The following is a 144,179-nucleotide window of genomic DNA, read 5'->3' on the forward strand; positions in this document are numbered from 1 at the left end:
CTCACAAAACATTCCCTGTGCACTTCAGATTATATGTTCTGCAGCTACAGTTTGGTGAAGTACTCCATAGATATATGCTACATCTGGTTGGTTAAAAATGTTTTTCAAGTCTCTTATTTCCTTATGAGACTTCTGCTTAGTTAACTGAGAGCTTAAAAAGTTGATCTCATGGAGGTAGAGAGTAGAATGATGTTTACTAGAGGCTGGAGAGTAAGGCAGAGTGTGAAGAGAGGTGGGTTAAGGTATAAACATACTGTTAGGCAGAAGGAATAAGTTCTAAAAATTGGCAGCAAAGTAAGGTGACTATAATTAGCAACAACATATTCTATATTTCCAAATAGCTAGAAAGCAAAATTTAAAATGTTTCCAACAGAAAGAAATGATAAATGTTCAAGGTGATGGATATCTAAATACCCTGATTGGATAATTACACATTGTATGCATGTATCAAAATAGTATATGTACCCCATAAATATGTACAATTATTATGTATCAATAAAAAATTCTAAAAAAGAAAATGGGCTATTAAAGTCTCCCCTTGTTATTGTTGAATTGTCTGTTCCTCCCTTCAATTCTGTCCGTTTTTTATTCATTTATTTAGGTGCAGGTAATTTAGGTTTATACATGTGCATATGATTTCTTTTTGTCTTTTATTACTTGCCAACATTTTCTAGTTTAATATTTAAGTGTGTTTATAGCTGCCTATTGGATCATTTTTATAATACTGCTTGGAAGTCCTTGTCAGTTAATCCAACATTTCTGTCATCTTGTCATGGGTTTCTCTTAATTTCATTATCCCATATGAATTGAGATTACTGTGGCTCCTCATATGCCAAGTGATTTTTGCTTGATTGTGGCCATTTTGAATACTATATTATCATACTTTGGGTTTTACTTATATCCTGTGGAGAATGTTGATAATTTTCCTTTAGCCTTCTATAGGCCATGGTTCCAATGTCAATTCAGTTTTCAAAGCCATTGCAGTGAAATTTTTTTTTTTTTTTTTGCTCCTGCATATGCAAGTGGTCAGCCTGAGATCTGACCATAGGTTAGTTCTTCAAGTCTTTCATATGCTAATTAGGATCACATTAATGCTCAAATAAGTCAAGGGTTAACCCAGGAGTTCATAAACAGAATCATTGCTTTTCCTAGCTATTTTCTCTATTATCTCACTGGTATTTTTCAGACCACTGGATTTCGGTCCTCTGGTCAGAAACTGTCCTCTTCTGTGATTGCACTGCCTCTAGAATCAAGTGGCAGGAGGAGAGAAAGACAGGAGAAAATCCAACAGAGTCTGCCCCATCCGCTTGGAGACACACACATCTCCACCTGAGGGAAAATAAATTTCTTATTCCTTAAAGTTTTAGCTGCAGGGTCACCTGGGTGTAGGGTGCAATAGAACAGAAAAATAAGGTGAGGAAAAAAATCAAGAGATTTCCCTCACTCTCTCTGAGGTTTCGGAGTTGCCATTTTTGCTCCTCAAGCCTGAACTGGAGGGTTTCTCTTTGATCTGTCTGAACCACAATGCTGACTTCCAACTTCCAAATTGCATTGGGTTCAGGTCAAGAGATAAGTAGAAGAAAAAAAAAAGGCAAACTTACGGTCCATTTAGTGGTACAACGAATTCAGATGCTTTTCCCTTTTTTCCCCACTGATACGTTTCAGTATTTTCAAATGCTATTCATGCAATTTGTGCAGCTTTGATAGTTGCATTCATTGAGAAAAGAAGGATTCCTATTTTTACTGGAAATGCAAGATAATTTTTTAATAATTTGTACAGTTGACATTTCAGAACATTTTAAAAGCATCATTAAACTTTAGTCATTTGTTTTCTTACCTTTTGTGAAACTTTTTGTGGGGGAGGGGTTTCAGATTGACTTTATTTGGACTGGAATAATCAAGAAGGACGAATTTCCACCTGATAATATGCTTGAAATAATACACCAATCTTATGAACTAATTCCAAACTAATATGGAATATTTTCTATAATAAATTATATCTTCTCAATTTCTTGTTTCAATTCCCCAAGACTGCCGTTCCTTCACATAAGCTCATTTTGAGTATAGTCCAGAGATCTAGCCTTCAAAAATGTCTGCTGGGAAGAGGAGATTTCATAGGTTTTCATCTCAGAGCGTTTCTACTCTTCCTTTTATAAGAATTAAAAAAAAAAACAAAACACACATCCATTCTTTCCCTCCACCGCAAATTTTACTATTATTTATTTTTAACTATTTTTCTTTCTTTCAAATTTGAAGTTGAGTTTAGATACATTTATCTCCATAAGAAAGAATTCAGGTAGCCACTAATCAAAAATTCTAACTAGCACCTGATAACTATTTCTACTTATATCTGAAGTCAGATATATAATAAATTTCTCTGAGAAATTCAATAGAAACTTTAATTACAGAGATTCAACCCATTGTTGTTCTTTTTCACATACAGTCATATGCTGCATAATAATGTTTCAATCAATGATGGACTGCACATAAAATAGTGGTCCCATAAGCTTATAACATTGTATTTTTATATACTTTTTCTATGTTTAGATACACAAATACTTACCATTGTGTTACAATTGCCTACAGTATTCATTACAGTAACAGGTTTGTAGCCCAGGAGCTGTATCATATAGCCTAGGTGTGTAGTAGGCTATACCATCTAGTTTTTTCTAAGTACCTTGTATGATGTTTGTACAACGAAGAAATCCCATAATGACCATATATCAAGTTCATATATCACAGTTGTTGGTTTTGACTGTACATATACTTTTTTGATGTCAGACAGTGTCTTACACATTCTATCTAATTTAAACTGAATTTTACAGGAAACTAGATTTTAGAGGGGCACAACAATGTGGCCAAGAGCATATAGATATTAACAAAAGCTGGACTATATTTTAGATCATTTAACATCTGGGACACAAACCTCTCCATGCAACACTGTGTCTTTTAGAAGTTCAGGTTTAAGAAAACTGGCTTATATCATCAGTATATAGTTTCCAGCATCATTTCTTTTGTTCCATGAAGAAAATTATGACAATGTATTTATCTGTACAATTATGGTTAAATGTATGTTTATGTTAGAATCAAATATATATGTAGAAAAATGATATGGTGAGCCTGACCCAGGGAAAATGCTAATAGCTAAGGTTTAATCAATAAATACATTAAAGCTTCTCCTGATCCTGCTCTTGCAACAAATTCCAAACATAAAGTTGCTTGACAAATTCATTTCATGAGTTAAATGAGAGTATACCTTCTAATTTGTTTTCATATTTAATTATCCATTTATTCTTTTGATTCATAGGCAGTAATTTCATACTGTTGATTCCCTCTTGACCTTGTGCTTGTAACTGAATCCTGAGATCTGGCTTGTGGCCCAGGAATATGTAGAAAATTGTTTATATTAGCAACAAGCTGCCTTGAGCTGCAATGCTTTGATTTAACGTTATAACTGTACTAAAAGTAGCATAGCTTTCCCATGTACTCTCTATTCTGTTCAAATCCCTTGTCATTATAACAGATGTTTGGATTATTGTTCTGTAAACTATGTCAGAATTTCAATCTCTAGTATCTGTTTATTATTCTCCAAGGGTGATATTACAAATGTTCTCATGCACAGTTAATACTTATAAAACAGGCTGTCTTATTTCTCATTAAAAAAAAATCTCAGCAGAAAATATTTTTTAAATCAGAGTAAATATACCTAATTTGGGGAGAGTGTTTAAGTATGTATGAACAAATGATTCCAACTGAAAATGGGCAATATTTCAGAAAGTGTTCCAATCATTTAAAAAGACAAAACTACAGTTTTATCTTAAGCATATGTGATACTGAGTTTTAAAAATTTATTTAAGTACATGTATAGTTAATTTATCTATAAATACTATTTATATTTAAATGTTATATTTAAATACTATATTAAATAATTTTATTCTGATATTGAGATATAACAATTTATACTGAAGTCTGTAAAAGCCATATGTACTGATAAAACCTCATGGATTTGAAGTGTTTAATATTAACAAATAAAACAGTTATTGGAATAAAAGAATGTAAGCCCAAATGCTCATGAAGATACCAGAAATACATGGTAAGAATACCACTGATTAAAATTTGTACGTGAGTGGAAAATCTCATTACCTTAAAAAAAAAAAAAAAAAGGTCACTGGCAGCTTTTTAACATACATTTTTAAAGCCTGAACTGTTACTTTCCTTCTGTTGTTTGAGTGAGTTATGGCAGCTTTTACAAGGGCATGAAATAAGATTTCCTGAGGTGACTTGGTCCAATTGGATGTTGAGGAAGAGCAAAATCTCTGAAATACTATTTCTTCTTTACATTTTTATATTTTAATTATTGCCTTAAAAATTAGTATATTCTAAATTGAGCCTCTGTCAGATATAGGAGCATTATGCCTGAGGAATAATCTTACCGTATCTAGAAAACAAGGTTAGTAGCTAGAACTGTTTGTAGTTAGAACTATTTACATAAAAATAATTTGCTTCTCTCATTTACTGCACATATATTTTCAACTTTCTTGTTATTTCTAATTTTTAGCCTTTTTTTATTTTGAACACAAAAATGTCATAAAAATCAGAAAATGAGGAAAAAGAGGAGACTATTCTTTTGAAATGATTTAGGAGAGTGACAGAATTCTTCTGGGAAATAAAAGGAGAGGGGAAGGGAGAGTTTAAGGAAAAGGGTCAATTAGCTACTCAATCAGCCCCATAGAAAAAAGGTGCTGTAGCTTTTTCTTCATTCATTTTGCTTTAAAGAGTGGATACAGCTACAACAGGGTTCGGCGGCTGCAAGAATACCAACATGCATTACGTTTGCATGTAGGATTTTAAAAAACGAAGGAAAAAAAAAGAAAAAAAACAAGGTCAGCTTCGGAAATGATGAATGCCTTTTTGCTGAAAGCTGTACCGAACGTCCTTGAGTTTAATCAAAACTATTTGTTTTTAGTCAGCTTTGCTGTTGTCTCTTTTACTCCTGTCCACTGATAGCTTGACATTAATGACATCATAAATCATGTGAAGTGGCGGCTTGGGTTTGGTAGCATTTCAAGTGTATGTTGAGATGTCCTGGACTATCTGAGGGGCTGGTGCAAGGTTGGATATCATCCTGGACTGAATCTTTAGTTTATGGCATTATTTGGTTGGTAAAAGTATGGAATGCATTATTAGTGTGATGGGCTTTCATTAAAGAGCATCTGGCTCCTTATCAAATTCAGACTTTAGAAAGATTATTGAATGGGTAGATTTATCTTTAATTCTGCTTCTTAAATGTTTTAAAACCTAATTTTAAAATCCCACTTTAAAATAAAGACGTGCTTTTCTGGACTTGTCAATTCCTATGGTCATTCAATGGCTATAAAGTAAAATATCAGAGTCCCTTTGCACAGTTCAAGTTTGCACGCTGTACAGCCAATTGAGACTTGAACAGTATGTACAATTTGAGAAAATCTATCACTTACACTTTGTAAAATGCTCTTGTTAAGTATAAAGCATCATCTGTACATTGGGAAATGTACTCTTTGAAAAATGCCTAGCTTTTATCAGTTTTTTGTTTTAGAATGATTTCACTGAATCATGCTATGTTTTATGGCTTGTTATCTGTGCGACTGTGTTCTTAGAACATGCTTTTTATTATCATTGTACTTTACCGTTAAGGGAAGAAAACATTTTTCTTTAACTGTTATTTATTTAATGGCATTTTTTATATTAAAAACTGATATATATGTGTGTTATATATATAATAATAATAATATGTAGATCATTTACTTTCTTAACAGGTCAATACATAAACAAGTTAAAGAGCTTTCTTTGTTTTATAAGCCAACTGACAAAAAGAGATGTCTTTTCTTCAGTCATGGCAAAGTACAGCATCTTCAAATATGCATTGCATATTGTAATAAAGCAGTTCTCATAGTTTTGAGAAAGTTTAGCCAAAATATATAAACAGTTGTCCAGGTTTTATCACAAAATGCAGATTATCATCTACAAGCAAAGTGGATTAAATTAAATTATTGCTACACAATCCTAGGGCAAAAACTGAATAAAACAACATCAAACAAAACTATTTGACACTTTGGATAATTTAATCCTTTATTTTTAACTGAATTTGAGGGGAAAATGTTGAATATGGGTACAAATAGATTCCTAAAAACTGCATGTACAGATTTTTTTACCTGTTTTAAAATAAAAGCTAAGAGGTTATTTCTCCATATATCAATGAAGTTTTTTTCACAAATTATTTTAGTAAAAATAATCTAACCTGATATAGCATTAGAAGATTTTTTCTTTTCTAAAACAAGATATATTGACAGCATAAATGAATTCAAACAATATTTTATCCTTCCTTCAAATAGAATTGGTTCCTGTTATAAAAAAGGATTTCTTTTTTTTAATGACTCAAATGTAGGTGTCTCTGACTATATTCTGGAGAATATACTCAAGGACTAATTATTTATACACCTTTTCTTACCCAAACTTCTCCTCATCTCCTATCTCTTTGTTGCACATCTGTCTCCCCTTTTCTCCCAAAAAACGATTTTTGTTTGCTTTTTCTCATTGTGTATTTACTCATTTTTGCTTTCATCTGATTTATACATGATAGAATCAGGCAGGATTATTTCTCTTCAGATTCTATGTGCTATGGTGAAAATAACTAAGTATTTCTTGGTCTGTGCTAGTTCTCCTGATTTAGGTACAGCAAATAATTACTTTCCCCACAAAAACAGAAAGACTGAACTTGCTCCAGAAAACAGAATGCACATCCCCAATGACACACAAAATGTTTGGATATCCTGGTGTGCAAAAGGGATCAATTCCATGATTTGTTCCAGAAAAAGTTATCTTAGACTCACAAGTGTGCAAGTTTCATTTTTCTCCATCCATTTATCTTGTACACATTTATAATGCATCAAATATATATTTGGCAGACCTCTTTTGCCTATTAACAAAAATAACATTAGTCATAAGTGGGCAAATAAGGTTTTTCTAGTAAAATAAAAATTTAATAAAGAACAACATCAATGTGATTCATTACTCTTATTTGCTGAAGGGTTGATTCTAAAGAATTTTTCTTTCTAGACCATTAGCAAGAAAAGATTGGCAGAACAACTTGGAGAATCTACCTCGTGCAGAACCACTGTTACTACCCCTCTCTGAAACATGGAAACATATGTTTGCACATTTCTACACATTTATACAGCCTTTATATGTCCAAGTTTATTCATATACAAAATTATACCAAGCTCAGGTAAAATAGCTGGATAAAAAGTTTCATTCTTTCTGCAGATTTTCATTTTAATCTAAGCTCCTGTTAGAAGCCTGATGAAAAACTATAAGCTCTGAGTCTATTCTAAGATGAACCAAACTCCAGGTCATATATAAATAGCGAAAGACGGTAATTACAGTGAAAGATGTGCGGCATTATTTATTTCTAAATAACAGACACCCCGGCAGTATTGTATATCAAATTATTATTGAAATCCTCTGTCTGGATGTTACGCTAACTTATTTTACAACTAATTGTCTTTTACCACTAAGCATGAAGTATATATAAAGTTTGGTAAGTAAAATCATCTAATTTGGCAAGGGACATATTAAAATGAAAGCATTTGTGTCATAAAATACACTACAGCAGCTTGTTCACGATTGTCAAATGCAATTTCATAAATACATTGCCATAAAGATATTTTGAGTAACTTTTTTCTATGGTAAGATGGGATTTATAGAAGAATGCATCACTCAAAATTTCAAAAATGTGTTTAGAAATGGAAAAATACCCTTATTCTTCGAGCTATGACTCCGCAAGGACAGTGCAGGTTAACAGGAGCTACCATAATGAGGGTCCTTCAAAAGCATTCTTCCTGTACCCACGTGAACCAAGTGCAGATTTCCATTCTCTAAGAGTGACAAAGTCAAGTCTGGCAGATAATCAGCATTTAGACATATTCCATAGAAAAATTCTCCTTTATCAGAATTTTCTCCATATTGCGTTCCTAAATTTTATGTAAATTCAAGTCGACTTTTAAACAGATACTAAATGTGGTCTAATGGTAACTGATGGAAAGCAAGGCAGATTTTCCATACAGCTTTGGATATTCATAGAAAGCAAGTCTGCCGCATATACTGGTACAAGTTGTTCACCATACAAGGATACCCAACCGTGAGCATAAGGAGACATGAAATGCACCCTGGCAAGGTGTTTCTTTGTCTATACCTTGGTAAGATAAAATCTTACCAAGCTGGGTATGCAGGGTGTTGTGTCTGTCTAAAGGGCATACCTTTTCCTAGTTCACATAATTATACATGGGGATTATCAGAGGCCTTTGTAGAAAGATCTATGTTTCATTTGTTAAAACAAAACAAAATTATAGCCAATCTCAAAAGTGAGTTTAAATTTGTTTTAGGTGAGACAAAGCTTGAGCTTTAAGTGGCATGGAATTAGGAAATTTTAGGAAGAGTATCTTCTAGGATACCTAACTTCTGAATGAGGCAATACCACTTCCCCATTACTGGGCACCCTTAACTAAATTGCTTTAAGATTTTGTAATTGCCTTTTCATGATTACTGTAATTCCATTGTATTTAAATCCCTTTCAAATGGTCACATATAAATGTGTCAACAGCTTCTTCATACCATATTAGAGCTGTTAAAACAAAGACACGCACTTTTTCTCTCATGTTCACGAAGACTAAAAACAAAAACTGAGCTAAGGCTATCTCTGTGAGAAATGATAACTTCTAGAATATACCAGAATTTTCAAATTGAAGAACTGAAGAACATAATTGGACCTTATTTCCTTAGGTTATTGATATGCTAATGCTAATATTACATTAGGTCAGGGTTAACCCCAAAGAATAAGCTATTGAGCTTTGCTAATATCTTCATGGTACTTGTCAATAACAGTCTGGTTGTAGCACTGGTCTTCAAGTCTCAATCTCAAATAGTGTTTTGTATAATAATGTAAAATAAATATGAATAGTTTCCCAGGCCTCGTATAAAATACTTTTTATTTATTTAATTAATATTTATTGACCTTCTATGTGAAGCATTTAGAATAAAAAACTGTATATTGAAATTGATTTTATAGATTTACCGATCCTTTCCCCTTATGCAAAGAGATGTCTAGCACCATTTAATAGAAAATATGCTCAGTTTTAGCTATATCTTCTTGAGATAATCTTTTATAGATTCAATGAGATAGTCATAGGACATATTTTTTTCTATGGAAAACATATTGGATATTTTAAAAACATCTTTTTAAAATATGGAAACCTTTTATATGCTTGCTTGTCTTGAGAGTGCTAGTGGGTAACAGAGAGTCACAAGAGGTATATGACGTATGGACTCCAAAGCAGTATTTTACTATAAAAGCATGGAACCCTGCTGGCATATGTAATTTAATGTGCACCATGCCTCCCCTAATTCAATCAGGTCTCTACATCCCTTCTTTTATATTCCAATTGGATTCCATGTGCTAAAGCCATCAAGATTTTCAGGATGAAATGAATGCTTGTATTAATCCTGCAATTTCCATTTAAAACACAGCATCGATTTGATTAATAAGGTTTGATGCTGAATAATTATATGGCAAATATGTAGGCTATAGGAAAACCACAGATGTGACCACCAGCAAAAGCCTTGTGGGAGAAGGGGTCAAAGGAAAGCAATGGCCATGACCGAGGTGATGAATTCTTTGGCTTTTCTTTTATGCAATTAACAAGCAGGGCTTCTATTAATTTGCCACCCCCAGAGCCTTGACTGGTCAGATGCGTCTGGGTCAAAGGTCACAGGGGCAGAGTTGAGGTCAGCATCAGAGCAGACTTGAAACAAAATGGGAAAACTAAAGAAATCCAAATGATATAGCTGAATATATATTCTGTAGTATGAAAGGGATGGGGAGGAAGTGCATCTTCTTAATATTAAGATTGCTGTTTTAGAATAATAAAAATGTTCCCTGCACATTTAATTCAAAGTAATCAATCTAAGGTGCAGTGGTTGAGCATCCAATAAAAGAAAATCAATGTGGTCTCTACAAGGGAAGACAAACAATGCTCGCTTTCACTAAAGGGATTATAGGTTAACATTTATTCAGTGTATTGTAATCTGATGTCAAGTGGTATAAAATCAAGCCAACAATCCATTACTACCCATTATAGGCGAGGTGCTGATCTCATGCAAATTGACTTTTCATAGAACTTATTAAATCATTTCTGCGTTCTAGCTAGGAAACATTTTTCTACAGTGGCTGAACCTCAATGAATTTTACTTCACGTCTTGAATGAAGGCATGTCAAAAAGACAAATATTGTTTATCTTAAAATAAATATTTTTCAAAAGTTTATTATGCTTCCAGTCATTAATTTATTATATAAAATACATATTATTTTGTGTTTCTATTAAAACAAGAAATTTGGTCATGATACTGAATCTCAATATTTTTCCTCCCAAACCCTTTCATTTCACCACTACAGATGTCATTGTATCAGTTCAATAATAAAATTTAATAATTTTTATAATATATAATATTTTGAGATTTTTATAATACCTTGAGAATAATTGTAATGCATTTTCAAATTTTCATAGAATTTAGATTTACAATTTAAGAGAAATAATTCTTGCTTTATCAGGAATATGCATGCTCATAATTTTGAGTTTGTTTTATGTAGACTAAAGTCTACATTTTACACTGTAGATATTGTGAGAATAAGATATTTCTTAATCTGTTTCATACAATAGGTTATAAAGATTCCACAGTTTGGGAATTAATAATTGTCAACATTATAATTATCTTAAATACAGGTAGCCGGGTTCATTAGCATATTAGCCTAGTGTCCCCATTATTTGCTTGGGCAATAAGGTTTTATCATGATTACAAACACCTCTTCTTCAAAATGCAGTGATCTTTTGAAGTATTAGAAAAAGTTAGTGATCTCTCATTAAGCATAATAGAAAAATTGCTAGCAAACCTGTCAAAGTTAACATTTTTTTCTAAAGAACTGTGCTTATTGTTAGAATTGGGGCCATTTTTAAGTGTGAGAAAAATCATTACCACATGTTTGAAAATATTGGTGATATTTTGCAGATTGCATTACTCCACAGCCTGGTGCTACTTCAAAACATTTCAGAATTAGTTGGTAGTAGAATGGGAAATTGAATTTGTCAGTATTTTTATTATAAAAGCTAAGTTTAGTTTTAACACCCTTGCTTTGATAGAAACCTTTAGCTTTTATTTGTTCTGAAATAGAAGTTTGCCTATTCTGAATGCAAGACATAAAAAAAAGGTTTATTATTTTAAATCTTATCTATAAAATCTAATCTACGTATAAAATATTTTATCATTATTGAACTAGTCATGTATTCATATTTTTAGGAATAGTGAAAGTTATGAATTTTATCATGAGAATGACTTCCATTATTATCTTTCTTACATATTGCAAATGCTTTGGTATTTAGATAAAAATAGATTATACACTTTTGCTGATTCTGCATAATGAAACCTTAAAAAATTTTAAGCCATGTTTGTTATATTATGGTAACCAGTTTGGGCTTCTATTATTGTTGCTTTGTTTTGCATTTTACACAGAAAAAAAAAAATGAATGTTTCAAAGAATCCAATGAAATCATCCACAAAGCCCTTGGATCAAATGGAAAATAAATGAAAGATGAGTATAAGGCAATTTTGGTGAGTAAGGCAAAGGTAGTTATGTAGGCCACTAGCTTGCCTGCCTATCCAAGATCCTATTTGGGTCAAATGTATCTCATTTGCATGAAGCACACAGAACTGATCAAATTGAAATCTTAAAGTGTAGCAATATAATTTGATATGACCTTATAACATAGCTTGAATTGACTAGACGTTCTTGTTCAAATGTTGAATTAACACTGAAACAATAGATTCTTCGTATTTAAAACTAAATTGAAAACCAAATGAAAGCTAGTAAAATAAGGAGATGTAGTTATCCATATTCAGACTGTGAATTCTAAACCTGGATTCTCTCTAGAATGTGGATTTTTACCAGGATTTTTCATGAGCCCTTAATTTCTTGTCTCATTTGCATTAAAAGAGTAAATTGGAAACACTTGCTCATTTCTACTGTGCATAAACTGCATTTGTTAATCTGCTTTTTATTCTATAGCAAAAAGAATGCTTTAAGGAAATAAAAAGTAACCATAAACCACAACCCCCAAAAAAAGCAAGTGGGCCTTGAGAAAAAAAATGGTTTCTTCATTTTTATTTGTAAAAGATTAGTTTGCTTTAGGGCATCTAGATAGCACGAAATCACTTCACAACTAGGATGATGAAAATATGAACTCTAGGCTAACAGTAATGGCAAAAATAATTTCCAACTGAAGGGAAAACCACTTCATTTTGTGCACAATTTCTGAATGTCTTCCACTGGACTTTAAATAAAAAATGGAAAACATTTTAGCAAATATAGGGAAGCACTGAGTATATGGCACTAAGAGGCATTTTTGATGTTTTTGCATTTTTGTGCAGAGAGAGCCATAAAAGGTTGCCAATGGGGTATTGTAAAACCACAGTTAACAGTGAATTTTAGATAGATATAACCAGTTAAAGGTGATTGAATATCAAGGGTTGAGTAGTGCTTATTATACCTGCTGTTGGGAGACTTCAATTCATTATTGTAACAGAATGAAAACAGCACTGCTGCTGTCCAGGACATGCTTGTAGTATTGATTGGGTTTCTCCAAAGTCTTCTCTTAGGATGCAGAGTGCAGTCAAACATGCACAAACATCACTCAGTTCCCCTGATTCTGTCATGTGCTCCTTGTACCTCAAACTAAAGCAGCCTTAAGACACAAGAAAATGCTTTTTTATTTGAAGGCAGACAAGGCTCTAAGCCTGACTCCAGGGGCTATGCAGATGTGGTGACCTTTCTTCCAGAGACCAGATTTTACACTCAAATTATCATTAAAGCTTGTTTTTCCCTAGAGGTTCCCAGTCAACTTGTGTGCTCTCTCCATTAGGGTTAAAAGTCAGAGTGGCACCATGCCCGCTACGCATACTAAATGAAATGGAACATAAATAAAAAGGGGACACGACCCTCCCTCCTGGATATATGGCATCATCCACAATCCAGCCTGATGTAATCAGGCTTGATCAGAACTGCACAGATCTAGGGTAAACACTTCAGCCAGAATTTCCTAGGTTCCTAGGTCTCTAGAAATGTATCTCTGAAGCAGGATATCATCCTCTCCTTTTAATTTTCAGAACCAGTAGTAACTACTGACTCAACCTGCGTAATTCTACTGACTCAACCGGTGTTATTCTACTGACTCAATTGTGTAATTCTGGAAACCCTTTCTTACGACCTCTGGCAATATCTATAAGCTTAAGATAATTAATCTAATAGTTTAGGAACAAAGAATTTTAAAAGAAGAGAAAAGAAAAAAATGCATAGTTTATAATGCAAACATGAACTTTTGGGGGGCCTTTAATTATTAGATGATAGAGTAACAGTATACATCACCAGACTGAATGGATAAAACCTTTTTTTTTTAATTTTCCCTATGTAGGTTTCCTGAGGACAAAATGACCCTAAAATATGACAAGATTCCTCAATCTCATAATGCAGCTCATTTTAAGGTACCGCATAAATGATATTTGGAAACAGGAAATTTCTCTAATGCCCCAAATGAATCCGGTTACTATCTCAAGGATGGGAAATATTCTTGACCTATTGATATGCTATGTTTTCTCCCACAGGTCTATGCCAAAAAAAAAAAAAAATCACCAAAGTAGAAGTCTTTCTCCTAATTAAGTACTTTTTGATTTAAAATGCCAATGCAAAGAGTTCTATTTTCTCCTTAAAAGGGTATGGGTTGGGGTTGCAGGGGGAAGCAGAAGCTGAAATTCTTCATAAAAACATTTATTGGGACTTCAGGAAACTCCTTTATTGGGAAATTGAGAACCAAAGTATATCTAGATCATCACAGACCTGTACATTAAAATATAAACAAGAGGTCTGAAACCTCTTGGGATATACTGCAACGTCTAAATATAAGATCTAATGCTAGTATCTAAATTTAGCCTGATGTGTTTAGTTTTTCTCCATAGATTTTAGGTAATTCTCTTATTTAAAATCATGTTTTGTATCTGAGTAGAGATGCAAGCCATGTGTTGTATTAGGAAGACTTGGATTGTTTATCAGAAGCCCTGAATTCTAGTCCCCACTTCATTATTTATGATGTAACCTTGTGAGCAAGTCACTGGCTCTCCTTGAACCTTTTATTTTTAACTTGCAAGTTGACTCTAATGACATCTGCTTTATCTACTTCTCAGGATAGTCCTGAGATTAAAATGACATAATTTATATGAAAATTATTAGATAGCTGTGAAGATAGGTAGGTAGATAGAAAGAGATAGATGCCATTATTATTATTATTATTCCAGTTTGCTTGTAAAAATCTAATCTGCTCAAGATGCACAAAATTCTTCTTGCTAGCCTTTAGACCAATCATGGCTTCCTAGCTCCGCCTTGCCTTTTCCTATGCTCCAGATTTTTCAGAAACAGATTTTTCTTACAGGGTACAAAAACCGTCTTTAATTAGCTGATTCCCAAGAGGGCCAAGTCTCATCCCCCTTGGTCGTTTGATTCAAGCCTGACCCTTCATGGGGCTTCATCTCTACGTGCTAACCTTCACAATTACTTAATTGCAGAGGGAAGTCCTATATTGTTCAGTTTGAGTAAACACTCTGCTCATTGGATTTTTTTGTGTGTTTTAGTGACACTATGATCTCTACTCTGTCCCAATCTCACCCTTCTAGCTTGCCTTTGATCTGAACCCTTTATTTCATAGTAATAGAACAAAATTTGCCCTTTTTCCTTTTAATAATATGAAGAATAATTTAAGGGTTTTTTTGAGTGGCGAGGGGAGTTTTTGTTTTTAAAATTCTGTCCCACTAGATTGTAAGCTTAATCCTGTTCAGGTGCTGAGACTGATCAGATGCCACAGTGAACCATTCAAGCCTTATCATTGTGGAGTCTATGCAGTCCTCGTCTTTACAGCTTGTTTTAAAGATTACTCCACATATTGCCCATGCCTTCCCAAGATACAGAGAGAGGAGCTAATTCAGTTCTCCTTCTCCCCAAATGATTGTTTTGATTTTGTCCTCACATGACAATTGCAAAGATGATATACAGTGTTTAATCACTGAACATTACAATCCTGTGACTTACCTCTGTGCACATTCCTGACTTTTCCCACATTTTTATCTACTCCCACCTCTCCACCTGTCTTGTTAAAGTGGTTAACAACCTTTGAGAAGAAAGAAGAAAGGAAAGGAAAAAAGAGGAGCAAAAGGAAGAAGGGAGATAGAGAAGAAAGATAAAGGAAAAGGAAGGAAGGTAGGAAGGAAGGAAGGTAGGAAGGAAGGAAGGAAGGAGAAAAAGAGCAAGCTATCATTTATTGGTGATATGCCCAAGTCCCTTAACACCGGTAATTTCTAATCTTTACCATAAATTAATTTTGTAGATGAGTAAGTTCAGACTTAAAAAGGTTAAATAATTTTATTCTTATTTTGAAGACTAATATATTCACTCACATCTCTGTATATTGACTTCCTTCATTCACTACATATTCACTTCCATACCCCCTTAGGGGAAACTTATTTTGATATAAATCTGCATTCCATGATGCCTCTGAAACTCACCATTGTTCATATTCTAATTCATAATAATTTCCTGTGATCATATTATACTTTGTAGTTTCTCAAAGCACTTTTACATAAACACATTTGATGCTCACAGGAAATCTGAAGTGGGAGTTATAATGCACATCTTACCATTAAAAAAACACAAGTCTTTAGATTAAAGGATTTACTCAAGCTATCACAATTGTAAGCAGCAAAATCATGACTAGACTTCAAGTCTCCTGATGGTACTTCTAGAGCTTCAAAGCTTAAAGTTTCATATGTTATTATGTACATCGGTAGTAATAGTTTAAAAGTTAATAGTACAAATTTCAGTCAAAAAATTCAGAGGTTCAAAAGTCCAACTTTATTTTGTCATAGTTGAACTTATTTTTTTCCTTGAAACCTAATTCCTGCCTGAGTATAGAAAACGATCTAGTCACATTTAGGAAAATGTAGTCAAATTCCTGATTAGTCAAGCAACACATTTGGAGTAAACACCTTCCAGTTGTCTCATTTTTCTCTGGGCCTTTTTGTCTTTCATCCCTTGGTGTGGTGGCCTATGTGCTCTCACGACAAGTGTGAAAGTGCTTGGCCCAAAGTCATTGGGCCCTGCCTGCATTGCACTGGAGAGATGTGGCTTAGCCAGCCTAGGCTTTGGACACTGAACTTGGTCTTACTGTCTTCATGGCTGACTCCTGAGACTCTTCTGTGGCTTCCAGCCACACAGTCCACCCTGTACCTGTTGTGTCCCTTTGGTACCTATTTGACTTTTAACCCTTCCTCTGGACGTCTTGGGAGCAAAATAACTATTGGGTGTTCTCTCATGATGCTCATGGCTGCAGGAGACTTGAGAGCTATCTCACGTCCTCTTCTCAAGACATACTGCATTGTTGTTCCATACTGCTTTACAGGACCATAGCATCAGGTTTGCTGCTACCCCAGAGTTCCTCTAGGAAGCAAACCATGGGTCCCCTATGCTTCTAAACCCAGTAAACTTACCAGGCGTTACTATTATCAGATGTCCCTCTTCCAGCAAGCTTTGTTCAATATCACTTGCATTCATTAATTGTTTACTTCAATAAAAGTTTCTATAGTACTTACTATTTTTCAGGCATTGTTCTAAGATATATGTCATTAATGTTATTTTACAGATGAGGATATGAGCCAAAGAGAGGCTGAGTCAGCTGCCCAGAATCATATAACTAGTAACCAGCAGAGCTAGAATTTGAACCTTGACAATTAATACTGATGGATGGTGAGAGTGATTCACATGCATTACACTGACCACACCAGACTAATGAGGACCTTAACAAGATGATATTTATAAAATTTACCCAAATGGCCTCCATGCCTCATGTTCCTCTTCCAGTGCTTATCTGGACTATTTGATGTCCCTATAAAGCTGTTCTTATGGGCATGGCTATACCTGTATGTCAAGAGATATAGATGGCTTTTAAATGGTGAATTTGTTCTGTTCAGAATGATGAATACATTCTAAAATATAATAATATATATAATTATATAATATATAATAATACAGTATCAAGGCCATGTGTATTTCAATAGCACATATTTTATATTTAAATTAAATGTAGTCATAAAGGTGGTTATAGTATAGATATTTCTTCAATATATTTTTTTACTCATTATTAGTGGGGTTTTGGAAAAAAGAAATAGAATATTCCAGAGAATAGACCAGAAATTTTTATTAAATTAATCTGTAATATCTTAGAAAAAATCAATGTTGTATTATTTCTAACACTTCGTGAAATTAAGCTTGGAGTCATAGATACTTCTTGCAATTAAATTCTCTTTCCTCACACATGAAGTAATTTTTCAAGAAAACCAAAATGCTAGAAATATACTTAAATAAGGAAAATCATCCATTATAATATAATTAGAAACTTCATCTTCTCACCAAGATAAAGTAACAGGACCAGATTTACCTTCCCCATGAAATAACAACCACTACCAGTGGTTTTTAAGATGAAAAAGGACATTGATCCTTGAGAGACAGGAAACAAATGAGGCAAGCCCTTTGATTGCCCTGACTCACTGCCTTGAGACAGGTTCTAGCCTAGGGTGCAGAAATGGGGAGCCCAGGAGTAACTCAGCAGATGACCTGAGTTGAGATGATGGAGCTGAGAGTCTGCAGTCAATGCAGCCAAAAGTCACAGAAAAAGAGTACCACAAAGGAGAGAACTGAACAGAGAGAGAACCTTGGAGATATGCAGAGTCTGCCTCACATACTCACTTGGGTTCTGAGCCACACAGCATCAGAGGAAACTACAGTAGGCCAGAGGAAAAGACATCTAAGAGTAGAGATAATTGTGCCTGGAACTCCCACAAAACCAGGTGATGGAAAATTCAAAATTCACAAGGCATTGAGTAGAATAATTAGAAGGGTTTTGCCTCAGTAGTGGAGCTCCTTAAACTTAGCATTATTTGGGTTCTGCTTTAATAAATCTTAAAAGCTGAACCCAAAAGGATCAAACTATTTTTAAGTAATACAAGGCACAAAAATATTTATAAGAATACAAAAATATGCAGCAGCTAATAAGGTATAATTACATCTAGCATCTAATTAAAAAATACCAGCCATGCAAAAAAGCAGGAAAATAAGACTCATAAAGAGGAAAAAAAAATATGATTGAAGTCAACCCAGAGCTGACAAAGGTGCTAAAATTAGCACATAGGGATATTAAGATAGTTTATTATAACTGTATTACACATGTTTAAAAAGGTAAGTAGAGATATGATGATATAAAAGACCTGAACTAAACTTACTAAGATGAAAGTACTGAAAAAATAATTTAAAAAATAAACAAAACCTCAATAAGCCATGTGACAACGTTAATCCACCTAATATGCATGCAGTTAGAGTTCCCAAGGAGAGGAAAGGAACAGATTATTCCAAGTGTTGGCAATAATATACAGGAACTGAAATTTTCATACATGATTGGTGGGAATCTAAAATGGCACATTCACTTTGGAAACCAATTTGATAATGTAATAAAAATTAAAACATATACCTACCATATGATCAAGCCATTCTACTCCTAGGTATTATTTGTGGCAAATGGAAGTATATGCCCATGTGAAGACTTGTACACAAATGTTTGGAGAGATTTTATTTGTAACAACCCCAAAATGAAAACAACCCAAATATTCATCAACATATAAATGAATAAAGAAATCATGGTATATCAATGTGGAATACTACTCATCCATAAAAAGGAATTAAATATTCCTTTACATGACATAAATGAATCAAAATAATTATGCCACTGAAAGAAGTTAGACAAAAAATAGTATATACTATATAATTCCATTTAAATAAAATTCAAGGAAATATAAACTAATCTGTAGTGACAGAAAACTGATTAGTGGTTTTCTGGAGCAATATGGGGGTCAGGGAGAGTTGGAAGGAAAAGATTACCAGAGGGCATGGGAAGAATTTTAGGGGCAATGGAAATGTTCATCATCTCGATTATCATAATAGCTTCATGAGTGGACATATTCATGAGAACTTTTCAAGTTGTTTACCTCAAATACATTCAGTTTATTGTGTGTCAATTCTATATGAATAAAGCTGCTTTAAAAATTGCATATAATTAAAGGACACAAGAGACAATTTCCAATAAGAAAAGATTTTTATAATATGGTTTGATAGCACATGATGAGGTCAATTAAATTTGGTTTCACTCTTCACCTCTTTCTCTAACTTGCACTTGCTTCTTTAATAATAAAAATCAAGATTAATTTAAGGGATTTTTGGCAGTGAATATGACACTACTTTCTATTGTATTGGTGCTAAATTTATATAAACTTTCTCCCCACTTATTTTTTAAGTAAATAATTAACTATGCTCAGAAATAACTCAGGCTCAATATTTCACACTTGAGGCTTTTCATCAGATTGTAGTGACCTAAATTACCATTATTGTAATGTGCATTTAATCATTTAATATGTACATCAAAATTTATTGAAAAATAATTTAATTATACACACATATAAAGAAAAAAGAAAACAAATTCAAAAAATTAGATTTAAAATACAATTGTGACATTTCTGTGATAATTTTGAGATTTAAATATTGTTGTGACAAATTTTTCTCTAAAATACATTAAAGCAATTTAGAATTGTACATTATCTCAGGACAATTAGCCTAGGCAATTGTAAAATCTTAAGTGTTAGTTGTCCATAGGGACTTTCCCACTCTTTACCAGAAGGTAATAATGTTGTGAAAAATGATCAGCTTTAGGCTGTTTCCAAAGAACAACAGTCACTTCTACAAGATCAGTAAGAATCCATCATGTGAGAAGAGTCTCCTAATACATTTTTCCTTTCTTTGGTCTCTCCTTCCTCCAGTTCATATTTCACATTGCTTCCAGAGTTTCTGAAGTAAAGATCTGATCATACCACTCCTCTTTTCTAAAACTGTCTGTGATTTTTCAGTGTCTAAGCTCTCATTTAGAATGTGTGCATTACTTTCTACCACTACCTCCTATGTACTCCATCTTTTAACTACGAAAACTCAGAAATATTTTTCTTTAATAAACACTTATGTGTATACATTATTCTCTACATTTCTTAACCATCACTCCTCTGCTGTGTGGAGCTTGGACTAAAGGAGCATAAGAGGTAATGACAGGAAAATGTAGTGTTAGCTTTTCTGAAAGCTGACAGTGACTTGAGGTAAAGTGATGGCAATGAGTGTTCAGGGGAACTCTCTGTGGACCCTGCTTTTCTACTTTCTAAATATTATGCAGGGCCCTATGGCAGTCACCACACTGGTAAGTCTTTCTTTTTTCTCCCCACTATGTTCCCTTATCACTCTGTACATAGTCCTATCATTGTACCTGTCCCAATTCAGAATAATGATTTATTACTGATGGTGACAGAAGACAGGCAAATTCCTAGGCAGACAGGGGTGGGTTCCTGGTAGAGCTCAACCTTCAACCTGAGGAACAAACTGCCAGTTCCAGAAGAATCCCTGACCAGAGTGAGAACTTCTATCCCCATGTTACCCCACTGTCTCTTGATTGGTTCCTTCTGGATGATGCCTTTTAACCAATTGAATGGTCCTTTTTCCAAGATCACCCATGAAACAATCAGCATGCACTCCCCATTCTAAACCCATGAAAACCCTGGACTCAGCCTCACAGACAGCTCCCCACTTCAGGTCTCCTCTTTTTGTCAAAAGGTTTTCTGTCGCTCAGTGAAATTGTACTCTGCCTTGCTCACTCTCTGGTGTGGTGTCAGTGTGCCTCATTCCTCTTGGTCACAGGACAAGAACCTGGAACCCACTGAACAGCAGGAGTGAAAAGAACTGTAACACTCTCTTCTGCTTGCTGAACTATGGGAGTGGAAAAGCCACTGGATGCCACTGCCTCCCACTCATTGAACTACAGGAACAAAAAGCCATGACATTACTATCCTTTTTTTTCCAAGGCCTTCTCAGAAGCCACTGTAAGGCTATTCAATATGCTGTTCAGGGTCCCCTCAAGAAAATCATGTCACACTCAAAATGGGTATCTGAAGAGAGCTTAACCCATGGGACTCTTAACAAAATATGGGCAGAGTTTATGCCCCCATAAATGGGGGCAGTGCAGCTCCCTGTGTTGACAATCTTAAGAAGTTGTCAGTCACCTTGACCGGAAGAGGCAAGATAAGGAAGCGGTTACCAGAATCCAGCATGCGCTATAGCTATAATGCCTCCTACAAAGTATTTAGTAGAGGAATTCAGCCACTGACAAACTGTGGCTAAGTTGGATGGGAGCATGGGAAAATAAAAACCCTGACTTCATGCTCCCCTGGCCTTCTGAGGGCAAGGGATGCTAGCCAATGCAGTCCATTCAGGCTGGCCTCCTGCAATCCGTACAAGGCAGGCCAGAGAAGATGGAGAGTGGATCTGGAGGGCAAATGCAAAGCTTCCAACAATTCAATGCTTGGAAAGGAAATGAGTTATGGACTTAACAGATAGAAACATGAATGATAATCCATGCATGGAAAGAGAATGAACAGTTGGAGTTTTCATGTGGACCTTACTGTCTGAATAGAACAGGGCCATGATGGTGACTAAGGCTTAAATTCCAAGTCTCTTTCTAGAAACTTTGTCAGTATTTCTTGAAGTGTTTTTCCTAAGAACATTTGCATGGGAATCATTACATGTTAAAATGCAGATTTCTAGGCACTATGTCAAGTCTACTGAGTCAGAATCTCTGAGGGTAAGACCCAGAATTTGAGATACCAACAAGTTTCCTAGTGATTCTGTTTTACTTTTTTTTAGAACTACTGACCTAGAAGCTTTTTGGAGTCATAAAATTCAGAAAGTTCTAGGCAATTTTCTTCAATTTATCACTGTACACTGGTTTTAACCTTCATGATAAATGCTACTCATAGTTAAGGTGTTAGTTTTCATCTGGAGATAATGTGAGACAAGCAAAATACTCATTGAAAAAAATTGCCAGGCTGTGAGCCCCTTGGGGGTAAACTGTCACTGACACAGAAGGAAAACTGCATTGAGAGGCTCATTTCTCTCCCTCCTCTTTTTCTGTGCAGAGTGTGTCTTGGGGAACTCTCAACTCCCCAGCCCTTTGTCACAGACAGCTGGTTTGGAACCAAACTTAGTCATTACTATGCACCCTAATCCCAGAGGTTCCACAGCCCTTAGACTAACAAAGCAAGCTCGTTTTCAAGAAGCTTAATGTTGGTGATACTTCATCAGGTATTAGCAAATGTTCCCCCTAACAAACACATCCTCAGAAGCAACCCTGCTGAAAGCAGCGCATGCCAACAGGAGGATGGCAGCCCAGTTCCTAACCAAGCAGCACCAGGGACTCATTACAAGGTGTTGGGTACAAGGATGAAAGCACTCATGGTAGGTCGCATACATGGTTGCTAAAGCAGCCAGCCTCCCAACCACGGCTCTGCAATCCAGCACATGGAGGAAACATCCAGGCTGGGGATTAGAACTGTGTGACTTTGATATCTGAATATTAAGATCTTTCATTTTCCTTTTTGCCATGTAGACGAAAGAAAAAAGATATAAGGAAATTGTTTAATATGAGGGAAAATAGTCTATATTATCAAGGAATTAGCAACCTGTGGTGAAAACTAAAGCAACAATAAAATATTGTGATTTAAAAAACATACTTTTAATATGTTTAATATTATGAAATATATTTTAGTCAGGGATGTCTTTATTTGCTATCTCTGTGAAGTATTCTGATGACATGTAAAATTCACTGATGCTTAGAAATATTTAAAACTCTTTAAAAAATAGAACAATACAATAATAATTTTAATAGTTATAATATTAATACCTGGTTCATATTGAGTAGTTACTATGTTTTAGATGTGCTAAGCATTTTGCATATATTACTTCATTTAATTATTTTAACAGCAACCTAATGGCAAATGTATGATCTTATTTTTTTCCCATTTTCAAATGAAGAAAACTGAGACTCACCAAAACTTTGGCTTAAATTCCTAAGATCCCATCATTTGTAAGTGGGAGAAGAAACTTTTCAGATGAAGAAAACTGAGACTCACGAAAACTTTGGCTTAAATTCCTAAGATCCCATCATTTGTAAGTGGGAGAAGAAACTTTTCAGATGAAGAAAACTGATACTCACCAAAACTTTGACTTAAATTCTAAGATCCCATCATTTGTGAGTGGCAATGTTAAAGTTCTAACTGAACAACTACGAAGCCAGTATTTTTGGTTAAAACACCTATCTAATACTATTTGATATATATATTCAGTTTAAGTTCCCAAAGATTAGTAATGTTCTAGAAATGTTTACACTGTCTTTTAAATAAACATTCCAATGGAATGTTATTTATATATAAGAATTATAAGGTAAAATCCCAAGATCTAGAATCAGATCCAGGTGCAAATAACGATTCTGTATTAATTAGCTAGATGATTGTGCATCTCTGAGTCGTAATTTTGTTATCTACAAGCAGTACTACTAGGTGGAGCTGACACAATGTGTATTGAATGCCTATTAATTAAAATGGTGACTGTTATTACACTGTAGGTATTTATTAAACTTCCAGAGCACTGGCATCTATTAAATAACAGCTATTATTAAAATGGATAATGTAGTCTTCATACTGAAATTCAGGAGAACATTTTTACAAATAACACGCATTCACTTATATTCACCAATCATCATACTTACATATTGTCATTCAGAAAAAAAGGTGTTGGACTTTTAGATGACCTGTATTGCAGAATAATTATTTTTCAGCTTAAAATATGTGATATCAAATTTCAGTGCCATCTCTTACCCAAAAATTAAAATATATTTTTACTTCTTAATTGTGACTCTTAAATATGAAGCCACAACTCAAGAGTAGGGTAGAGAAGCAGCTATGAAAAATGACAGTGATATGTGAGATGTAGGTGTGTTCATAGGTTGCTTGGGTGGAATGAAGATATAGTTAATTAAAACTGAGGAAGTTAAGGGACTTTGAAGCCAGAGTGTTATTAATATGGATCATGAAACAGTGGGAGGATGAGGTCAAGATGCAAGGAGAGAAAGACTGAAAGACTGTGACCCATGTACTAAAATCACAGAAGCAGATCTGTTGGCATTGGTAGACAAGCACAATAAAGATAAAGAAAATAGTTGAGTTTTTGAAGGTACTGAAAGAAGTTTGGAAGCAGCAATAGGAAGGAAGGCAAATGCTAATTCCCTAACCCAGATAAATATCTCAGGACAGTTTTTCTGCTCTTGGATTCTGGTTATGCTGGAGAGATCTCTATACCAAGACAACTAGTTCGATCAGAAATGCAACAGAAGCCAGCCACTCCCTGGCTGCTACTATCTAATGTTTTCATTTGTCTCTAAGTTGGCTGCATTTGCATAAACTTGTTTATTCCTTTAAGAACAGCCCAATCCACACTTACTATTCTGCAAATAATCTCACCTTCTACTTAAATGAGATCAAGACTGGTGGCAATGAACTTTCTCAGTGTTTTTCTCAAAATTCCTCAGCTTCTTCATTTATCTTCTCCTCTCTTTTTCCCATCTCAGATGAAGTAACTTCAGGGCTCATTCATGGGTGACCTCATTCCATCACTTCCACATCCTCTGAGAACTTGTCCCAGTAATTACATACTCTGCCTCTTCCCTCACACATCTCTCTCTCTCTCTCAACTACATCCTTTACCTAAGACTGCAAACACGCTAACGTGTTTGCTTATGTCCCACCACTCTCTAATCTGTGAGCTCCCTTTTACTGGTAGATTTCTAAACAAACAAACAAACAAAAACTATCATAACAAGAGCAGTTTCCTTGCTTTGTCTTTCACCATTTTCTCTACTGATCTAGTGAATCTGTCAGTGGTATAGTAATGATTGGACTCTGATGAGTGGAGGAACACCAGGGTTCTTAGTCCTTGGGCCGGTTTGGATAAAATGACGGGGACACACATAGAGTGGTTTTAAGGAGTGGAGAGTTCAATAGGTAAGAAGGAAGGAAGAAGCACCTTCATATAGAGACAGAGGGAGTGGGGCTCCAAAGCTGATAGAGGAAACCCCCAGTGCGGCAGGCAGCGGGGGGGGGGTGCGGTGGGGAACGTGGCATAAGGCTTAGGGGATTAGTTTGCTCAGGCATGTCACTCACATACCCCAGGAAAAAAATGGCCCTGCCACCCTCGCCTTTTAATATGCAAATGAAGTGCTCCACATGCGGAAATGTGTGGGCGGCCATGTTGTCAGGCACATGTTGGAGCAAGGGCAAGGAGAAGAGAGCTGGAATCGCCATGCTTGGGTGGACCCAGTTTCTAATGGCCTGCCTTTGCATATCAAAGTTTGCCAGCCCTGAGAGCCTAGGCTTTACCGCTAGAGGAGAAACGTTTCTGGAGCTGCTTTAAAAGAAACGAAAATTTTCCATGGACCCCTTTTCCTCTCTATCTGCCTAAAATAATTTCTTAATAACACCCATAACAGTAATAAGCACCCAGACTTAAGATTTTTTTTCTTCCATCCTCATCTTCAGCTGCTCAGTAGCATTGTTTTCATCGCAGTTCTCTTCCAGTGCTTTCCATGATGCTGCCCTCAAATCGCTCCTCCTAGGGTATGTTTGTGGACTATGATTCGTCATCCTGCTTCTTAAACAGAAGTTTCCAAAATTTTGATCTTTGGTTTCCTTATCTCTCTGTTCTTTCCCCAAAAAGTATCCTACAGTAGCCTGGCTTTAGTTACCATTTCTAAGCTAATCTATATATTGACCATCACCTACATCACTAGCTTTCTCTCACTTCAAAACTGCTTTCTGGAAACTAAATCCTGCATGTGCACACTTATAAGTGGGAGATAAACACTGAGTACACATGGACATAATGATAGCAACAAGAGATACTGGGGAATACAAAAGACAGGAGGGAAGGAGGGGACAAGGGTTGAAAAACTACCTATTGGGTACTATGCTCACCACCTGGGTGACAGATTCATTCATACTCCTAACCTCAACATCACACAATATGTCTTCATAACAAACCTGCACATGTACCTCCTGATTATAGAATAAAAGTTGAAAAAAAAAAAAACTGAACCAAAACTACTTTCTGTCCACCTCCACCAAAATGCCCTGCAAGCACCACAAACTAAGCCCAAAATCTTTCTCAGATCACCTAATTTCAACTCTGGGCCACCTTGATTGCAATATCTTCATTTTTCCTCATATACAAATAGATTTTAAATCCCATGGACTCAACCTCCATAAGATCTCAGACAATAACTACTCTGTTTCTGTCAACACCTTCTTCACTATCTTTCATCGGGTAGTGAACAATGCCTTTTTTAAAAAAATTATTATTTTAAGTTCCAGGATACATGTGCAGGATGTGCACGTTTGTTATATAGGTAAATGTATACCAAGGTGGTTTGCTGCACCTGTTAAACTATCACCTAGGTATTAAGCCCAGCATGCATTAGCTATTTATTCTGATGCTGTCGTTCCCACAGCCCCCACTGACAGGCCCCAGTGTGTGTTGTTCCCTTTCCTGAGTCCATGTGTTCTCATTGTTCAGCTCTGTCAGGCCTCTGAGCCCAAGGCAAGCCATCGCATCCCCTGTGACTTGCACATATACGCCCAGATGGCCTGAAGTAACTGAAGAATCACAAAAGAAGTGAAAAGGCCCTGCCCCGCCTTAACTGATGACATTCCAGCATTGCAATTTGTTCCTGCCCCACCTTAACTGAGTGATTAACCCTGTGAATTTCCTTCTCCTGGCTCAGAAGCTCCCCCACTGAGCACCTTGTGACCCCCACCCCTGCCCACCAGAGAACAACCCCCTTTGACTGTAATTTTCCATTACCTTCCCAAATCCTATAAAACAGCCCCACCCCATCTCCCTTCACTGACTCTCTTTTTGGACTCAGCCCGCCTACACCCAGGTGAAATAAACAGCCATGTTGCTCACACAAAGCCTGTTTGGTGGTCTTTTCACACGGACGCACATGAAATTTGGTGCCGTGACTCGGATCGGGGGACCTCCCTTGGGAGATCAATCCCCCATCCTCCTGCTCTTTGCTCCATGAGAAAGATCCACCTATGACCTCAGGTCCTCAGACCGACCAGCCCAAGAAACATCTCACCAATTTCAAATCCAGTAAGTGGCCTCTTTTTACTCTCTTCTCCAACTTCCCTCACTATCCCTCAACCTCTTTCTCCTTTCAATCTTGGCGCTACACTTCAATCTCTCCCTTCTCTTAATTTCAATTCCTTTCATTTTCTGGTAGAGACAAAAGAGACACGTTTTATCCATGGACCCAAAACTCGAGAGCCGGTCACGGACTGAGAAGGCAGCCTTCCCTTGGTTTTTAATCATTTCAGGGACGCCTCTCTGATTATTTGCCCACATTTCAAAGGTGTCAGACCACACAGGGATGCCTGCCTTGGTCCTTCACCCTTAGCGGCAAGTCCCGCTTTTCTGGGGGAGGGGTAAGTACACCAACCCCTTCTCCCCGTGTCTCTACACCTTCTCTGCTTTTCTGGGGGGAGGGGCAAGTACCCCTCAATCCCTTCTCCTTCACCCTTAGCGGCAAGTCCTGCTTTTCTGGGGGAGGGGCAAGTACCCCTCAACCCCTTCTCCTTCACCCTTAGCGGCAAGTCCTGCTTTTCTGGGGAAGGGGCAAGTACCCCAACCCCTTCTCTCCGTGTCTCTACCCCTTCTCTGCTTTTCTGAGGGAGGGGCAAGTACCCCTCAACCCCTTCTCCTTCACCCTTAGCAGCAAGTCCTGCTTTTCTGGGGAAGGGGCAAGTACCCCAACCCCTTCTCTCTGTGTCTCTATCCCTTCTCTGATTTTCTGGGGCAAGGGCAAGAACCCCTCAACCCTTTCTCCTTCCCCTCAGTGGCAAGTCCTGCTTTTCTAGGGGAGGGGCAAGTATCCCAACCCCTTCTCTCCGTGTCTCTACCCCTTCTTTGCTTTTCTGGAGGAGAGGCAAGTACCCCAACCTTGTATCTCTGTGCCCCAATCCCTTATTTCCATGCCCCGAACTCGTATCTCTGCACCCCAACCCCTTCTCTGCTTTTCTGGAGGGCAAGAAACCCCCACCCCTTCTCCGTGTCTCTACTCTTTTCTCTGGGCTTGCCTCCTTCACTATGGGCAAGCTTCCACCTTCCATTCCTCTTTCTCCCTTAGCATGTGTTCTTAAAAACTTAAAACCTCTTCAACTCTCACCTGACCTAAAATCTAAGTGTCTTATTTTTTTCTGCAATGCCGCTTGACACCAATACAAACTGGACAGTAGTTCCAAATAGCCAGAAAACGGTGCTTTCAATTTTTCCATCCTGCAAGATCTAAATAATTCTTGTCGTAAAATGGGCAAATGGTCTGAGGTGCCTGACGTCCAGGCATTCTTTTACACATCAGTCCCTTCCTAGTCTCTGTGCCCAGTGCAACTCGTCCCAAATCTTCCTTCTTTCCCTCCCACCTGTCCCCTCAGTCCCAACCCCAAGCATCGCTGAGTATTTCTAATCTTCCTTTTCTACAGACCCATCTGATCTCTCTCCTCCTCACCAGGCCAAGCTAGGTCCCGATTCTTCCTCAGCCTCCGCTCCTCCACCCTATAATCTTTTTATTGCCTCCCCTCCTCACACCGGGTCCGGCTTACAGTTTCATTCAGTGACTAGCCCTCCCCCACCTGCCCAGCAATTTACTCTTAAAAAGGTGACTGGAGCCAAAGGCATAGTCAAGGTTAATGCTCCTTTTTCTTTATCCCAGATCAGAAGCTTTTAGGCTCTTTTTCATCAAATATAAAAAACCCAGCCCAGTTCATGGCTCGTTTGACAGCAACCCTGAGACGCTTTACAGCCCTAGACCCTAAAAGGTCAAAAGGCCATCTTATTCTCAATATACATTTTATTACCCAATCTGCTCCCGACATTAAATAAAACTCCAAAAATTGGAATCTGGCCCTCAAACCCTACAACAGGACTTAATTAACCTCACCTTCAAGGTGTACAATAATAAAAAAAAGTTGCAATTCCTTGCCTCCACTGTGAGACAAACCCCAGCCACATCTCCAGCACACAAGAACTTCCAAACGCCTGAACCGCAGCAGCCAGGCGTTCCTCCAGAACCTCCTCCCCTAGGAGCTTGCTACAAGTGCCAGAAATCTGACCACCAGGCCAAGGAATGCCTGCAGCCCAGGATTCCTCCTAAGCCATGTCCCATCTGTGCAGGACCCCACTGGAAATCAGACTGTTCGACTCACCTGACAGCCACTCCCAGAGCCCCTGGAACTCTGGCCCAAGGCTCTCTGACTGACTCCTTCTCGGCTTAGCAGCTGAAGACTGATGCTGCCTGATCACCTCGAAAGCCCCGTAGACCATCACAGATGCTGAGCTTCGAGTAACTCTCACAGTGGAAGGTAAGTCCGTCCCCTTAATCAATATGGAGGCTACCCACTCCACATTACCTTCTTTTCAAGGGCCTGTTTCCCTTGCCTCTGTAACTGTTGTAGGTATTGACGGCCAGGCTTCTAAACCTCTAAAAACTCCCCAACTCTGGTGCCAACTTAGACAATACTCTTTTAAGCACTCCTTTTTAGTTATCCCCACCTGCCCAGTTCCCTTATTAGGCTGAGACACTTTAACTAAATTATCTGCTTCCCTGACTATTCCTGGACTACAGCTATATCTCATTGCCGCCCTTCTTCCCAACCCAAAGCCTCCTTTGCGTCCTCCTCTTGTATCCCCCCACCTTAACCCACAAGTATAAGATACCTCTACTCCCTCCTTGGCGACTGATCATGCACCCCTTACCATCTCATTAAAACCTGATCACCCTTACCCCACTCAACGCCAATATCCCATCCCGCAGCACGCTTTAAAAAGATTAAAGCCTGTTATCACTCGCCTGCTACAGCATGTCCTTTTAAAGCCTCTAAACTCTCCTTACAATTCCCCCATTTTACCTGTCCTAAAACCAGACAAGCCTTACAAGTTAGTTCAGGATCTGCGCCTTATCAACCAAATTGTTTTGCCTATCCACCCCGTAGTGCCAAACCCATATACTCTCCTATCCTCAATACCTGCCTCTATAACCCATTATTCTCTTCTAGATCTCAAACATGCTTTCTTTACTATTCCTTTGCACCCTTAATCCCAGCCTCTCTTCGCTTTCACTTGGACTGACCCTGACACCCATTAAGCTCAGCAAATTACCTAGGCTGTACTGCTGCAAAGCTTCACATACAGCCCCCATTACTTCAATCAAGCCCAAATTTCTTCCTCATCTGTTACCTATCTCGGCATAATTCTCATAAAAACACAGGTGCTCTCCCTGCTGATCGTGTCTGATTAATCTCCCAAACCTCAATCCCTTACAAAACAACAACTCCTTTCCTTCCTAGGCAAGGTTAGTGCGGTCAGAATTCTTACACAAGAGCCGGGACCGCGCCCTGTAGCCTTTCTGTCCAAACAACTTGACCTTACTGTTTTAGCCTAGCACTCATGTCTGCGTGCAGTGGCTGCCACTGCTTTAATACTTTTAGAGGCCCTAAGAATCACAAACTATGCTCAACTCACTCTCTACATTTCTCATAACTTCCAAAATCTATTTTCTTCCTCATACCTGACGCATATACTTTCTGCTCCCCGGCTTCTTCAACTGTACTCACTCTTTGTTAAGTCCCACAATTACCATTGTTCCTGGCCCGGACTTCAATCTGGCCTCCCACATTATTCCTGATACCACACCTGACCCCCATGACTGTATCTCTCTGATCCACCTGACATTCACCCCATTTCCCCATATTTCCTTCTTTCCTGTTCCTCACCCTGATCACGCTTGATTTCTTGATGGCAGTTCCACCAGGCCTAATCGCCACACACCAGCAAAGGCAGACTATGCTATAGTACAAGCCACTAGCCCGCCTCTTAGAACCTCTCATTTCCTTTCCATTGTAGAAATCTATCCTCAAGGAAATAACTTCTCAGTGTTCCATCTGCTATTCTACTACTCCTCAAGAATTATTCAGGCCCCCTCCCTTCCCTACACATCAAGCTCAAGGATTTGCCCCTGCCCAGGACTGGCAAATTAGCTTTACTCAACATGCCCCGAGTCACAAAAACTAAAATACTTCTTAGTCTAAGTAGACACTTTCACTAGATAGGTAGAGGCCTTTCCTACAGGGTCTGAGAAGGCCACTGCAGTCATTTCTTCCATTCTGTCAGACATAATTCCTCAGCTTAGCCTTCCCACCTCTATACAGTCTGATAACAGACCAGCCTTTATTAGTCAAGTCAGCCAAGCAGTTTTTCAGGCTCTTAGTATTCAGTGAAACCTTTATATCCCTTACGGTCCTCTGTCTTCAAGAAAAGTAGAACGGACTAAAGGTCTTTTAAAAACACACCTCACCAAGCTCAACCACCAACTTAAAAAGAACTGGACAATACTTTTACCACTTTCCCTTCTCAGAAGTCAGATCTGTCCTCAGAATGCTACAAGGTACAGCCCATTTAAGTTCCTGTATAGATACTCCTTTTTATTAGGCCCCAGTCTCATTCCAGACACTGGACCAACTTAGACTGTGCCCCCAAAAAAACTTGTCATCCCTACTATTTTCTGTCTGGTCATACTCCTATTCTCCATTCTCAACTACTCATACATGCCCTGCTCTTGTTTACACTGCCAGTTTACACTGTTTCTCCAAGCCATCACAACTGATATCTCCTTGTGCTATCCCCAAACTGCCACTCTTAACTCTTGAAGTAAATAAATAATCTTTGCTGACAGGACTATGTTGAATCTCCTTAGGCACTCTAATTAGATGTCCTAGGTCTCCCAATTCTTAGACCTTTTATACCTGTTTTTCTCCTTCTCTTATTCCATTTAGTTTTTCAATTCATACAAAACCGTATCCAGGCCATCACCAATAATTCTAAATGACAAATGTTTCTTCTAACAACCACACAATATCACCCCTTTCCACAAAATCTTCCTTCAGCTTAACCTCTCCCACTCTAGGTTCCCATGCTGCCCCTAATCCCGCTTGAAGCAGCCCTGAGAAACATCGTCCATTCTCTCTCCATACCACCCCCCAAAAATTTTCACCACCCCAAGACTTCAACACTATTTTATTTTTCTTATTAATATAAGAAGGCAGGAATGTCAGGGCTCTGAGCCCAATCCAAGCCATCGCATCCCCTGTAACTTGCACATATACGCCCAGATGGCCTGAAGTAACTGAAGAATCACAAAAGAAGTGAAAAGGCCCTGCCCCACCTTAACTGATGACATTCCACCATTGTGATTTGTTCCTGCCCCACCTTAACTGAGTGATTAACTCTGTGAATTTCCTTCTCCTGGCTCAGAAGCTCCCCCACTGAGCACCTTGTGACCCCCGCTCCTGCCCACCAGAGAACAACACCCTTTGACTGTAATTTTCCATTACCTTCCCAAATCCTATAAAACCGCCCCACCCCATCTCCCTTCGCTGACTCACTTTTCGGACTCAGCCCGCCTACACCCAGGTGAAATAAACAGCCATGTTGCTCACACAAAGCCTGTTTGGTGGTCTCTTCCACGGACGTGCATGAAAAGCTCCAACTTATAAGGGAGAACACATGGTGTTTGGTTTTCTGTTCCTGCATTAGTTTACTGAGAATAATGGCTTCCAGCTCTATCCATGTCCTTGCAAAGGACATGATCTCATTCCTTTTCATGGTTGCATAGTAACCCATGGTGTATATGTACCAGATTTTCTTTATCCAGGCTATCACTGATGGGCATTTAGGTTGATTTCATATCTTTGCTATTGTGAGTAGTGCTGCAATGAACATACATGTCCATGTATCTTTATAATAGAATAATTTATATTCCTTTGGGTATATACCAAGTAATAGGATTGCTGGATCAAATGGTATTTCTGGTTCTAGGTCTTTGAGGAATTGCCACACCATCTTCCACAAAGGTTGAACTAATTTACATTCCCATCAACTGTGTAAAAGTGTTTCTATTTCTCCGTAGCCACCAGCGGCTGTTGTTCCTTGACTTTTTAATTGCCATTCTGACTGACTTGAGATGGTACCTCATTATAGTTTTGATTTGCATTTCTCTAATGATCAGTGATGTTGAGCTACTTTTCATGTGTTTGTTGGCCACATAAATTTCTTCTTTTGAGAAGTGTCTGTTTATGTCCTTTGTCCACTTTTTAATTGATTGTTTTTTTCTTGTAAATTTGTTTAAGTTCCCTGTAGATTCTGGATATTAGACCTTTGTCAGATGGATAGATTGCAAACATTTTCTCCCACTCTATAGGTTGTTTGTTTGCTCTGATGATAGTTTCTTTTGCTGTACATAGCTCTTTAGTTTAATTAGATCCCATTTGTCAAGGTTTGCTTTTATTGCAATTGCTTTTGACATTTTCATTATGAAATCTTTGCCCATATCTATATCCTGAATGGTATTGCCTAGATTTTCTTCTAGGGTTTTTATAGTTTGCGGTTTTACATTTAAGTCTTTAATCCATCTTGAGTTAATTTTCATATAAGGTGTAAGGAAGGGATCCAGTTTCAATTTTCTGCATATGGCTAGCCAGTTTTTCCAGCACCATTTGTTAAATAGGGAATCCTTTCCCCATTGCTTATTTTTGTCAGATTTGTCAAAGATCAGATAGTTGTAGATGTGTGGTCTTATTTCTGAGTTCTCTATTCTGTCCCATTGTTCTATGTGTCTGTTTGTGCACCAGTACCATGCCATTTTGATTACTGTAGCCTTATAGTATAGTTTGAAGTCTAGTAGCATGATGCCTCCAGCTTTGTTCTTTTTTCATCGGGTTGTCTTGGCTGTACGGGCTCTTTTTTGGTTCCATATAAATTTTAAAATAGTTTTTCCTAATTCTGTGAAGAATGCCAATGGTAGTTTGATGGGAATAGCATTGAATCTATAAATTACTTTGAGAAGTATGGCCATTGACATGATATTGATTCTTCCTATCAATGAGCATGGAATGTTTTTCCATGTGTTTGCTTCCTCCCTGATTTCCTTGAGCAGTGGTTTGTAGTTCTCCCTGAAGAGTCTTTCACTTCCCTTGTTATCTGTATTTCTAGGTATTTTATTCTCTTTGTAGCAATTGTGAATGGGAGTTCATTCATGATTTGACACTTGTCTGTTGTTGGTGTATAGGAATGCTTGTGATTTTTGCACATTGACTTTGTACCCTCAGACTTTGCCGAAGTTGCTCATCAGCTTTAATTTTTTTGCTAAGATGATAGGGTTTTCTAGATATAGGATCATTTCATCTGCAAACAGAGACAGTTTGACTTCCTCTCTTCCTATTTGAATACACTTTATTTCTCTCTCTTGCCTAATTTCTCTGGTCAGAACTTCCAATACTATGCTGAATAGGAGTGGTGTGAGAGGGCATTCTTATCTTGTGCCAGTTTCCAAGAGGAATGCTTCTGGCCTTTGCTAATTTAGTATGATATTGGCTGTGAGACTGTCATAAATGGCTCTTATTATTGTGAGGTATGTTCCATCAATACCTAGTTTATTGAGAGTTTTTAACATGAAGGGATGTTGAATTTTATCAAAGGCTTTTTCTGCATCTATTGAGATAACCATGTGGTTTTTGTCTTTAGTTCTGTTTATGTGATGAATTACATTTATTGATTTGCATATGTTGAACAAGCCTTGCATCCCAGGGATGAAGCCAGCTTAATTGTGGTGGATAAGCTTTTAGGTATGCAGCTGGATTTAGTTTTCCAGCATTTTATTGAGGATTTTTGCATTGATGTTCATCAGGGATATTGGCCTGAAGATTTCTTTTTTTGCTGTATCTCTGATAGGTTTTGGTATCAGGATGATGCTGGCCTCATAAATTAGGGAGGAGTTCCTCTTTTTCAATTGTTTGGAATAATTTCAGAAGAAATAGTACCAGCTCTTCTTTGTACCTCTGGTAAAATTCAGCAGCAAAACCATGTGGTCCATGGCTTTTTTTGGTTAGTAGGCTATTTATTCTTGCTTCAATTTCAGAACTTGTAATTGGTCTGTTCGAGGATTAAACTTCTTTCTTGCTCAGTCTTGGGACACTGTATGTGTCCAGAAATTTATCTATTTCTGCTATATTTTCTAGTTTATTTGGATAGAGCTGTTTATAGCATTCTCTGATAATTGTATTTTTGTGGGGTCATTGGTGATATCCCCTTTATCATCCAGGGATGATAGACCCTTTTTGTTGTGTCTATTTGATTCTTCTCTCCTTTTTTCTTTATTAGTCTACCTAACAGTTGATTTTATTAATTTTTTTCAGAAAATCAGCTCCTGGATTCATTGATTTTTTGAACTGTTTTTGTGTCTCTGTCTCCTTCAGTTCTGCTCTGATCTTGGTTATTTCTTGTCTTCTGCTAACTTTGGGGTTTGTTTGCTTTTGATTCTCTAGTTCTTTTAGTTGTGATATTAGAATGTCAGTTTGAGATATTTCTAGCGTTTTGATGTGGGAATTTAGTGCTATAAATTTCCCTCTTAACACTGCTCTAGCAGCATCCCAAAGATTCTAGTACATTGTCTCTTTGTTCTCATTGGTTTCAAAACACTTCTTTTTATCTGCCCTAATTTCAGTATTTACTGGAGTCATTCAGGAGCAGGTTCAATTTCCATGTAGTTGTGTTGTTTTAAGTAAGTTTCCTAATCGAGAGTTCTAATTTGATCGCTCTTAGGTCTGAGAGACTCTTTGTTATGATTTAGTTTTTTTGCATTTGCTGACGGGTGTTTTACTTCCAATCATATGATTGATTTTAAAGTGCCATGTGGCACCAAGAGGAATGTATATACTGTTGTTTTGGGGTGTAAAGTTCTATAGATATCTATCAGATCCAATTGATCCAGAGCTGAGTTCAAGTCCTGAATATCCTTATTAATTTTGTCTAGATGATCTAATATTGAAAGTAGGGTGTTAAAGTCTCCCATTATTATATGGGAGTCCAAGTCTCTTTGTAGGTCTCTAAGAATTTGTTTTATGAATCTGGGTGATCCTGTATTGTGTGCATATATATTTAGGATGCTTAGCTCTTCTTATTGAATTGATCCTTTTACCATTATGTAATGCCCTTCTTTGTCTTTTTTGATCTTTCTTAAAGTCTGTTTTGTCAGAAACTAAGATTACAACCTCTGCTTTTTTTCTGCTTTCCATTTGCTTGGTAGATTTTTCTTCATCCCTTTATTTTGAGCCTATGTGTGTCTTTGCTTATGATATGGGTCTCCTGAATAGAGCACACCAATGGGTCTTGACTCTTTATCCAGCTTTCCATTCTGTGTCTTCTAATTGGGGCATTTAGCTCATTTACATTTAAGATTAATATTGTTATGTGTGAATTTGATCCTATCATCATGATGCTAGCTGGTTATTTTGCAGACTTGTTGATGTGGTTGCTTCATAGCATCATTGGCCCTTGTACTTCAGTGTGGTTTTGTAGTGGCTGGTAACAATTTTTCCTTTCCATATTTAGTGCTTCTTTCAGGAGCTCTTGCAATGCAGGGCTGGTGGTAACGAATTCCCTCAGCATTTGCTTGTCTGAAAAGAATTTTATTTCTCTTTCACTTATGAAGCTTAGTTTGGCCAGATATGAAATTCTAGGTTGGAAATTCTTTTCTTTAAGAATGCTAAATATTGGTCCCCAATCTCTTCTAGCCTGTAGAGTTTCTGTTAGGAGGTCTGCTGTTAGTCTGATGGGCTTCACTTTGTAGGTGACCAAGCTGCTAGGCTGGGGAAGTTCTCCTGGATGATATCCTGAAGTATGTTTTCTAACTTGGTTCCATTCTCTCTGTCTCTTTCAGGTACCCCAGTCAGTCATAGGTTCAGTCTTTTTACATAATCCCATCGTTCTCAGTGGTTTTGTTCATTCGTTTTCATTCTTTTTTCTCTAATCTTGTCTGCCTGTCTTGTTTCAGATATGTAGTCTTTGAGCTCCAAAATTCTTTCCTCTGCTTGGTCTATTTGGCTATTGATACTTGTAGTTGCATTGTGAAGTTCTTGTGTTGTGTTTTTCAGCTCCTTCAGGTCATTTATGTTCCTCTCTAAACTGGTTATTCTGATTAACAGCTCCTGTAATATTTTATCATAGTTCTTAGCTTCTTTGCATTGGGTTAGAACATGCTCCTTTATCTCAGTGCAGTTCGTTATTACCCAACTTCTGAAGTTTACTTGTCTCAGTTCATCCAGCTCAGCCTCAGCCCATTTCTGTGCCCTTGCTGGAGCAGTGTTGTGATCATTTGGAGGAGAAGAGGCACTTGGGCTTTTTGAATTTTCAGCATTTTTTGTTGATTTTTTTCTCATCTTCATGAGTTTCTCTAGCTTCAATCTTTGAGGTTGCTAACCTTTGGATGGGGATTTTGTGAGAAAATTTTTGTTCATGTTGTTGTTGTTGTTGTTGTTCTTTCTGTGTGTTTGTTTTTCTTTTAATAGTCAGGACCCTCTTCCCTAGGGCTGCTGCTGTTTGCTGGGGGTCCACTCCAAAACCTATTCGCCTGGGTCCCTCTCGCACCTGGTGGTGTCACCAGTGGGGGCTGCAGAACAGCAAAGATGGCTGCCTGCTTCTTCCTCTGGGAGTTCTGTCCCAGAGGGGCACCGACCTGATGCCAATGGAAACACTCCTGCATAAGGTGTCTGGTGACCCCTATTGGGGGGTCTCACCCAGTCAGAAGGCACAGGATCAGACACCTGCTTAACAAAGCACTCTGGCTGCCACTTGGTGGCACCAGGAAATCCCACTCATCAGGGACTGCCTTGATTCCTCAAAGCCAGCAGGGGGAACGACTAAATTCTCTGATCTGTGGAGATCATGTCCGCCCCTCCCTATAGGGGCTCCATCTCAAGGAGATCACAGTTCTGTCCCTAAGCCCCTGGCTAGAGTTGCTGAAATTCCCACAGGGAGGCCTGGTCTGGGTCCAGCCTAAAGAGTCAGTCTGGCCACAATCTGCCACAGCCACTGTGCTGCTCTGTGGGGAATTCTTCCTGACTCCACACCATCCAGTTTCCCCAGCACCACCAGGGGAAAACAGCAAGCTGGAGTTACAATGATGGCTGCTGCCCCTCGTTCCAGGAGCTCAGTCGTCTTAAGCAGCAGGCAGCTGAAGTGATGGTGGCTGCCTCTCTCTTGGGAAGCCCAGTTGTCTTAAGTAGCTGGCATCTGTAGTGATGGCAGCTGCCCACCCCCGCCCCCGCCCTCCGCCAGGAACTCAGTAACTCAGTAGTCTTAGGCAATCTCCAGCCCAGCGGCCATGGAGAATTTGCACAGCTCTGTTCTTGGGCCCCAAGGCACTGGTGGCGTGGGCTCACCAAGGGATCTCCTGATCCACAGGTTGCACAGATTTGTGGAAAAAGCATGGTTTCCCAGGTGGAGTAGCACACTTACCACCTCTCTTGACTGGAGGTGGGACCTCCCCTTGCCCCTTGCCCTGTGCAGCTCCCAGGTGCACTGTCACTCCACCCTGCTTTTCCTCCTTCTCCATGGGTCGTGCCAATCACCTAGTCAGTCCCAGTGAGAGAATCTGGAGACCTCAGTTTCTGGTGCAGGATTCACTCACAGTTTTCATTCTTCTCAGTGGGAGCCTCCAACTGCAGCTTTTTCTAGTCAGCCATCTTGGCCCCTCCAACAATACCTTTTATACAGTACTTCTTTAAAGCATATCATTTGATATCTGAATATGGCAAGCAAATTTTTAAAGCTGGAGTTTCTTCATTTCAGCATCCACTTTGAACTCCTTTCCAGTCTCACATGCTGGCCTCACATAAACAGCAAGCTTGCATAAACATGGCAAGGAGAGAACATTATGAAATTCCTGGAAACTTTTTATTCTTCATCAGTTTGTCAACATTCAGAGACTCTCTTAGATTTTGTGTTACCTTGTGGCTTGCCAGTCTCTCATCTGGGTCTTCCCCCTCTAAACATTTTTCTTTGTTGCTTCTCCAGTCCCTCCTTAAAACTTATTTTTTTCATCATGGTGGTGTGGGAGGAATTTGGGATTTGGAGTCAGAATACACTAATAGCAAATCCCACCTCTGCAACCTACTCAGCCTAAGACTTGAGAGAAATGTAATATTACTGTTTGGGGTTGTTCTAGTTTTAGTTTAGTTTAGTTTTGCTTTGCTTTGTTTCTAGCCATGTGTAAAGGGATGATAATACCTACCTGAGCATGATTGCTAAGGATTAAATGAAATAATATATACAAGGCACATGCCGCCGAATGTGAACACTAAAGAAACAGTAGCTGCTTCCAAGTTGATATCAATTTATATTAATGACTAGTACTATTTAAAGGCATCTGTATAGGACTAACATGGTCCTGCAGACAATATCTAGGTGAAGGTAAATACTTGGTGAACACAGCTGGCAGGTAAGAAGATTCTTCCTACCACCCTTTAAAACAACTCCTAATTTGCTTCATTTTATATGTCACATCATATAACAATATGGAAAACTATCATTATGTTCTAATTTGTTTATCAAAATGCTTTAGTATGTCATTTTTTCTAACCAGATTAAATGAAGAGTGGGAGCAACTTTGAAAGAATGGCCATGCCATTGAGGTTGACTGAAAGCTGGAGGGCATGGCCATTGGGTGAGAGGTGGCAGTGCTGTGGACAGATAGTAGGGGAAAACTGAGAGGCACAGAGGATGGGCTGGCAGCTCCAGTACCCCTTTTTCTTAGCCAAGATTCAGGGAGATGTGGGGGTGTTAAGAGGAGGGTAAACCCAGGTGGACAGTCTTTCCTAACTAGCACTAATTAGTCAGTCTTGGCTGAAAAACCTCAGTTGTACATGAAAGAACACCACAGATCTTATAGTGTTGTTTGTTCAAAGATTTTGGATTAGGTTTGGCCGTTCTGGAACTCCACAGGCACTATATATGCCACTTCATCTCAAAATTTCTAAGATATGAGCACATGATTCATAACCTAGGAGTTTATAGCCATCAGTAAAACTCTCTTAGCCTAATGTTGATGTTACTGCATTCCAGATAGGTTACATTTCTGTAATTGTAGCTTTACCACTTAATTTTTCCCCCTCAGGGTCATGTTCTAAATGTTATCTAGAAGAGCAGTCTTTGAAGAATCTTTGGCATAGCGGTCAGGATCATGGACCGATGGTCTGAAGCCAGTAATGCTAACTCTACCACTTACCAGGTGCATAACCTTGGGCACTTCATTTAACCTCTCCTTGCCTCAGTTTTCTCATACGTAAAATAGGAACAATAATGCCAGCCTCATAGCACTATTTAGAAGAGTAAATAAATTAATCTACATTAAGTGGTTAAATAGTGCCTGGAAAATAGTTTTGAGTTAACTATCAGCCTGGCACATAGTAAATGTTATATAAATGTTAGCTATTGCTGCTGCTAGAAGCTGTTGTAGTACATTCCACATGCTATAGTATTACGTTAAAACACAGTACACTGATCTATCATCCCAGAAGAATTTATTCAAGTTTGCGAGATAAATGTCTAAATACACTTACTCATCAAACCAAACATGAATTTACCCCGTAAGATGAAGGGAAGCACAGTGAAAACATTTTTAACAGAAAATTGTTTAAATTTTAGTAACAATATAGAATGTAAATAGTTTATAAAATCATTTGGCAGACTCTGATGTTGATCAAGTTCTGAAGTAATGTGAGAACAAAATAGAATGATTATTTAATGGATTATTGATTCATCCAATAAGCAACTACCATATGCTTTGCCCTGTACAGAGGTTTGAAGGACACACACACACACACACACACACACACACACACACACACACACACACACACACAATACTAGCCTCCTGTATTTATGAAAGTTATAATCCAGTAAAGAGAAGCTGGATAAATAAATATTTTAAATCATGGTACTAAGCACAATAATCAAGTCAAACATGAAACGATACAAAAATATACAGAAGCAAGTGATTTGTATATGGAGGGCAGTTGGTGATGGTTTGAGGCAGGCTATACGAAGGCAAAAATTTATCTCTACCCTTAAGTGGGATTGTTGGTGCATAGGGAGGAAAAAACTAATGGTATCAATATTCTCTCTTGTTCTCTTACATAAACTTTTTTCAACTAAGCCCATGAACAAAATATAATAATAAGCATATAGGATTGAGCCCAAAACACAAAATAGTCAGTCTTCAGATTAGTAGGAAACATTAACTATATCAAGGAATATTAGTGCACTGTAAAAATGCAATACTATAGTTAATATTTTGAATGCCTGGAAGAAAAAATGTCTCAAACCTTTACCTGTTAACCTTAGGCAGACCTTTAGGGGAGTTATATGAGAATGCCTCTCCTTGACTCTTGTATTCTCCCTGGGTTAATGTGAACTGTCAGAGCCCCCATGTGGTAATTAGTGTCATGGAAATCCACAGGTAGATACTCAGTAAGACAGAAAGATAGATGGCTCCTGGGGATTGCTCCCACAGTTAACAGTTGATCATGTAGCCTCTCACACCCTCCCCAGCCAAGTGAAAAGTTAGAAAGCAAAGGCAGTTTCTCAGTCTTCTTCTGTGTTATCTAGTCATGATGAATCAACCTTTTCTTCTTCTTTAAGTGAAAATCTATGTGGAAATAAATTCAAAAACTATAATACAACTTGGGTAATATTAAGTGAGTGTTTAGAATGTATAAATACCTTTTTGAAGTTTATTAATTCTGAGTAGAAACCAAAGACACAAATTAAGGTGTTTGATAAAGAGTAAGTTTGTTATTATAATTTCAAGAAATAAGCTATCAAGAGACATAAGCTTTTTGGTCATCAACAGGTTCTCCAGCTCTAACACCTCCACAGCAAATATGAGCTTAGGAAGTTAGGGAAACAGAGTCCTGGGACTCACAGAAAATTTTGAGTACCGCTCTGTGGTAATTGGCTCACCGTTATGCTAACATTGGAATAATAGCTCAAATTATCAATATCGTACTTGAAAAGTCGCTTGCTATAACCAGCTAGGAGACATAATGCAAAGAGACCTCACCCAAAAGAAAAAAATTAACAAGAAATGGGCAAGACCAAAATTTGGAAATCTATAAAACTATATACCTATTTAAAATAAAGACTTGACAGGAGTCCAGGACCAGCCTGGCTAACATGGTGAAACCCTGTCTCTATTTAAAATACAAAAACTAGCCATGCGAGGTGGTGGGCATCTATAAACCCAGCTACTGAGGAGGCTGAGGCAGAAGAATTGTTAGAACCCAGGAGGCAGAGATTGCAGTGAGCTGAGATGGCGCGATTGCACTCCAGCCTGGGTGATAAGGCGAGACTCTGTCTCAAAAAATGAAACAAAATAAAATAAAAATAAAGTAGAATAAAGACTTCAGAAACTAGAGAACTTTATCATGTTCTGGCCACATTAGTGAAGGCATCATCACCCTTTTTATCCCACTATCTAAAATGTCAGATGCAAAGGAATGTGTTTGTCAGAAACAAAAAAATGTCTTGTTTTCTTGTTTGCTTATTTATTTTCTGTCTTTGAATGCTAAAATAAGCTTTTGGAAGTAGGTCCTTTTCTTTTCAGCTTTATTCAGGTCTAGCACACCCATTGTAAGAATCCTTAAATGTAAAGAGTCCTTATAACCCAATACATAATATAAATTCTTGCACAGAAAAATAGGTAAAGACATTAAGACTCAAAAATAATAAATACAAATTGCTAACAAATAAAAAGTTAAACATCAATGAATAGTCAAAAATATAAGTGGAAAATACATCAGATAGCATTTTGTAAATAATTTAGTAAATATATATTAAAAAATTTAAGTTGTTTAAGCCCTTTGACCCAGTAATTATACTTCTCATGAAAGAATAAGAGATTCATACACACAAAAAAAATAGTATGTAGATCATTCTCAGTACAGAGTTTTCTCTACTACAAAAATGGAAAAATCACCTAAATATTCACCTTTGGGCTAGTAAGTAAATAAGATAAGCTATATCCATATGAACTACTCATATGAGACATTAAAAATGGAATTTTCAAAGAAAAGTAAGTTGAGAAAATATAGAGAAAATTGATGACTAGAAACAAAACACAAAACAATACATCACTGCTTATATAGTCCTATCATTATTCAGGAGTACACGTTTGTGAACATATTAAAAAAATTGTGAACCAATAGCAGTGGCTCTCACGGTCTTACAAATTTTGTTTCCCTTAGTATGCTTTTCTTTACATGTTTTCTGCTCTACACTAAAAATTACATTACTTTTATGATTTTGAAATTCAACAAAGTGATTATTTTCATTGAATATTTCTTTATTTATAAAAAATAACCCAGAACATGCTGTGAAGACCACAGACACACTTTATAAAAGGAAATGTTGTCTGGTGTGCATATTCTGATGGTTTCATTGGAGGGAGTTTACTTTCCTGCATATTTCTACCAAGATTTAGGTTGAACCATGCAATTTTTTAATTTTCTATATTGTTGTCTTTCTTTTCTTCTTTTTTTCTTTTTTTGGCACATATGCTACTTAGTTTATTTTTTTCTTAGGTTAAAATGAAAGTATTTTATTAATGTATTCTGCTACCATGGAACCAATCTCTTGCTTTAGAAAGAAATATGATTCATGAACATGAATGGTAACCAAATGTCCAGTTAGTCACATTAGAGTCCTTACATTTATTCACCAAAAAATGTGGATATTATGGTTGTTTTAGACCTTTCTGGATGTCAAAATATCTTTACCATCAAATTCTTGTTAATAACAAAAGATAATCTTTGAGCATTTAGAACACAAAAAAGGCTCAGAAGAATTTTTCTCGATGCCGTATAGACCTTTCATTATTATTGATACTAGTTGAACCTGGAAATTGTTTTAAATGTGGCTTCAATTAGCTAAGCCACACTTACATCAATAACAACATTTATGCATTCTTTCAGTTTTAACACCTCATAGGCACTTTCATTCACCAACTTATAAACTATCTCCTAAATTTAATTGTCAATGTTTATACTCATTTCCAACTTCAATTTTTATGGCAAAGTTATTGCCACATTCACTTAACTTCACACAGCCACACTTGAGTTACTGTGATCTTCCCAAATCCATCCAGGGCAGCTACTGGGATTAATGCAAACATTTTCAGATATAAAATATCCCAATGCATAGAATCCAGTTTAAACTGGCTTATAATCACAAAGGTCTTGGGTTGTTGACTGAGTTTCAGACAATATATGTAAGATCATCTACTGAGTGGAAAATCTCAATTTTCATGCAATCTAGACTGTGCTATACAATCTTCAAAATAATGAATTTGAAGGCAACAGTGTTTTTCTAGGCCATAGTGGGCTAACTCTCTTTTTCTTCCTGGCAGAGTCCTATGATTACTACCACAACCTGAGAATTGACTTGGACAGAATAATCTTTTCTGTCACAATTTTAGGTGTCTAAAGAAATAAGCTCCTATTCTTCAGATCCTTTTATTTTTCCCTTTATCTTCCAAAACAATAGCAAAGGCAAGTTTAGTAGCAAAACTTTTTCTCAAAATGCTGATGGCCCAAGCCATACCAAGTCTACATGTGGTAGGAGAAATCATCTCAAGGGGAAAGTATCTTAAACTGGTTCTTCAAGAAAGCAAAGCAAAAGGCAGTGATTAAAACTTTTTGGGAGATGCTAACCCTGATGCCATGTGAAGGTGAGAGAAAAGAAGTAAGACAAAGGAAAATGAAACTAGTTTGCTATGATGTTGTACCACGCTCGTCACTGTTTACCAATGAGCTTCAAAAAGACATGGTGACTTACCTAGTCTTGCATTATTTGGCACTCAGAACTTGTCTGTAACTTTCGCAAGAAAAAAGTAAGCATTAGAGGAGCCCATGGGAGAAAGAAAGAAAAAGGAAGCAGTTTATGTACCTTGACTGCTTTCGGTCCCCTGTTACGTACTGGTCAAGGTTCACTTCACAGACAGCAAGTTCCTCACACTTCCAAGCTACATCTTCCAACCCTTGCATAGCCATACAGGAAGACGTGTGATGAGGATTTTCATTCAAGTCAAAAAGTGAATGGGAGAACAACAGAGGCAGAATATTGATCAAGGAAAAAGAAGGAACATGTGGGAATCTGAAAAGTGATCTGAGCTTTGTGTCTCCATACAAAGACAATGCTTTTCTATGCAGTTTTCTCACATGCAATGAGCTGCAACTTTTCATGTTCAAATACTTGAATTCCAAAACACTGTTCTTCATGATAGACATACTAGAAAGGCAGGGATTTAAGATTTGTAGGGAATGAAATATGATGGCTGTCTAAAGAACATAATCAACTATCTTAATATGTAAAATCTTATATATAAAATAATATATCAGTAAAAAAAATTTGTTTTTGACCAGAAAAGATTCAAAAGTATTCAAAAACACTTTTTAAGAAACTACAGCAAATCTATGTTTTTTTGGTGAGATCGCTCACTCATCTGAAGTTGTATCATTATATAAAAGTATAGTTTTAAAATAAGGCTTGGAATTAGTGCGATAAAATATATTGAATTATGGAATTTTAGGTGTGTTCTATTATGCTAGCATTATTAACATGGTAAGTCAAGAAAAATAATGTTGCTTGTTGACTCACCAAAATAAATCACATCATATTTTGTGGCTTCTAATTATAAGAACAATACAATGTTAATTTAATTTGAAAAATTTAGAAAAGTAAAATGAAGTTATTAAATCACCCATTCACACTCCAACCATCAATTTTAATGCTTGTTAATATTTTAATGTTTCAATCTTTTTATCTAAGTATATATATATTTCATATGGCCAGGAATACTTTAAATTGATATTACGGAAAATATACAATTTTGCGTGTTACTTTGTCACTTAACTTTTTTATCATATGACCATATATAATCTCCAAAAATAACAATTTAAATAGTTATGTAGCATCTCCCCAATAACAGATATTCTATAACATATGTAACCATTCTCTTATTAAATACAAGTCATTTATATATATTTATTATTAGAAATAAAATTACAATGCATCCTATTGTCTGAATTTTCATTAGTTTTCTAGGGAGTGGTTTATAGAAAGAAAAATAAAAGGCCAAAGAATTTGAGTTTCTGGGGAATTGTTAATGTACATTACCATTTTTCCCCCAGAAAGTTTGTTCCCATTTACATTCTTGTAAGCAGTATATAGAAATGCCTCAACAAAAATGTTAGACAGATTCCCCAGATTTTAATATTATGTTTAGATAAAAGTCCATTCAACCAAAAATCACCTAACTGCAAATTTCTATGAAAATTTGCATTTCTCTCTAGCTCACTGAAATCATGAGATAGAAGGAATAAACACTCTCCCTTAGTGAATTCTCCACTCTCTCATAAGGAGCTTTGCAGGTTTTGAGAAGCTTCCTGCAGTTGGCTGCCATCGACTCCTCCTCCAAGGACCTCTGTTAGTGTCAATTCAGCCTCTGCATTGTGCCTTGCCCCACAGGTGGTTCTGTGAAATGGTCCAATACCTCAAGAGGGAAAGGCTCCCTTTGTTCCCATTGGCCCTTGTCACCGGATGGAGTTGTAGCTTACTTTCTGTTCTGCCCTTTCTCTAGTGCTGTGCTGCCTTCTGAATTCTCCTACAAAAAGCAGTGGCCAGGTCGTATGGTCCTTACATTCCAGGAAATTGTAAAGCTCTTCAAACTCTTCAAATTATAAAACTCTTCTCTTGAAGACAACCCCTTTTCTTGGCAAAGAGGTAAGAGAAAATACCATAAAGAGAAGGGGTGGGATTAGAGGAGGAAATGGACCTTACATCTTCTCTTTTGTAACCTAGAGATTAACAACAGGCTAAAGCTTGCAGATCCAGTTTCACAATGTTTTTTTGCACATGCTGTAGAGGTGATGCAGCAGCTTCCTGATGTCCAGGGTTTTGGTGTATATTAAATTGAGACTTCTGCTTAATCTCCAAGACAACAGGAAGGGTAACATTTAGCATAATCTTAAACACCTACATAGTAGTTATTTATGTATGCACGATACCCATATGCATCTATACATTTACATACAAGAGCACTCAGAGTTAATTATATCTATTTATCATATTATAGAGATAGATACATTTGTAGGAGAGGAAGAGCCCAGGACAGGGAAAAGTTAACTAATTTCATACAATATTTAAAGCCTAGGATATGAATTGGTGCAGTATTAAATCTTCAACTGGTGTTAACTTAATTATATCTTTTACATACATTAATTGTAAGATTTTGAAAGTTTATTCCTAGCATCTCTATCTGTTGCTACACTCTCACTTCTCATATAGCACCTAACTGAATGTGTTGAGATACCCATGAATCTGCTCCTCTGATCACAGTTCTGATTACATGCAAAAACTACCTTGTAAGTATATTTCTTTAGGTAGTGAAACTATTGAGAAAAACTGAAGAAGCATCTTGTACTAAAATTACCTTCAAATTCTGGGTAACTCCAGTTCAAATATCTAGTTTTTTAAAATCCAGGGATCAAGAGAAGCATCTCCATGAGGGCCTAATGCCTATAAGAAAATATCAGAGCGGGGACATTCTGAAGGTTTGTTTCTGACCTATCTTTGGTTTTAATCACTGAAGTTCTCGACGTTTTAATAAGTTGAAGGTGCTGGGTCACAGTCTAACTTAATAAGGCCCGCCACAGAGAGTTGGTCACCTCTGATTGCTCCCATAAGTCTTAGCACATCTGGTACACTGTCCTTGGTTGAGAAATGTTTTCCATAACTTTTCTCTTGTTCACTACCCTGCATATAGATTGTTTTTATTAACCTGAGAATGATACAGCACTGTATATTTGTGTGAGCTTTTGCCATTTTCAGCTTTATCCTATGGAAAGAGAGTTGATTGTTTCCTCCAAAATGGAATTAAACACTGTTTATCACCAATGTCTTCTCTTCTATTTTTCTACCCTTATTTAATATGGGTCAAACTAACCTTCAGTCTGACATGAGATTAAAGAACTAAACATTGTAACAAGACTCTTTGAGACAATTTACAATATGCCATGCTTGCGGGAAGAAAAGAACAGAATAAAAACTATAGATCATTTTAAAAGATTTTTACACAAGACAACATATCCAGATGTAAATATCTAGGGTATTCAATTGTATATGGAAATGTATATAGTTGGATGATTGGCACATTCTTTTGTCCAAATGATAAACAAATTGATAGATAATCTCTGCTTTATTTTAATATATATTACAAATCTAATGAAAGTCATATTTCTGCTCTCCTTGCAATTTCCCATATGGGTAATAGTAGCATAGAAGTTTATCCAGATGGATAAAACTACGGTTTTATAGTACAGTGTTCCATCTGTATCCCCCAACTTAACCTTAGTCATGGAGAATGCATCTCAGAGCCATTAGACTGAAATAAAGAAAAGTGTGTCTTTATAAAAAAAAGTGAGCCAAAAAAATAATATGACTTTATTTTTATTAAGATAATTCTGCAAGTGGAAGTAGTTTATGCTGGAATTCATCTTGTTTCCAGGAGAGCCAAAATATTTGCATACCGGAGTCATCTGCCATCCCATCACTGACACATCTTTTGAACAAAAACAATGTTTGAACTCTTCTCTGATTTAATGCCGTCTAACCTGAATTCATGCACAAATAAAATATTGTTTACACAGTATTACATCAAAAATGTTAAAAAGAAAGAGGGGGCAGCTGGTGCTGTGCAAAAGATAGCTAGTCATTCTCTTAGACATAAGATAAGACTAGTTCAGATCACAGTCAGGTCAGTCTCATGATAGAATACTTAGAGGACCTTCCGCATCAGACTGATAGCAGTTTTGGAAAGAGCAAAAGCAATGTTTTAGATGTGCTACTTTTAATTTGCATACTGAAATGTTGAATAAAAAGCTGTCTAATTTTTTTTCTGTCGTACTATATGTCACTAATATAAATTTCTGTATGAAACAATGGTTTTGTCATGTCGCTTCAATCTTAGCAAGACCAAACTATTACTCTTGGGTGTTCTTAAGCCCCTCAGTCACCCAACAGCTCCACAGTTTTTTGTTTTGCTTTGTGTTGCTGTTTTGACTACTCAGTTGCTCTTTCAGAATTTCCTTCAACTTCACCTCATACAACTCATTTGTAAAGGAAGTTTCATGTGACTCCAACTTAAGATGCTTAGGTAAAGATTTTAAGCAGCTTTAAATACTCATGTGGATCCAGGTACCAGATACATCTACATGCAAATATCACCAAAATCTATCTGCTATTCTTCACATTTTCTCTCATTCCAGGCAAATGGAATGCCTTACAGACATCCCTAACCAGACATTATTAAAATACAGTTTTTTTGTAGTTCTTACCCTGTACACTAATGAAAAATATTATCGCCATTGCACTATTTGCTGTCTAATCACTTAGCTGTCTAATCTCTTGCACATTTAATGAATTTATTTTATGTTTTATATAGCATTGCTCACATCTCACACCATAACTGTCTTTTGTCAGACTTTGAGGATACCCGTTTGGGATATTCACAGAATCCTATGGTTCTAATTTGCAACTGTAACTGCATAGTGGCTGAGCATGAAAGAGGGTTGGAGTCCTTCTATGCTATCTCTCACTGTCTCTCACATTTGTAGCTCCCTGCCCCCCACCCCCCCTGCAGAAAAAGAGAAAACCTCAAGGGGGCAAAGACAGAACTAGAGCACTTGTAACTAGATTTGAAGTTTACAGCTCTCACTGCAAAAGCTTGTACTTAGAATCCATAAGAACTGCTATAAATTAGTTCTCAGCAAAAAAGCAGTCTTAAGAGGATCACTACTCTCCTCGCTCCTTAGGTCTTCCAGGGGATTCTGTGCCATGTAGATGTTTACACTCTGTTTCAAAACTGTCAGAATTCCCTGTCCTCATCCCTTGCCCTGTTATCCCTCCTTCTTTTCTCGGGCACAGTTTCTTACATTGACTACATCTGTTGATCATGCTTTGCCTAGAAGCCATCCCATAAGCATTCTCTTCCAATCTCCTACAGCCATTTTAATTTCATCTCCCTCCATTTAGAAAGTTCCTAAAGATTTACTTTCCTTAACATCTCAAAATAGTTCATTTTCTCCATCAATGTTGATGATATCCTGCTGATTATAAAAACAACAAACATTGTAGTACTGCCTCTGAGTCGGTTGCTCTGAATGGGCTCTGACCAGCATCATGTATATGCATCCTGACAGCACTTTATACATCACTTGTCCTTCAGCTCATTATGACCTATTGCATGGGTAGGGGTTTGCTACAACCAAATGACGAAGAATACAAGAATTTGGGGCTTTTCATATATGTTGGTGGTAGTCAAAAATGGACTGCCATTATATTACATTTCCACTTAGAATGTGTCTAAAGGACAGTGTTAAGGGAAAGCTTACACTGGCAGAGATAAAAGCAGTAGGCTTGGTCATTCACATAATAGAGAAAAGTGACCTGAGATATGGTAAGACATGAACTCATGGATAGTGGGAAGTACCTTGGTCATAGGCAGAGAAGTAAAGTTGGAGAATTATAGATAAGGAAGGCTTGAGTATAGATAAAGATAGGCTTTGAGGATAGGTAGAAAGCCTGTAGCTCTTTGTGTACCCCATTAATACTTACCTAAAAATGTCCACCATATTGAGTGCAGAGTAGACACTCAGTAACAGATGGATAGGATGACTTGTCCTGTGGATATCAGCCAGCTTGTTTCCTTGACTACTAAATGTGCTTGTGCAATGGAACCATGAACAGAATAGTCATGGTGGCAGGGCTGGAGGCTATGCATGACCTTCTCCTCACCAAAGCTATTCTAGTTATTGTCATTTCTTAATGTCTACGAGCAGTAGGAACTTAACCTGAACCTGTGGTAGAGCACCATTTCTTAAAGCAACCACCCACTCGGTGACAGGTGGATTAAATTGAAACTCTGTTTCCTCCAGGCATAAGCAATTACTTCTTATTAGAATCTAGGAGAGGAATTAGAGAAGAAAAGAAGGTGAGGGAAGTATTCTAGGCAGTAGTATCAATATGAGAGAAGGTAAGAAAATGCTCCCTTATTTCTAATTCTCCAACTTTACTTCTCTGCCTGTGACTGATACTCCAAACGTAAAAAAGCTCATGGTCTGTTTCAGCAACTGTAAATAGTTTGGATAAAAGTTCAGAGAGATGGTAAGAGATGAGGCTGAGAAGAGAAGCAAAAACCAGTTCAAGAAGCCTTAAAGTGTCCTTCAAACCACAAAGGAATTTTTCGGTCCCCTATCACACTGACAACCTGAAAGAGATAAATATCATTTTTCAGTATGCCTCTTTTTTTAAGCAACATTAAATTCTAAGATAAAGCATGAGATTTCTTCATCTGAAGGCGGATTTGTTTCAGGCCTTCAAGGCATAAACTTCTTTTTTGTGTGTCGCCTGCATACCTCCCTCCATAAAAGTGATATTAGAGACCTGACAAATGTACTAAACACATGAGGCTTTTATCCTCAGTGGCCTCATATATTTCATAGTTGGAGGGTATGTTAAAGGACATCTATTTCAAGTTTCTTCTTGATATTTCTATTTTTAATCTTAAAAATTTACTCCATTTCCTGTAAGAAATATAAAAACAAAATAATGAAAAATAAGGATCAAATTTAAACCTTCATATAAATTGAGAGTCTGTCAAAACTTTTAAGTTATAAGCATGTAAAATTCAGGAAATGGAAACCAAAATGTCTTCAGTGGCCAGATAAATAAAGAAAATTAATAAAATGGAACTAGTGGACAGTGATAGGGTGATATAAAAATTTAATGAATCAGATTGAATGTGCTTCTTTTAAAGACAATCAAATTCTTTTTTTAAATGAGATACATGTCTGTGAACTTATTTTTGGATTCTAATACATGGTACCAAGCTGTATAATAGTTGGTGGTTACTGAAATTAGGTGATGACCAAAATTACTGGACAATCTACTAAAATGTTCAAATTTCTGTGATCTGGATCTGCCTCTGGAATTCTTGATTGTGTGTGATTTTGTTTTATTTGGTTCGGTTTTATAGTTTATCTCTTTGGTCAGAGGAATCACGGACTTAGGTGCATTTATTCAGCAATAGCTTATTTTAATATTTGTCAGGAAGTGTTCTGAGTGCTAGAAATACAGTAGTGAAAAAGCTTGTTTTCCTAATCTCATGATGTTTATATTCTAAGCAACATCGTAAAAATCGTTATGTTTCTATTCTTAATGGCAACCTGGTCAACTTAGTTCTGTTCACCATATAGCCAAGGATGAATTATATCAGGAAAACCTACAAATTCATTATTGATTAAAACAAAACCATCAAATCAGATTCTTCCAATCTTTCATTAGTTTTGAAGTAGTAATTCTACTGGATAGTTTATTTATACAAGTCAGTTCTATAAATCCAGTCTTATAAAATTACGAGGATAAAATAGCTTGCATAAGTTTATTCAATTAATAGTAAATTATTCATTGCATTTTCAATACCACTCAAAATAGGGTGGAAAAAACAAACAAAAAGTAACTAAGAGATGAGACTCACCCATTGTCTTTATTCTGTGAACTTGACATAAGTTTAATACATACTTTTCCTACAGCATCTCTGAGTGCTGGCCTTCTATAATGTTTTTCTTTCCAAAGAAGGGGTGCTCATAGGAGAGAGATTTAGAAACTAGAGTAAAAAATAAAAACAAATCATTTAAGACCAGGATTTCATGGTCTTTTTCCATGATACAACTTTCCCCAAAAAACTGGCAGTTTTTCTTTTGAGTCATTGAACAGTTTCTTCCACTTCCACCCATCCCAGTCTTATCCCCTGGGTGGTCGGCACACTGTCTGCTTAAAAACAGCTGGGGAAGAAAACACCCTGAATAACTTCCATTTTGGTATAAAAATTACATCTCCCAAGAGACTTGAAGCATTGTAGTCCTGACTTGCTCACCTAGACCAACTGTTGTGGCTGCTCACCCCAAAGAACCCACCAATAAGGAAATTAGAAAAACCCTGGAATGTGTTTTCTGGCCAGAATAAACTTATCTGAAGGGCAAGAAAGAGACTGTCCATTTCATTTTTCAGGCTAATTCCTACCACATGCAAAGCCTATTCAACACTCAGACATAACCAAGATTTCTTTCTTTTTTTTTTTTTCACATTTTTGGCTGCACACAAATTTCAGGTGGACACTCCTTTATCCAAGGCTCTTGGTGGAAAACAGAAATAAAATGCTTTTCCTTTTGAGGTGGTTGATATAATATACAAGGAACATTAGTTCCTTATATATTGAAGATGGAACCATGCAGCATTAACTAGAATTATTCTCTTCTTAGATCTAGTTCTTTCTTCCCATGTATTTTGTTTGTTCAGACATTTTATTCAGTACCTAGTATGTGAAAGACACTAAGTAAAGTGCTTCATTTTTTTGTTTGATCTAGAAAAATAAAATCTTTCAATAGGTGAGTCATTCATAGAAATTACAGTATTATCATGCTTCTTCCAGGAGATTGTTGCATTTTTATTTAGGGAAGAGAATTCATTGGAAAAATTCAAATGCATAATCTACATAAAATGGGATACTCTATAATCACATAATGGGAGAAAAAAAGCTCCAGGGTTCCCAGAGTTAATAACTCATCTTTTATAGGAACAGGTTTTTTTTTAGATTGTTAAAGCAAAATAATTTGTAATGACTTTTCTTTCAAATCTTTTCTGTAAGCATGCATCTGCTCCTTTGGGGATTTATTCGTATATACTGCCTATAGTGACCAAAAAGAAAAATATCTGCGTTCTCTCCAAAATACCTCCTATTTGCATTTTATCAAAAGCCTTACTTCGTTTAACCTCAGTTTCACATTAAGAGTCTTCAGATTTCTATTGAAAGGCAACAGGCTTACCAAATATAGGTACTAAGGGTTTTGGGTGACTGTAGGGGAAAATTTCAACATAACTTTGAACAGAGTATTGGGCAGTGTCAAGCATAGTGTTGTGCTGGTGTGCTTGTCTTCCTTATTGAACTGTTTGCCAAGGAAATCCAATCCACGATAAATAGACAAATGTCTGAGATCATTGTGGCTCATTCTCTGATGAAACAGCTGCCTCCATGCTGTGTTTGTTGTTACAAGTTATTATAAATACTAATATTTTATAAGCTCTGGTACAGTTTAGAAATGAATCTCATAAACATAATTCACTATTTCCAAGTTTTCAGCAACACACAGCCTGAAATAATTCTACTCTTGGTCAGCCTGCAGATTTAGCTGTCAGCTCCAGAAGCTGTGATGAGCAGAGGAAATTTGGGATGTGCAAATTCTTAACCATTCTGTCTTTTAGAATGGCAGAGGAGGTTCAAGTTTACCTCACCAAATATAATACAATGACTTAAAACAACAGAATAGAAAAGAGTGCCTGAATTTAAAAAATATAAAAGGTATTACAGGATAAGTTAAGGGGACTAGAATAAAAAGATGGTTTAAACATACACACACACGCGCAGTGTTGATTATGAAGAAGGCACCATTATTATTTACTTTCTTTTCTAGCAGAAACAAAGTATGTTATGTAATATTGTATGTAAAGCATCACTTGATGCTATTCTGCTAAAACACTAAATAATTAATTTTCTAGACTCACATTTTTCTCAAATTCTCATCTTACTTTTGAAAGTCTTGGGATCTGACCTATATCTATAGTCTCTTTTTCCCTTATATGTTTATTTCTATATTCACAGAGCAAAGCCTCTCTTGCTATTTTCCCATAACTAATTGCTCTTTCATAACTAATTCAAATCTTCTTTGAAGGTGGTGACTTTTCTTCCCAGTAACCACTTAGGCTTGCTTTATCAGTGAGGACCAATCCATATAGTATATCTCTCAGTGAGCTCATTTTCTAGAAGTGTGACAAACAATAAAGATGTTAACTCCCTTTTATATATATTGGAAATGGGCTTAGTTAATTGTATGCAATAAGTTAATGGATATGCAGGCAAATGGAATAAAGAGTGAAATAAAATCTACATCTTAAATCATGGTGACCAATAAAAACATATTGATTCATATGTGTCTATATCAGACACTATGTAAAAGTAATAAAGTAGGTGAAAATATTTTGTAAATTCCATGGCACTGTCCACACATTACTGTGATTGTTTTCCCTTTAAGACATCGCACTGAGAGTGAGTTAAATAAGATGCCAATTACCTATTGGAAACGTAGCCTTAATTAGAGTTGGGAACCCCCCCTCTTTGTATTAAAGGGCAATAATGATGGAAAGACCTGCTACATGTGGGATCTTTCTTTTCTTTATCCTAAGTCCGTGATGCTATTTGGGTAATAACTGATGAAAGGACTAGGGTGCCAACCAATTTGCAGTTAAGTGGCTAATTAAGACCCAAAGCAAAGCTGCCAGGAGGTTGGGTCTCTTAGCTTTAAAGTGACACATAAAAGCAATTACAATGGGGCTGGCTTTGCTAGGACATATTTAAATTTGGACAAAATTTGGGCCAGTTATTATTTTATGTTAATATATTCCCCTGTAAGACTCCATCAGAGAGAAAGGGGAATTATTTAGGACATAAGAAATAATTAGAACATTACTTGAATTCTCTGAACTTCAGATATGAATAAAAAGCAAAACTGTAAAATTAATTTTATGTTTGCAGTTATAACAGGGGTACTATATATATATGTAATTAGATTTCCTAGTCTCAGAGGAAAAGGGGATAGGTGCATGAAGCACATTATTATTCAAGAGGAGAAAATCTCTTAATTCTTGGGTGTGTTGTCACCTGTCTGTCATATTGCATGAGTGTGACACCTAGCCCAGAATGGCAAGATTTTTAGAATTGTTAGATTTAAACTTGGGACACTCAGGTATTACATTTAAATATAGCTGCTCTAATAGCACAGGGGGGAACAACAGATTCTTTCTGGGTTTAAAAAGGTTTGAAGTTGGTGAGGAAAAGTAGAGAGAATTGGAGAAGATGAAAATTATAACACAAATTATCCATGTATAAGGGAATGGTGGTTGGGAGAGTAGATGACTTTTAAAATCATAGCTCCAGGAGAATCTTAGAGTTGTGGGGAACCACGGTCCATTTAAACCTTGCTCTGTTGATTTATGATGTCACCATTGAACCCCTTGATGGCATTAAATCCTTGTAATTTGCAGTTGCCTAGCATATTTTCCACACACAATTCAATAACTCATTGTGTAGCTATTTCACACACACATATAAACACACACATTAGTGTGAATATGTATGTGCTGAATATGTAGTCAATGGAAACCATGATTTTGTTGTAATAATAAGTTAGGTTAATAAAATACATGAAGTCATGGGCTGGATGTGTAGTCACTGTATCACCAGCTTTGTCATCAGGCATCCTAAGGGGACAGTACTCCATGTTATTATAAACAGATTTTACCTAAATTTTGTATATATTCTTTTTAAACATTGAAGAAGCAAAACTGTAGGGTCAGCCAAAAGTCATTATTGCAGGAAATAAATGAGATTGCACAGAGATAAATAAGGAAATATATTCAATTCACCTAAACATTACAGTAATAGGATTAGAAAATAACAGAGTTATAAATACTAACCCTTCAGGGATACATTCTTCTGCCCTAAGAGGTATGTGGATGGATCTCCTCACTGTCCAGGGAATCTCTGTTCTCTTCCAAAGAGCCTGGGAATGGCCAGTAGTTTTGACTCCATAAAGCCGGGAAAGAGAAGGTTTTGGAACCTTTTCTTTAAGTCTATAATACAACTAGTCATTAGCATTTCTGTGGGGGTGAGAGGTGGTGTTTCGACATCTCTTATGCTAGCTTTTAAACTGACTTCTGTAATTATTCTCCAACGGAAACATGAGTGCCAGCGACTTTCTGGGGAGTTATTTTTATTTCTATTTGAATATTTTAGCTACAATGCTGGATATGCACTGCTGGATCTCTGAGAATGCTGTTCTAAAATGCTATATTTATAAAATGACCAAAGAGCACATGCTGCCTGGATTAAATTTATCCCAAGATGAGAGGTTTTATCTCTAATCATCTGCTTATTGACTAATCTGGGTGCATCTTGGGCAGGTTCGATGGTTGAGATGTAACAGGCTAACGTGATCCAGATCCTAAAGGAGTATTCCTTTGTCTTTGTCTTTGTCTTCCTGAAACATGGAGAAAATGAATCTGGCTGCTCTGAATTCATCATGACTTAGAGTAGCATCCTCATTGAATGAGACTGCCAGTTTGAGATGAAAAAAGTGGGGTGCTCTTTTTAAAGCAGCACAATATATGAGATCACAGAATTACATAGACTCTCAGAAAGATATTTTTAAAAGAAGTAGGATAGCTTTTCCACAATGTGTTTAAAATCCACATTGAGTATAATTCTGAAGAATTATACTCAATGTTCCAGCAACATTGTATCCTCATCTATACTGTGGCCCAGGTCACATGACAATGTTATTATTTTCATCAGTCTCCTATACCTAGACTGTGAGCTCCTTGAAAAAAAAAGGAACCTTTAATTGCAACGTTTTTATTCCCACCAATATTCTAAACAACATCAGGCACATTGTAAGCAATCACTAAATATAGCTTAAGAAAGATTGAATGCTATGCTGTGTTTAAGACACTTATTAGTGAGACAGATTAGATAGATAGACAGTAACATGATAGATAGATAGATAGATAGATAGATAGATAGATAGATAGATAGATAGATAGATATCCCTGTTACTTGTAGTAAATTATACCATGGGACTGCCTTTCTTTGCACTGGTGTTTACTTATAAGGTCTAAATTAAGACTAGATCTTGTGTCTTGCAGATCTGCGTTTTATGAAGTCAGGAAATTAGTAAGAAAGTTCCCCATGATAGACTTAATATCCCAACCTTTCTCTTTGGAAGATTTTAATGCCAGCAAATAAAAATTAAGGAATTTTTTAATTTTAAGAATCTAGAAATTCCTGACAAGTTCTGGAGTGAGTGTAGAATCATTTGCCTTTCTACTATATATATTAGGGCCCGTTAAAAATTGTAAGCAGCTTTACTGCTGGCTACATTTTCTTCTAGGGTTATTTTCTTTTCTATTGAGTAATTCCTTAATGCCCAGGGAGTTAAACATTCTGATGGAAAGGAAGATTTAAAGCTTTGCTGCAATGTTTTTCTTGATCTTGTAATTTTAAAGTGCTACCTGTGTAGTTAAATGTCTCTCTCTTGATAAATTTATTTCAGTGATATTTCTAAGGTTACACATGTTTGCAAACAGATGTTGCATAAGAAGACTCTAACTCTGAAGCACTTTCCACTTCATTTTGCTATGTTATCTTAATATGTTTTTAGAAGCTATCTGAACTTTTGGACTTTTCTAATTCTCATTGCAATACAAAATCATATAGTATCTAAAGAAAAAGAGAGAATCAAAGATATGTCAAGCTGGGTTTGGTTTGGTTGGTTTGGTTTGGTTTACCCCTTGGGATGACATGAGCATCATCTTTCCAATATCCAATCAACATTTTCAGAGGCACATGAGAATGTCTACCAAAAAGTGAGATTATTTAAAAACATTGTATGGCTGCTTTTAATATTTCTTCACTAACAAAAACATGTATCACAGCTATTACTGAATATAGAAAAAAGTATTTTCTTGATTATTAAATGGTGATATCGTTCAATTATAAAATCTTCTCTTGAGATTAGTACACAATCAGAGATAACTTAAAAGTTCTAAATAGCCATTTTTTTCTTCTCTTGCTTTTGTAAAAAATCATAGACATGATCTTTGAATCTTCGTTAATTCTACTCATCCAATGTCTTATTAACCTTGCTCCAGATGAGAGCAACCTTTGGAAATGGTCTGCTGTTCTTAAATATCATAGTGATGTATTACCTAACAGCTAACGCATAGTTTCAGCAGTTTGGTATTTTAAAGAAAGTTGCCAAAACAGATACAGCATACAGAGACTTGAGTGAGTGTGTGTGCATGTGTGTGTAATCCTAAAATGAAGAGGCATCTATTCTGGTAATAGCTGTGTACTTGAACCCATCTACAGTTTGATTGTACATCAGTTATGATGTGTCTCTTTCTAACAGGAAGGATACAGATCTTGATGAATAGCTAAAAGGTAAGATCATTCTTAAAGGTGTGAGTGATTAATAATGGCCATGCATAGATTTTTTTCTAAGAGTGTAAATAAAATATATCATTCACATGAAGGGCAGGAGTTTGGCAGGATGATTCATAGTGCATTTGAAGGCATAAAAAGTCAAAGCTAGGGTCTCTTCTAAGCATGTCAAAGAGGAAGCCAGTTTCACCATTTAAAATATATGAGTGGATGTTGGTATAGAAATCACATGCCTTATGAGATACTGAAGACTGGTTTAATTTTTTAAATTGTCACCAATTAAACAAAATAAAAATTTTCTCTTTTAGCAGCTAAAAAATGATAGTAGTACAGGGATAAGAGATAAAAGATGAGGGTGGCTCTTCCATGCTATAGCACTTGGGCCATATACTTCAATCCAACCAAGATTTGCTATATAGCTTTTAGATTAGTGGTTACTGTGGAAAGAAAACACTTAAGCTGCAGTATTAGCATAAAGCTTCACTCTAATGTGGTTAGCATTCACACCAAAGTACGGTGGGGCCCTACCTATAAAGGTGTTAACTAACACAACAAAAACCAGAAAGCTGTTCTTTGAAGAAAAAAGAATTACTTCCAGTGGTGATATCTAAGTACAGTAACATCAGCGTACATGATTGATCTTTGTTTATTCTCTGCCAGCAGCCTAGAGCTCATGATATTTCAAAATGTATAAGATCAAGCTTCATGATGATACAATACTACACATCATGCTCCTCCTATGGCCCAGTACTGCAGAGGTTGTACAATGCCACAGAAGGAAAAGGTCTGGACCCTGGGGCTGAGCTGTGACTCAGCTTATCTCCTTTAAGTCACAAGTGAATGGAGAAGCATATTTGTGCCTTCCTAGCATGAAGTGCAAATAACTATCATTATAAACTGTTAAAAACAAAATAATTTTTTTAAAGAGGAGGATCTCTCTCTGTCACCCGGCTTGGAGTGCAATGAAGTGACCACAGCTCACTACAGCCTTGAAATCCTGGACTCCAGAGATCCTCCCCACCTCAATTTCAGTAGCTGAGATTACAGGTGTGAGACATCACAGCCATCTATTTTTTTTTTTTTTTTTCCTTTTCTGTAGAGATGAGGTCTCACTATGTTGCCTAAGCAGGTCTTGGAGTCCTGGTCTCAAGCCATCCTTCTACCTCGGCTCCCAAAGTGCTGGGATTACAGGTGTGAGCCACCATGCCTGGCCTAAAAAGAAATGTTGATGGCTGTCTAGGATGCTGCGTCCACTAGACACAAAAACAAGAGTCATCATTTGTACTCCTTTAAGAATGAAGACTTAAAAGTCACCGATTTTTTAATTTATTGACTTAATGGCCTATAAAAGATTTCACTAATGTTATTTTCTTCATTTAATTTCTCTCCCTGTGAGAACATGGGGCATATAGCCTGGGTATAGTAGAAGGCACAGTGACATTCTCTCTCTGTAGTTATCACAGCCTTCTCCCTGTGTTCTTTGACTGCCAATGTTCCCTGCAAGTCTGTCTTGTATAAACAATCCAAGCATGAGCCTTATTGATGGACAAAGATATGACAAATACACTGACACAATCAGAAACACGACTTTTGAATGTGAAGGGCAAAAATTTTAAAATACCAAATGACCACGTCAGAGGTGAGACTTCACTATATCGAGGTCTTCATAGTATTTTGGAAACATAACCCCCTTTGAGAACATCTAAGATGTCAATATGCTATACCGACTTAAATACAGCAGAGTCTGCCCCTCCCCGTTTCTCATTATTTCACTCTCAAAATTCACATTTTGAGGATCATTCTGCTTCTGGATGAGGGAGTACAGGTATGTGTGTACATCCTAGGCATGGATCTTATGACTATCTTCAGCTTTCTGTGGAGGTAGGTTTAAAATTAGTTCAGTTCTATTATGTAATAAGTTTCAGGATTTGGGAATCTTTGGGTAAATGTGGAACATGTTGCTTATAACACATATTCAAACACAGAATTCAAAGGTGTGTCTCCAGAATAGAAATGTTTAAATTATTGTCTGTATCTGGTAAGCACTCTCGTGAGACACTTCCATGTGTTGTACCATAAGTTCTAGCTCCAAGTTATAGTCTCTGGGTAAGTAAAAATGAAAGCATCAAATGGATCAGATAAATCAGAACTAGGGAGGTGGTGGTTAGGAAGGTAGCTAATAGTAGATGTATCAAAATGTTACAATATCTTTTCTTCCTCTAGAGTCCCTTTTTAGTAGCTAATCATGGTGATGGGAGACTGTAGTACCATCTACTTGGGAGGCTGAGGGGAGAAGATTGCTTGAGCCCAAGAGGTCAAGGCTGCAGTGAGCCATGATTGAGCCACTGAACTCCAGCTTGGGCAATCTTGTTTCCAAAAAAAATCATTTTTAGAATATATCTATTTGCAGATTTAATACAGACACTTTATATATTCTTTCATCAAATTTTAAGGAGAATGCACTAATCCGAAAGACAAATGTCATTTCTATATAATGTGAGTCATATATAAGTAATTGCATTATGGTCTGTGGGAAAATGAAATATACTAATTAGTCATTAATCAATTTAGTAAATACCTAAAACTTTTTCAGAAAATTTGGCTTTTTTCTATGGCCTTTTCAGAAAATGAGAGTGAGCAAGTCATTTCCTTCTTTGTCTCTTCCATCTGCTGTCCTGCCATGGTAGTGAGTGAGTCTGTGTGATTGTCTTATTCATCCCGTGTGGCTTTGTTGATTAGGGATTTTGCTAATTCTCCAGATATCATCTATTTGGGTCCTTCCCAAGCTTCTCTTTTTCCTGTCAAGATGACAAGAAGATGGTGTATATATTTGCAGATGAGAAGAATCAAATAATTGAAGTTATAAGACACACAGCCATACTTACCTTGGATTTCCCTAAAGGTGATATTCGCTAAAGTCTCTGATTTCATACTTTATGTGGGGGACACAGGAATTGTTCCATGTGTTAATATTTTGCTTTTTATCTTGCTCTGACCATCACCACCTGTGTCCTTCTGCCTAATTTCTCAACTCCTCAGGATCTGGAAAGACTCCATATTTACCTGGGCAAAAGACTTTCTGTGCTGAGGTTTCTGACTATGAAGTCTCTAACAGTCTCCAATTTAGAACGGCTGTTACTCCCTTGTTTTGTTTTCTTTTACTTTTACATTCTTCTTTCATCACTATGGTACCATTTGCAGACTAGCTCTCATTTAAGAGGCAGCCAGCTCCATAACTTAACAAATCAATGAGTCTCTCACTGAATTACCAGTATGGAGATAATCCTGTAAAATAGTGAGATAAGGAATCAATCTCTTTCTACTAGAATGTGCTCAGGTTTAGTCATTGATGCAAAATACTGTGCAAAAGTGGGAAACAATTATCTCTTAGAATTGGAATTAGCACTTCCTTTCAGAATGTAGCCTTACTTCAATTTTAATTGTTTTAACCGTGTTTTGTTTGATTCCTTTGACTCAAAACACACAGACCAAATAGATGTTTCAGTGAGAAGAGTGTTTACAGAACAATTCAGGTAAGGTATTACCAGATTGACTGGATGCAATTTTAATGACACAATCATCCTCAAGTGTGCACCAACTCCTAGTGCATTCCAGTGACTTATTTATCAACATCACAGAACACAAGATTTTTTTCCTCTTACTCTCAATATTTTATAGTAACTCTTTGGAATCACTAAAAAAATTTAAAAAGAGTAACACTTCAATAAGAAATATAATAACATCACAGGAATATATTCTAATGTTACTAAATTCTGCTCCCTTGAAATGTAGTGCTTTCTACTTCCAAATCACAAGCCTCCTTTGGCGCCATCATGTTCCAATATACATTTCAGAAAGTTTCAAAGAACTCACAAGATATTAAAATTCCAGAAAAATTATTTGTTGAAGACCAAATGTAAATAGATAACATGTTCAGCATCTGAATATTGCAGAATACGTCTCCAAAATGGCCCATATGTTCTTCTAGAAAAAGCAGCAGTCCTGACAGTAAACCATGAAATATTCTGGAGGCAATGGCAGAGTGCCAGTGTCTTAAGGGACAGCATTTTCCACTTTAAATAACAGACAAAATAAAGCTTTAAAATGTTCTTGATGATGTAGGATTTAGTAAACCCTTCAGAGGGATGCAAGGAAAACCTTTTCTTCTTAAGATTGATGCTGGGAAGAAACAGACAAAAAGTAAGAATCGCTCTGCCAAGCAGCATAAAGAATCAATTGGTCTCTTTCTGAAATTTAGGAAATTCAATGAATCGATAGACTGTTAGGAACTGGGCCACACAGACTGAAAGTGATTCCTTGTAAGTACTAGATACCAGAGATAACACAAAGCTCTTAAGAAAGCGCTGAGCACAAGCATGGATTTAAAAAGACTGAATTGTGTACCAGCAGGAAAGGAAAACAGCTTATTATTTAGTAGGCATCTGTAAATGGAGACATTTCTGCAAAGGTAAACCAATGCTTAATTGAAAGATAAGCGATTTGCAGGTAAATATCAAACTTTATTTTTTTCATTTCTCATTTTGTTTTTGTTACTTCTACTTCACTTATTCTGTCTCTAAAAATGGCAAAATCTCTGTCATAAAATAATTTGGACTTAATTAACATTCCCCAAGGCAGGCAAGCTGGAAGTATAATAATTCTTTTGAAAGCAAATACCCTTTGATGATTACAAGAATCAAGTATGATCAGAGAATTTTTTTCTTGGCCATTTTACAAGAGCCTATCCATCTTTATGTGGCCTATGACACAAAAATTAACATGCGAAAAATGGTCATTTTAAAACGATAAATAATTAGTGGGGCAGCTGGGTGCCTAAAAAATTTCTTTACGTTATGATAGAAGATACGTTAGACTGAACCACTTATTTCACGCACAATTTTATTTTGTCATTTACTTTCCCATTAAAATGTGAAGTTTATAAGCTGAGATCACAAATAATTTCTTAGGCTTTCTTCCAAATAAGAAAAGTAAAACAGAAAAGGTAAAAGGAAAGACGTTTTTAGTTTAATAAGAAATTTAAATATTAATTATTATAACAAATTGATTTCAAATTTAGAGCTATTACTAAGTTATTAGTTTATTGACATTACATTATCACCATATTCATTCACTAACTATCAGGCCAGGATTCTAAAACATGCAGAAAGCATATAGGTTTGAATTCACTGGATGATAATATCAAAGATTATCGTTTCTTCTTGTGGTGGAATATTAATTATATCTAAATAATTTTGGGGAAAGGACTTTCTTAATAGTATTTAAGATAGGTAAAATTTTACATTTGCAGTAAGGTAAAGTATTAAAGTGACAATAGTGATAATTACTCAAAGAGCAATTGCAACTTTTATAGTATACTGGCACAGAAACAAGAGCAATGCTGTATATTCCACTAATTCTAAGCAATTTAAAATTGTCTAAATATGGAGCATGAAGCATGGCACTCAGTGCGTGAACAATTACCATCCTGAATGCCTGAATTACATCACTACCTTGTGGTTATTTATGCATATATGTTTGTGGGATTGGCCTATCTTGGCAACAGTAGCTCCTTTCAAAAACAGCCTTTACTAGCCAAAGGACATTGATATAGATATTCTAGTTATCCAATAATTCCCTTCAAGTTTAGAAATTATTCTAAATATTTCAAAAATCTATGAAAAAATATTATAATCTAAGCTCATAGACCTTGTCTAGGTGGCACTGCTGGATTCTGTAGGTCTTAGCTCCCAGAAAGCACCTTAAAAATTTTGGTTGAAGGCATTCCAAAGGGCAGAGCTCTGTAAGATGCAGGCCAGGAGCAAGGGCTTTGCTTGCTAGTACTATGTTTTCCTTTGAAGTTTCTAAAAAGCCCTTAGAGGCAAACTCTGTCTTCCTGTAGCAACAGCACATGCCCCTTTCCATATTATGAGTAATCGTATCTTCAAATGTGTTGCCAGAGAGTGGACTACCCAATAATGTTAGAGTAGCCTTGCAGAAAGAGATCCATGTCTTATATTTCTGCTAGGTTGTATAAAACCTGGCCCAGGGCTAGTGATACAAAAGTCAACAAATACTTCTTACTTGATAATAGCTATTTACCAAATGTAGTTAACAAGTAAACTGTAGCAGTGTTACACAACAAAAATCAAGAGTCATTGACACTGTAGAAGTAATTGCTGCTGGAAAATAAATTTATAGTAAGAGCAGTCATTTTTCATTATAAATATTTCAGCCTACAGAAAATAGTACCATATGCCAATTCTTTGGCTGTAGTGAAAGTACTGGGTGAATTTTACAATTCCTAAATTTATCAACCAAATTAAGTCCTCTATATTGTTTCTTTTACCTTTCCCTGTTTTTCTTATTAGGGACATACATAATCCTTCTCCTCTCCTTTTACTAGAGCAAATTCAATATTTCATTTTACATTGAATTTCTTTTTTTGTTCTTTTTTTTCTTTTTCTTTTTCTTTTTTTTTTTTTGTTTGAGACAGAGTCTCGCTCTGTTGCCCAGGCTGGAGTGCAGTGGCGCGATCTCAGCTCGCTGCAAGCTCCGTCTCGTGGGTTCACGCCATTCTCCTGCCTCAGCCTCCTGAGTAGCTGGGACTAGAGGCACCCGCCACCATTTCTAGTAGAGACGGAGTTTCACTGTGTTAGCCAGGATGGTCTCGATCTCCTGACCTCGTGATCCTCCCACCTCGGCCTCCCAAAGTGCTGGGATTACAGGCGTGAGCCACCGCGCCCAGCTACGTTGAATTTCATATCATCTTTCCCTATGACTAACACCACTCCACAGTGACCTATTATTTAGATTTGAGGTAGCACTTTTTAAAAATGGCCTATACCCCATGATTCACATTGGTGTATAAATGTGCTTAAGTATGTGTGTGTATATATGTGTATTGTATATTATCTGTAACTAATATATATGCATGTGCCAACCCTACAAGAAAAGCATATATTTTATGTTAGTGAACATATTTTATAAAGCGCACATAACACTTTTTCAGACAGAGGAGTAACTAATAAAAGCCTTCTACATTTGCTTAAAGTTTGATCCCACCATTCTATGTCTGTCTTTTGAAATCTTTTGACAACCTAGATGCTCTCTAAAATATAAATAAGATTTGGGTGATAGGCATCAATAATTAAGCAATATCACTTTTAGGTAAAACTGTGGTAGTAGGCGAAATGGAATGTAAAAAATCAAACTAGTGTGGATTTCCCAGGTGACATATATACAGGTCTCTGTTGTTTCCCAGTAATTCTTCCCCAAAACAAACCAAAATCATTACTAATCACCATCTATGCTATTTCTACCAGTATAACAAAAAATGCTACATTGTTAAATCCTTCAGGCTGAAGCCACACATTATTCATATTTCTATCATCAAGGAAATAGAACGTAGTAATGCTTAGTAAATAGTTATAGGGAGAATAAATGAGAATCTACATTGATTTATCTTCTTACACTGATCTAGATATGTCTGAGTTAATACATAACAGCTAATAATGTAATTTCTATTATTTCACAAATTCTACCAGAAGTTGTGCGGCAATAATAATTACTTTGCCAAAGCTATGAACATTGTACAGGAAATCTGTTCCATGGTTACAGGGCTACACAGCTCACTTTAATCATTTTTGTCAAGGGAAACTAAGCAAGAGGATATAGGTGGCTTTTCTTTTCAATCATCCCTGTGAGGAAAAAAAAAAACAATGAAATCATGTGTCATCTACATTTGTGAAAATACCACATTAAGCCAAAACAGGGAGAGAGGATCTTACTGTTTAGATTTATTTTTTAAAAAGGAGATGATTATGGTGTGCTGGAAAATATAGGGATGAGGAGGAAAAATAAAGTGAAGATGCAAAATTTAGAGTTTATGGTCAAAATTAAGCAATGACAGAACGTCCTCAGCATTATCAGTAAGTGTTTAGAAAACGGCTACAAGATACTTCAGATAATATGATATTGTCATAGGACAATATTGTCTAATTTTAAAATTAAAATATGTTTAGAAATGTGGTAAAGTACATCTTCTTTGTGTTTAAGTGATATAAGCATGTGGAATATAGAATACTAGGGCTTACAAGCATGTTCTGATTGCACTAAAATAAAGAGCCATTGAAATAAAAATGCATTATTTACTCCTTATTTCCAGTTCAAAACAAGATAATCTTCCATATCCTCACCATCAGGTGGATTCTGGAAGATAATTATTTTGCACACTCAGTTCAGGTTCTTGATTCCAATGCAGGAGGTTACTGCAGGTTTTAGAGCAAATGAGAGCCAAAATACATAAACTTTATTGTTATTGTTGCTCATTTGACAAGATAGTATCCCAAATGAATGGGCATTGGCCATTCAGATGGGAAACAAAAGCCTGTTTATCAGCTGGTTAATTGCACTCAAATATGAAATAAGATTCCCAGCAGTGAAGCTCTCTCACATTTCTATTTCTCACCTGAAAGATAAACTATCTGTGAACAGAACCATTTCCAACATCGAAGTGTTTATCATAATGAGGCACATCTGCCACAGGTGAATACTGACCTTTCAACTTTGGTCAGCACCCTGACAGCAGGTGCAGTCATAGGAAAGGAGGATGGAGGCAAGTTTCCTGGCATTGTCATCTTCCTCGTATTTGTTTGGCTTAACTTGGAAATGAGGAAATAACTAAGTAAAGCCAGAACACTGAAAATATTCCTTACACAATGTGTCTAGTGAATGCTTTTACTTCCTATCAAATTTTCTGGGTTGGGGAAGACTGGAATTTTGTTGTAGTTAATATATTTTATTAGCAATTTATTTGTTTTTCAAACAGTAGTTGGACAGGATTATTCATTGTATCATTTTTAAAATGGTACAGATACTTAACTGAGCCTGCCTGATATCTGCTGCATCACTCAAGAATCACTGATTCTTACTTTACCAGTGGGAAGATATTAAATATAGGGCCACATCATTCCTCTGTGGAGCTTTTGGACAGGCTGGATGATCAACAAAGGGGATATTTTTTAAAGGCCAGGATAGTACGCTCCTCTGTACCAGTGGAGAAGACTTAACTCTGATACTATAACTATAACTTACTGAATACCTTTAATCATGTACTATAGTAAGAACATTATTACATGTATTCTTTGTTAATGTGTGAACTTTCCAGTTTGTGCAGTCTCCGTGCACAAGTCTCATTAAGGCAGCCTTCTAGAATGAGTGCTGCTTACCTGGTTTTGACTTACGGGCATCAGAATAACGACAGCATTCATGGACCACATGTAACCCAGTCATATGATTTCAGTAAATAATACCACCTCTGTCTCCATCCCTCTTTTTCTCCAGCTAATACCTGACCTTCTACTTGTCCAAGGCATTATTGAATCCTGCTGAAAAAGTAGCATAAGAGATTTTCCTGGCTAGGCGGCTGTGGCTCACGCCTGTAATCCCAGCACTTTGGGAGGTCGAGGCGGGCGGATCGCGAGGTCAGGAAATCGAGACCATCCTGGCTAACAAGGTGAAACCCCGTCTCTATTAAAAGTACGAATTAGCCAGCAGGAGAGGCAAATTAGAGGCAGGAGAATTGCTTGAACCTGGGAGGCGGAGGTTGCAGTGAGCCAAGATGGCCCCACTGCACTCCAGCCTGGGTGGCAGAGGAAGACTCCGTCTCGGGGCGGCGGGAGTGGGGGGAAGGTATTCCTTGTGCCTCAGGAACTAATAATCTAATTAAAGTTTAATAAATAGATGGCTGTTCCTCATTTATGCTTCCTCATAATGACCCCCCCTCCAATTTTCTTTTTGGAAATCCGCTCTGTTTCCTGATGTGTGTGAATTCCATGCCTCTCCCTTCCTTTTAGAAAAGCAAGTGGGGGCTTTTCTAAAAGGTCAAGAGATCTAGAGATCATCCTGGCCAACATGGTGAAACCCCATCTCTACTAAAAATACAAAAATTAGCTGGGAGTGACGGTGGGCTCCTGTAGTCCCAGCTACTCAGGAGGCTGAGGCAGGAGAATCGCTTGAACCCGGGAGGCGAAGGTTGCAGTGAGCCGAGATGGCACGCCATTGCACTCCAGCCTGGCAGCCGAGTGAGACTCCCGTCTCAAACAAATATTAAAAAAAAAAAAAAAAAAAAGGAAAAGAAAAGCAAAGGTGTCAAATCATTTTTTCTCCCCAGGCCACTAGTAGAGGTTTTATCTGTGGCCTCAATCTACCATTCGGGTCCTCGTTTTTAAGATATTAAAAGGAATTTGAGTGACTCAAGAACAGCCATCACCATGATGATGTTCTCACCTCTGTTCTAGCTATTGGATTGTTACTGTGATTTCTGCTACAAAATCCTATCCTTCCCGAATTCTCTTGAATCATGGTCTGAAGCCTCATCTACCAACTTATTAATTTTATGAGCCCCCACCCCTACCCTGATATTCTTCCAATAAGTTTCCTTTCACTTTTGTTAACCAGAGTTGGTTTCTGTTGCTTGCAAGGAAGAAATATTATGATGCATAAAGTGTGTAATTATGAAAGATAGTTTATAATTAAGATAATGTATGTAATATTGGGACTGAAACAGACAAAAATACCAGTATTAAAGAAAAAGGAAATGATGGTAGTCTCAGCTAATCAGTAAAAGAAACTAGAGACAGTGACCCGGGGAAGAACGAGGTTTCAACAGGCACAGCGGAATGGATAAGAACTGGTTTTGTTTGTTTGTTTGAGACGGAGTCTCGTTGTGTCACCCAGGCTGGAGTGCGTTGGCACCATCTCGGCTCACTGCAACCTCTGCCTCCCAGGTTCAAGCGATTCTTCTGCCTCATCCTCCCTAGTAGCTGGGACTACAGGCACTCACCACCATGCCCGGCTAATTTTTGTATTTATTTATTTATTTATTTATTTATTTATTTATTTATTTATTTTTAGTAGAGACGAGATTTCACCATATTGGCCAGGCTGGTCTTGAACTCCTGACCTTGTGATCCACCTGCCTCGGCCTCCCAAAGTGCTGGGATTACAGGCATGAGCCACTGCACCTGGCCTGAATAAGAACTTTCTAAGCAGAGAAAAGGGGCAATTGTAGTCAGGGAACAATGAATGCATCAACTTCTATGGAGTGGGGATTATCTCAGAGTGGTCTTTGCACCACACACATTTGCTTAGTATCTTCAACTGTTGGACACTCAGGAACATGGAGATTGATAAGATCAGATACCTGCCCTTGCTCTTTAAATAGAGGGGGATACACTTGGAGTGTGTTAAAAATGATTTTTGACCACTGCCCTAACTCTGTTCTGTGGAAAAATAGCATCTTCTCCAAAGTGAATTTTTAGTGTTACCACTGTATTATTTACAGGTAGAAAAAGGAAAATAAATGCTAGACTTAACTAAATGCATTTAAAATTGTAATGAGCAGACGCTTGAAACCTTCAAGGGTAGCACTCCATGAAAATTGTGAGAATTTCTAGCTTCAATTGATTCTCACTTTAACACTTTGAGTAAGTGTAAAACCATTTGTAAAAAATATATATATATAACCTATATGCAAAGTAAAACTTAATCTTACAATTGTGATTGCTTCACATACTTCTCTGAAAAATCCTTACTCATAACTCTGCTTCTTTCTGACAGATTTTAGCTAGAATTTTTGTCATTTTTTCTGTTTAGGGCACAGGTAAAGCAATGATGATTTCTACAGGCCATCTTAATGTTAACACCATTTACATCTTCTTTTTATATTTTACTATACTATTGGTATTTAAATTCCTCTTGCTGTAAATAGTGATTTTCTACTCCATAATCAAACTGAACTTTTCCACTGTAGGGACAAGGATGGCAAACAGTCGTATGTAGCATAGTGAACAACTTCCCTGCCTGACATAATCAAGAAGATGTACTTGTTTAACCATCTCATGTGTAGAAGTCTAGACTACCCACATAGACTACCCATATACGATCCAAAGGGTGCTGATCAGGAGGAACTGTTCCATTTCACCTTAACTTTGAAAAACTGTCAATGTTGATTTGTGTGTGTGTGTGTATGTGTGTTTGAAATAAAGCAATGATGGCTCTCTGAATATAACATTGTTTATTTAATTAAACTTTTACAGTTCACATTTAGGTTGGTTCCCTTTTAACTACCTGGGTTATTTGATTATTTATCTTTTATGAATTCCAACCAGCAGAATTACTAGTATATACACATGTTCAAGGCTTTTAACCTGTAGAGAATGTTAGCTTTTTTTCTTGTCAGAATATTTGTACCAATTTATATTTAATCTAGTACTGCATAAGCTACTGCTACACTGTCTTTTGAACTTGAGTCCTGGAGCCCACGGGAAGGAAGAACATGAGTGGGTCATTTTAGTTGTTGCAGGAATGTCTAATCTGAATTTCCATTTATCAATCAGAAAAGTTATTTATTTATTTATTTATTTTGATACAGGGCCTCACTCTGTTGCCCAGGCTGAAGCACAGTGGCATGGTCACGGCTCATTGCAGTCTCGACCTCCCAGGCTCAAGTGATTCTCCGATTTCAGGCTCCTGAGTACCCAGGACTACAGGCACACACCACCACACACAGCTGATTTTTGTATTTTTTTTTTTTTTTTTTGTAAAGGCAGAGTTTTGCCACGTTGTCAAGGCTAGAAAAGTGGTTTTTTTTAGTTTAAATTGCAAGACTTCTAAATCTCTATTTCTCAGTATTTCTTATAAGATAAAACCTCTCCTTTGTAAAATTTATTTTTAAAATGTTTTTATTTTTTGACACATTGCAATTGTATGTATTTATGGGATACAATATGATGTTTCAGTGCTTATATATATATTGTACAGTGATCTAATCAGACTAGTTAATCTATCAATCACCTCGTGCATTTATAATTTATTTGGGGTAAGAATGTTCAAAAGTCTCTCTTCTAGCTATTTTGTAATATATGATGTTTTTCTGTTAACCACAGTCACCCAACTGTGCAATAGATTATGAAAACTTATTATTCCTATCAAATTATAACTTTGTACCCATTGAATAAACTGTCCCTTGTCCCCCATCCCCTCCCTTCTCTAATCACTGATAACTGCTATTCTACTCTTTACTTCTATGATGTAAAAAAATTTTAAGATTCCACATATGAATGAGAACATGTGATATATGTCTCTTAGTGCCTGGCTTATTTTACTATACATGATGTCCTCCAGATTCATCCTTGTCACAAATAGCACATTTCATTCTTTTTAATGGTTGAATAGTTTCCATATATATATATATAGATATGAAATATATATCACATTTTCTTCATTCATTCATCCCTTGTTGGACACTTAAGTTGATTCCATATATTAGTTATCGTGAATAGTGTTGCAATAAATATAGGAGTGCAGTTATATTTTTTACATGCTGATTTCATTTCTTTGGGTATATACCCGGTAGTATGATTGCTGGATCATATGGCAGTTCTATTTTTAATTATTTGAGGAACTACCATACTGTTTTTCATAATGGCCACACTCGTTTACAACCCCAACAGTGTGTAAGTGTTCCTTTTCTCCACATCCTTGCCAATACTTCCTGACTTTTGTCTTTTTGATACTAGCCATTCTAACTGGAGTGAGGTATTATCTCATTGTGGTTTTGATTTGCATTTCCCTGGTGATTAGTGATACAGAGCATTTTTTCATATACCTGTTGATCATTCATGTGTCTTCTTTTGAGAAATATTGATTCGTGTTTTTTCTCATTTTTAATCAAATTTTCTTTTGCAGTTGAGTTGTCTGAGTTTTTTATATATTCTGCTTATTAATCCCTTGTCAGATGAATGGTTTTCAAATATTTTCCCCCATCTTGTAGGTCATCTCTTCACTTTGCTAATGTTTTCATTGCTGTTTCAAAGATTTTTAGCTTGGTATAATACCATTTGTCTATTTTTGGTTTTGTTCCCTGTGCTTTTTGCAACTTACCCCCAGATAATATTTGCCAAGAGTAATGTCCTGTAGCATTTTCTCAATTCTCTTTCAGTAGTTTCATAGTTTCAGGTCTTAAATTTAAATATTTAATCCATCTTTAGTTGACTTTTGTATATGGTAGGAGATAGGAATCCAGTTTGATTTTTCTGCATATGGATACCCAATTTTTTCAGCACCATTTATTAAAGAGACTGTCTTTTTCCCATTATGCATTTTTGGCACCTTTGTCAAAAATGAGTTTGCTGTAACTGCATGGATTTATTTCTGGCTTCTCTATTTTGTTCCATAGGTCTATGGGCCTATGTGTCTGTTTGTATACCAATACCATGCTGTTTTGGTTACTATAGTTTGGTAATATAATTTGAAATCAGGAAGTGTGATGCCTGCCTCCAGCTTTGTTCTTTTTGATCAGGATATTTTTTCTTTTCTTTTTTTTTTTTTTTTTTTTTGAGACAGACTCTTGCTTTGTTGCCCAGGCTGGAGTGCAGTGGCACAGTCTCCACTCATTGCCACCTTCACCTCCGAGGCTCAAGTGATTCTTGTGCCTCAGTCACCTGAGTAGCTGGGATTAGAGGTGTGTGCTACCATGCCTAGCTAATTTTTGTATTTTTAGTAGAGACAAGGTTTCACCATGTTGGCCTGGCTGGTCTCAAACTCCTGGCCTCAAGTGATCCACCTACCTCAGCATCCCAAACTGCTAGCATTATAGGCATGAGCCACTACCCCTGGCTGTTTGGGATTTCTTTAGCTACTCAGAGTCTTTTGTGGTTTTCTTACAAATTTTAGGATTATTTAATGTTAGTAGTTTTATAGATGTTGCTTTGAATGTGTAGACTGCTTTGGGTAGTGTAGACATTTTAACAATATTAGTTGTTCCAATCAATGATCATGGGATATCTTTCCATTTTTTGTGTCTTCTTCAATTTCTTTTATCAGTGTTTTATAGTTTTTCCTCTAGAGATTTTTCACTTCTTTGGTAAAAGAAGCCTGCAGCTTTACTCTTTTTGTTCAGAATTGCTTGGGCTATTCAAAGTCTTTTGTGGTTCCATATGAATTTTAGGATATTTTTTCTATTTATGTGAAGAATATCATTGGTATTTGGATAGGAATTGCATTAAATTTGTAGATCTCTTTGGGTAGTATGGTCATTTTGGACAATGTTAATTCTTCCAACCCATGAACACAAAATACATTTCCATTTTTTTGTGTCTTTTTCTATGTCTTTCATCAAAGTTTTATAGTTTTCAGGGTAGAGATATTTCACCTTCTTGGTTAAGTACCTTAGTTTTGTACCTATTGTAAATGAATTTGGCTTCTTGATTTCCTTTTCAGATCATTCAGTATTAGAAAATAGCAACACTACTGATATTTGTATGTTGATTTTGTATTCTGTAACGTTACAGAATTTATTAATTAGATCTAACAGTTTCTTGGTAGAGTCTTTGGGGTTGTTCATATATAAGGTCATGTCATCTGCACACAGGGACACTTCAGCTTCCTCCTTTCCAATTTGGATGCCTTTTATTTCTTTCCCTTGCCAGTTGCTCTGACTTCTATTACTGTGTTGAATAGGAGTGGTCAAAGCGGGCATCTTTGTCTTGTTCCTGATCTTTGGGGATTAGCTTTTAGCTTTTCCCCATTCAGTATGATGTTAACTGTGGGATTGTCATATATGTCGTTTATTGTTTTGAAGTACATAAGTTACTAGACTCAATTTGTAGAGAGTTTTTATCTTAAGGGATGTGAAATTTTGTCAAATTGTTTTTCTGCATCTACTGAAGTCGTCATATGATTTTGTCTTTTTTTTCTGTTAATGTGGTGTAACCACATTTATTGATTTCTGTATGTTAAGCCACACTTGCATCCCTGTGATGAATCTCCCTTGATTATAGTGAATGGCCTTTTTAATGTGCTGTTAGATTTGGTTTGCTACTATTTTGTTGAGGAATTTTGTATCTATGTTTATCAGGGATATTGGCCTGTAGTTTTTTGTTGTGTTTTTTTGTCCGGTTTGGGAATCAGGGTAGTGGTGGCCTGATAAAATGAGTTTGGAAATATTCTCTGTCCCACAACTTCCTAGAATAGTTGGAGGAGAATTGGTCTTCTTTAAATGTTTGGTAGAATTCAGCAGGCCCAGGGCTTTTCTTTGATGAAAGATTTTTTTTATTACTGATTTTCTCATTTGTTATTGGTCTATACAGATTTTCTATTTCTTCGTAATTTAATCTTTGTATATCCAGGAATGTATCCATTTCTTCTGTATATCTAATATATTGGCACACAGTTTTTCATAATAGTCTCTTATGATCTTTTGTATTTCTGTGGCATCAGTTGTAATGTCTCCTTTTTCATCTTTGATTTTATTTATCTTTTTTCTTTAGTTAATCTAACTAAAGGATCATTGATTGTATTTATCATTTCAAAAAACAAACTCTTTATTTTGTTAATCTTTTAAATTGTTTTTCTATAATCTACTTTGTTTATTTCTGCTCTGAACATTTTATATTTTCTTCCTTCTACAGATTTTGGATTTAGTTTGTTCTTGTTTTTCTAGCTTCTTGGGTTGTATCTTTTGTTTTATTATTATTATTATTAGAGGTCTTTCTTCTATTTCTGGTGTAGGCATTTATTGCTATAAACTTTCCTCTTAGAAATGTTTTTGCTGTGTCCCATAGGTTTTGGTATAATGTTTTTCCATTCTCATTTGTCTCCAGGAAATTTTTAATTTCTGTTATAATTTCTTTATTTATTCACAGGATTTTTAGAAGCATATTGTTTAATTTTCATGTATTTATACAGTTTCTGAATTGGTTTTTATTGTTGATTTCTAGTTTTATACCATCATGGTAAAAAAATATACTTGATATAATCTCTATCTTCTTAAATTTCTTCAGACTTGTTTTGTGGCCTAACATGTATTTTATCCTGGAAATTGTTCTACATGCAATTGAGGAAAATGTGTATTCTGCAGCTACTGGATAAAATGTTCTGTAAATGTCTCTTAGGTTAATTTGGTCTATAATGTAGTTTAAGTCCAATGTTTTTTCATTCATTTTTTTGTCTAGATAATCTGTCCATTTTGAAAGTGGGGTGTTAAAGTCTCCTACTCTTATTACCTTCTCCCTTTAGATCTAATAATATTTGCTTTATATATCTGAGTGCTTGGGAGTTGGGTGCATATATATTACAATTGTTACATTACCTTGTTGAATTGATCCCTTTGTCATTATATAATGAACTTCTTTGTCTCTTTTTATAGTTCTTTACTTAAAGCCGAGGTTATCTAATGTAAGTAGGGCTATTCTTGCTCACTTTTGTTTTTTGTTTGCATAAATATCTTTCTCCATCCCTTCACTGTCATTCTGTTTGTCTTTAACAATGAGGTGAGTCTCTTGTAGGAAACATACAGTTTATTCCTATTTTTCGTATCTGTTCAGCTACTTTGTATCTTTTAATTTGGGGAATTGAATCCATTTACATTCAAGGTTATTAATATATAAGGATTTACTCCTACAATTTTGTTAATTGTTTTCTGGTTGTTTTGTAAATATCTGTTAGGTTAATTTACTCTATGGTATAATTAAGTCCAATGCTTCCTTGTTGATTTTTAATCGAAATAATATGTTTACTGTTGAAACTGGGAGTGTTGAAGGCTCCTATTATTGTTGTATTGCAGTCTAGTTCTCCCTTTAGGTCTAAGAATATTTCTGGGTCCTTTGCTCCTTTCTTCCTCACTTATTTACCTCAGTGGCTTGGTAGTTTTCTTTGGTGCTAAACTTAGTTTCCTTTTTTCTCATTGCCTATCTGCTGTAATTTCTTGCTTTCTGGTTATCATGGGGCTAACATCAAGAGTCATATAGTTATAATAGACTATTTTAAGCTGAAAGCAACTTAATTTTGCTCACATAAGAGTACTCTAGACTTTTTTCCTCCCACCCTATAATTTGTATTTTTGTTGCCTTAATTTACTTTCTTATCTATTACATATTCCTTAGCTCCTAATTGTGGCTGTTGATGTTTTCCATCATTTTTATTTTAAACCTTCATACTAGAGTATTGAGAAATTTTCATAGTGCAATTACATCACTGGGGTATTCTTAGTTTGATACATGGATTTACCTCTACTGGTGATTTCTATGCTTTCCTATATTTTCATGAATAGTAATTATAGTTCTTTTGTTCACAGCTATAATGCTCCCTTAAACACTTTTTGTAAGGCCAGTCTAGTGATTATATATTTCTTCAGCTTTTGCCTGTCTTGGAAGGTCTTGATTTCTCCCTTACTTCTGGGATAGCTTTGCTAAATTGAATACATAAATTTGAATATATAATCCTATTCCCTCCTAGCCCGCAAGATTTATGCTGAGAAGCCTGCTGATAGTCTAATAATAATTGTCTTATATTTGACTTGATGCTTTTTTCTTGCTGCTTTCAGAATTCTCTTTCTTTCACTTTTAAAAGTTTGATTATAATGCATCTTGAAGAGGAATTTTTTGGCATTTAATATATTTGTGGGTCTTTGAACTCCTTGAGTTTGAATATCCATGTCTCTCTCAATACTTGGGAAATTTTCGCTATTATTTCTTTAAATAGGTTTTCTGTGTGTTTTACCATCTCTTCTCCTTCTGATACTTCTCTAATGCAAATTTTGTTTGCTCAGTGTTATTCTGTACATCCAATAGGCTTTCATTATTCTTTCTTGTTCTTCTTTCTCTTCTGACAAGGTTATTTCGAAAGACCTGTACTCAATTCAGAGACTTTTTATTCTGCCTGAGCTAGTCAGTTGCTGAAGCTTTCAATGGTGTTTTTATTTTATTCATTGAATTCTTCAGTTCCAAGATTTTTGTTGGTTCCTTTTTATGATCTCTATTTCTTTGTTGAATTTCTCATTCAGATGATGAATTGTTTTACTGATTTCCTTTAATTGGTTGTCTTTTGTTTATGTTCTTGTATCTTTCTTCAGATTTTTATTTTATAATAATAACCTTTTAAAGGCATTTCATAAATGCCTGAATTCCTTCATAATCAATTTATAAATGTTCTTTCTTTGAAATCTGTTACTACGAGATTTATTGTGTTCCTTTGAGGGTGTCATGTTTCCTTCTTTTTAAACTTTTCTTATGTTCCTACATTTTTGTGTGCACACCGAGAGAAACAGTCCCTTTTTCCAATTTTATGGAGTAGCTTACATAAGGAGTTTTTCTGTAGATAAGTCTTAGGGTGTCAATTGGGTATGATGCATTAACTTTCATTCTGGTGGACTCAGTAGCATGGTCTCTGTCAGTTTATTTAACTATAATTCTTGTCAGCGACACCTGTGATTGCTTCAGTGGCCTAGTCTGTGTGAGTTTATGATGGTTGTGGTGCAGTTTTGCTGGGGGTAGGGGAGATATCAGGCTGGTTGCAGGGGCAGATGTGGGCAGGCAAAGAAATTGACAGGCTGTCCTGTAGGCTTTCCATGAAGGCAGTGGCTCCTGCTAGAATGGCTGTTGGACAGGGTACAACTGGCTGAGCAGCTGTGTGGCTGTCTTTCTGGGAAATTGGAGATACCACTGGACTGGCTATTGAGTCAGGTGTACATGAGCACAGCAGGGCCAGGTGGTTCTGCAGCAGTCTATCAGGGGAATGAAGCTGCAGCCAGACAAGTAGTTGTGCTGGGCATAGGTACATGTGAGCATTGCCATGCCATGCTGCTTTGAGGAAGTCTGTCCACAGGTTCAAGCCACAGCAGCACTGGTTGTCAGGCCAAGTGCCATTGTATGCAGGTGCATGCAGGTGCAGCAGGACTGGGTGGCCTTGCAGAAGTCTTTCCAGGGACATGTAGCTACGACTGGACCAGCTGTCAAGCTGGACACAGGTGAGCCCAAGTATGGCAGGGCTGAGTTGATTTGCAGTGGTCTGTTGAGGGGATCAGATCACCATAGGACCAGCTTTCAGGCTGGACATGTGCAGGATAAGTGGGCCAGTCAGTTGTTCAACACAAGTGTTCATGGGTGAGGCACCCAGTTGGCTGTTTAGTGGCTACCACTCTGCTTGTTCCCTGAAGGGGTGGTGTGCCACATAGGTTTGCATGTTGGGGTCTTATTCATTCCATCTGGCCTAGGCTCTTGGCAGCAAGGGTCATGGTATTGCAGACACCAGTGTGAACATGATAATAAGACAGTGGGGCTTCAGCCATAGAAAGAATTGGTTGCTATTGGCCCCCAGGGAAGAATGCACTCTAGCAGTGTGTCCAGTTTCAAGACAAAGCTGAGCCATAGCAGCTTAGGCCATGGGGGTGGAGACTGTTCAAGGTGGGCTTCTACTCTGAGGCAATGCAGCTGCACAACTCCTGGCTACTGTACAAACTGGAGTAAAGGCCTATGAGGACTGTGGGACTCTCCTGCACCCAGGATTGCTGATGTTTGTGGCTGCCATGGGGACCTCTGGATAACTCCAGCTTACCTTTCCTTCGTAAGATGTCTCCACTGACTCTGAGCTGAGCCCAGCGGACAAGGCAGAGTGGCAAAGGCAGAATGTCTTGCTCACCTCTTTATGTTGCTATTCTGGTTTTCTGTGCGACACAGGGATTTTTGTCATTACCCTGGTGTTCCCCAGCATACTTCCTTAGTCATTGTACTCAAAATATAGTTGTTTACTCATTTTTTGGTTCCTTTTGGTGGGGAGGACCAGTACCAGGTAACTCTAGCCAGCCATTGTTGATGTCACTCTATTATTTATAAAATGTAAATAATATCAATACAGAAGAATAGACTTTCCTAAAATATCGTCACAGAATTTTACTTCCACCATGAGGTTCTCCATTCCGTACGTATCCATCTCTATCTGTCTGTCTACCTACCTGCCTATCCCTATAAAGGGAAGGTCAGGGTTTGAACGTTTTACCCCTATATTCATCCTCATATCTGTGTCTTTGTTCATTTCATTCCTCTTCCACCATGCTCTTCCTCCTTTCCGAGACCTATTCTTAACTTCCCATTCTTCTATCCAGAGGACAAACCTCACCCCTGCCTTGCTGCCTCTCTATCTGGCTCATAGTAATCATTTCTCCGCTTCTTATCCCTGACACTGCATCGTTACAACCTAGAGGATAAATATTGGCTAAGATACAGTTACTAATGCATTTAAGCTTAATTGCTTTTAGAAGGAAAGCATTTATTACCTACTATTTAAGAATGATGATCAGCTGAGTATTTCATCCCTTCTGACCACATTGTTCTTTGTTATTAGAAAAAGAAATTATCAGTCTTCATAGATATAACTAGCTCATAAAATAATTATCTTTCAGAAAATGTGTAAAACTTGCTGTCATCACATGATGATGGTGATCTACTTAGATTTCTGTATTTTTAAGACGCTGAATTTTTCCTTGAACCCTCATCAGGAGTTGTCAAGATGTGACTGACCCATAGGTCATTATTTTTCAAAATAATTGGGATTCCCTCAACTGTATAGTAGGTCTTGTTAAATATAAGTGAAATGCAGAATTATATATCTTCATTTTGAAAAGTCTCTAGTATGAAACAGTATTATTCCCAACATAACTCTTCCTACTTTCTCACTATCATTCCACCACAGACACACACACACACCTACACACACATCCCTATACACAAACACATTCCACAAAAAAAAACCCATCAGTTTAAAAATAACAATTATTCTCTTTTCATTACAAAATATTTTCATGCAATTACTCAATAGCAAACTTGGATTTTTGATCATTTGATCCCACCTCAAAAACACACTCTTTAAATGTGCATAGATTTAATTTTATTTATTAGAAGTTAGCCTCCAATTTCTTCTCAAATGAAACCTTTTCCTCATATCACTGTCATATTTAATTTTCATACCCGTGTATTTTCTATTAACCAAAAGTAATGGTAGACTATAATCCTGAAGTTTAAAACAATTTTATCTGTGACTTTCAAGTTTAGTTTCTGTAAACCTGTCAATATCAATTATAACAGGAAGATTTTTTAATTACTGTTTTCCCCAGGAGATTTTTTTTATGAGAACCATCATAAATAAGAGGTAGAAACAGAATTACTACAAATAAGTACAAATAATTACAACTACTATATGAAAACATTTTCAGGTGTTAGACATAATCATTTCTGCTTGAGCTCCTGAAATAAACACTCAGATGAAGCAGTTTAAGTTATATCTACTGTAAATGGGGAAAAAAAGAAAAATAGAATCCAGGAATCTTGTTCACTTTTGTGCAAAAATAAATTTTATATGAAATCAAGGATGGTTCTCATATTATCTGTTTGTCAAATAATCTACAAATTAATTTCTTTCCTCTTTTTTTTTTTTTTTTTTTTTTTTTGGTGGTGGTGGTGGTGGTTGTTTTTGAGATGGAGTCTCACTCTGTCACCCAGGCTGGAGTGCAATGGCATGATCTCGGCTCACTGCAACCTCCGCCTCCTGGGTTCAAGCCATTCTCCTGCCTTAGCCTCCTGAGTAGCTGGGATTACAGGCAACCGCCGCCACGCCCAGCTAATTTTTTGTATTTTTAGTAGAGATGGGGTTTCACTATGTTGGCCAGGCTAGTCTCAAACTCCTGACCTCGTGATCTGCCCACCTCAGCCTCCCATACAAATTAATTTCTCGAAGACTAAGATAACTGTTTCCTATCAAGTACTTTTAATTTCCAAACTTTAAAAGTAGGAACATGAGAGAATTCTGTGCATTTCACTGTTAAATATGAACAAATTATTGTACATATGAAATAATTCTGTGTATTTCACTGTTAATGTGAAAAAACTATTGTTCATGTTTAACAGTGAAATAGAATTCTGTCATGTTCCTACTTTAAACATTTATTTTTCCTTTACAGCAAGGAAAAGGAAAAAAAGATATAACTTACTCCTGTTTTTTTTTAATTCATTTCAGTTACACACTTTCCCTTCTTAATTTCTCTCAAAAGGCTTAGAACATTTAGTAACACCTGCTGGGGTGATACCACCAGCGGCACTTCACCAGAATAGTGCCATGTGTTTGCAGTGATACAGATTACTATCTCTATACTCTTCTAATCACCTGGTTATATCTGACATCAGAAGGCTGGCGACAATGAACTTTCTTCATGCCCACCGTGGTAAGATGTAGAAACTTGGGGCTCTGTATAGTTGTGTCTCTTACCCAGCCCAATGGAACTCAGAATAGAATCTTTGTCCTACTACAGATGGTCAACAGACTGGAGTGTGCCAGTAATCTGAGAAGAGGCCAAACTTATTTTAATTACAAATTACTCCATCACTCCACATTTATCTCTCTGTACCTGTAGTAAATGCAACAGACAAGTTAATATACATTATTTAAATAGCCATCAAAACCTTTCCTGCTTCAGCACTCTCCACCTTTCTCTGGAAACCCTGTAGGTTTGTAGGGATTTATAACTGCAAGTGCCTGAAGTCAAGTTTCAGTTCTAGCAAATGTGGGGTAGAACAAGCTGATCAGACATTGGAACAACAAAGACAGGAGGATTAAGGCAGTCTGCAAGGATGAAAGTATAAAGAGATCTTGGGGGAAAATAGCTTGAGAAGAGCCTTTTAAAAATCAAACAGAAAAACTCTCATCAGTTGGTTCTTATTTCTTTTTTAAAAATGTAGCAACATGTGCAAGGAGTTTTATATATCAAGTTATATCTCCCATTCTTAAAAAAAGAATTAAAAGGCAAGCAGTTTAATAACCCTTCAGCATTTTCCCCAAAGTTATTTAGCATTCTTGTCATTAGAAAAACAATAATTTCAGAACATTTTCCAGGAAAAATACACAGAACTGGAAGGAAATGCATGTGCCCATGTGGAAATACTTAAGTTCTTCTCCCATATTGAACCTGTCTGTGCATTCGTAGAGAACTTATGACATATTTCCTTGTTATGTATACACTTTTTTTGTTCAACAATGCCAAAAAGTGATAACTTGGAGACTGAGAATTAGACTGACAGTCACCTGTCATTCATTGTCCTTTATTCTGACAACTTCAGGCATTCAGGCATGGATTTATGGGTATTTCGCCCCTTTCTCTTTATTTTTAAAGGGGTTGGGGGATGGGGGAGAATATCACAGGATTCAGTTCTGAATAGACTTTTGTTTTGCTCTTTCTTTTACCTCTTGACTGTGTCAAATGCAGTGTGTCTCCCATGCAGTTTCTGTCTTTAGAGAGCCTTGGCTTGGCCAGCTAGTTAGTATTCAGAGACAAGGCAAAGAGGATAAAATTCTTCTCTCTGCTTGCTGAGACTGCAAATAAGCAATTAGACTAAAAGCAATGCATTGGAGAAAGAAGGACATTGCAGATATCATTGTTGACTGGAACCTGCCAATATAACTTTAAAATTATAAAAACTTCATAGCAGGGAGAAATAGTCACTTAGAGGCATGTAAGTTGGTTAAGACACTAAGTCAGTATTTGCTACAGACATTTCTGCAGTGTAATGTATTCTGTGAACTGTAAAATTTTCCATTTAATCCTGTTTCCTTATTATAATGAGAAACAAATGGGTGAAATTAGCAATGGTGATAGAAAATTCAACCTTTTTATTGTATAGCATGTTATGAAAACATTTTCTAGATTGGCATGTTACTCCCACTTTCATTTGAGCTCACTTTAAAGGATTGTAATGGAAGGCTGAAGGTTACAAACTGTTTTATGTCTGACCAAGCAATATCATGTAGCTCTGCTGCATAGTTCTATGAAAGGTTTAAAACAATATATGCCAGCCATTTTCTGGTTATCAGTGATGGTATGTGAGCTAGTTCTTAAAACTCTTCTTATTCCCTTCTTTAATATAAGTATTCTATGCTGGGTTCTAGTGATTGATGCACTTCCCTTGCAATGCACAAATGCATTACTCTGTTAGTAAAACTGGGATTACCTAATTCCATTATGTAATAGATAGATTAGTCTCATGTATGCCTTCAAGATTGCCCAATTGATGGGAAGAGGCATGTAGACCTTCTTGATTAGATATCCATTCCTTTTCCTCTTCCCACCCCCATCCTTCAAAACCACGTTTCCCTAAAGTTGAGAAATGCTAGCCTGATGAATTTATTTTTACACATTCTAAGCCAGGAAAAAGAAAGGAATCTGGATTATTGACATTCTTTACCGGAACTACAGTAGACTAGAGTTAGCAGAAAAAACTGCTAATCATCACAGTTTTCGTGTTGGAAGCAATTTGCCTATAATTAGTAAGTTGATAAATACCAACAAAATGGGTGCTAAAACGAACAACTCTTGTGCTGAGAGACATTTGACTCTACATTACACTTTGCATTTTTATATATGCAGCATTACATTTTGTTACAAAGAGCGACAACTTTAGTGGCAGCTGAAGCACTCTAATCTGTCTTCTGAAGAAAAGCAGACATACATCTTAATATAACAACTTCTTTTATAAAACGTATCTGTTTTTTCAAGGAATAAGCAATGCATGGATAAGAAAAGAAGTTGGTCTTTTATTTATTTTATATAAAATGGTAACAGATGATAGAGGACTTGTTTTGCTAGATAAGAAAATGCTATCGCACATAAGATTAAATGGTACCAGTGACTTAGGGTATATTCTTCATTGGTAATACCAAATTCACATTTGTTTGCAGATATTTGTGTTCTGCATTTCATGTAAAACAGCTATTTTACTAAATGTTTAACTCCATATAAAATCAAACCCATGACCGTTTTTGTTTAAGTCAAACAAGGAAATGCATCTGGTGTGCTAAAAAGTGAGACAAACATTTTATTCAAACAAACAAGATATAATATATTTTATCTTTGAAACCAAACATATTTAAATATATGAAATGTTTTAATAAATGCTAGCTTTTGTAAGGGTCTAAATCATAATAGATGCTTTGTACATAATAAATAAAAGAATATGATGGCTTTATCAGTGGTATACTGAAATTCTTGTTCTTTCATAGCTAGCAGAAAACATAATTTCACAGCAAATTCAATCTGTACAATCTGATAGAACAAAAGAGGTTATCCCAAGAAAGAAATAGTGAGGGTATAAAGAAACTTCTTTGTGTGAATGTGGTAGAAAAGACTACATCTTTCTAGCGCTTTTTAAATGGTAACTAGTATTTATAGTCAATTTCAGGAGCATCCTTATCTACAGCCCCTTTATTGGTAACTTGATTAGCAGATGTGGGAGTCAGAGAACTTGCAGTGTCATTATACTACAGACCACGTGGTGAATGGATTGATTACCTCTTATCAAGTAACTTCTAATATAATTTTTGATACCTTTGATTTATTTTTTTCTTTCCCATTAAACAGTACTTCTTTGGTATTCCCAAGTACTGGATCAGACAGTAAGAAATGTCCACAGGAAAGTAAAAACATGTTTTTCTTCCCCTCTTCAGAATATTCTACAGTGGGTGGTAAAATAATTAAGCCATTTCAAAGTCATGTAAAGTATCCCAGATACGTCAGAGGAAGAAGAAGAGGCTGCAATTTATTATTTTTCTGCAATAAATCAACATGAAAGAGAACATTTTAAAGGACCAAGTAGCTTTGTTTTCATTTACAGTTCATATCAATAATTTTATACCATGAACACTTTGCCTGTTCGAGATGTGTCTTCCATCAGGAACAGCTTGATTATTATGAAATAAAAAAGCAAAAATTTTGAGGAAGCATATGTTGCAGTTATTTGTGAAGTATGTGTTTCATCTCATTTATCATTATTATTATTATTACTATTCATCCTAGTTGAAACTTGGGCTTCAATTCATGGGGTATATATGCTTTTAATGATGATTTATGTATAAGATTGAATCAAAATTCATTTTGTACATTTAAATTCTTCACAGTTTAGTATTGTACTAACAAAACAAAGTATTTTCAGATCTTCGGAAAAGCTTTTCCAAGATCGAGAATAATACATTTGCAGACAGTCTGAGATTAAAGAGGGAAGCTATGCAGCTTGACCTGGTCAATTTTGCTGTCATTTTTCTTGGCCAGTATTATTTAATTTATTTCTTTCAACATATAACTCCATTTAAGAGATCCCAACATTTTGCAAGTGTCATATAACCTATCTCCTTGGAATATTTCTTTCTTTCTAAAACAAAGTTGTATATAGTGAGCTGCAAGAGCCTTCTTTGTGCTTGGTTTCTTCCCAACCATTTTCCATTCAAAAACAATGCTGACATATGCATGAAATGACAAATAGCATTAGTGTAATAAAGGAGATACACCAAACCTAAAGCACAGTCATACATTAAATTGTTTCTAAAAATACTGACCTAAGCGCCTCTATGAGTTGTTATAAGTAAAATTCGAAGGAAAAAAAAAGACATTTGGAAGTGAGATGTGCTCTCCTTTGTAGCCTACATAATTGCTGGCTTGCCATCATATTTGCTTGAGATGCCTTTGTCAGATATTATTTCATGTCTCTTTGTCAAAAGGGGAGGTTTTGAAGCCTTTTTTCTCCATCTGGAAGACTGCTGTCAGGGCTCAGACCAAGCCTCCCAGGGCTAGAGCACTGTGTCCAAAAAGCTTTTGGTAAAAAGCCTTTAAGCAGTGCAGCCCCTCATTTCCACTCACCAGATCAACACATATGTTTTATCAAAAGAAAAATTCTAACATTTCAACATAAGTTTCAAACACCAGAACTGTAACTTAGTGACAATTTTTCATTAAGACCTAGTGTTGAATAACTCTTAGCATACAGAATTACCCACGCCGAATGTAATCTAATACAACAGTTATGTCATCTTTCTTGTTAAGTGGTGATTTTCTAGAATTTGATGATTTACAAGGCTATTCTAAAAATGGTTGACATCTCTAAGTAGATGGTTTTCCAACGCACAGTAATAATCTATAGGATAAGATGGAGTTAAAAACAAATTTATTTTTCATTCATTTACTTCTTCCAGAGAAATTCAGTATAAAGATCATGGTAAAGCTTATCATATCAGCAATCAAAAACAGGAAAAGAAAGTAATTGTAGGACATACAATAACAGAACTATTTTCTGCACAGATCCAACTATGTGGAGAACTGTTCAATTAAGACCCACAGTTACTTTTAATGACAGTTGTTGTGGAATAAGTGGAAACATCTGTTACCACGAACCACCACAGTGGCTACACATGATAAAACAGTTCTCTGTTCTATTGATTGGGACTGGTCTTTGTGGAATATTCTTATTAGTATGCTTAGAACAACCGTGCAGATCTCTAAGCCAAATTAATTATTCTTGGCATTCCCAAGAAATGATCCTACAGTCATTTTTTAACCAAAGGCAGGGAGCAGGGGAACCCTTCTCTGTGCGTATTTTATGATGGTTCCTCATGCCTAATTGTCCTACTGTATGTTGCCCTATTTTAACAGCTACAGTCTGAATTCATTCCCATCCTCTCCTTAAAAGTTTGAAACCCCCTAGTGACACGAATATTAATGTGCCAACACTGTCATATCTATTTCAGCTCATACATATGCAATGTCTTTGTTTTCAAAGATTTATGTCAGACTTTGCTGAAGTGAGGTATTCTACCATTTTAGATAATAGCATGCCAAAGTGATGTTATCAGCCACATTCAGCACTCACTCAAGCAAACGGGAGGAGCATCCTTCCTTCATGGCTTAAACTCATAGAAACTGTTATTTATCCTTTTTGATGAGAAAATCTTTCAGGGGGAAATGGTGTATTTTTAGAAGAAGATTATGGCCATCCTGTGGATTATCTTTTAATTAAGAATGGATGATTTGTGCCCACTCTGCTGTAGCAAACGTCTTGCTGCTAATGAAGTTTAAAAAGACTTACTTTATTTAATTACAGCTAATCACCAGGGTAAAATGTGGAATTTTCTTTGATCCTACAAGTATTGTGGTAATCCCCATGGCAGATAGCATCTCCTCAAAATGTTTTGAGTTTTTCAGCCGGTCACAACTTGGCAAAATGTGGAACAACCTTACGCTAAAGAATTTCTTTCATTCCCTCTGTAGTTGCCTACCCTGGCATAAAAAATACATGAAATTTTCTTACAAGCTGAGATGGTCCCTGAGACAGAAAGCATTGAAATATTCAAATATTTGAATATTTTACTTTGTTCAGCATTCAGAACAGGGTTCTTTACTCTTGTTCAATGATTCAATTTAACCAACATTGTTGGACACTCTCAATGTGCCAAATGCTGTTCCAGGCACTAGGAATGGAGAGGTGAAGAGAATGTATTGAGCCCACTATTAAACAACCTTTAAGATGAACTGTGTTTACTTTCTACTGTATTTAGTCCATGCGGACATAAATAGATGAGTGTGCTTTAAAACCAAAAATTGTTTTTGTCTTTGGTTTGGTTTGTTTTTAAATCATCGGTTTGGAATTACTTACTCAAGCCTTGTAACATCAAGCAGGACTATCTTTTTTATTGTGTATCTCTTCTGTCTCTTTCCTTTGGAAAGTACAATATGTTAACTCTCATTTTCTGGCCTTATTCTTTCCTGAATCTCAAAGAAAATTATTTTGAGAATACATATTAAGCCACTCTTCGTTCTAGGTGATATCTATCTATGAGTTTTCATCCTTATAAACATACAGACTTAATCATTTTCACCAAAAGTAGAGTGTCATTCTTTGTCACGCTTTCTAATATTTATTCTTTCCAATGTAAATTACATGTTTTTCCCTGAAGTAAAAGCCCATCGCCAAAATTGATTTGTGTGTTTTAGTGTGTTTTATGTTTTTAATCTCAAAGAGATCATCTTGTTCTTTTTAAAAAAGTACCTCCCTTCTTCTTTTTTTGTTTTTGTTCTGTAGTCTTCAGTCCATGTGACCCAGCTGATATTGACTGGTTCTGAATAAAGGCCCTGAAGGGCAAGGTCGTGCAGGCTCCTTGGGAGAGAACAGAACTGCAGATAGAGAGCAGAGGGGACAGAGGCCAGCGTCGGACAGAAGAGGGCACCAGCAAACTGACCTACTCACCCCAGCTGCTGACCCCCACTTCGACCTGGGATCAAACCAGCAGCTGAGCACAATAGATAGGCTGGGTTCTTTTTGGAAAACAAAATTTTCCTGGAACATGAGTATGTCTAAACTAACTAATCAAAATGAAAGAAATATATGTCTTAGTATACCTTTTCATGATTTGATAATTGGCCGTTTTCAAGAACATAATGAAAACTCAGCTGTCCCACTAAAATAATTCTCACCAAGGAGGGGCAGTTACTGAAAGACAAACAATTCCTTTGAAAACTAAATAAATTATCTATCAAACGGTTACTCTATCTATAACTTTAAAAGAAAAAAGTCATCTGGGCAGAATTATTGGCTTCACATCTTCAAATGTGTTCTACTTTGTTTAACAAATTGAGGTTTCAATGAGTTCTTTTGGTTTGCCAGGATTGAAGCAGATTTAAAGTAGGTTTGTTGTCAAATCAGTGTATGGGTCTCTATCTCACACCTAGGCTTCCATTATCACACAATGATGAGCACTCTCTTCCCACCACCTCCATATAAATGCTTAAACACATCCCTTCCCTGCATACTTCCCACTGCCCACACCCGTGTAGTAATTTATATGCCACTTTCCCCAGAACTCCCTCCATTCTAGTAGGAAGCATTTAGACTTACAAAGTGATTGAGGTGGAGGAAGTTCTTCCAAAGTGCAATTCATGTGTCTTTAAAAAAAAAAAAATTAAACACTATAAAGTAGGAGAAGCAAAACAGAATTTGCGGTTAGTTCCTGTAATGTGTTAAACATCTGCAGTTTTGTCTCTTCATCGGGATGCGGGGTTGTGCTGTAGTCACATCCTGATAACATCTGCACATTACTGATAGCTTTTGCTTTATTCTTTATGGTCTGCTGATGAGAGATTCTTTAACATTCCTTCAGTCATCAAGACCCCAGTTGGATTTCTTTGCTTGTGACAGCCTTAAAGGTGGTTTCATTTACATTTGCTAAAATGTCACAATATAGGAAGATATTTTCAGTTTGATGTTTCATCCCTTCCTTTTTTTATCCGGATGCTAGTTTTAGCTTTTCAAATGAATGTCGAACTCAAAATAGATTTTCCATGAAATATATTTTGTCTGATTTTTGGAACACCATGTCTGCAGCAGAAGACTTTTTTTTTTTTTTCCAAAAAAGTTTTCAACAAGGAATGGCACCTCTCTACTCCTGCTTGCATTGCAACAACAGCTACCATGCCATGAAAGGGCTAGCTTGTTTAACATCCAGTAACACAGAATGTACGACTAGTTTAAAGGTCAGGTACTGACAGGATGGGAGCTGTTTTTGCTTCCCTAATGACCCCAATTACATCAGAGCTGAGCAAATAGTCAATAAACAGTGGCACTAACATATGTAGAAAAATTGTTTATTTCACATTTCCAAGACAATTAGCAATCCCGTCTCTGGTTCCAGAAAGACTTTGAGATCCTAGAGATTTTAAATAAATGAGACCATGAAAAGTAATATAGAATATTCATGTAAATAATCTTGGGCTATATGAAAGCATTATTTATATTGCTGAATACATTTTTCTTGATGTAGCAAGCGAGTGGTCAATGGCAATACATAAGACAACTGTAAAGAGCTCTATAAACAATAAATTTTAAAAAGATTAATTGGTTTTGAGAGTTAATTTTCTTGAACAATTTAGTGGAGATTTTTCGTTACACACTTGGGATTCATAGAGTTGAATAAGAGCTTTCACTGACATTCATTTTTAAAGTTGAGATGATAAAACATTTTTTTTCCATTTTATAATGTTTGGAGATTTTTATATATTGTATTGATTTCTAATGTAATTCTATTGCAGGAGAATACTCAATAAGATTTCCTTTTTTTTTTTAATTTGTTGAGACTTCTTTTGGTCTATTCTGTTGCCTATATTGGTGAATTTCTCATGTAAACCTGAAAAGAATGTGTATTTTGCAGTGTTGGGTGAAATGTTCTGTAAATGTTATTTAGGCCAGATATGTTGACAGCACTGTTCAAATTTTCTATCTCTTTATCAATATTCTTTGTCTGGATAGTCCATCAATTACTAATAGTAGTGTTAAAAATGCCCAACTGTGATTATTGATTTGAGAATATCTTGTTTTGCTTCACAGATTTTGAAACTTTTTTTATTAGGCACATACACATTTAAGATACGTCTTCCTGATGAATTGACCCCTTTATCATTATGAAGTGTCCTCTTTATTTCTGGCAATTTTCCTTGTCTGGAGGTCTACTTCGTCTGATATTAATATAACCACACCAGCTAGGAAACACAGATTTTTTTTCAAGTGTCTGGCTACATTTGTGGGTCAAATATTTAAGAAAGAGTGCATCAGCTTACCTGTCAGCTTGCATTCCCATAAATATCAACCACAAGAGAGAGTTTATCGTTTCTCATGGGTAAGCCATAGCCTTCTGAGACAGGGGCAATGAAGGAAAGAGAAATTAAATGAAATGGAAAAAATGAGTTAGAATGTGACACAAAATAAATCAGAATATAATTTTTATTACTTAGAAAATTCAGATCTGTAATTTTTAGAAGTATTTTAATATTTACTGAAAATTTCTACTTCACTATCAGCTGTAGGGGATTGAACAGTATCCTCCAAAAATTTATATCCACCCAGAACCTCTGAGTGTGACCTTATTTGGAAATAGGGTTTTATAGATATAATTAAGTTAAAATGAGAACATACTGGATTAGGGTGAACCTAAGTCCAATGACTAGTATCCTTATAAGACAGACACACAGAGACATGCACAGAAAGGAAAGCCATCTGAAGATGGAGGCAGAGATCACAGCGATGAAGCTACAACCCAAGGAATATCAGAAACTCAGAGAGTGGCAAGAAAGAATTCTTCTCTAGAGCATTTAGATGGAGCATGGCTCTGTCAACACCTTGATTTTTGAACATCTAACCTCCCAAGCTGTGAGAGAATAAATGTCTGTTGTTATAACCCACCCAGTTTGTCATATTTTTTGTGGCAGCCCTATGAGTGCCCTGAAAACTATCAGTTATCTCAATTAACAAAATTCTATTGTATTAGTCAGCTTGAACTGTCATAACAAAATACTACAGACTGGATGGCTTAAACAATGGGAATTTTTCTGTCACAGTTCTGGAGGCTGGGAAGTCCAAAATCAAGGTGCAAGACAATTCATTTCTCTGATGACGGTGTTCTTCCTGCCACATAGCTGGCTCCCACACAAAGGCCTCAGAGTTGTCAGCAATATCCTCGTCATTGATGTCCATGCCATACCATGTGCCTCTCTGGGCATGCTATGCCCACAGCTTGTTGAGAATGTTTGTGGTATCAAAGCCAGTATTGTCACTTAGCTGCCATGGGATAATCTCCAAAGCCTTAGCATACCCCCCACTCTAGCTGCTGTGTTCCTGGAATAGTCCTTGCTAATCCCATAGATACTTGGAGAGCTTTATCTCAATAGCCCCACCACCAGCCACCACCAAATCATTTTCAATGGCTCTCCTGACAATCATGATGGAATTAGGCATGAACTGTTCTGTTTCCTCCATAAGTTGTGGCATCACTGTGGAGGATAAAGGTGCATGTCTTGTCCTTGGGAGGCCAGTAAAGAAATTGTGCCTCTCACTTCCAGTCAGGGTCTCCTCAAACACCTGGCAGCTGCCCAGCATGTCATGTCTGCTGACAGAGCATTCACAATGGTCTGGATCGACCCTCTGTAGACCATCATTGTCCTATTCAGATCCTTCTCAGGTACTCAGCCAGCACCAAACCTGCCCCTGTCAGCAAAGTACTGAGTGACCACATCCCCATTGGAGAGTCTGGACAAGACAACTTTGGCTCCAGAATGATGGATCCTTGTTAACTTGTCATAGAGAATGTTCCACTCAGCATCAACAATTGCCTGGTAATTCCCCATTGTGAGGACTCTGATCTCAGCATTATCTTTCCTAACTTTCAACTCAAGCTCAAAATTTAAAAGTGCAATCTTGGGATTATAGCACTTTTGGGGTTGCATTTCCAACACCAGCGTAAAAGAAATTCTTGAATGCGACACCAGGTAACAGATGGGAATCCTCTAGGGCTCCACCCTGTATCTTCTTGATTCCAATCATTTTAAGCTGCAGCAAACCATCAAGCATCATCACTGCATCAACCACCATCTTTGCAAAGAAGGCTTTCTGCTGGGAGATGAGCTTGGAGCTCAGAGCAGGATGGCACACTTCTCCAAGCAGCTTCTTCTGCTCCACTTTTTCTGTCTTTTTCATGGTCACAGTGATCTCTTTGTTATCATTAACTGCCAATTGGATGGCTGTGTGTAAAGCTTGAATGATGATCTTCGGGTGCAAACCTTCCTCCACATAAGGTTTCACCTGCTTCAGAAACTCTGCAGCCAGTAAGGTCACTGAGGTGGTGCTATCACCCACCTTGGCATCTTGGTGTTTGTCAATGTCCATTGAAGTCTTTGCTGCAGGATGGACAACTTCAAGAAGCTTCAAGAAGATTGTTGCTTGCCTCTGCCATCCATAATAAGCTTGTCTGTGCCATGAGAACCCAGGGTGGTTCTTCTACCCTCAGCAATCACCTGTCAGGCACTGATGTTACTCACAAGCTGGGGGATGCCTTGAGGACTATCATTTCCCTCTTCCAACAGGATAACTGGTGTGGACATCATTTAAGAAGCTTATTTAGTGGCCAGCTGCTTGTCCTCTCTTCTCTGTGTCCTGGCTACCCAGCAATCCACAGTGCCCTGCACCCACATGCACTTTTTGTTACAGCGCTTATCAAATTAAGTTTTCACTGCAGTTTTGAGTATGTGTCTGTGTTAGGTGCAGTCCACATGGCTTTTATCTTGTAAGCAATTGGATTAACTACTGGATTTTGCTATCATGTGAATATTTGAGATTATACCAGAAGTTGCCAACTGCTATGACTCAATTTTGAGGTATTTGGCATGCAAATTCTCTCAAGGACTCTTCCGGTCTCCAAATCTACAGCCTACCTTCATGATCCTGCCAAGATAATCTAAATGTAACCCTCTAGAGTTTTACTGGGGATTACTAGTTCCAATGTTGAAAGAGCAGACCGATAGCTCCCAAGGACAAACCTACAGATATTCTGAAGGAGAAATTACCTGGGTGCTCTTGATTCTTTTAAGAGAATATTTACATCTTACGCTCTTTTAGTGTCCACTGTGCTGAACTGTTCCAATCTAAATCCTTTTGTTTTTTCCCTCTAGGTTGCTGTTTTCAAACAAAACACTAACAAGGGCCTGATGATGAATTCTTCATGTCATTATCTCTATCAGTAAGGTCCTTTTTGACATTCTTTCGTCACCAAGCTTCTCTGGTTTTCCAATTCTCTTCCTATTTCTCTGGCTACTCCTGATTCCTTCTCTGCATATCTTTTTCTTCTTTCCCGTAATACTGGATTTTTTCTCAAAGATTTTTCTAGGCCAATTTCTTTCTTTTGTCATTTCTGCAATGACTTTGAGGGCACACAGGTAACTCCCAAATCTGTACATCTCTCAATATGAATATTTCACCCTGATCTACTGGGCACATTCCACTGGAAACCACAACAATCAATAATCAATAATTGAACATTATTTCTCATAAGTCTTTTCTTCTTGTTCTTTATATTTCTCCAAACTACATATGTCAATAGGCCTCAAAACCATATTTACCTCTGAATCACATTTAATCAGTTTTTTTTTGTTTTTTTTAATTATTATTATACTTTAAGTTTTAGGGTACCTGTGCACAATGTGCAGGTTAGTTACATATGTATACGTGTGCCATGCTGGTGTGCTGCACCCATTAACTCGTCATTTAGCATTAGGTATATCTCCTAATGCTATCCCTCCCCCCTCCCCCCACCCCACAACAGTCCCCAGAGTGTGATGTTCCCCTTCCTGTGTCCATGTGTTCTCATTGTTCAATTCCCATCTATGAGTGAGAACATGCGGTGTTTGGTTTTTTGTCCTTGTGATAGTTTACTGAGAATGATGATTTCCAATTTCATCCATGTCCCTACAAAGGACATGAACTCATCATTTTTTATGGCTGCATAGTATTCCATGGTGTATATGTGCCACATTTTCTTAATCCAGTCTATCATTGTTGGACATTTGGGTTGGTTCCAAGTCTTTGCTATTGCGAATAGTGCCACAATAAACATACATGTGCATGTGTCTTTATAGCAGCATGATTTATAGTCCTTTGGGTATATACCCAGTAATGGGATGGCTGGGTCAAATGGTATTTCTAGTTCTAGATCCTTGAGGAATCGCCACACTGACTTCCACAATGGTTGAACTAGTTTACAGTCCCACCAACAGTGTAAAAGTGTTCCTATTTCTCCACATCCTCTCCAGCACCTGTTGTTTCCTGACTTTTTAATGATTGCCATTCTAACTGGTGTGAGATGGTATCTCATTGTGGTTTTGATTTGCATTTCTCTGATGGCCAGTGATGATGAGCATTTTTTCATGTGTCTGTTGACTGCATAAATGTCTTCTTTAGAGAAGTGTCTGTTCATATCCTTTGCCCACTTTTTGATGGGGTTGTTTGTTTTTTTCTTGTAAATTTGTTTGAGTTCATTGTAGATTCTGGATATTAGCCCTTTGTCAGATGAGTAGGTTGCGAAACTTTCCTCCCAATTCTGTAGGTTGCCTGTTCACTCTGATGGTAGTTTCTTTTGCTGTGCAGAAGCTCTTTAGTTTCATTAGATCCCATTTGTCAATTTTGGCTTTTGTTGCCATTGCTTTTGGTGTTTTAGACATGAAGTCCTTGCCCATGCCTATGTCCTGAATGGTAATGCCTAGGTTTTCTTCTAGGGTTTTTATGGTTTGAGGTCTAACATTTAAGTCTTTAATCCATCTTGAATTAATTTTTGTATAAGGTGTAAGGAAGGGATCCAGTTTCAGCTTTCTACATATGGCTAGCCAGTTTTCCCAGCACCATTTATTAAATAGGGAATCCTTTCCCCATTGCTTGTTTTTCTCAGGTTTGTCAAAGATCAGATAGTTGTAGATATGCGGCGTTATTTCTGAGGGCTCTGTTCTGTTCCATTGATCTATATCTCTGCTTTGGTACCAGTAACATGCTGTTTTGGTTACTGTAGCCTTGTAGTATAGTTTGAAGTCAGGTACCATGATGCCTCCGGCTTTGTTCTTTTGGCTTAGGATTGACTGGCAATGCGGGCTCTTTTTTGGTTCCATATGAACTTTAAAGTAGTTTTTTCCAATTCTGTGAAGAAAGTCGTTGGTAGCTTGATGAGGATGGCATAATTCAACAACCCTTCATGCTAAAAACTCTCAATAAATTAGGTATTGATGGGACATATCTCAAAATAATAAGAGCTATCTATGACAAACCCACAGCCAATATCATACTGAATGGGCAAAAACTGGAAGCATTCCCTTTGAAAACTGGCACAAGACAGGGATGCCCTCTCTCACCACTCCTATTCAACATAGTGTTGGAAGTTCTGGCCAGGGCAATCAGGCAGGAGAAGGAAATAAATGGTATTCAATTAGGAAAAGAGGAAGTCAAATTGTGCCTGTTTGCAGATGACATGATTGTATATCTAGAAAACCCCATTGTCTCAGCCCAAAATCTCCTTAAGCTGATAAGCAACTTCGGCAAAGTCTCAGGATACAAATTCAATGTACAAAAATCACGAGCATTCTTATACACCAATAACAGACAGAGAGCTAAATCATGAGTGAACTCCCATTCACAATTGCTTCAAAGAGAATAAAATACTTAGGAATCCAACTTACAAGGGACGTGAAGGACCTCTTCAAGGAGAACTACAAACCACTGCTCAATGAAATAATAACAGAGGATACAAACAAATGGAAGAACATTCCATGCTCATGGGTGGGAAGAATCAATATCATGAAAATGGCCATACTGCCCATGGTAATTTATAGATTCAATGACATTTAATCAGTTTTTACACCTCCAAGTATTTTTAAAAGTATCCTTCCCCCCCCCCCCCTCCATTTCTACTACTAAGGTCATATTACAAGCAGTGTGATGCTAAATGTTTAACTGTCAGCGTTTCTGCATATGTATATAAAAACATATATACGATCATTATTGTTTAATTATCCAGATCAAGATTTCTGAATGGTTGGGCTCAGTGGCTCATGTCTGTAATCCCAGCACTTTGGGAGGCCGAGGCGGGTGGATCACCTGAGGTCAGGAGTTCAAGACCAGCATGACCAACATGGTAAAACCCCGGCTCTACAAAATTAGCCGGACGTAGTGGTGCATGCCTGTAATCCCAGCTACTTGGGAGACTGAGGCAAGATAATCATTTGAACCCCAGAGGCAGATGTTGCAGTGAGCCAAGGTGGTGCCATTGCACTCCAGACTGGGCAACAAGAGCAAAACTCTGTCTCAAAAAAATGACAGCTATAATATTGTTTTATTGGTGTAAAGTATGTGTAGCTCACAATTTAAAAATTATGATAAAATACACAATACTATTTAATGTAAATTTTATAAATCCAATTTATTCTCATACAATGTTTTTATTAATTTTTGCCAAGTCGTTGTACCTATAGCAACCAACCTATGGTTGCAATTGATGAATAAATGCAGTCGTAACATAAATGTTGTGCAAATGTGAAGATATGTGTTAAAATTTTGTTCATTATAAACATCTTGATAATAATTTTTGACATTATAATAGAAGACTTCCATAAATTTTTGTGCTACTCAGAAAGGAATGGCTATAACCATGACACAGTTTTAAATTTAATCATATTTTTATAGTTGTCTTCTTTTTTCCTTAAATCTAGACAATCAACAAAACAATAACTCAAGTCGTAGTTGTAGCAGTTGCCAGTTGCTATAGTGTAAATACCAGTTTCAAGCTACCCTCATAATGTTACGAAACACTGAATTGGGAAGAAATGTACATGAGTACCCCATTTTATATTATTTCCACCATACAGGTACATGTTATCTTGAGCATATAGATAACAGTAAAATACAGGAAAATAATTATAAAGTGAGTAGTTCAGAGGTATTTATTACCTTTATTTTTTATATAAATTATTCAATTATAAATTTACATAATTTAGCTTTTAATAATGATTATATGTAAAAACTGGCTCACAATGCTTCCAAAACTTAGCAATTGGCTCTCACAAACCAGTACAAACTGGTTCCAGGACAGCCCTGCTTATCGTTCACCTAGCTTGTCCAATAATTTTCTAACTAGGTTCCTTTTTTTCTTCTGTGCAAACCATCTCACATATAGTTCTATGTGTTGACACATGATTCCTATTCAAAAACTCAGAATATTTATCATTATTAAGAAAATAATGTCTAAATTTTAGGATAACTGTCATTCAGGAATCTTGATCTCGATCTTTCAAATATTTCTCACCCTCTTTCCTCCTAACTGGAAATACTTTGTCCCTTTGCTTCTTCAAATATAACACTTTACCTGTGCCTCAGGACTTGAATCAATCTTGAATTACCTTGTATTCAAGACATATTTATTTCATGTCTCTGATGTGTAAGGGAATACTTTTAGTACTGGGAATGTGGAAGGCATGACAGACTTTGTGTTCTCATAAAAGTCACAGTTTAGAGAGGAAGATAACAAATTCATGACTCTAGTGGAGTTAAGTATGGTACATATTGACTGCTATAGTAGAGGAAGGTAACTTATGGTAAGAGATACAAGCAAAGAAGAAGAAAAAATATATGTATAGGCTAAGCACATTTCATCTGCCTCATGTCCTAAAGGAGGATAATGTATTTGATGCATAGATAAAACAGGAGTAAAGAGTACATGGAGGGAAGAGGCAAGAAATAAACTGTGGAAGGTAGGCAGAAACCTTCTCTGACAGGAAGTTTGAACTTTATTCTGTAGGAAATTGAGAGTTTTCAAAGGAATTTAAGGAACTATCACTTTGACAGAAGTATGAAGGATGAGTTGAAAGGATGAAAGACTGGGGATGGTGAAACTAGGCAGAGGTCTTTTGAAGTAATTTTGGAGACAAATGCTAAAGCATTGAACTCAGATAGTAATAGAGAATTTGGAATTTAGTTCATCAAGATTGCTTAGTAACTGGATGTTTCAGTGAGGGGAGAGAGTCTCAAATGACTTTCAGGTTTATGTCTTGATTCAATGGATGGGCAATACATATGCTTTCTATCTAAAATAGGTAGAATAACCATATAACTGATCATCCAAACCAAGACAGATTTGACAGCCAAATAGAATGCTAAAAATAATGAAAAGTCTAGAATTTTAAAATTATTTCACATTGATGAATTAATTGTTTTTATTTTATTGGTGGAACCATAAAATAGTCCTCTTCAAAAAGGAACTTCAAAAATAAAATTATTTCTAAAAATTACCACTTACATTTTGATTTATAGAATATATAAGCCTATTTATACATAACTGTGAATGTATCCATGATCAATTCAAAATATATTTCTGCCCTGTAACTTTCTTAGTTTGTTCAGAACATGGTTTTTACTATGATGCTGCACTACTCCAAGTTTTGTTGACTTATGATCACTGCAAAACAAATAATTTTATCTTTACTGTTTGTAAAATATTGTTGTTCTTTGTAAAATATTTACAATTGCATTTCCAATAATGTCATGTGTTTCATCTATGACAAACGTACTTCCAAAAGCTTCACTTAGATTCCATGAATTGAATGAAAAAACAATCAAACCACTTTTGGAATGAATTTTCTATTTGAAGTATCTGATGACATGACATAAAATTGACATTATTTAATTGTTTGTGCAATTTTGCTTCTACTAATGGGTCAAAGATAATAGCTATCACTTTATTTTATACGCAAAAGGAATGTTGGGATCAAAATAAGTGAAATTAATTGGGATGAGCAGTCATCTAATCTAAATGAAATGTCACTTTTCAAAGAGTGATACAAAAACACACTTGACTGCATGTGCTAATGTTAAGGAGTTTTCTTTGGACACAGTCTCTGAAAGAGATGTATTAACTTTTGTGGTACACAATGATGCTGCCTTAGCAAATTTGTCATCTTCTATTTACATATGTTCAATTATGTCTCCTGATGATGGTTGATGGCAAATGTCAACATTTTGTGCAAGTTATATATTCAACATCAAAATAGCTTAAGATATGGAAAACCAGTACTTATTTGTTCAATAAACATGTACTGTTATTTTTTTCATTTTAATTCTTGCTTAAAAGAGAATATATTGCAACATTTAAAGACATTACCAAAAGTAAAACAATTGAATATTTAGATTTGCACTGTACATAAATGCCAAACTCATTCTAGAAACAGTGTTTAAATTACTTTTCATGTCCTCCATGTCTGGGCTACTCAGCCTTTATTACCTGCCTATGTTTCATGTATACCCAGCTTATAATTTCCATGTTTCCCATTGACTCCACTGACTGATGTCTTTTTACATCTCATCAACCGCTCTATGGGCCCTAGCACAACTGATAAATATAGCAAGTGTCATCAAGGGCATTAGGGTAGAATACCTGCTCCCATCACCACTTGATACCACATGGAGTTATCTGCCCTGGGAAGAAAGAGGAATTTAGCCATACTGTGTCTGGAAAAAGTTTAGTAAAGAGAAATGGGTAATCACTAGCCATATCTTATTTTTACCATGTATTAGAGTGAGAACTCTGTTCACTGTACATGCATCTTACACATTAGTGGGCAAGCCTATGGCAGAAGCTTGGAGAAAAAAGTGAAGTTCTGCTAAGCCCAGCCAAGACTACCTTAATTAAACTGCTAATAATACTTCATTATAAATAAAACATTGGAAACAAATATGAAACCAGACAGAATGCTGGGCCAACATAAAATAAATTGGAACTATTTCAGGAAGACTAGGATATACAGTCACCTTACTACTAAGTTTTAATCCAATGGCCAAATTAATTTATGTGGACTCCCAATTATACATTGTTTTCAGGTTATGTATGAACACACACTTTATTAATGTGTGTATTACTGGCAGTCTTCAGATTCTAGTTTTCTGTTCCAATTTTCAAGATGCCCTTTTTGGACTCTCATATTTTTGCCTCTAATGAAGATGATTTCCCAATATTTGCTATGGTCTTTGCTATGAGTTAAAAAAAAATATTTTTACATGCTAAAGAGAGAGAATACTGAAAGAGGTACACATTTTGGAGGGAAGATTATTTCAGTTTTGAACATATGGAATTTGCGATATCTTAGAGTCATGCATAGGAGTCATGCATTGTTAAGAAGTATAATATTGGACCTGGAGCTCAGGAAAGAAGTTTATGCTGAAAATATAGATTTAAAAATTATCAGTTTATAAGAGGTTATTAAAAACATGGTGTGAGCAGCATATTTGCAAGGAGAATGAATACAGTGAGATGTTTCAAATGTAGAACACTGAGAAACAATATAATTTATGTATGTATCCAAAGGCTCTGCTTACTGCAGTGTCCACTTTTAGTTTGGAATAAATACTAAGTTATTTGCCAAGTCTGCAATAAACATCACCCTCAGAACTGCTTCCTTCTCTCTAAGGTAAGCCTCCAGCAGCCCTATTTTTTCCACATCTTCTCACACCTGGCCACTACTGGTAAGCCAACTCTTATGACTGGGCATCCTCTCTGAGCCTATTAGAATGACATGCAGTTAAGGATAGGTGGATTGCAATATCCAAGCTCCAGGCATGGTAGAGCAGTCATATTCTCTGTCAAGTGAGTAGAGAGATTACAAATGCAAAGGTAAAGAGATGAAACCTGGAAATTGGCCACTTTCTGGGTTTTCTGCTGCAGACTTTTCTGTTCCTGGGTCAGCCTTTAATTTATTCTGCAACTCTAAACAAAGTGCCAAGGCACTAGGTTGTTATTCACGGCTACAATAATAAAAGGAAAAGTTCCATGGACGATTGGAATATCCTTTCCTCAGCTTTTGTATACTTTCTTTCTCAGGTTTCCATTTATCCTTATAACGAATCGCCCTTAAATCAATGTTAGCTTCAGCTAGTTTCTCTTGATACAACCAGGAAAACTTAGCCTTTATATGGCCAATATTTGTATCTTCCATAGATCAAAGCATAGTACATTTTACATCGTCAAGTTCATCGATGTTCAATAAATGTTTGTGTAATTAGTAAGCAAAGTAATTAATAGATTAATGGCTACTTTTCAATAACCCTTCAATGCCCACAATAACTGTAGTATTAGCTGAAGTTCCAGGAATGAGGCTGTTATGACAAAAATATTGCTTCCCTTAAAAGTTCTATCAGGAGTCTAGCCTACTTCTAATCAGAGCCTTCTAGCTTGTTTACTCACGAAGAATAAAATCTTGAAAAGATTCTGAGAAAAGCAGGTTTAAATCAAACTTTTTTGCATGCTCCAATACTTTGCATTTCAAGTAAGTGGTTCTGCTTGGTTTCCTATAGGGAGACCATATTCAGTTTCTTGTTGCATTCATTTATTGCTAGCCGTGTTAAGGATAGTTTTGTACCACTTATTTTTATTCCACTTACTGAAGAGTCATATCAGCTGAAAACATGTTATACTGGGAACAGTCAAAACATAGGTAATAATGATGCTTATCTAGTCATCCCTTTACTGTTGCAAAACACTCTCTTCAACCCAAAGTCCTAAAGCAAACAATGACATGAGCAGAAAACTACATAGAAGAAACCACCAAGTACAGCTCTTACTATTATGCTTAGTGGGGAACAATGAAAATTTCCATGAGCTTTCATGAGATCAAATTGCCCAGCTTAGAATTCTGGTGCTGTCGGGTTCTCTCTGTGACCCTCAAATGTTAGTAAATTTTCTACCCATCAGTTTCCTCAAACTTGTTTCCTAGAGTTGCTATAAGGATTAAATAATGTAATCCAAGTAGCTTGTTTAGCTCAAGACTTTGTTCAAAAATTGTTAGATACTATGATTTTTATTTTATAAAAATGGTTTACCCTAAGCTGCCAACTAAAGATAATATCAGATAATGGGTAACTATTCAAAGAATAGCCACAAGATCTTTAGTCACGGTACCACAGTTGAGGTTCCATGCTTTGATTTGTGACTTACCCACAGACTCCACACAATGTGAATAGCTGCTTTACATCTATGCGTTCATGCTTCAAAATGTAAATCAAAGATATCCATTGCCTCCTGGCTGTGGAATCTCAGAATCTGTAGTGTAATATTCTGTTCTTCAAACATGATAGCATCACTGACTAATCATCCCTAGATTATGTTCTTTGAATCCTATGTCCTTAGAGAGATCGTGTGGCCCTTCCACACTCAGTCTGGTAATGACAAGGTGGGCAAATCTGTGAAGTTTTCAGTGTTCAACTTTCCATTTAAATTCCTCTTTCCCCATCTCAGTGGTTAGTCTACCCGTATATGCAGAAGCTTTGATTTTCTAAGATTCTTTCTATTATCTACCCCGCACCCACTCATCGAAACAGGAAGGGCTCTAATATCTGCCAGTTATAGGTGTTAACTGGTTGATTGACTAATGACCCTTGATTGTGAATGAGCTTCTGTAAGTGTCTAACCATGGTCAGGTCCAGTTATATTAATCCTTTTGTCTCTAATTATGGAATAAAATACTGCATCTCCATTAAAGGAATTTTGGGCATCTCCAAGTAAATTGGACTTCCTTTTGAGAGTAAGGCCAACTCTGAAGGTAAGTCTGCTGGACTTCTTTTAGGATAATTGTATATATGCTCAGAAGGGACAAAAGTCCTCTTTTTGAATTGGCCTTTTAATGATTTAGGGAGAATAGGTTCAGAAGGCACTGAGACCCTGTTAAATCCAGGTCATCAGAAGAAAGAAGTGGAGACATAATCTTTAGAATGAGGGTCCCAGGCAAAACTTGGTCTCTGAGGAAAACACAGCAGAATGAAAGTGCTGGTTTGAGAACCAAGACTAGGATTTTAATTCAGGGAAACAAGAAAACTTGTACTGCCTGGGTGCGGTGGCTTACACCTGTTATCCTAGCACTTTGTGGGGCCAAGGTGGGCAGATCACTTGAGGTCAGGAGTTTGAAACCAGCCTGGCCAACATGGTGAAACCCTGTCTCTACTAAAAAAAAAAAAAAAAATTACAAAAAATTAGCTGGGCATGGTGGCAGACACCTGTAATCCCAGCTACTTGGGAGGCTGAGGCAGGAAAATCACTTGAACCAGGAGGTGGAGGTTGCAGTGAGCCAAGATCACACCACTGCACTCCAGCCTGGACAACAGAGTGAGACTCCATCTCGAAAAAACAAAAAAACAAAATAAAATGAATAAAACTTATACTGAAGCAAGAAGGGCCTGTGCCCGGAATCCTGTGCTTCAGAGAACTCCTCCGGGCCTTCCTCCAGCCATGCAGCTTCCCATAGAGTAAGGGGTACATTCTGCTAAGACAAGTCATCTGGGGCCTGTGTCTAGCCTTCCAGACCATGCTAAGAAGACATGTCCATTTAGAACCTGCAGTCATCCTTCTAGACTCTGCTCAAATGACCTTGAGCCCACTTCTGGGGCCAGAATAGCATGTCTTGGTTTATCCTGAGGAAACTGACAGCACCACCTGTGTGGGCACCGCTAGTCCTGAGCTGTAGCTGTGAGGTGGCTGTTGGAGGAAGGGGAAAGATGAACAGAGCTTGAATTTGGATATGTGACTATAATATCCATCCATGGACACACAAGACCCTTCGAGGTGCAGAATGATGCTAGGAGTGGGAAGAGAAGCAGGGATGGCCAGGGGAATTCCATCTGTGCTCTTGGCCTGGTGCTCCTCAAACTTCCCTGACCAAAGAGAAATTTGACCCCCAAGGCTGAGGTGTGCTTGAACTTCCACGTAGGGATTAAGCGGCTATAGTTCATAAGGTTAGTGTACTCCAAAAATCAAGAATCAATAAATCCTTCATTTCATACCTAAAGGATAAATCTTGTACTCTCCTTCTTTTTAAATCACAGCCCCTTTTTCAAAAGAATGAAAAGAATTCTCAAATTTATGAGGTGTTACTTGTTTAATTAGTGCTTAATGTTTTTGGAAAATTCCAATTTGGAAATTGCAAACTCAAATACCTTGGGGGCCAGGTAAGGGTCCAGCTGTGGCTTCAGGGTATAGGGCTCACTCAATAGCATTTACATTAAAGAAAAGTAAATTTAAGTGCACAGGAAGAATTCAGGTCCACTAGTTTGTCATCTTTGAATAAAACTTCTCTTTCCTTTCCTGAAATCCCAGACTATATCCTATGCTTTATTTAATATTTCTGGAAATGAAGTTTCTGCCCCAAAAAAGTATTGTTAGAATATATATTTTATTAACTAGCTTTACGTATTATTTGTGTCCTATGTTTACTGCTGTTTCTCATTACTAAATGTACTAGAAGAAGAATATATGTTTAATAAGAATGTTGTTTATAATTGTATTGCTATGTGTGAGATACTGTGCTATATATGTCCAAGATCTACTGGTTAAAACACACACACATACTGCTTTGGTATAAATATGTTTTGGATTGTTTTGTTTTTTAAAAGTATATTGACATCTTAAAATCACACAAGAGATGTTTAATACACAAGATTGCTCACTTAGCAAGTTGATTCTTAGAGGAAATATGAAGAGTAAAATTATTAAATAATGAAAACAAAGTTTAAACAACAAAACCAGAACGGATACAATAAAATGAGTATTGCCAATTTCAAGTTAGTCACTATAAGAGGGCAGACCCTTATTCCACTGTTCCGAATATTTTTGGAAGTCCTCTTTCAGGAATTCTTAGGTATCTTTGGTATAGACCCTTTGAAATATTCTTAGTGATGGTGCATCTTCATCAATTGAGGTCAGATTTTATTTTTAGAAAGAGCAGAAAGCCAATCAAAGCCACGTCTGCTGAATGAGATAACTGATCAAGCTGAGTCTTTTCACTTCTGATCAAAATCAAAGCACGGTTATAAATCCCAAAGTGATGTGTTTATGTGGCTTTATAAGTTTCTACTGGAATTAAAGACAATTTTAGAGAAAATTTACAAATATGTTCTGAGTATCATTAAAATATGTTATTAACTACCTAAGATAATGACTTTGAAGAAAAAATTCATTTGGATGTATAGCTTTTAATGTACTTTTTTTTAAAAAGGAGAAAAAACTAGGGTTTTTTTCAAACACTATACATCAAAATGAAATCTAGGTGAACTAAAAATGTATTTTTATAATTAAACCATAAAAATCTAGAATAAATTATAGCTGACTTATCATAACAAGAAAGTGAGAAACTTTAAGGAGCATATTAAAATAATTGGTTAAAAAATAATGTATCAAAAATGCATTTAGAAAATTAAAAGACAACATATGGAAGAATGAGGTTTAGTAAATTTACACATTTTTAAAATAAGATATTTTTCACAGTAGAAAAAAGCCTTAAATTTTTATACTCACTGGAAAAAAATACAAGTGCTCTCTTAGGCTATAGGATTATAAACTGGCACAACCTTCCTCTAAGGCAAGTTGGCATATGTAAGAAATGCCTGAAAAATGTGCCTTTGACCAGTCAGTTAATTTATAAAAATATATTTAAAGAAAGTATTATGAATGTGCACAAAAATTTTTATTCAGTTGAGTTCTGTGTACTAGTGAAAGAAAGAAAAATAATCTATGCCCAACTAGTAGAGGGTTAAATTAATCAATTTTGATGTTTCCATATAATAGAATAAATAATGAAAGAATAAATGTTGATAATACCCATGTTGTCAAACAATAACACAACTACAGCTATTTTACTTCTTTCAACAAACATTGAATCTATTTTCAAGTATTCTTAATTCAATTATTTAATGAAAAATAGACATTGACATCTGGGGCTGTGTGTGTGTGTGTGTGTGTGCATCACTGATTTGTACTTTTGAAACACTCCTATGCTGGCTATGTTGTAATTTCTTTTCATTTCTCCTGGATAAAGCATTATCTCTATTTGTAGAAGTTTTCTCACTAACAATGTCATGCACTTTAGTCTACATTAGAATGAAGCTGCACATGACTCTGCTTCTTCTTCTGCCTGTACAGAGCTGTCTTCTTCAATGAGCACATTGTACTGCTTTTCCTTCTCTTCCCGAGAGAGGAGGTTTCAGAGAAAGTGATATAGAGTTTGTGATTATCGCTTCAGAATTGAAACTCTTTTTACTGGCCCTTTAAATCACAAAGAACAATACTGCCCAAGCCACTGATATCCTATCTATATCGGGTGGCCACTTAAATGTTATTTTTCTGCAGATCTTTGCACCTTTTCACATGTGTTTTCTTTAAGTTAAAACAAAAATAAATATGTTTTTGATTATTCATTTATTTCGGTCTGTTAAAACTTGAGCTCCTTCAACTTATTTCACGTTGGTTTAACTGCTTATAGAGGTTAAAATACTTTCAATGAAATAACCAATCTTGTACTCATTCTACTACGTAACAGAGGGTATTTTCTTAGGATTTGTAAGGAAAATTCCCAAAAGAGTACCTTTTAGAAATGTTAGTATGTCTCAATTAAAATAAAATATTATTTTTTTGAATAAAAGCTAAAATGTGTCAATTAGAAAAATGAGAATTTTATTGAAACTTCTGTAAAATAAATCACACATTTATATGACTTTCAGAAATATTGATAAAAGAATTTTAATACTCATATGTATATTGTGGACTCAAGACAAGGTAAAAATATGTGCCCTTTTATTTACTTACTAAGTATCTAAAAATTAAAGGATTTATTCTGAATTTTGTTAATATGACTCAAGTTCTATGTAAGCTATGGATATAATACAGTTATATTTCTTACTTTGGTGAAAAGTGATTTCACAGGAGTAGTGTAGAACCCCTGTTAAAATCATGAGTCACACATAGTCCGTTTGAGTCATGGTCTTGCCACACTACCTATGTTACCTGGGAAGCTGCTCTATTTCCTCCTAGGTACAAAAGGCGTGGCAATTCATATTTTGAAAGTTCATTAAAAGGCAACTGAAATAATATATAAAGAACTTTGGAGAGTTATTTGCTCATAATAAGCACTAAATAAGTGGTTGCTATCATTGTTACTGTTAATAATATCAGTTTTAAAGTTTACTAAATATCATTGTCTTCTTCTGAATTGCTCCATCACTAGGGCAAGTTGCCTCTCCAAGATCCATTTCAATTTTGACTTGTTCCTATACTTCCTTGATTTTTCTGGCTCTTATTGATCTCTCTAATTGCTTCATTAGTGATTCTTACCCCTTTCCCCCAAGTGAATTGTAAATTCATAGAGATCAGGGATTATGCCTTCTATTACTTCTATTATTTCTGAATTCCTTAAAATATATTTATTATCTCATTGTTATGGTTGTTTATTGCTATATAATATACAATCCCAAAACTTAGTAACTTAAATGACAGCCATCTTATTAAGTCTCGTAATTTCTGTGGGTCAAAAATTTGGACAGAACATTGCTGAGTGATTCTTCTATTCCAGGTCACTGACAAGTGACAGAGTTACTTGGTGGCATTCACCCAGCAGATGGACATGGAAAGCCAAACTTTACTCACATGTTCGGTGCCTTGGCAGCATTAGTGGGAATATTGGGCATGGGTGGGAGTGTCAGTAAGAGTGCCATTGCCTACATATGGAGTATGTGTCTTGCCCCTCCAGGATGGTGACATCATGGTAGTTGGGCTTCTTACCAGCTCAAGTTCCCAAGTGCATGACCTTATATTACTCAGCCTCAGAAGGAAAGTAATTGTAGGCCCACTCAGGTGCATGGGAGGGGACATAGAGCCCATCTTTTGATGGGTGGAGTGTCAAATAATTGTAGCCATGGCTTAAAACTGCCACAATCCTCTATGACACAAAGAATCCCTTGAGAGTGAACACTATATGCTGGTCACAGTTATATCATCAACTACATCTTATAGATCAGAAGATACTCAATAAATAATTTTTAAAAGAGCCAATAAGGCATTAGCTTTGAAAAAAATTATTAAAAACTTAGCCTTTTTTCATAGTCTCTGTAGTTAAGAAAAATTAAACTAATGATTTTGAAGTTTTTTTTATACAGAATCTAGCCTTTACTAACCTTTTCTACCATGAAACCATGACTATATTGAAAATTTTCTCATTTCTGTTTCCTTGAACTCCTAGCCTCAAGCAATCCTCCTGCGTCAGCCTCCCAAAAGTCCTGGGATTACAAGCATGAACCACTGCACCTGGCTGCATTAGTGTTTATTAGCTTTATTAGCTTTATTAGTTTCTGACTCAACCTCTTTTCCTTTTGTCATCTCCTGTGTGTGTGTGTGTGTGTGTGATTTGAAGTCAGAAGATATGATGTTTTCTGCCAATAATTCTGTGTAAGCCACTTCTTCAGTCACATTTGCTCTTTTGTCACAATAATGTGGCTAAGTTAGATGATATTTAAGGCTTCATACAGCTCTACAACTCTGCAACTATAGGTTTATTATTCTTATAATAATATGAGAGAGAGGCACAGCACGGTACTAAGAGTACTGGTATTATAGTCAATAGGGCATGGATGTTTGTTCCAGACCTGCCACCTGCTAGTGGTATAACTTTTAGAGATAATAATTTCTTTATTAAGTTTTCAGGGTTGTGGTAAATCTAATGACATAATGAATATGATAACCTGTAAAGAGTCGCATGTAATGGCCGAGAAACATTTCTCTATCCTCTTATGAGGCCAGGGAAGAAGAAAGTTATAAAGGGTTTTAAAGAGGATGTGTCATTATACTAAATACAATTTTGGAGCACTTCTATGAACAGGCATCTATGCTGGAACATCTCCGGCTCCAAAACCTGCAACTAAGCACAGCCTGTGCAAATATTATCCTTTTTCCTTATTTGGAGGCTGCATTTCTAATCATTGAAAACATGCACATTGTCAGGGAAAGACACTGATAATTCAGCCACTGAGCCAGTATAGAGAAGTTATTCATTCCTGGGTTCAACCCAAGGTCAAAAACATCAAACCCCAACCATTAAGCAAAATGGTGACAGGCATGGTAGAGATGACCTGGAGTAAATATATTGCACAGAGGAAGCAAGGTCAGGAATACAACAGGCCTGAAAAAATGTTGCAGAGTCAAAGTCAGGAACAACTAGTTTAGAGTTCAGAGGTGTACATGAACAGAGAATCTTCCAGATGGAATAAAAGAGACCAGCAAAGGGGGAGCCAGCCACCAACAAACTGGAGATGCAATGGAAATCCTTTGTGTCTAACTGCATTTATAAGCTGCATATCCTTCCAAACTCCATCTTCTCCACAGTCCAGACCTCCTTACCTTGGACAAATCTGGTGAAGACATAGAAAGAAATGTATTCTTACTTTCTTGCTGAAGAAGACAGTTTGTTTTGGCCTTCCGTGCTCAGAGTAAAGATAGGGCTCACTTCTTAAAATCTGTCTCTTCAGTCAGCTTGAGCCCAACACTGTTTTGGACGTATTATATTTTAACATTCCCATTCATAGGATGTTGAATCCAGTAGGTTTAAGAACACTCACTTTTTTTTATTAGTGCGTACTTTTGTTCTCAGCAATGAGAATTTCTTCCTAATATTGTTTCAGTTCATCTAGGCTTAACAGAAAACATCACCTGTACCAGGGCAACATAAAAAATATACCTCTGTGTCTAGGGCCTAGGTGTGAATGGCACTATAATGGTTTGGTTGTGGGGCTATAATGTGTGATAATTTATGAAAATATAGAAAGGAATGGCCAATTTCTACATCCTGTTGTCCATATGGTGAAAGTCAAGAAAGGGTCAAGCTCCGCCTTGCCTTTGTTTAAAACATCTTTTTGAAGCCCAGTTCTTGGCCTGCCACTATGGAGACCTCTTCTGCAGCTCTGGGTGTCTGGGAAATGCCTGTTTCATTAGGACTCCTGACCCCTATCATGTTACACTTCAGAAGGAGTGACCAGCTCACTTAAAACAAAGAAGCTTTGACCTTTCTCCCCTTCTGAAACCAAAAACAGATGAAGTTAAAGTGACTCATTTCCGGTTCTAAATATACTCTAAGAAACATCTTTTTCAAGTAGTTTTGGGCTACGAGTTTTTAAAAAAAATTTTGCCTTGTTTTTATTTTATATTTCCACATAAGGATCTCATTCCCTTTTTGTCCAGGTCAATGTATTTATTACTTATATTCATGGTGTAACTCACTATACTTTATTTTTCCTTCCAGCTTTCTTACTTTCTTCCTCTTTTTTCTTCTTTTTTTATCTGCGTTGTTTATAACTGTGACCCTTGATCTTCCAAGTCTTAAAACAGCTTGGCTTTCAGCAGCTAAATCTGACAAGGTCAGCATTTTTCTGTTTATTCTGAGAGTACTGTTTACCCTCTGGGGTTTTTAAAAGCAATTCTGTAAAACATCACTTGGAAAAGTTTGTAGCATTCATTGAGACTTCCATAAAGTCAGAACACAATAAATGACAATTTCTTGCTCTTATTTTTGAAGTTTCAGACAATCATCACTACCTGATCATTTGGTGCCTAAACAGCTGCACTGACCAACATTTTAAAAATAAAATTATTAGATTAAAACAATCAATATTATATAAATATAATTTATTTTACTTCAGTAGAATGCCTTTAACAACTTTAATCAAAACTAAACAAATAATTCTTGAGTTTTGCCTTTCAGAAAATACTTCCATTAGAAATTGCATACACATACATTATACTATTTATTTTAAGTTTTGAATGAGGATACAGAGGAAGCAGGCCTTTTCAGTAGCCAGGCTGTAGAACAAATCTACTTTTGATCAGAACTTAAGTTGCGAGACAGTTGGGGATCATAACTTATACTTAAGATACAAAATCTGTTTCTGAGCTGGTGAAATTGAGAATGTTAGTAGAGAAAGACTAATGCATTTTCAAAGGTTCAAAGATATTCTACCAGGCCTGGTACAGCTCTACATTCACTAGAGCTACTGTGGACACCTCTGCATCCCTATGAACAGACCAGTTTACAAACTTTGAGATCAAGCTGAAAATATAACTTCCTAGCTGTGCAGTTTCAGTTCAGAAAGTCTCACCACTGCATCCAGAATTCTCTGCAATAGGCTTGATGGGGAAGCCAAAGTATGTAATATGTTCCAATCTTGTTAAGAAGCTTATTCACTAGACTATAAGGGGAAAAAAAAATTAACTCCAGAAAATGTACTGCATTAACAAACTGAGACTCTCTGGTGGTAGACAGGATTGGAGAGGGGTGAGAGGATAAGTGTGCCATTGCAAATGTTTTATAGTGTCTTCGGGAAGAGTGGGGCTCTTGAATCCCTAGCTCAGGAGAATCAAGGAGCAAGTGGTGCCTGGGAGGCTAAACACTGCTAAGTCTGCATTTATTCCTTTAGCTGTATCTGTGCATTAATTCAATAAGATGGTCTAATAAAATAATGCATTTTCAAAATGCTTAGCTGGCATTTGGGGAGGGGGTGGGCATTTTTATTATTTACTAAGGAATGCGTTTTGAAGGAATTTGTGACTGAAGACAGCTTGCGCTGTAGGCTGCTCTCGCCTCCAGGGGTCACCCTTCCCTTTAATGACTATACAACAATAGTCTGAGACCCCCCACCCTCAGGGACTTTAGTCTTTTAGCAATTTCTCGTGCCCTAGTAACTCTGAGAATTCCAGAGACTGCTTATATGTCTCAGAACCTGTGCTGGTGGTCGCTTTCACCCCTCCCAGCCATCTGTCTCTGTCTACAGTCACACCCTCCGCCGGCACCCTCTGGCTGCCTGAGTCTGACTTCCCTCAAGCCATTTCTGCTCCCTTCATGCCATTTTGTGCTAAGTGTGGACATGAGTCTGTCTCATTATTCCCCACAGCACAGTCAATAGCAGGTTCAAATATCTAACAAAATTTTGCTGAAGGCTTAGGGATAACAGTAAGAAAGAAATAATAAGAAAAAAAAGGAAAGAAAATAAATATAGAATAAAACACTAGATTTATATGACTTCCCCAAGTGTGCACACCTCCAGAAGCTTCCTACTAAACGTCTCTCTCCTTTATACACACACACACACACACACACACACACACACACCCTTCTTACTTCACGTTATGCTGGCTAGCCTGCTTCTGTCTCATCTAGAATTAAGACCCTCAAATTCTTTGTGACCTCCACAGAGGGAAACTTTATTTTCTTCAAAGAAAACATGATGTGATCTGCAAAGAATACGATTATTTGTATTATCATATATGGGAGTTTATCTCACCAATATATCAAAATTTCTCATTCAAAATAAAATATTTGCTTTATCTTATTTTGATCAAGATGGGAGGAAAAGCTGTGCAGTTTAAAGGACAGGATGTTCCTTTCTTCCAGTAGTTAATTTTCAAACAAATTTTGGTGACCACCTGGGTACCCTGTTTCACTGGTAAGTTCGTGTCTAAAATGAAGCACCCAGTGTGATTTAAGGAGAGGTCCTGGCATCTTGAGATCACTCAGAATCAAAGGCAATATGCGAATATCAAAGTTGCAAGTATAAAGGGATAAGGCAAGAACTGGAGCCTGCAGGCTGATGAGTCCCCTAGTTCTAGCCTTAGCCAGTGCAGACTGAGGATAGCAACACTTTTGGGGGAAAAGCGAGTGACTGTGTACGGAGAGTCATGAGATGGAAAAGAAAACTGCAAAAGTGATCAGAAACTCAGATTTTTAACATATTATGTCTTCTTGGTGGAATGGAATTTTCTTTGTAAAGACTAGGGGTTGATTAGAAAAACCCGGGAAGGTTAACTCTGAGTTAGCCTGGGGTAAAGATGAGGGACATGACATAAAACGTTTCTCTGAAGTCTGTCATTGTGCTTTTACCTCCCCTCATCTGCAGGGACTTAAACATGTAGGCACTCGGACAGGGCAATAATTTGGTTTCTCTGCAAACCAATATAGTTAAAATATTTGTTCCCATTTATTCAGAGCAGGACTTCATGAGGGAAAGATTAAGAAAGAAGAGTCCCATTGGAAGCAGCTTTCACCTCTGACCTAGAACTCAAATACCCCACTCAGTAAACTGAAGACATTTCTGGGAAAATATGTTGTTGACCAGCTACTGTTATTTGACCAGTTCATCCTCACTCCGAGTGGCTTTTCAAAGTATGTCACCCAAAAGTGTACATATATTATGTTCCTTGGAATTTTTCTGATAAATATAATTCTTCCATCCGGTTAATTTTCTAATAATGTCCTAGTACCCTTAAAGACAGCAGCCCTGGGCACTGCCCATCTGGTTCACCTCTCAGTATGACTTGGCCAGTCTCATACCAGTGCCTCCTGGAGTTATTGATGTTAGTACCATTGAACACATATACCTTCTTTCCTGCTTATCTACATGACAGAAAACAAAAAGTGCATCTCAAAGCACAGGATCTTGGCTCAGGTGGACTCCTACTAAATGCTGTTCAATTGAAATGAATAGAAGTGCTAGGTCTAAGGGCATGAAGAACTATTGTTTTTAGCGGCCAAGGTGCATAAGATGTATATCTAAAATATTCCTGAGCTTCAGTCACCTGAGTGGGATAAGTCAAATGAAGTTTGAGGACACTTCTTTGTACCACTGAGTCTTAAGGAAATATTTCTTAAAAATTTCCCGAGGAATATGCTAACATTCTAACTTATTTAATAAATAGAACTTTGTGGACTTCACAACTCTGCCACTTCATTAACATGTTTTGCATGTAAATTTCTAATTGGTTTCTTTATACTCACTTTTAAGATGAATACATTCTTCTGTGTTAACATTTTATATAAAATCATGGTCTAGACTTGTACATGTACTGCTAAAATTAAATCATCAATAATCACTATCTAAAATGAATTACATTCTAAAAGCTCTGGCTAATGATTTATCTCTTCTTCATGGAACCGATCTCTATCAGATTGATTTATGTAGCAACCAATCATGTTTCAGTAAACTGCAGCATGCACATGCATCTTAAATGATGATAAGCTGTGACTGTCCATTTATTTGTACAACACTAGCAACAACACAAAAAAGAAAGAAAAGAAGGAAAAAGAAAGTCCCCACCTCTTACAAAAGCATCACAGGATGACCAAATCCTCTAAGAAACGATAATGGCCAAATCTATATCAAATTTCAGAATTACTGATGTAGTATCATGCATATGCAAAAACAGTCACAAAAATGGTGAACATTAAAATGGTGACATTTGATACAGAGAATTCTTTGCCTTTGCATGTTTACATTATTTGCTTTGATAGCAAGGTACCTTTTTGCACATTTACATTATTTGCTTTGATAGTCAATGCTTTTGTTAGTTGTTGAAGTGATTGACAACCACATGCTGTTCTATTTAATTGCCTTTTCTGCAATGCAAGGTTCTGTGTTTAGAAGATGCTGTTTCATAAATAAATCCAAAGTGTGTGTGTGTGTATGTGTGTGCCTGTGTGTGAACTACAGAGGTTTCATTTCTCAAGCTAATTCTGTAACTATTCAGCAACAGCTGTCGCCATATTTATCTTTATTTACACTGGAGTTCATTCTCATCTTTCATGTTTTTTGCCTTTCCTGTATTTAAGGAAACTCACGGATGTCCTTGCGTGAATGAACACCTTTTTATGAAGCTATTCATGTTTGAGGAAAGAGTAGAGATATTGGACATATCATGTTTTAGCAAAATGTGTAGAAGGTTTAAATTTTCAAGACCTAAACAATTATTTCCCACAAGACTACTCCTAAGATTTAAAACCCCTCAACATTTTGCATTGTGCCTAAATTTACTTTATATCTTTTGCATTTGTTCTCTAAATTAATAAAGTAAAATAGCATCTTTTTCTAGTTAACAAATATAATACAGAAACACTTCTGCTAAAGGGTTTGCCACATGATTTTTAAAACTCTCTCATTGAGAATTTGGTCAACATTATTGAGTTAGACAATATATGTAATTCAATATTGTTAAGATCTTTAACAAATTTTTATTATTTAACCTAAAAATGAAGTTCAAATAATTCTTAAAAGTAAGTTATAATTAAGACATCTTATTACAGTTGTATTCAGGACATGTTTCAAGACAGTTATTACGCTTTTTTGAAAATGTGGTCAACTCTTGGTTTTTTGTTATAAAGCTAGATGATATTTAACATATTGGATAACAAATTCTGTAGGATTCTACAGCTCAACATGCATGGAATAAATGCTATGGTAACTTGTTCCTCATCCTCTGCTGTGAGCATAAGTTTAAAAAAACAATGAATTCAGTGGTAGAGAAATTAATTTCAGACTGATGTTTCTAGCTAGTCTGAGAAATAAAAGTTGGATCACTTGTGATTATCCAATTGTTAAATGAGGCAGAGTGATTTTTTTAAATGCTGAAATATAAATCCTGACAGTGCCACTCAGTCACTGTTAATTGTATAAATCTCTTAACGATTTTTTGTTTGCTTTGAGATAGAGTCTCCATCTGTCACCCAGGCAGGAGTGCAGTGGCGCAATCCCAGCTCACTGCAACCTCTGCCTGCTGGGTTCAAGCAATTCTCTTGTGCCTCAGCCTCCTGAATAGCTGGGACTACAGGTGTGCACCACCATACCCGGCTAATTTTTGTATTTTTAGTAGAGACGGGGTTTCGCCATATTGATCAAGCTGATCTTGAAATCCTGACCTCACACAATCTGCCCACCTCAGCCTCCCGAAGTGCTAGGATTACAGGCATGAGCCACCGCGTTCGGCCAACCATTCTGAGTTCACTTTTTTCATCTGTAAAATAAAAATAAATAGTAACTACTTTATAGGAAACAACCAACACTGGATTACGTGGAGGGAAGGGAGCCAGGAGAATAAATGCCCAGCCCTCACTCTCCACTTTCTGTATCTCACCTCACAATGGACAAATCCAACCCCAGTCTGGAAGGCAGGAGACCATGGATACAGTTCCCAGGGAGTCTCCAGAGCAGAGAGCAGGATGCAGAATGGTGAAGAGCGGATTCTGAGACATAAATGGAAAATGCTAGAATAGACATTAAAAAAAAAAGGAATAAGGCCATAAGATAAAGAGCCCAGAAAGATCTCATTTCTATAATAAAGTTGGAGAAAAATATACAGGAGATAACACATCGGTGGAACATTGAAGAACAGAGCCAACCATGCAAAGACACAGGCAGAGAAAATTCTAAGCTGAAAGAAGAGTATTGGCAATGGCCCTATGGCAAGAAGTAGCTCATTGTATTATATGATTTGAAGGAAGACTCATGTGACTTCACAAGTCAAAGTAAGAAATGTAGACTTAATTGGGTATGCAATGTGTTTTAAGCAGAAGAGTGCCATTTAGAATGACCCTTCTGGAAGCTGTGTAAAGAATGACTTGAACCAGAAAAATGGGGAGAAAATAAAGAAAATAAAAAGAAGAAAAGAACAATTTTTAAAAATCCAAACATGTAATCAAATAGATATCACAAGGCAAAACCAAATGATTAAACACCAAATGAATCACATAGACCACAAAGCTCATAAGTGTTCAGAGACAGAACAGTGCCTTTCAACTTGAGTTGGTAATAAAGGTTTTATGGAAGCTTGGCTTTAAACTGAAATTTAAAGGCTGATGTAGAACAGTAACAAGTGGAGGAAAAGGGAGAGCTAATTCCAGAATAAGAAGAAATGGAAGTTGGATAGTTACAGGAATATTTGGGGAAGAATGAAAGAAGTTTTTTTCTGGAAAGGAGTAAAGGGAAGGCCCAGGAAGGGAGGGAGAATAATATTTGCTGGCCATTAGTGACTTAATTTTCCGCTCTTCTCTGATAAAGTTATAATTCATAAGCAGTGTATTAGTCTGTTCTTATACTGCTATGAAGACATGTACCTAAGACTGAGTAATTTAAAAAGACAACAGGTTTAATTGACTCACAGTTCCACATGGCTGGGGAGGCCTCAAGAAACTTACAATCACGGTGGAAGGAGAAGCAAGTACATCTTACATGGCGGCAGGTGAGACAGAGAGAGAGAGAGAGAGAGAACATGCAGGAAAAACTACCACTTATAAAACCATCATATCTCGTGAGAATTCACTCACTATCATGAGAACAGCATAGGGGAAACCTCCCTCCTAATACAATCACTTCTCTCTATGGACATGTGGGGATTACAATTTGAGATGAGATTTCGGTGCAACACAGAGCCAAACTCTATCAACCAGGTAGGTATTTCAATGAGTTTTGTGAGATTTTCAGGTACCATGTACACTAGGGAGATACTTCGGGATTTGCCCCCTCAAGTTACATCACATAACCAAGCTATCAACTGCTGACCCGCTTGTGGAAATCTGGTTCTGACTAATAATTCTCCAAAGTTCAGAAATACCTGAATTAAAATGTGATTGCAGCAAGGCTTGCCAAGCCAGTGATAACAGTATTACTTGTGTTATCTGCTGTTTTAGAGTGTTCATATCATTGTTTCCTTGGTGAAGATAATTGAGAAAAAACTATGTATTTATTTGTTCTCACTAGTTTTTTAAACTAAGAAATCTGATACTATTAATAATTGAAAATGAGTTGTCATTTTACTGGCCTACAAAACCCTGGACAAAGTAGAGATGGCAGTTATATAAATTTTGACGAATATAGTTTTAGTATTAAAAGATAAATATTAAAAATTATTTTTGAGACATTAAAGCCTCAACTTCATTGTTATACTGTGCATGTATATTTTATGTTGAATGGTATGTTTGTTTTTCCTGTAAATGGCATAGAATTTTCAAAATTGGGGTATTTTTCTTCCAGAATGCATTTATTTCTCCCCTGAAGTTTAATGTAAGGAATGTAATTAGCAATATACTGAGTTCTACAAATAATTTTTTTAAAACTGTTATATTCAATATCAACATTAAGCAATCAAAATGAATATTATGTATTCATGTATGAATTGAAGACTCAGAGAATTTAAGACATTTGCTCAAGGTCACATAACAAATAAAGGACAGAACTGAAGCTTGAATTGAAAAACAATTGGAGAAAATAATTTTCTCATATCCCTTGTTTGCAATACTTTGAACCTCCCTCTGAGGGCATCAGAGTCATTAATAAACTCACAGTAATCTCAATTTCCTTGTAAGGAAGGTAAAAAATTGTACATCTGTTAGTATTTCACAACAAGGCTAGTAATGACTGAGTGAAATTCAGATAAAGAGAGTAAACCAGGACTTTTACCAAGAGTCATGCTGCAAAGTGGCTTCACTTACTACACTCAAAGCACTTCTTATAGTTCATAATGCTATTGTCTCTGTGATTGTTTGATTCATGCCTTTTTCAATAGACTGTAAGAAAATGAACAATTGAACATTAGTATTCCAAATCAATTCATCCTTGAAATGCTTTTGGCTCTCTTTCTACACCAATCTGAAACCCACACTTTCATCAAGGCTATGGTATATTTCCACCGGCTCTATGTACACTTCCTGATTATAGAACCCATTCTTTATCCCCCTTTGTTTATCACACTCCATCTTACTTTTGCAGATTGTCTTTTCCCTAATGAGTGCAGTTTTCATGTAAAAAACCCAGGTTTCTGTCTTACCCGTAAGAAAATCAGGGGTTCCTGCATCTCTTTCTTTTCCAAAACTCTCCTCTCACCTTGCTTTACCTTCACGTGAGCTTGGCTAATTGAAGCCTCTTTACTGGGACTTTAAATCTTGAGCAGGAAGATACAAAACAGAATACAAGAACAAGCGCAGAAGAAAAGACTAAAAGCAACCATTTTAAAGGACCACATCAGAAGCCTATATACAAATTCAATCAATATCTGTTGAATTAATTTTGAATTCAAGGACTACATAAGAAAATAAAGTAATCATCAAATAAGGAAACTGTTCATTGAGTTAGATTTTCCTAATAAGATCTGGAAACATCAAAATGCAGACAATTCATTAACCACAATATCTTCTATAAAATGAAGTCTCATTCATGTTGAAATTCTGCAATTTTTTGCTAAACACTGGACTGAAGACTTTTATCTCATTGTTAAAGTCCATTAATAAGGCCAATAGAAGAGAGAGGAATGTGGAATTAATAGGCAAAAGAAAGTGAAGTAATAAAATGAAGTCCGTCATGGCCCATGGCCTTTTCTGCAATATTTTAGTACATTCCTTTGATAAGCAAATACCAAGATTGCATTGCATTCATAACATACTAGGAATTTGCACAAATAGAGGTTGATTTCATTTCTTATGATTCAAAAATTCTAAATGATTCTCAGTGCTTGCAAACATCATAGTTGCTGGTATTTGAAAATTTCACTGTGTTGTCAATAATTTTTAAAAATAAAAAATTATATCAAATGCAGAAAACAGCCCATAGGGGTGTAAATAAGCCATAGAAGTAATGGCAATACCGCCTGCTTATATAGAACTTTACTGTTTAAAAGCACTTTAACAATTGTGGTTCAAATAATTTACATTATATGAAACGAATTACTATGGAGGAATTAATATGTTTAAATACCACTCACACATACAATATATAGAGACATAATATTTCATTTAAAGATTCAGTTTATTAGAAAATATATATATTTATATATATATTTATTTTTTTCAATGACTTTGCCATAAGAACATATATTATTTCTCCCAGAGTAAGTAAATGTGGGCTTTTCACACACAAAAGATGATAAGGATAATGTTGAAATATTATTTCTCACAACAATGTTTAAAGCATTTGTATTGTGTAAATAATTCATGTATTTTTTTCTTGTTAATACCAATTTGTATAACTATGTATGAGGAATGTTAAGAAATACCTTATCAGGAGGAGATGAAAGGCTGGCAAAACTTGAAAAATTGAAAGCTAAACAGAAGTGATGGTTATAGTCCTCCTTTCACATTAGAAACTATAAAATTTTCCTGTTTTGTCCCATTTCTCAGTTGGAACATACTCTCATGGAGGAAACATGGATAGATGAAAAATTATTTTCTTTTCTTCTTTAAGAAAACATAAGCAGAATCACTTTTGATTTCTTTAAGTAGTTCAATAAACAATGAGTACTATTTTAAAACTACAGGCATTCCATGGGAATTTCTCTAGAAAGAAATAACTTATATTGAATGTCATTTTATGAGTTGAGTTTATAGAAAGCTATAATCTTTCTGCAATACAGAGTGTAATATAAACTAACTCATGCATGTTTCTTTTTATCTTGGGTATATACGGGAGGCCCAAATTATATGTCAGAAATGACCTAACGTGATTTCTTTTTTCTGAGAGGAACAAGGGAATATTAAAATTGCAGGTATTTGCCAAGAGTTTGCTTAATTTATAAATGATCTGCTTGACTCTGGGTGCACTGGGATATCTTAGTTTTGTCCTAATAGGTTTTCAGATCATCTTCTGGAATGAGAGGGTTCTACACCAGAGACAGAAAGAGTATTGGGGCAGGGAGAGAAAGGACAAAGGACAGCAAGTAGGATCCTCAAACGATGTTCTCTTCAAGAACCGGAAATCTTTCATTGATATCTTTGGGAGAACCAAGCCCAAAAATAAGGAAATAAAATATTAAAGGAATAATAACATCCCCAAGACCTTCTAAAGTTAGGGAAGAGATCATGGGAAATGGTGAAGGGCTAGCCACATGTACACTTCCCTATAGTCCAGGCCCAAATGTCCTAAAAATATGTTGAGGTGTCTTAAGGATTGGTAACTTCAATATGAGTTATATTTGCTTTTAGTGTTTATTTCCAGGTAGTCCTTAACAGTAAAAGCCCCAAACAAAAGGTCCCTACACATTTATTTTGGGGTCATAGAGAAAGAGAGAACCATATTTTTATCATATTATGGAGGTGCATGGGGAGGAACTCTAGAAGATCTAAATGTTTTGGGGATGCTGGAGAAGAAAAAAAAAGGATAAGTAATCATTGTAATCTTCCAGAAGAAATAATAACGGGGAGGAAAGTAAAAGCTTCAAAATGAAATTATATTACTTTATTAATAATACTTATTAATATTTGTTTTATTCTACCTCTCTAGAATTTCAGGTTTTGTAATGATTAAGGATATATGGATAAGAAGCCATTTATAACTTCACACTAGAATAGCATTTTGCTTTTGTACTGTACGTATTTGTATATGTCACCTTATTTAATATTTATATTAGTGCACCACATTTTATGAGTCAGAAAAATGAGGCTTACAACTACTACTTGATAGACCCATTAATTGGAGAAGCAAAGACTAGAACCTGAGTTTCTAACTGTCCACTTTTCCTTGAATGGTATAAATGTGTTTGTTTTTACTTTTTCTTCTTCATATCAGCATGAGTAGAGAAGAACAGAAATGATTCCAAAAGCAATGCTAAATCTAAAATCTTTTTTAAAGTGTGTATTACAGGATAGATGTTTAAACATGCCTTATTGAGATGGGCTTGTATTTGTCCAATCTAACAACTAAATCCTTTAAAAAAGTGTAGACATTTGTTTTGGCTTTCTTGAAATGGAGGAGACAATATATATGTAGTGCTTCATCCTGAAAATGTTATGAAAACTCATAATTCTTCTCTCTCTCCAGTGCCCCATATACAGGACAGATGTCAAGATATCTCTCTCACTCTTCCTCTGTTCCTTTCTCCTTCATTTTTTGCTGTCTTCTTTATTCCCTCCTTCTAGACAATTGCTGCTCATATTCTACCCCTCCAAAAGCCCTACTTCACCTCTGTGTGACCCCCTCTGCTTCTCCTGTCTTCAGGAATTACACTCGAATATTCTACTCTGACCTCCCTTAGCTTTGGAAGCAGATTTCCAGAATTCTAGTGGATAAAATTCCCCATCGTCATCATATATTTACCACTAAAATTTCTTTCCATTTTTTCTTTAGAATCCTCAAGTCATTTATTTTAAGAGTGTAGTACATCCTTCTTTCCAGAAGTGGCTATTTGATTCATAACTGTCAGATCAGGCCTTTCCTCTGGGATATAGATGATTGGTCCAGGATGGTTGATTGATACAAGAGTAGGGAATCCAAGCTGGTAGAATCAGCTTCTCTTTCTCAGAAACTTGAAACTTATAATCTAGAGACACAGACTGAGATTTGCCAGGGCTCAACATGAGCAGAGATGCAATAAGAGTAGTCACAAACTCCTGCTTCTGAGCTCCCCAGAGCTTCCTTCCCTTGCAGGACCTTGGTTCAGCTCATGCTTGGATACAGTAAAATTCTTAGTATTATTCCAATAAATCCTCTAGCCAGAGTCAGTTCTTGCTACCATACAAAACTATTTTCCAAAATTCTCTAGATCAGTAGATGATTGATTAATCTAAAAATCATTAATTTCAAGTGGGAAGCCGTACAAGTGCTGAACACTTCAAACCTTTTATTTTTATTTGAAATAAGAAAATGTATACATAGTTTCAAATTAACTTTATATATTCTAATTAAAGTTTCCATAGTTATTCTTGTGTAAACCACAGTCAAAATACAATAATTGTGATTTCCAGTTTAAATTTCTTCAAAGTGAAATGGGAATTTTAAGCTAATTATAAAGCAATATGGGTAAAGAAACCTTCCAAATTTTAAGGATTATTTCCAGATTTATCATTGTTTTACCTACACCCCGATTCCTGAGCATTTTTCAATGATTTGCCATTACCAAATTTTCCCAAATACTCATTTAGTTTTAATACCCATGACAACTCTTTTTCACAATGATAATTCATAAGGAAATAGATATTAAATTAAATTACATAATTATTCATTCTTAAGCATTCAGCTCACTGGTAGGAGAAACAGTGCATCAGCATATTAGAGAATAACAACCTAATTCTTGCATTTAGCATGTTGGTGGCATTAGTGCATTTTATAAGGGAAATAGAGGGTACCTATCAATCTAGAGATTTGGTTATGTGGAGGCAGATTAAATGAGTATCCACTGGACTTAACCAAAAGAGGCCTAGTTAATATGAGTAGGACATTCAATACCAGGTCAAAAGAAGAATTTTAAGTAGATTAAAATATTGCATATTTAGCCTTTTTCACAATTTCAAATATGCTAATAGTTTGATATTAAAGAGATGGCACTGCTCATTGAAATAAATCGAAAGCTCACATTTGGATTTAACATTTAGAATTATCCAAGCTGAACCCATCTTTCCTGACAGAACAATTACATTTGTCAACCACCAAGCAATAACATACTTCAACCATTTCACTGACTCAGATAGGAAAAAGAACTTTGTGAAATATAGTAAATTCTCTGGAAAAACACATAGTCCTGAATTGCATAATCAATGATGGCACTTTCTAACACTCATTAATTATCATGGCTGAAAATAGCTTTAATTAGTAAATGATCATTAGAAATTACAAAATGATTCCAGCACTTTGGGAGGGCAAGGTGGGCAGATCACGAGGTCAGGAGTTCAAGACCAGCCTGACCAAAATGGTGAAACCCCATCTCTACTAAAAATACAAAAGTTAGCTGGTCATGGTGGCATGTGCCTGTAATCCCAGCTACTCGGGATGCTGAGGCAGGAGAATTGATTGAACCCAGGGAGGCGGAGGTTGCAGTGAGCCAAGATCATGCCATTGCACTCCAGCCTGGGCGACAAAGCAAAACTCTGTCTTGGAAAAAAAAAAAAAATTACAGAAAGAGATTTTTAATTAAAAAAATATATAATTGAAACCAATATTAGTAGAGACTGGTTATCAGTGGTATTATGTTTCTGAGTTAAATTTAGTATGACCCTTACTTTGATATCAAAATGGCACTAGAAAGTGAAGTTTTTGTTGACTGTGCTATAAGATATGACGAAGAGCATGGAAATGTCACTTGAAAATTCATCGAGTGATCTTCCATATCATTAGGGTGTGAGTTTCTAAAGCTCAATGACCATCAATACATATTGATTAATCTCCAGAAAGAGAATAATCAATCCGTGACTATGGTTTGTTTGTGAGGTTTACAAGGTGTTGTTCTTCAAAAATCTAAAGGAAATATATATTATCTGCATTCATCAGAGGAGTAGCATATATTCAGAATACCAATAGGCAATTCAGAGCTAATTAGATCCTTTCAAAAGATGCACTGATGCACAAGGTTCAAACTCCCAACTCCTGGAAAATGGAATCACCCCCAAATTCTTGACTAGATCCAGCCTTGCAGTGAATAGCACTTCCAGAGTCACATTCCAGTTCAGGATATCTTGTGTTCATTTTGTCAGTAACAACTGTGTATAACCTCAAATGACAAGAAGGGGTCAGCAGTACTGAGTTCCTACTCTGCAAGCCAACTGGTATCAAAGCCAAGCCCATCGCCACCAAGGACTGCTGAACTAAGAGTGTGAGGAGGACTGACAGAGACAGATGTTAAAGAAACAGTAGGAAGGGGAGCTAAAGCTGTTGATCACAAGCGATAGGGATGCTGTGAAACACCACCAGAGGCAACAGGGAAAAGCTGTCATTTTTTGGATAGCAACAGGAGTGCGTGCTGGCATGTAGCAATCAGAAATGGGGTGGCTCACACTATAGAAATAATGTCACACTACCCAAGAGTGAACACACAGTAGGATTGCTAACAGCAAAAAGATTCCCCACCAGCAGCTCCTAGGCTAGGAAAGGACTAAGGCATTCATGCTGTGCCTGTGGAACTCTCTGCAGGGCTCCATTGATCTTGTGGTCTGCACTCATACACATGGCTTGAAATTCCTTCAGCTCTGTTGTCTGTAAATACAAGCCAAGATCGCTCCCTCTCCCTGTGGTTAGGAAGGACAGTGACAATGACTGCACAGGCTTTGCAGGTAGGTGAAAGTTGGGGCAATAATTAAGTACAGTTTGTTTGTTTTTTTTAAACATTCCCTGCCTTCACTTCATGAGATGTTTTGGGGACTGAAGCATGAAACCTTAGTTTTAGAATGTTTTTGGATGAAGGATTGGCGTGGGTATAATCTCAATATAATTGAGTCTATATAAATGCAACATATATAATTAGTGGATATCTCAAATGACACACTCACGAATTCCCACCCTAATAGGTAAGATGCTTATCTTTGGATCCCAGTACTTCGTGAGTATTTTTCTCACAAAATGTCTATTACTCTGCTTTGAAATATAGTAATTTTTCATCCACTAATTGAGTCATTCCGTGAACATTTTTTGAACTTTTATCATGTGCCAGTCACTGTACTAGGTGTTACCTGTTGGTGACAAGACAGAAAAGATTCTTGCCTTCATGGAGTCACAGTTCAGAATGATAGACATTTCAAAAATTAACTAAATTGCTGTGAAAATTATAATTCTGATAAGTGTTACGAAGAAATGCCAGTTTCCTAGACTGTAGTCCTTGTCTAGACTGACTCATCCCATCTATGTATATCCAGTGACAATCAGGACTATGTCTGGCACAGAGCAGATGCCTAATAAACAATAATTTCTTAAATTGAGCTAATGAGTGTAAGAACAATTTCTTGTAAGATTGTTAAAACAATTTTAAGAATAATTTGATTTGTGAAACTTCTTTAATACTGCCTTTTCCCTCCCATCAATATATTCGCTTTTCATTTTTTTGGTAGTATTGAAAGTTTAGAAAAATGACTATTTCTTGTTGAAACAGACTATTTTTAGTGCACTAGATTTTCAGATTTGAGCTATACTTTTGGAAATCTAGGGCAAACATTTGGTATAGTTCACTGTAACAATGATCCTAATTCTGAGGTCCCACTCTTTGATACGGAGGCTGCAATCCTATACTGCTTCTCTCATTTTAGGCAATGTGCTTATGAAACCTGCATTTATTGTTTAAAACTATCAAATGTACTTTTAAACAGGGTACCAGAAGCCAGAGAGAAAACTGAAGCCACCTATTGAAAAGCCCTGACACCCCATAGGATTCCACTGGCCTACAAGGATAAATGACACATCTGAAGGGCTCAGTAACCCTTAGGAAAGTAGTTTGAATACCCATTGTAATCTGAGCACGTATCACCATGTTTTCTTGAGGTTTGCCTCAATTGGTACTTCCAGTGCTGATAATGAGTTTCCTAAGTCAAAGGGTTAACGTCTAGCACAGCAGGGGACCCCCAAACAAACTCTGCTACAGCATTAAAGACTGTATTTGTTAGTTCCTATGCAGCTACGGCTGCAAAAAATTTGGAATATCACCCTTGGATAAATCTAAAATTACCCATAATGGCAATTCCAGAAATTTGGAAAATAACATACATGTGGATTGTAGGTTTCCTTAATGAATGACACAAGTTTGATACATGCATTATTATCTAAAGATTGTCTTCCAACTATGTATTATATTTTGTATTTTGTTGTTGCTTACAACCATTAGAGATAGATGATCTGTGGAAAAACTAAGGGCTGAAAGCTGGTGGTGAATAGTTTACTACAAAACATTTAAATCTACTTGTCTTTGCTCCTGTTACTCTTCATAAAGGGGTGTGATTTAATCTACTGAGGATTACTGTATTCTAGGACACAATAATATATCACTCTTCAACCCTCAAGGAGCTTATATTTCAGTGAGAGGAAACCCATATTACCCAACTGATGTTGATGCAAGGCAGAAGCTAAATATAACAGCAGAAGCAAAAACGCACGGCCATGAGGGCACTGAGGATGAAAAAAGGGATAAAATTGAAGGCAAAGAAACAAGTCCAGTATCAGAGCAGACTGGTGCCTGATACCTAAACTCTGTAGGTTTGTGATACTAGAATGAAGCTATGGGGGCTAAAAGCACTGAAGAGGCAAAATCAAAAGGATGATGTGTTTTGTTGCATACAGGTGGGGCAGCGACGAGATGTAGCCAAGGTTAGCAAGGAGTTCTGCAGCCTGCTTAACTGCAGCAGACACAAAGTTCATCCACTACGTGTATCTAACCTTTGTAAAGCTGTACATGCAGGGATTATTTATTTAGTTTAGGTTTGGGACATTATCCTTGTTAGAATCCAGATGCTTTGGTACATTTTATCTTCAGAATTTAACAGAAAAGTCTATCCTTGCCTAGGGTGGCATTTGTTGCTATAAATCATGACATGCTGGGTTTTAGCTGTGGCTCTAAGCTGAAATATGTCTCCTTTTAACTTCTACCCAGTGGTCCCAGTTCTGCCCTCAGGAACTAACACAGATTAAGTTGAATCCCTCTTGTGTGGCAGCCCTTGAACTGTCATTATAAGGGCTCCCTTGAGTTCTTCAGCGCCCCCTCAATTCCTTTAGCTATTCATGTTGATGTGGAGTCTGCTCCCTTGCACTGTCCTGGTCATTTTCCTCTGCCCAGGCTCTAACTCCTCAGATCTCTCACAACATAGAAAACCCACCCACAACACAAGGTTCCTGAGTGCTATGACTGATAGAAACAGACAGGAACTACTGCTTCCCTCACTCCGTGCACTCCGTGTTTATGAAGACACCTTCAAATTGCTAGCCACATTTTTAAGCAGACTTTCATACTATTGGTGCTTCCTGAGTTTATAATGTACCCACATCTGGAGACATTTATCAAATGGACTTTGCAAATCCATGTGTCTCCATGCAGACTTCTTTAACTTCAGAATCAAACTTAACATAGTTATTGGAGCAGCTGCAAAGGTATCTATTACATTCATGGAGAAAGGAGCAATTATTATTGGCATTTTACAAAGAGCCAACATTGATTGAGCTCTAGTTACGTGCTAGACAATGTGTTAATCTTTTGAAGACATGGTACTCTGTAAAAAATTAAACTATTAATTTTTTTATAAAAGTAATATGAACAAATAGCAATGCATCAAATAGCCTAAAAGGACATAATATGAAAATATGTCTTACCTTCCTATCCCACAGAAACTGCAGATTTCTGTGTTTCCTATATCTTACCAAAATTTCTGTGCATATATATTGTATATCTTGTTTATATATTATATTTATAGTACTCTGGTCTTAAATGTTTTAATTTAACTATTTCTTGGTAATCATTTTGTACATCACACATAGAGCCATCTTAACCTGATGAGTATCTGTCTGCATGTCATTGTGTGGACGTACCACAACTTGCATCTCATATAATTTAAGAAAAGTTCCACAGATTGGATCTTACTGTCTTCATTAAACATGTAGAAAACTGAGGTTTTAAAAAATTATTACCTTGCCTGCTGCCACTCATTTGAAAATAACTCAGTAAGGTTTGAAATGCATATCATTCTACATATATGTGCTATTAATCACCTCTCTAGAAAAATGATTTTCACTGGTGAATTTCATAGCACTTCACAAGCAGATTTTTCCAAGTACATAACAGGTCTTCCTCTATATTTTAAAATTGGAAAAATGAGATTTAGAAAATGGTTTGAGCATTTGACAATTGCCAGAAATATTAAAATTACTCAGATTGACCTGCTCTAGTTCAGCTTTTAGAGTCTGTGGACACAGTGATTTGCCAGATTCTAACTGCCAATGAACTAATGTAGTCCATATTCCTGAGCATTGTTAATTTCTGTACAAAGTTTCATTGCACAGGTGCCTTTTGTTTTTGTTTATTTTTAACAGAAATTGTTACAGTATCCAGAAATATCTCATCTTGTATTGAAAAATCTGTGTTTTATTTAGAAAGGTTTAATATTTTTATTTACCCTATTTCAGAAAGCCATAGTTCGTCCTATCTCCTGGACTCATATGCCATCATTGTTTCTTGAATCAAGCTGCTAATTGAATGCAGAAAATATTAAAATATGATTATGAGTCTGCTAAAAGAATAAACATGTCAAGTGTCAACAAAATACTGTAAGTCTGCTGTGCTTCAAACTAACTGAGTCAAAATAGATTCCTAAAATTTGTTCTTTCCAGTGCCTGTTTGAAAAAGTGAAAGAGATACACCTGTTGTATTAACACATTCACTGATCACCAAGGCTGTTCATCTTTACAATAAATAAGTTAAGAATTTGGGTTCTCTGGCAATTCTCAGTTCAATCTGACTGACTCTGGTACCTCTCTAATCAAATATATCCACATGATATTTTAAGCTGCATTGTAGTACATTAATAGCTTGTAAAGTGAAATTGATGCAGCATGATGGACTGTATTCCTGAAGCAGTGACAAATTTATCAGTGATAGATTCACTAATGGAAATGTTGAATTGCAATAAATATAAATGCAGAATAGCAATTGCAGAGCATTAAAAATGTCATCTGTGAGTTTAGGTATTTATGAGGCTGAGACAGCTGGAAACATGAGTGGTGCGTTCCTATGAGCCACTGCAACTCTGGGGTTCCAAGGAAAGCAGAGGCCCTTTCATCAAATAGGCCAGGCCGCCGGCAAATTGTTGTCACAGCTGTGCCATTGTCAATTAGGCCTCCAATGACTCAGTCCTTTGTTTTTCCTGCTTGCACAACTCACTGCACCTTTTCTCTGGGCTTGGGTGCTTCACTCCTGCAACCTTTCCACCACCTTTCCCCTCAGTGACTCTCCTCACATGTTCTGATTCATCTTCCAGCCATTGATCTAAAACTCAGAGAAGTGACATCAGGGAAGCATCTCAGCTACTTCAAAAGGCACTGCTATTCCTTCTGGGCTATTTTGGCATGTCAAACCCAACAGGCCTAGCAGAAATGCTCCATGCTGTTACACATTTGCCTCTGATGTGTCTGGTGCACCTGCCCAGCCTTCCTGAACTCTAAAGACTGTGTTTAATGTCAGCAAAATCTGGCTGGACATCAGGAGCCAGGGTGCAGTGGAGGACAGTGCACCTCACTTGGGTTTTTTTTGTTTGTTTGTTTGTTTGTGTTTTGTCATACTCTTGCAAGAACAGCAGCATAAGGATCAACTCACAGGCATGTGTGTTAATAGGCAGAAAGAGATTGGACCTAGAAAGTTTTTCCTAAGCTAGTGATTGGTTATGCAATATTTTAAAACATACTGGCATGGAAGATTGAGTTAGCAACATTTTTTAGTATGTACCAATCTCAGGTTTGATAGTGAGGTGTGTTATAGCTACCCATATATCCTCTTTTCATTTCTTGAGCTTTCATCTGCTTCCAGTGTTTTCAGCAATTGGTGCGCATTTGTTGTCAGCATATTGAAGTAAATTACTCAATACTTTTTGGAATCAGATGTCACAACGTGCTCTTAATGGCCATAGAAGGTTATCAAAGTGAGGTTATTTTAGAAGGTTACTAGATTTGCCAAGAATAAATAAATGTTTGGCAATTATAATTCAGTTTAGTATGAAAATAAGTTAGCTTGCTTGTCACTGATTCTGCTTATCATCACAAATCCATGATAACTAAACTCTGAATTAAGCTCTAGTGACATTCCTCTGTCATTGTCGTTCAGTAGAAGTAAACAACATGAGTAGTAAAATTAAAAGAAAAGCAATATGTAACACAACAATATACAAACAATGGCATGACAGTCTTAGTACAAAGGTGATATTCCTAGTCTAAAAGCCTAGCCATATCAAAAAAAAAGTAAGGGATTTTTATAAACCTGACTCTTCAATGTTGTTCTGGTTGATTGTTTAATAAACTATAAAATATGTAGAAACTATCTCAGCCTTAAAATCAAATTTTTAACATGTTGCTAAAACTCACCAAGATGTAAGAATCATTTTGGTGTTTTTAAATAGCTAAGACCAAAAATCAAGGCTGCTGCGTACAAATGAGTAAATGGAAAGAAAATGCCAAAAAAAAAAATTATGAGAGTTAAAGGCAGATAACTTTATTGGAATTCTTCTGATTCTTATTAGACCAAAAATTCAGTTAAACTGCTTTTCATTAAACACCAGTTATAATCCCAAGCAACTTTTTAACCTCTCGTGATGATGCTAAAAAATTTATCCACTGAGTAAATATATTCATTGGGTGTCTGTTACATGTCAACCAAGAAATACAAAAGGAACAAGCAAGACCAAGCCTTCATGGGATCTTATATTATGCACAAGAAAAGAAAAGTTAAGACATAAATTTTTTTTAAAGATAAACAATAGAAACGGTTAGATATCAATAACTATAATGCAATGCAAAGAATTAAAATTGGATGATGTCAGGTGAGTAATCAGCTACCTGTTTTAGGATGGGCAGAAAAAGCCTCTCTGAGGAGGTTGATATTTAAGCTGAAAATTACAAATGATGACAAGAAGTCAGCCATGTAAAAATAGAGAAAGTGTTTCAAGTAGCCGAACAGTTGAGGCAAAACAAGTTTGCCAAGTCCAAGCAATAAAAAGAAGACCATTTTGATAGAATCATAGGTGGAAATATAAAGAGTAATTGAGGGGTGGTTAAAGAAGCAAGCAGGGGTTAGAATAAAGCCTTTTAATTCAGAGAAGGCTTTGGGTCTGATGATGGAAAGCCACTGGAGGATTTAAGCATGGTAATGGCACGATCTCTATTATTCTAAAATATCATTCTGGACGCTCTGTGTAGAAAAGATTGGAGGTTAAAGGAGGAAATCATTTAGGAGACTATAGCCAAAGTGGCTTGGACTATGATCATGGTAGAGATAGAAAGAAGTGGGAAATTTTGGGATTGTTTTAGAAATGTTTTGAAAGGAGAATTGCTAGCACTTGCTGATGAAACTGACATAAAGGATGAGGAGAATAATAAGAATAATTTTTAGATTTTTTTGTTTGTGTTTTGTTTATTTGAGCCACTGGATGGATACTAATACTTTTTACCTAAGTGGGAAAGACTCATGTAAGAGCAGGTTTGGGGAAAAATGAAGTGTTCTGGATTTAGCCATGTTAAATTGGAGACGCTGTTCAGTAAAGGGTTAATTCAGACCTGTGGTGTTCAAACCCTTCACCTTCCAAAAAAGGACTGGCTCTTGACCAGCTTCTGAGATAGGTCTATAAGCTCTTGAAATATTCTGCATGATAAGAGTGTCTTTGTATACCTGGGGCCTTGCTAACAATGTGATTTATGGTAAACACCTGTTTTTTTTCCCTGGGTCCCTGAGACTATATCCATTTGACCTAAGGTTAATCATATAGGTGCTGCATGCCTATATGAGCGACTCACAGTCAAAACCATGCACATCAGGACTCAGTTGAGCTTCCCTGGTTGGCAGTACTTTTCATGTATTATCACATATTGTTGTTGGGAGAATTAAGTGCTGGCCATACAATGTTACCCGGAGAAGACAACTGGAAGCTGCATCTGATTTCCTCTGTACTTTGCCCTGTGTACCATTTTTTTTTTTTTTCTGATTGCAATCTGTATCCATTCACTGTAACAAACTGTCACCATGAATACAAAAGCTTTTCTGAGTTCTATGATTCCTTCTAGAAAAATCATTGAATCTGAGAGTGGCTTTGGAGACCCACAACACAGATGTTTATTAGATATCGAAGAGGAGATATTTTATAGGCTGTTGGCTAAGTGAATTGAGAATTCTAGAAGGAATCAAAACGGGAGATAATGATTTTGAGAGTCATGGGCATACAGATGATAGTCTAAAATGTGGGAAGGTCCCCTAGGAAGTGTCTCTAGGAATATCACCTACTATGTCTGCTATTTTTAAAAAGTTGAATTGGATTAAGTCCCTGTTTTTAGGAGCTCTTGTTGTTGACAGGAGCCCGGAAGACACATTGGAGATGGACGCAGAAGCTACCACCTATAAATGGAGAAGAAATTCAGAAGGGGCAGCAACTAGATGCAGTAGAGAAAGAGGTCCCAGAGTAGGGCTCATTGGTCCAGGACCTTGAAGAATGAGTAGTATCTTCCTGGTCACTTGGAAAGGGCTCACATGCAAAGAGGAAACAAAAGACTCATACTTTATTTAATTTTATGAAGCTATAATACATTTAGTGATTTAGCATTTTGGGAAGGAACTTAAAATACTCTGATAGGCAGAATAATGGATTCTTAAACATGTTCACATCCTAATCCCAAGAATCTGTGAATATTACCTTTCATGGCAAAGGGGCCTTTGCAGATGTGTTTATGGATGTAGATCTGACATCCTGGGTTATCCAGGCAACCCAATGTAATCACATGAGTTCTTCAAAGTGGAGTTCTTTGCCTGGCTGTCATCAGAGAAAGATGTGATGAGGGAGGCAGGGTGAGGGAGAGGCAAATTTACTGGTCTTGAACATGGAGGAAGGAGTACATCGGCGAAAGAATGCAGAAAACCTCTAGAAGCCAGAAGAAAAACAAGGAGAAAAATTCTTCCCTAGAGCTTCTGGAAGGAAAATAGCCTTGCCAAAGTTTTGATCAATGGGCAAGTAAGACCCATGTGAGATTTCTGGCCTATAGAATTATAAAATAATACATTTGCATTGTTTTAAACTGTAATTTGTTACAATAGCAATAGAAAACCAACACAAGTTTTTTAGAAGTTGTCATTCTCTTCTTATTTATACACCCTTTACTTTTAAAAAATGTAAGGGAACAACTTATAAGAGAAATCTCGCTTTGTTTGAATCTTCAAAAATTCACTTCAAGAAGCCTGACAAGTATAACCCCGCTCTATAATTCTTGAACACTTGCTATAACATAGAAACTGTTTATTGCAAAAAAAAAAAGAATCAAACTGAATCAAATATTTTATAAAAATAACCCTTGCTTTTTGGTGCTTTATTAACCAAAATTGTTAAAATATACAGAATTTTTTTTTATTGATGAGAACTTTATGCAAAATTCTTGTAATTGCTGATCTTCAAATATACAAATCACAGACCACTATAGAAGTCAGAAGACCAAAGTCTATCACTCTACTCCCAAATCAATCAAACCAGCCTGCCTTTTATCTCTTTTGCATATTGAATGTCTATAAAAGAATGTGCTTAAATAAAAGGTCTGCTGCTGCTTAAGAAAGTTGAAATACTGGTAACCTAGGTTGTCTAAGTTCTGAACAACTCATTAGACTTCTGGTGGTCTATTCTGAATAAACACAGAGATCATTAGTGATGTCATACTACTTATACAATCATAACAATTATCAAATTAGGACTCCTCTTCGTGGTATTAAAATGTAAGCTCCACACAAGACAAAAAGATGTCTTGGTTAACCTCAATTCCTACTGCATTGTTAAATGATGGGAGTCACTACTTCCTAAGTGTGTTTCATGGAACACTGGTACTATGAGATGCTTCAAACCACAAAAGTTTCTGTAGTTGATACAGAAAATTCTGCATCTTAAATACTTCCCTTACAAATTTACAATGATTTTTTTAAGCCCCAAATGAAAGATGGCTATTTGTCTTTGTTGAAACCAATGTTTCCCAAAGTTATGTGATCACCAAATTCTTAGAATGTGGGGGTTGGGGGAGTATTGTAGGATGACATTCCATAAAGCTGGTGTTCCCACAGTACAGATATTCAGAAATGCTATCTTAAGCTAGATGCAAAGGAAGAAAATATTTTCAAATATTCATTCTTTGAGTCAAGACAGTTTTATTCTAATCATGCTACATATTTTTTAAAAAGTTAGTACCTTATTAAAGATAAAGATGTCACTGCCATGGTATATCTCCTTCTCTCCATAAATTGTGTGTGTGTGTGTGTGTGTGTGTGTGTGTTGCTTTTCCTTCCATGGCTGTCTGTCAGTGTCTTAGGCACTGTCTTCCTGTGCTTGATTCTGTTTTTTCTCTCAAATGGCCTTGGGTCTTGAGCCACTGTGAGAGCTGACTTTCCTCTAAAGACCGGTTCTCAAGCTTAAGGACACCTAGGATAAACAGCCTTAAAGACGTCTAGACATGCTAACTTGAGACTATGGAAACCTGACTCAGAATAGACACCCCAGAATACTATGCACATCTTGATTCTCTAAAAAGAAGGAAGTCTTTAACTCTGTCTCTTGTTCAGCTATACCTTGAGCTAGCTGAGACATAAAACAGCCGTCTTTCAGCCACATATAGAATACGTTGTCCGGATTTTCATCAAGGGTATGACGGGTGATATGGCCCTCATGTTCTTTGAATACCGGACAGTTCCTTGGAAAGAATTTTCAACTTGATGAATTCCTTGTTTGAAATTATGATAAGTAAATTTCTGTTAACTGAGTAATGGTATTGCTGCCTTTATATATTCTTAGATTTTAATGAAGTTCTTAAATTCATTTTTAAAAGAAGATAAAGCCAGATATCACCTCGACCTTGAGTGTCTCATTGACAACCACTTTTCATATAACTGAGAACATAATTCTGAATGACAATTTTCGTTCATTTTTCCCTGAAATAAAACCAATAAGTTAATCACTGTATCATTCGGTTCCCTCATCTGTAAAAAGAAGGGAATTTATTTAGAATGCTGCTAAGGTCCCTTACATTGCTAACATTTATGACTAAGAAATCATAAATTGTTATATAAATGTAACTTCTATGGTGTTCCTCATTAGTAATAATAATAAAGTAATTCTATAACTACATGCTCCACAAAATATACTGTATAATGGTAAGGAGTTTACCTCAGCAATTTTTTGAGAAAGAGCAACAAGGAAACTGCTATTGAAACAAACAGAAAGAAAGAAAGAAAGAAAGAAAGAAAGAAAGAAAGAAAGAAAGAAAGAAAGAAAGAAAGAGGAATTTACATAGTTGAGATTTGTCATTTGATTTCCCAATTTTTCTCTGTAATTGTTATTCAATTAATCTAGACTTTTCAATTTCATAGAACAGCATTTTACTTTATGTAGAATTTTATTTTATCATAGTATTTTATTTTATTTAGATATTTTTCCTAGGCACTATCGAATTGCATTCCATGGAATTAAATAGAATTTTGTGACTCTCCCTTACAGTTGTGTTCCTGTGCAACCTTAGAGGCAGGCTTTAAAACTGACAGCTTCAGAGGTCCCAGAATGGGGCTTAAAGCCTTCCTCCTCTGATTATCCTCCCCTGAAAATGTCTCAGAGAAACTCAATGGTTTGAGGGATGTTATTTTATGAAGTTGTTCATCTTTCTTCCTGAAAATTAAATAGGACCTACTCACTTTCTCTAAGCTGCCTACTCATGGCATGTAGTCCAACTTTGTTTAGTGTGTTCAAGTATTGACAAAGATTAAGTATATACTTGCGCCAAGACTTATGCTAGGTCCTAGAACCACAAAGAAGCATTTCAAAAATTCACCATGTAGATTCATTTATTCAGTAAGTATAATTTGAATCATAATGCATCTACACAGTAGACCTTCAATAGATATTGTTGAAAGAAAAAAATACAAATAAGAAAGAATCCTTGGTACCTGAATAGAGCATAAAGAATAGAAGAAAACAAAACACCTATCTAGAAAGTAATGTAATTTTATGGTAACTCACTATTACTGTAGTATTACTTATTGACATAGCAGTTACGTTTGGGGTTGTGCTTCTATTTTCATTCCAAATCAGTTTGTGCCACAATTGCTTTACATGTTAAGTAAAAGACCAACTAAGAAAATCCATGGGGATAGCACAGCTGTCTAACAAGTTTAGTGTTAGAACAAGAACTATGCAACTGATTAGTGCTGATTTTGGTTTATTGCACTGGAAGGAGGATATAGAACCTCAAAAGGGAGACTCCAAGAATGGTCTTATCTATATGGGCAGCAAGAGAAGACAGAGCCACATGAGCAGAATCTGGCAGGAGAAAAAGCAATGAAGTGGTGAGTACCTGCATGTAATAAGATATTTTCCCTCTTATGCTTTTCTAGTTATAGCAGCAGAAAAGACCCCGAACAACACAGGTGCTAAAGGAGAGAGCAGGAAAGAACCTCGAAACATAAGCTCTTGTTGTTCTTTGAAACATTTTTTTCTTTCAGAGTGTAAGAAATTTAAGATTAAAGCCCCTGAAAGCAGCTCACTATTGATAGGGAGGGGATAGAGAGCATATCTGAGTTCTCTACATTTGCTTATTCAAAAATATGCAAACCACATTAAAATTCCAATTCATATTCAAAATCTCAGTGTAGCATGGGAATTTTCTTTTTAAACTATCACAAAAGACTCCGCAAAGTGCACAACCTTGCACAAAGGCTGTCACAACCCCACACCAAAAATACTTGTGCCAGGGCATCTGCCCAACAACTGCCTGTCCAAGTTCAGACTGGTGTCACCCTTGTTATTGACCTTTGTAGCCAAGATCTCAAAACAATTACATTAATCCTCCTCATTTTTTTCCTTTAAAATTTTTGTCTTGCTTTACCTCTCTGAGTATAGCATGGAAATTTTTAAGAGTCTCATAACACAGTTCAATATTTCCATAAACAGATTGAAATTATTCATAACAACACTAATAACCTGATACAGTATTTTGGTGATATTAATTTCATTTCCTAAGACCATATCTTTACCCCCAGACTGATACAATCATTCTAAGCACTATTACAATCATGACGTCCAAGTACAAGATTTAGCATAACACCTCCACAGAGAAGAGTGAACAGCAAAGACCCAGAACTTTCTTACTACCACTTTGGTGACATAATGGGCCATGTAGTTTGATCAAAAATTTCAACAAAAATAATTCATTCTTTACTGGTAAAGTAGTATTTTAAAAATTATGTTTAAAATTAAAAGCACTATAATGAATTCTCTTACTCCAGCTAAGTAGCATAAAAAGATAAAATAACAGATTTAAAAATTTTATTTAAAAGATCAAAAGCCACATCCACAAGTTGTACTTATGGATGTTCTTGCCTTACATTTCATAAATCCGTGTCTTTATATCAACACCCCTGCATGACATCAGTACCCAGAAAATGAACAGAGTTGTAAAAGGAGAGGCTTCCTACCTGCTCACTAGAACATCTATGTATCTATTAACATTTATTATGCACCTTCTATGTGTTAGAAATTGTAATTCCTAGTTAATGAAAAAAGATATGGCCTCCGTTTTCAAATAATTCACAGGGTTTTTTTTTTTAAGGAAATGACAAGCTGACCGACTAAAATTTGAGCCAAGATAGACCTATGCACAGTCCTGGGTATGGAGGGAGGTAGGTGAAGCTGGAATCAGAAAAGTCTTTTTGGCAGCTGGAGCTCAGTGTTGAAGGTTAAATTCAAATTACACAGGTGGGACCAAAGAGGAGGTGTTCCAGACAGAGAGACCAGAATATGTGCCAAGACTCAGGAGTGTGAGAAACTGAAGGGGCATGAGAGAAGAGCCTTGTATCCCACACTAAAGAGTGTGAGTCTTTAGCCAAAGGTGATGGAGAGCCACTCTGTGGAAGTGACACAACCAGATTTGCTCTTTAGAAAGCTATCTCTGGTGGCTTGCATGGGATGCAATAAAGAAACTCAAAACTGGACACAGTGAAGGGCTAATGTAAAAATCCACACAGGCCCTGGAAATGTCTGAATTTCTTGAGAATCTCATCGTTATCCCCACCACAATCATCATCATCATCATCATCATCATCATCATCATCATCATTACCACAACAATATGATAAAGCCATGCATACATTATCTCATTTGATCCACATAATAACAATAGTGCTATTATTATCCCTATTTTACAGCTGGGAAAGTGAGTAAGAGACTTGTCCCCACAAAGTAGTAATCAGCAGAGTTAAGACTGAAACCCAGGAGTTTTGGTATTTCATGCTCAGCTTTCTGTTCATCTGTGTGTCCACATCCCTTAATGTGTCCACATCCCTTCATGTGAACAGTAGTTCAGAGATTGTTTTGGTTGGGGTTCTGTCACTTTCTAGATAAAAAGCATTTAGGTACTAGGCAGAGAGGAGACTGTGAGAACTTCTTTTAATTATCTGGCCACCTCAAAAATAATGTATTCTCCAACTGTATATACATAAAGAGACAAAAAAGATTAATATTCAAAAATACATAATATAAGAAAATGTTCTGTGACCAATAAATGTTCTTTGAAGACTAAAAATATCAAACTCTAACTAAAAGCCTAATATAGATTTCATCTGATAAAAAGAGTCAAAAGTAATCAGTTGTTCTCTTTCATTATGTGCCTTTGAACTACTACATTATTTTAACGTTAAAGAGTCTGTTCCTAATAGTTGCACAGTTATATGACTGCAACTTGTTTTATTTTGACTAACTCATTCTCTATGACAAGAATACTATATTCATATTATAGTACATATGTTGCATTATCAAAATATTGGCTGTTGAATTTAGTACTTTATTATTTGGAAAAGATATGAAGACAGTGCTCTCTTATAAACACATTTTATTTGAAGTGACAGTTTCCGGACCCACTGGTCCAAGCAAGAACTTCATTGTTTCTGGCAAGGATCCCAGAGAGGATCTTCATAACTCAAAAACTTAGATATCACTTTTGCTCAGGATAAACCATCATAATACTGCCAAAACTGATAGAAATGCACATTACCCAAAATTAATTGTAGGAATAACAATGAATATAGTAGGTAAGAATCTATTTTCCAATTTTAAATAGACAATATTTAGAGGTTGGTTTTTACATAGAAGAGGACATTTTGCTGCACAAGAATTCTTGTCCTCTTCTATGTAAAAACTAATTTGTTTCATGCTTATTAAAGTAAAGAATTTAATGAGAACCCAAGAGCAGAGTAAATAATGCTCAGTCCTTGCTACTTTAAACAAATAAAAAAATACTGGATTAAGAAAATCTAGCACATATACACCATGGAATACTATGCAGCCATAAAAAATAATGAGTTCACGTCTTTTGTAGGGACATGGATGAAGCTGGAAACCATCATTCTCAGCAAACTATTGAAAGGACAAAAAACCAAACACCGCATGTTCTCACTCCTAGGTGGGAATTGAACAATGAGAGCACATGGACACAGGAAGGGGAACATCACACACTGGGGCCTGTTGTGGGGTGGGGGAAGGGGGAGAGGGATAGCATTAGGAGATATACCTAATGTTAAATGATGAGTAAATGGGTGCAGCACACCAACATGGCACATGTATACATATGTAACTAATCTGCACGTTGTGCACATGTACCCTAAAACTTAAAGTATAATAATAAAAAAAAAACTATCAGGAAAAAAATACTAAACAACAAATAAAACCAATGTACTGAAAGTCTTGAATTATAATGTTAACATAGATACTTCCTACTGCTATCACTTACCTTCTGTCAACCTCAAATTCATGTTGGTGAAATAGATTTAAATTTTGTTTGTTAAATTATTATGAAGCTAAAGGGAAACTTTGTATGCAGTGTACTGGTCTATAAGCCCTTTGAGAGCAGGGACCACATCAGTTCATTATTTCATGCCTAGCCAAATAGTGCCTTCCACCTGGACATTATTCATTGAATATTGGTTGAATGAACAAGTAAATGGAGGAATGGATAAAATAATTAAATAGAAAGTAGAATTTAAATAATATTCTGATAAATCAGGAAAAATTGTTCATTTGTAGGAGGGGAAGGACGATTCAAAACCCTGGGTTATTAAAATTAATTGTCCACTCTAATTGAATTCGCAGAATAACTTGACTTAAATTCACAGGTTAATTTCTCTCCAATTACAAATGCAATAATCTGCTATGGGCACAGTGCCAGCATGAACACTGGATCGCTGTGATCAGCCAGACTTAGCACTGTGTTATTTGACTTTGTGTTCTTTCCCAACAGATAAGATTTATTTCTTCTCCCTGTCTAGAACTTATGTTTATGTCTGCACATCTCCATTTCCTTAAGTAACTTAAGAAGACTTAAGGAGAATATCTCTATTTTGATCAATGCAAAATAAAATTTAATTAAAGCATGTTTAGTCCTAATTTCTGAGTAACAATTTCTTACCAATATTATAAGTTTAAAAACATTTGTAAATTAGCACAAGACATGCCTTCTAACATGTTTATTTTATTGCATTTAAACAGCTCTCTTTCTGACAAAATTCTGAAAGAAAAAAGGTATAATGCTTATCTAATTCTCAAGATAATAAATTTGTGATATTTTTCCTCTTTATAATCAACATTTTTTTTCACCTTAGAAAAAAATAAAATCAATCACCAAAGGAAATAGGAATAATAATTATTAAAATATAGAGAATACTACCATATAGAAACATGGATCAGGAAATGAACTAAGATCTATTTAGAATCTTAAAATTAAAGTATCATTTCCTGCCATGATTCTAGAAACTTTAAAAAATATGTTTCCCTATTATCAAGTCTTGTAACTTTCATGGTCATATGGTTTTTAATTATTTCACAGCATGGCATGTTCTTAATCTCAAGAGGCAAATAATCATGAGTTTATCTTGATTACTTTTTAAACGGCATTTATTTTAAAGAAATAAGTGAAAATAGCATATTAGTACAACATTTTATCTAAATAATATCTTGGGCATTTTCATAAACTTCAAAGATTCAAGATTTCAAGAAAAATGACATTTTACTTTTCCTAAACTATTTCTGATCATCTTCTGTAAATGTGACTCATAAAATTAATATTCATTTTCTCATTAGTGCTCTTAGTATAAAACGTTGTATTTTGGAAAATTTTAAGAGTGTAGTACAACAAGGTTTAACTTACCTTATAAGGAATTTGTTTTTGTAAACTCTTTTCAATACGACCTCACTTCTCTGGTCAAAAGCAATCCAGAGGCTTCCCTCTCTTCTCTTCCTCTTCCCTGAGTGCCAGTGGGTGGATGGTTTCCTCTCTGTCTGTGATAAGCACTGCAGAGGACTCTCGGAGTTTGTCCTCACTCCTGATGCCACACACCTTTTCTTGGCACTTTATCTGGTCCCAGGGGAAGATTCCTGCAGAAATTTCCTTCTCTGTAATCTCTTGACAGATGGCTCTGCTGGCAAGAACCTCAACTCTTAGGAGTGCATTAATAGGCTTTTATTCTCCCACACTGCCTTCTCACAGGTTTTATTTTTTAATTGCACATTAGTTGATACCTCATGTCCTAACAGGCCAGGGGATCATTGCACCCTTGTAATATTCCCAGCAAATCTGTTTTTCTGTTTTTTTTTAATTTCTATAAATTTGTGAAGCTAGTTTCTTTTTAATAGTTCATTAATTTCCTTCTCCTATTCTCAGAGGCAGTTGGGAAAAAAGGCTCAGTAATTTACTTTAAAACACAAACTGAATATTGAGTTGTTCAAATACAAATAAAGTAATTTTTTATGGCTGAGAAAATTGTAAACCAGACAACCAAAATCTTTCAATTACCAGTTTTTTTGACATTACATGTGTTCCTCTGATAAATGCTTTTGCTATGTTCTCTCTCTGTCTAGCCCCTGCTTTCTGTATCTCTCCCTCTTATTATTTTTAGGGAAATGAAATAGAAACATACTCTGAAATTAGAGGGCCAATTGTCATCTGGATGATGTTACTTAAAATGATAACGAAAATACTCATCAAATTATCTTATCAATTTATTAATTTCATCTTAATCTTTTAAATATGATGAAAATAGGGGTGATCCAAAAAAGAGACAGCAACAAAAATGCCTATAAACTTAGACAAGGAATTTCAGCCAAAATAAGGTAAAGTAAGGGGTGGCTGCAGCCATGGCTAACTGGAGCATGTGTGCCCATTTATAAAGGAAAATGTCTACTAGTCTCCAGCTAATCACTGTCTGGTGGAAATTCAAGTTCTGCATTGCAAGGTCTATCTGTTTTTCAAAAGAATCCTTATATCTGGATTTTTATATGAAATAATCTTATGCTTTTTAAATATTAGAGAACACTACAGGAGCTAAGCCCAACACCTGTGGCCCAGCCTCAGCCTAAGCACTGCCACATAATGACCTCTGATCTAGAATAATATTCAAATAAAACAAACACCATTGCTGAATCACTACCCTTCATTAATTGTGAGATCTAAGCTGTTTTCTCATAGGTGAACAGGATGGCAATAATGTAGACTAGTCAATTTAAAAAACCTATAATATCCCTTAATAAAGACCTTAGGGAAGGGTATCAACCAAAGGACGGGTAACTGATGTGGGCAAATTGTAGATCAAACGCGAATGCGAAGGGCCAGGTTTATTTAAAAATAATAATAATAAGTGATGTTATGAAGAGAGTGAGGCATTTTATTTTATCTGAATTTCTTACTCTTTACCTAGTAACAATCTTATATAGTAATTACTTTGTTCTAATTGCTAAATGCAGATTTTTAAAAATTCTCATAATTCCATTAGTAGTAAAATGTTAGTTAATAATTTTCTAAACTAAATCTATTTATA

The 144,179-nt window shown here is 36.4% G+C and overlaps 1 long non-coding RNA gene and 1 pseudogene across 1 annotated transcript; one reads left to right on the forward strand and one right to left on the reverse strand.

Annotated features, from left to right (window-relative positions):
* The first annotated feature begins 27,102 nt into the window (after positions 1-27,102).
* LOC129533500 (uncharacterized) lies at positions 27,103-90,310 on the forward strand. The gene is made up of 4 exons (XR_008679767.2): positions 27,103-27,304; positions 29,381-29,568; positions 46,734-46,876; positions 88,991-90,310. It is a non-coding gene; the product is annotated as an uncharacterized lncRNA (long non-coding RNA).
* Positions 90,311-92,199: 1,889 nt separating this feature from the next.
* On the reverse strand, positions 92,200-93,837 carry LOC101148668 (T-complex protein 1 subunit eta-like; annotated as a pseudogene).
* Positions 93,838-144,179: the final 50,342 nt, after the last annotated feature.

This window comes from Gorilla gorilla, chromosome 4 (genome assembly GCF_029281585.2).
Source record: "Gorilla gorilla gorilla isolate KB3781 chromosome 4, NHGRI_mGorGor1-v2.1_pri, whole genome shotgun sequence".
Taxonomy (NCBI): domain Eukaryota; kingdom Metazoa; phylum Chordata; class Mammalia; order Primates; family Hominidae; genus Gorilla; species Gorilla gorilla.